Source organism: Podarcis liolepis, assembly GCF_965112155.1.
Source record: "Podarcis liolepis genome assembly, chromosome: Z".
In the NCBI taxonomy this organism is placed as follows: domain Eukaryota; kingdom Metazoa; phylum Chordata; class Lepidosauria; order Squamata; family Lacertidae; genus Podarcis; species Podarcis liolepis.
The window spans coordinates 30,333,453-30,451,614 of NC_139570.1; the positions used below are offsets into that span (position 1 = coordinate 30,333,453).

The 118,162-nt window shown below is 44.8% G+C and overlaps 1 protein-coding gene and 2 long non-coding RNA genes across 4 annotated transcripts; 2 read left to right on the forward strand and 1 right to left on the reverse strand.

Moving 5' to 3' along the window:
* Window positions 1–299: 299 nt before the first annotated feature.
* MSN (moesin) lies at window positions 300–82,217 on the reverse strand. The gene is made up of 13 exons (XM_083485178.1): window positions 81,911–82,217; window positions 41,036–41,119; window positions 22,521–22,616; window positions 21,142–21,416; window positions 18,753–18,836; window positions 16,948–17,094; window positions 14,901–14,997; window positions 11,175–11,338; window positions 9,585–9,715; window positions 9,287–9,447; window positions 7,511–7,603; window positions 6,168–6,401; window positions 300–3,680 (listed from the first exon to the last, which is right to left on the reverse strand). Exons 1-13 carry the CDS (start codon window positions 81,920–81,922, stop codon window positions 3,516–3,518), a joined length of 1,743 nt encoding a protein of 580 aa, XP_083341304.1. The 5' UTR covers window positions 81,923–82,217; the 3' UTR covers window positions 300–3,515.
* Window positions 28,901–34,670, forward strand: LOC310698397. The gene is made up of 3 exons (XR_014521498.1): window positions 28,901–28,997; window positions 29,945–30,069; window positions 33,336–34,670. It is a non-coding gene; the product is annotated as an uncharacterized lncRNA (long non-coding RNA).
* Window positions 82,218–103,394: 21,177 nt separating the features above from the next.
* LOC310698355 lies at window positions 103,395–107,392 on the forward strand. 2 transcript variants are annotated; one of them, XR_014521444.1, is made up of 5 exons: window positions 103,395–103,499; window positions 103,609–103,836; window positions 104,381–104,550; window positions 106,109–106,332; window positions 106,731–107,392. It is a non-coding gene; the product is annotated as an uncharacterized lncRNA (long non-coding RNA). The 2 variants fall into 2 exon arrangements; XR_014521445.1 differs by lacking the exon at window positions 106,109–106,332 and having other exon boundaries at window positions 103,423–103,499.
* The last annotated feature ends 10,770 nt before the right edge of the window (window positions 107,393–118,162 follow it).

Sequence of the window (118,162 nt, forward strand, 5' to 3'; positions counted from 1 at the left end):
ACTTTCTGGCAGTAAGAGCTGTTTGACAGTGGAATGGACTCAGAAGGTGGTGGGCTCTCCTTCACTGGAGCTTCTTAAGCAGAGGTTGGATGGCCATCTGTCAGGGATTCTTTAGCTAGGATTCCTGTGTTGCAGGGGGCTGGATTAGATGACACTTTGGGCCCACTTCCAACTCTGCAGTTCTATGATTCTATACTGAAAGATCAAACTCTCAGAATCATGGGTGTGTACAGGTCACTAACTGGACCTGCAGATTCAACCACCACCAGAATAATGCACACACACAAACACACCAAGGGTTCAATTGACCTAAACTTTATTGGCACTGAATGAAGAGAACAGGCTGTGGACTTTAACAAAACCCCTTTGCAGGCAAGGCATCTGAGTGGCAAGGATCAACATGGCTGGCCTGCCCCACAGAGACACAGATCAACCTTACAACTCCACCTGGGAAAACTGGTGTTTTAACAAAACATGTAAAAAGGAAGACATAATTTACAGCCAAAAAAAAAATTAAAAAAAATCCAAAGCACAAATATAAAGCCAGACACAAAAAAATGCTTAATAGGGTAACCCCCTCTCCCCCAGGATAGGATATATCCAAAGTAATAGCAAGTAAACAAGTTGGGGGGGGGGGAGTGGAGGAGGGGAAACCTCCATGAATCCCAACAAATAATTAAAAAAGTGTCTAAAAATCTCATGGTAATACTGAATGCTTCTTACATTAATTTCCTGCAAAATATCAATCTCTTTACAATACAGTATACATTTGTCCATGGAGAAGGGGGGCATTTCCCCCTCCCCCTCCACATTTCCAAGATTAATATTTTCTAATCGTGCACAGCTAGAAAAAAAGAGAATGAAATCAATACCATTAGATACCACTGGAATAACATAATACTGGTAGGATCAGGGGAGAGCTGAACCAACTACATGAGGAGTTAAGGCTTCTTGGCATAGGTTGGCTTGCTCCTTTTCTAGAAGTGAAAGGGCAGGAGGAAAAGCAACTGTGCCAGTGGAAGGTGTCAACAGAGCTCCGTGACCCAACCAGGGGCAATGCAGAGATGCTTTAACTACTTCATTAGTTCAGCACAGACCTGGGAGGCTCTGTGCTGATTTCTCTTGTGAGGATGTAGTTCTCTGAACCAAAGTGTGCCAGTAATGTGGAGGAAAACTGCCAAATTACAGGTTTGGAGCACAAAACGTTTTAAAAAGTGATTAAAAGTGATAAGGAATCACAAACTCTTCAGTTTAAGGGTAAATGAGTTGTGACAAGTTCAGCTGCAGTGGGTGTGGGTGTGTGTTAAAGTGTTCTAAGTAATGAGGTTGCATATTCTCAGGAGGAGGAGGAGCTGACAGTTCCTACCCTCACTTCCTAAAGGCACTATGTATATATATATTTTAAAAAGAGAGAGAGAGAAAAGGGGTGCATAACAAACTCACATAAGACATTTAGAATGTGCTATTTTGGAAGCTGAGGGAGTCTTGCCTCCATGCAGCTAGGGCTGCCAACACCAAGCTGCCCAAAGCAGGCTGACATGGTTTTGGGACAGCTATGGGAGGTTTTTCGCTGCCCTCACTGGAGCGAATCAGAGCAAGGATGGGGAGCCTGTGCCCCTCAGATGTTGCTGGATGACAACTCACATTGTCCTTGGAGAGCCACAGGATCCCCACCCCTGAACTGCAGCTCCTGTCTTTGTTCCACTCTCTCCACACAACTTTCCTGTTTCTAGTGGCACTGTTGGTATTAACACACTTTGGGAGGAAAGGGGCGGACGGAGAAGATCAGAAGAGATTATGCAGTTCAGGAGTTTAGAGGTGCAGAAGAGCAGGACAGCTTCTCTGCAAACAAAACTCATTTGAAAAATAAGCTTCTTAGACTGTGGGTTGGGGGTGGGGAGACAGGCAGTCCCCAGCTGTACCTGATGCGGTCATGGCACAGGTAAAAGTGAGGTAACAAACTCTCTTGAAAAAAGGGAAGCCCTGCCAAAAAACTGGTGGCCAAAGTAGCACTAGAAGGTTCTGTCTGGACTTAGGAGGCAAATAGGAGCAACCTCCTAAAAGAAAAGTCGCATAAAACTTATTTAAAAATTCTGAAAAGCAAAAGGCACTCCAAGGCAAAGAAGGGAGGAGGAGGAAGAGTTTGGATTTGATATCCCGCTTTATCACTACCCAAAGGAGTCTCAAAGCGGCTAACATTCTCCTTTCCCTTCCTCCCCCACAACAAACACTCTGTGAGGTGAGTGGGGCTGAGAGACTTCAGAGAAGTGTGACTAGCCCAAGGTCATTCAGCAGCTGCATGTGGAGGAGCGGGAACGCGAACCCGGTTCCCCAGATTACGAATCCACCGCTCTTAACTGCTGCACCACACTGGCTCTCCAAAGAGATTTGGAGTCAAGATCTGCTGCATTCCAACAACCAAGGCAGCAGAGACCAAGGCAGGTTTTGTGACTGTGCAAGAGGCTGGTGATGTGAAGAAGACAGGGTGCTTTTTTGCATTTGGTCACAAGTAAACATGAGGACTCTATAAAAACTTTACACCCGTGGAAAAGGGTGTCATAAGGCACCGATAACGTGGGCTGTGTGTTCTACAGACCTCCCTTGAAAGGGCCAGCTGCAATGTTTCCCCACATCTGTCTTGCTCTCTGGGGTTTATGGCTGATGCACATCCTCTTCTGAACACTTAAGTTGGACTGTGCTGGTCAATATGAATGGGACAAAGTATGTTGCTGCTACCAATCCCAAACATCGTCTCCTTATTGGACAGGGATGGGGAACCTGGAGCCCTCCAGATACTGTTGAAATCTGCAATCTCTGGTGGGAATCGGTGGCCAGCAAAATTTGGAGGCCAACAACACACGTAATTGGATATGGCAACATTTCAAGAGGGGAAAACAAAATATACTCAAATCACAATAATTATGGAATCCTGCCTCTTTCACCTGCTTAGGCAGTGGCATGTGCAAAGTGATAAAAAGATCAGGGTGATCCGTTTGGTCTGCTAAACCTCTGGGAATCATAAAAAGCTTTGGTCTTTCGCGTGGGTGGGTGGGTGGCACAAGAACATTAAATTCTGCTTCAGTAACTTTTCCTTCCAAACTTCTTCTTTTTTAATTATCAAAACTAGACAGGCTTAAAAAGTAAAGATACCCCAACACACAAGTCTCTTCAAACATTGGCTAGAGAGACTAGTGGCAGGGATGGGTCCTTTGGGGGGGGGTCACAGGACCAGCACAGATGTTTCATAAAGCTGCATGGAACAGATTTCTCTCTTCAACCCAGGTTGAGAAAAGAAAATGGGGCATCACCATAAAAATATATATATTATTATTTTTAAGGCACAGCTGACTAATCCTGTTTCACCCTATGTTGGATGGCAGCCTCTGCACCCAACTCTCAGACAGACTGTGGTGACTCTTCTGTAGTGGTTCCAGCACAACGCAGTTAAACACAGAAAAAAGGTGGCGGGGGAGGGAGGAAGAGTGCAGGGGAGACAGCAGAAGGCTCACAAATGATTACATGGACTCAAACTCATCAATGCGTTGCTTGGTGTTGCCCTGCCGGATCTGGCGGAGGGTCTTGTATTTGTCACGGCCCAACCTCATGTTCTCGGCATGGATCATATCATTGGCAGTCTTCTTTGTTTCGTCGCGGGCATTGGCCAGCTCGGATGTGAGAGCCTGTAGGTGCAAAACGGGAAGGGGGGAAAGACCAGTTTTAAAATGTTATTTGCTTGTTTTATTTCATAGAATTTATACACTGCTTGATTGTAAAACCCTCAAGCAATACACAATAAAATTATAGTAAAAGCCATAAAAAGCAACATACGAAAGATAAAATCAGCAATAAATGAAAAAAATAGATCAAAACATTCATATGTTTTAGTCAAATGTGTTGCACTGTTTGGTGCAAGTGGAATCCCAGTTGCCTGAGGGCAGAGAGCCCCAGAGGAGAATGCTTCTCCGTGAAGGCCATTCACAAATCCAACAGTGGAGGAATCAAGTGACATTGCCTGAGCCAATCCAAGAACATAACAAGAGTCTGCTGGATGGGGGCAATGGTCGATCTGGTTCAGAATTGTGCTCTCATCGTGGCCAACCAGATGCCTGTGGAAAATTTGCAGGGATGACCCAAGCAGAAGAACACTGAGCTTCTTTTTCCAGGGTTGAATTTTTGGGACAGTAATTGTCTTCCAGCCTAACTCACCTCACGGGGTTGTTGTGAGAATAAAATGGGGGCAGGGACCATGTATGACACCTTGAGCTCCTTGTAGGAAATAGAAATCCAATAAAAAATACATAGCTCTCTTCTCCTCTGGCTCCCAGCAACTGGTATTCAGAAGCATCTATATGGGGTCAGTAAATCCCAACAGGGAAAGATGCTGGACCGGGTGGGCTCTGCCCCGGATGTTCTTAGGCAGGTAAAGAGCCAATAATAGCACTCAGACAGTTCTGATACTCCGAACGTCTGAAACTCTCACCCACTACTCCAATGTTTACATAGAATTTTGTAAAGGCTACTGTTTCAGTCTCACACTGAAACTCTCATCTCAATTCATTTTACTGTATTATTATTATTATTATTATTATTATTATTATTATTATTATTATTTAACTGGAAGCCACCCTCAATGTTTTATTGAAATGCAGGGTGAAAATATTTTGTTAGAAAGAAGCCAAGATAAACTGCAGGTGTTTCTGTACAATGGGGACTGGATCCTTCAGCTCTGTTGTGACAGGGCCTAAAATAGCATTTTGCCAGAAGAGGGTGTAGAGTCCAGCTGGCCAAAGAGACAGATGCATTTCCACCTGGCCCTTTTATTAACTTTATTGTGAAAGCCATCTGAAAATATTTACTGCTGGGAACAAAGTGGGAACTTAAGTGCAAGCACTGGATGTTACAAGAGACACATAGCCTCCTGCCAAAAACAGAAGCCTGGGACATTTCTCTTCCTGTTTCCCACAATGTGCCAACAAATAAGAATCCATGTTATGATGAGATATTATGGTTGTTCAAACTTCCTGCCCCAATCCACCGGGCTGCCAGGATGGGGGAACCAAGTGTGCTAATGAAGCATCTTTTACTACCAAGGTTTATGGGAAAGACATCATGGTATTAGCTGTGCTACTCTTGTACCACCTGTAGGTGGATCAAGCCCTTAACAACCTGGGACCAGGTTACCTGGGAGATGGCATTGCCCTCTTTATGGCCACTCAACCACTTGCTTCATTCTGTGCAACTGGCACTATTACAAGTGCCACATAATACCCATTCTGAATTTGTAAGAAATCAGTATTTTAGCACGGCAGCACCTGCACTTTGGAACCCCTGCCTATTGATGACAGCCAGGCACCTTTGCTGTACTTTTTCTGGCACCTGCTAAAATACTCAGGCATCTAGAAAGTTAGCTTGTTTTTATGCTTATTGTTGTCCTTCATGTTTTGAATGTTTCAAATAATTGTTTTTACAGCCTCCCCCCCGCAAAAAATTATTGTTTTGTCTTTTTCGTAAATGGCTTTGAGCCTCGCCCCCACCCCCCCTACAATCAAGCAATACATAACATTTATAATAAAATAAAATAAAATAAAATAAAATAAAATAAAATAAAATAATAATAATAATAATAATAATAATAATAATAATAATAATTTATTATTTGTACCCTGCCCATCTGGCTGGGTTTCCCCAGCCACTCTGGGTGGCTTCCAACAAAGATGAAAAATACACTAAAATGTCACATATTAAAAACTTCCCTGAACAGGGCTGCCTTCAGATGTCTACTGAATGTCAGGTAGTTGTTTATCGCTTTGACATATGATGGGAGGGCATTCCACAGGGCAGACGCCACTACCGAGAAGGCCCTCTGCCTGGTTCCCTGTAACTTGGCCTCTCGCAGTGAGGGAACCGGCAGAAGGCCCACAGAGCTGGACCTCAGTGTCCGGGCAGAACGATGGGGGAGGAGACGCTCCTTCAGATATACTGGACCGAGGCCGTTTAGGGCTTTAAAGGTCAGCACCGACACTTTGAATTGTGCTCGGAAACTTACTGGTACTGGATGTGAATGATAATAAATAGGTGGTGCTAGACATTTGAGGGAAGCGGGTCTCAGCCCCACACCCTGCCCATCAGCCACACTCCCCCTCAAAGTAGCATTGGCCCCACGTTACCTTCAAGTGCTTCTGGACCCGCTCGTTCTTCTCTGCCTCCGTAGTCCGCTGCTCCTCGCTCCGGTCCTTGGCGGAGGCATGTGCCCTCAGCTCTGCGCTGGCCTCAGCAGCATTTTCATCCTGCTCATCATCATGTTCGTTCTCAGACTGCATTGGTTCTGGAACATGCTGGGTGACCATGGCTGACTTCAACTCCTCTTTAGTCTTCTCTAGGTCTTCCTGGACCATCTGGGCCTGAGGGAGGATATCAGCCCACCAATGGGTTAGTGGAGCTGGCGTTTGTCTACAGACAGCTTTCCAGGTCATGTGACCAGCACAGTTAAGCTGCTTCTGGCACAACGGAGCACCATGATGGAAGCCAGAGCACACGGAAATGCAATTTGCCTTCCAGCCACAGTGGTACCTATTTATCTACTTGCACTGGTGTGCTTTTGAACTGCTAGGTTGGCAGGAGCTGGGACAGAGCAATGGGAACTCACCCCGTTGTGCAGATTCGAACCGCCAACCTTCTGATCGGCAAGCCCAAGACGCTCAGTGGTTTAGACCACAGCGCCACCCACGTCCTTATATATAAAGACTCAATTTCTCAATGAATACATTATATTGTGGTCTGCCCTCTCCAGTTCTCACCATATACGTAAGCTTAGCATTGCACACTATGTCCTAGGTTTAATTTAGCATTGTCTCAAGAAGGTTGTTCTCATTTTTGCCGAATTCTGACAAATCATAATTCTAGCACCACTTAAGAGATTCTGCATTAATTCGGTGTCATCCTGGTGCATCTGAGAAAGCCAGTGTGGTGTAGTGGTTAGAGTGCTGGGCTATGAACTGGGAGACCAGGGTTTGAATCCCCAGTCAGTCAAGAAACCTACTGGGTGACCTTGGGCTAGTCACTGCCCCTCAAGTCTAACCTACCTCACAGGGTTGTTGTGAGGATAAAATCAGGAGGGGAGAACCACGTACACCACCTTTTGTTCTTTGGCAGAAACAATTGTATATAAATGCAGTAAATATTTAAATAAAATCAGGTCAGACCAGTGGGCCAAAGGTTCCTTCATTGTTGTTCTAGAGCAAGAGTCAAAGTCATGCATCACAGATTATCATGCATATACTGGAGAGGGCCATGTCTATTTTACACAAGTTAAATGCACATTTGCTGCAACACTGACATTGTGGAAGGTGGACAACACGCCTTGTAGGCAGGATCCCCTGCCTCTCTGTGCAAATGGGGTGTCTTTACTTTTCCCCATCACTGGGACAAGGGGAAATGGGGTGGTCACTCCTAGGCACAGGAGAGGAAGGAAAAGGCTTGTTCCAAGACAGGACCAAGACACCCCACTCACTTTCTGCTGCCACTGCACAGCCTCGCTCTCCTTCTTCTGTCGAGCCAGTTCCAGCTGCAAGATCCTATTGGTGAGCTCCATCATTTCAGACGACTGCAGGAATTAGCAGAAGATCACAAGTAAAGTAGGTGACCAGGCTCCTAAAATGCTACATTGCCCCACTACTCCCCAATCTGGCCCTTGCTCAGCTATAAGGTATAAAGTGCACTTTCCACACCCCTGCTGTGATCTTGGGATGCAGCTAAGAAAACTAATACAAAAATCAGATTTGTAAGAGTGCACGATTCTTCAAGAGAAGAACCCTGGTATACACACATACCACCCTAAGAGAATTACAATTCCCAGGTCTCCTGGGGAGGGAATAACTATTAAACCAGTTTAAGCCTGCAGTGGAGCCTGGTTTTCTCTAGATAAGGGGTCACCAACCTACGGCCCGGGGGCCGGATAAGGCCTGAGGGACTCGTTTATCTGGCCTGCAGAGACCCCCGCCACCGCTGACCGGTCTTGCCAGCTTGTGCACATGCACACGGGCCTCCTCCGACCCGGATGTGCACCGTCTGCACACGCTCCCCCACCCTCTGCGCAATCATCTCTGGAGACACCGGCCCGAGGCAAGGAAAACTTGGAGACCCCTGCTCTAGATCAGTGGTTCCTAGACCTCTTTGGCCCACCACCCAGTTCCCCTGCTCTCCCTATAAAAAGCATTACTGAGAATAGTGGTTTGCATGACCCACTAAGGAAGATCATAACACAGCAAAATTCAAAGCAGTAATAAAATTACACATAGAATCCAGTTAAAACTATTTAGTTAAACTGATTCAACAAAACTGGTGGACTTATCCAGTGGTGCCAACTTTCCAGAGTTTAATAGTAATTCACACCTCCAGTATCCTTCCCCCTTTGCCTCTAAATGCCCCCCCCCAATCCCACCAGCCTCCAGGGTTAGAGTCAACAGCTTTTGGACTAATGGCAAGTCTAGCTCAGTACAAATAGCAGCCATTTCCTGCCTTTATGAGGACACAGCTACTGGTTAAATTATTTATTAATACTTGACCACCCTGAAAAGGCTTAGCAGATCTAATTTTTATATTCTAGCATAAATAATTCCTGTTGATGTGATGAACAACAGCGACTATTCTACATTGGAATTTAAAATGTGTCAGCATTATCAACATTGTTTATTAATTTGGACTACCACATTATGTATTGAAATGAACTGATAATGGGCAGTTGTATCAATATGCATGTTTCTCTAGTGTGTTGTGAGCCACTTTGGGGTCATTTAAATGGAACAGCAGCATACAACATGCAACTTAGGAACTCCCTGCCTACTGACACAACGGGCATTCACTGCACTCTTTTCAGTGCCTCTAAAACCATTTTTGATTGGCCAAACCTACCCAGAGAGGTAAAACACGGGCATATTTTTATATGTTTTCAGTTTATCACTGATTTTAATTTTTTTAAAATGTTTTAAGTAATTGGTTTCACTGATAACTTTATCATTTTCTTTTTGCAAACCGCTTTGGGTTTGCTTTTTTTTACAGTCAATGTGGTATATAAACTTTATGAAATAAAATAACTTAGCTGCTATTGCTGGATTACCCCTTTGGGTGCCTTTCCAACTCTACAATTCTATATAATTCCATAAACACAATGACTTCCTAAGAACCCCAGAAGGGTCTGGCTGCTAGATCAGACCACTAAGCCCTCCCCATCCAGCATCCTGTTCTCGCAGTGGCCAACGCAGGCGACGCTTTTGGAGAGCCAGCCTACCAGCTGCTCCTGGGTCTTCTTCTGGTCATTGGAGGCCTTCAGCAAGGCTTCTTTTGCCTCTTCAGCTTCCTGACGCTCCTTCGCCAGCTTCTCCGCTTCTTCCTGAGCTCGCTTCCTTTCTTGCTCCAACTCTAGTGCCTTGCGGGTCTGCTCTTCCAGTTCTAAAGAGAGACAGACAGACAGACAGACAGAGAGAGAGAGAGAGAGAGAGGTCTACTGCTTGCCCACCAACTCTGTAAATCAGCACCAAGCTCCCCTTCCCACCACCTGCAAGGTGAGCACCAGAAGCTTCCCCTACCTAGCTGAGCTTTCTTTGTCTGCTCTTCAATCTGCCTGAGCCGTTCCATCAGCTCCTCCTTCTCGCGTTCAATCTTTTCCTTCTCCTTCTCTGCCAGCTCCCTCTTCTTCTTCTCATTCTCCAGCAGGGCTCTAGGCAAGGAGGAAATGTGAAGGATAACACAAAGTTCAACCCCCACCTGGCTGACAGATTTCCAGTTCTCTCTTGTGCAACAAAACTCTTAGTTGAGGCATTCTCGTTTTGCATCAGAAGTTTTTCAGTCATCGGCAATCAATATTTTGTGTTTAGCGTAAATTAAAATAAAAGTAATTTTCTAAACTTTTAATGCTGATGCTGCACTCGTTTGCTCAAGCGGGCGCCTTCTGTGCCAACTTTTAAACACTAGCCGAAAACTTTTCTGTACTGCCAGGCCTATGCCGGAAATTAAGAATACATCCTTCCACAATGGTTAATTGGTGTCTTGGTTTTTAAAAAAAATCTTTTTAATGGTTTTAGTTGTATAATTTTATATTTTTATTGCTGCAAACCACTTTGATATATGTGATATAGCAATATGCACATTTTTAAAAATAAACAAACAAATGAGCCTCCATCAGAACAGGAGTGGGGCAGGATCCAGCCAGTGGGCTGGTTCCTGAGCTTTCCCCCACCCCGCAGGTTATTTTACAAGTGGGCAGGGCCACCCAGCTGTCAATCACCCAATATCACAACAACACCACATTCTTCCTTTGCGGAGGTAGCTTGAGCTGCACCCACAGAGCAGCATCCTTTGCATCCAATGCAAACAGATATTTGGGCCTAGGAGTTAAGCACCACCGTTTGGCTGCACAATGGAATCCCCAACTTGGAACTCCAAAGCACAGCCAATCCCACAGGGCCTGCTGTGACTGCCAATCAGCTGATGAACACAGACAGCAAGGCCTGCTTGCTAAGGAACAATCCACAGCATTTTAAGGCTTCTAAATGTTCCTTTGCAGCTTCCTCTCTACTTGCCCCACACCTATAAGGCAAACGAGTGTGGTGTGAGGAAAACAGACTTCTAAGCTGAATTGTGACGCATGCTGAGCCTATTTGACCTATCAGCTGGAGCTTTCTCCCACTGCTACATCCTTCTCCCTGCAGCTACTGGGAAATGCTGTTCACATATGTTACGGGATAGACCCATTACACAGAAAAACCATACACTTTGCATGCAGTGGGAGTCAGAGTCCAACAGAATCCAGAGAGCCACAGTTTCTCCATACCAATGTGAAACTAAGAAAAGACTGCTGGATCAGACCAAAGGGGACCCATCTAGTCCAGCATCCTGTTCTCACAGAAGCCCCAATATGAAACCCACAAGCAGGATCTGAGCGCTTCCACCCTCCCTTGTGGTTTCCAGGGGGCGTAGGCCTCTTCTACTATATTCCAGCTGCAGGATTTGCCTATGGAAAGAACACATGCCACACCCCAATCACTAAACTCCAATCTTGCCACAACTTTTCCTACAGAAGATGGCCATGACTAAGACACTGTGCACCAGCGTTCGGGAACCAGTTATGTCAGCATTTTGCACTCTGTTCAGAGGCGTTTGCATTCAGTTGAACGCACCTCTCCATCTGTTTTTGATGCTTCTCCTCTCGGGCTTGAGCCTTCATCTGCTGCACCTCAATTGTGTCTGGCTTACGCCGACGCATGTAGAGCTCATGGTTCCCCATGCAAAGAGCCAGAATACGCTTGTTAATCCTTAGCCGTGGGGCATAGAATACAAAGTCCTTTGAAAGAAATATGAAAAATAAAGAATGAATCATGGATGCACCTGCGTCACTTCCCTTTCTTCTCCAGTAGTAGCTAATGCCTCAAGTACATGCAAAATAGCATCCAATTAATTAGGCAATTTCCCCCATGCAAAAAGACAAAAGGAGCAAAAAAAGAGCTAAATGGTTGTTCAGCAACCTTTAGCTTCAATGAGTCAGGAAGCTGGAAATCTGGATAGGAATTTAAATCTGAAAGATGGCCTTTAAATAAACCTCACTCGAATAATAGTGGAGCATGTCTACATTGTGTTTCTGTTGAAATGTTGCACACAACCAGCTTTGAGTGTTGTCTAAAAACCAAACATTAACGCAATAAAATATCCCATTACTGGAAAAAGAAAAGCACAACCAATTAATACGTTATCAGATTGAAGTAGCAGAAGTAAGTGAATAATAATAATAATAATAATAATAATAATAATAATAATAATAATTTATTATTTATACCCCGCCCATCTGGCTGAGTTTCCCCAGCCACGCTGGGTGGCTCCCAATCAGTGTTAAAAACAGTACAGCGTTACATATTAAAAAATAGATGTCTTCTGAATGTCAGGTAATTATTTATCTCTTTGACATCTGATGGGAGGGCGTTTCACAGGGCTGGCACCACTACCGAGAAGGCCCTCTGTCTGGTTCCATGTAGCCTCACTTCTCACAATGAGGGAACCGCCAGAAGGCCCTCGGCGCTGGATCTCAGTGTCCGGGCTGAACGATGGGGGTGGAGACGCTCCTTCAGGTATACAGGACCGAGGCCGTTTAGGGCTTTAAAGGTCAGCACCAACACTTTGAATCGTGCTCGGAAACGTACTGGGAGCCAATGCAGATCTCTCAGAACCGGTGTTATGTGGTCCCAGTGGCCACTCCCAGTCACCAGTCTAGCTGCCGCATTCTGGATTAATTGCAGTTTCTGGGTCACCTTCAAAGGTAGCCCCACGTAGAGTGCATTGCAGTAGTCCAAGCGTGAGATAACTAGAGCATGCACCACTCTGGCGAGACAGTTCGCGGGCAGGTAGGGTCTTAGCCTGCGTACCAGGTGGAGCTGGTAGACAGCTGCCCTGGACACAGAGTTAACCTGCGCCTCCATGGACAGCTGTGAGTCCAAATTGACTCCCAGGCTGCGCACCCGGTCCTTCAGGAGCAGAGTTACCCCATTCAAGACCAGGGGATCCCCCACACCAACCCGCTCCCTGTCCCCCAAAAACAGTACTTCTGTCTTGTCAGGATTCAACCTCAATCTGTTAGCCGCCATCCATCCTCCAACCGCCTCCAGGACCTTCACCGCCTTCACTGGTTCTGATTTAAAGGAGAGGTAGAGCTGGGTGTCATCTGCATACTGATGAACTCCCAGTCCAAACCCCCTGATGATCTCTCCCAGCGGCTTCATATAGATATTAAAAAGCATGGGGGAGAGGACAGAACCCTGAGGCACCCCACAAGTGAGAGCCCAGGGGTCTGAACACTCATCCCCCACACCACTTTCTGAACACGGCCCAGGAGGAAGGAGCGAAATCACTGTATGACAGTGCCCCCAGCTCCCAGCCCCTCTAGACGGTCCAGAAGGATGTTATGGTCGATGGTGTCAAAGGCCGCTGAGAGATCCAGCAGAACTAGGAAACAGCTCTCACCTTTGTCCCTAGCCCGCCGGAGATCATCAACCAGTGCGACCAAGGCAGTTTCAGTCCCATGGTGAATCCCGATTGGAAGGGATCCAAATGGTGAACTTTTCGCTAATCAACAGAAACCACCATCAAGCCCCCCCCCCCCCCATTCTGCACTATTGGTGCCCCAGGCAGAAAATCCCAGGCACAACCCTTGCCTCTGAAAAAGAGGGGATGCAGAGCAGGGCTTCTACCACAGGTAGAAAGAACGGTGACTGTACACACACATAGCCTTAGAATCTGAAAGTCACCAGTAAGCACTTTAAACTGGGTTTGGGAGCAAACAGCCAGCAGCAGAATTAGAATGGGAAAGCTGAGCTGCAACTCACCTTGTCAAAGAGGCAGGCCACAAACCCGCTTCTGAGCTGTCTTCAAAAGACATGCCCCAACCCAACCCAGAGGTGTTGAACAACTCATTTTTCTTTTTTACTAAGACAAAATCCAGAAGAGGAACAGACACCCCATCTGATAGAGGGTACATGTTCAACTCTGCAGCAGAGAGACCCCAGAACTTCAGTCCCAAAGCCTCAATATTTTGGCATTGGCTACTACAAAACACACACACACACACACACACACACACACACACACACACACGTGTGCTCCCAGGGCAGGAGGGAATTCGGAATGCTTTTATGTCATCTGGTAGGACTTTATTTCCTATACTTTGGACTTATATGTACAACACTCACCAGTCACACTAGCTTAGGGAATACGGATGTCTTTGTTTTAATGGTGCCTCTCGCTATTTCTTTCTCTTATTATCTACTGTTTGCTTGCTTTGCATATGGTAGGAGGTAATATCCTGCAACTGCACTTTTGAGTTCTTAGTAATGGTAATAAAGAATTATTTAAAACAAACAAATTCTACCAATCAGCTACTTGTTGAAGAAAGGGGGGCGGTAGCTCTGTATGCAAACCCTGGATATGCTGAAGCTATAACCAAGGGATCCCATTAAATCAAATCAAATCAAATCATACACCCCCATAAAGAAAAAAGGCTTTGGAAGAATTCCGTGCATCCAGACAAGGCATTTAAGTGCCAGGAACCATTCATCTTTGCAGCGATATTGCTGTTACTTACACACAGCAAGGTTCACCTCTTCCAGAGTGAGCTGTCTCACTGCAGGAAAACTGTTCTCATGAAAATGAAGTGAAGACCTTTTTTGGCACAATTGCTGACCCAGAAAAACAAAGCAGGTGTCCAGGAACCAGTTAATCTAAAGAGTCCTGAAGCACTTCTGCTACCAGAAAGGCAAGAGCAATCCAGAGATCTCAATGGTATTGAATTGAACAGAGTTTGAGGGTTCGCTGCTCACTCAGCCCCGCAGATGAAAACAAATGTACAACTTCTCTCTAGCTTTTGTTTCAAACACCCGATGAATTTACCTCATCTTTGGAAGAAGAAGACACTTGACTAATCACAATGGGCTTTTATGTTCTATCACTAAACTACCAAGTGGAAAACTCTTCACACAAATGACTGTTTGAAAAGCTCTTCGTTCCTTAGAGTACCCTTCGTTCCTTAGAGTGCCCATCAAACCAGCTGTATACCCAGTTGTGTGAGGTTTATTGCAGCCCTCTGCAATCTGCTGAGCTCCACACATTTTAGACTGCAACTACTACCAGTCCCAGCCAGTTTGAGCACAGTAAAACAAACAAACAAACAAACAAACTGGGAGTCACTTGTTTATGAAAATCTAAATGTTCATTCTGTCACCAGGGGATTTCCCATCACAACCAACTGGCTTTTTTGGTTATGTAGATAGAGCAAAATAGAACAACCCCAAATTACTGATTTTCAATTAAATATTTGAATAGATTATTAACTAAAATATTTTAAACTACAAATGAAATCTTACTGGGGCTTTCTTGTCAATGGGCTTGATAACAAACTTCTTATCATTGAATGAAATGTTTCTAATCTCACTCCAAGGGAATCCAATTTTTGGTGTTAACCTGAAAAAGATGAAAGAAAGGATTTAATGTTTCAAAAGCTGAGCCCATTGGAATACTTTGGCAGTTAAACAACCTGACTACACTGATGTGGCACGAATGATTTTCCATCACTGAGACAAAAGAGGTCATGTTGCTCAGAATTTACAAAACCAGATACACTGAATTTATGTAAGATTTGCACAGAATGCAATGTAAGTGGCTTGGACAGTGGCTTGTCCAAATTGCCCAAAGCAACATACTAAATCTTAGGCTTCAAAAGGATACAGGATTTGGAGCCTGGAGAAAATATACACAATCTTAAATGCAACTCAGGCTATTAGGTGAGTGCAGACCCATTCCATGTGATTTCCATCTTATATGAAGACACTTACTGAGGAACTGTTGCCTATACAGTGGTACCTCGGGTTACATACGCTTCAGGTTACATACGCTTCAGGTTACAGACTCCGCTAACCCAGAAATATTACCTTGAGTTAAGAACTTTGCTTCAGGATGAGAACAGAAATCACACGCCAGTGGCACAGCGGCAGCAGGAAGCCCTATTAGCTAAAGTGGTGCTTCAGGTTAAGAACAGTTTCAGGTTAAAGAACAGACCTCCAGAACGAATTAAGTTCTCAAACCGAGGTACCACTGTACACACAATTTTATTAATCCAATGACTGAATGCTTTGGTAGATGTGCTACTGGCCTTTTTACACAGTGCATTTTGCGTTACATTGCAGAAAGGGGACACCCAACAGAAGCTTGCACCAGTTTGGTCCACAAGGTTTGGAGGTCCCTGCAGTTACCTGCTTTGTTAATACTTTGTTAATTAAAATCAGTGCCTAGAGGAAATATATAGGGCACATGAGGTCAGGAGTGCATAGATCAGTAATTCCCAAAGAAGCACCAGTCCAGATGTGGATCACACAGGGCACCACAGGAAGACTCAAGCATGTAAACTACTACAGAAAATAAACTCCCACTTCTTTCTGGGATCACTTGCCTTATGTAACCTGATAAAAATACTTCCTTAAATTCAAAGGATCAATTGAATTGGGAGTATGAAAGCAAGACATAATCATGGAGCATCTCTCAGGCTCAAGAAAGTCCAGATGTTGCTGGACTACAACTCTCATCACCAACTCTGTTGTCGCAGATGAGCCCCATCAGGCCTCCTCTCCCCTCAATGGCGCAGCCATTCCCTCAGGCTGCTTCAGTGGGAGATAAGCCCAGTTCCAACAAGCACCTCCACCTACCACTGAACTATGTAGGCTGGTCATTATAGGAACAATTGCTTGAGAACTGGTATGGGAGATTTCCACCCTGCTCCCTTTCCTCCCTTTCCTCCCTATCCCCTTTTCCTTGTGTGCCATTTAAAAGAAAGGGAAAAAAAGATTGTAAGTCTGTGGGAGATGACTGCCTTGTTTTAATCAATGGCATGCAAGCCATTCTCAGAGCCATTATGGCTGAAGAGTAGGGTACAAATGCTCTAAATAAACACAATAAATAAATAAATCATCTCTGGCCCCATGTCACGCTATCTAGAATGGATGGTGCTTGGGATTCAAGCCTTCCCATACCCAATCTCAGGTTCCAATCCCAAATAAAATTTCTGGGAAGTAAACACCCACCCATCAAATTGGGATATAAATATTACACCACATTATCTCTCCCACTAAATACAGACTCTCCCTAGGAGACTAAGGCTTTGCATTTAGTCCCCTATGATGGATCCAGCAAAAGCTTTTAGCTGTCACAGATAAAGAGGATATGCACTGCACAAGGTGGGGACTGACATGAAAGAACTGCTGCTGTGATGGTTTTCTGTGAGCCTCCTGAAAACATCTAGGTAGCCAGCTGGCAAATGCTAGAAGAAGGTTGCTAGACTTAGATGCACTGATGCCTGATGCAACAGATGGCCCTCTCCCCTCCCAGTCCCCATGCAAGTTTGAAGGACAGTCTTGTTACCTGTCATTGTGCTCATAAATGTTGAGTCCAAGGGCATCGACTCCCAACCAAAGTTCTGAGCCCTTCTTGTTCTTAATACTGAAGTAGTTCACACCATACATCTCCAGATCTTGTGCAATTTTCAGATATTCCAAGATGGCATCTTCTCTAAAAGTACACAAGAGAATGGATTTTTAATACAATCTTCGCAAAGCTCGGCAGAGTTTAAAAGTAGTTCAAAACACAACACTTCTGACCTCCTGTAAATACAATGATGGGTTTTTCCAACCAAGCCTCCAAGCATATTTTTAAACTACGAAGAGGTAGCAAGTTGCCTATATCGACAGCATCCCTTCCAGAGGTTGTCACGCCCCACCCAGCCCCACTCAACACAGTCTCAAGGGTTACAAGTGATGGATTTTGTAATCATCATCAGGAGGCGAAGGGAGAGCTATAGGTTAGCAATTCTTTGTCAAATCATTACTGCATTAATACTATTGCAATGCCCAAAGATCTACCAAAGCTATTATAAGGTTTTTCTATGGAAAAGGGGGCCAATATATTCCGGCAGCCTCCCAGGTCTTTGCTGCAAAAATATTAACACAACTGACATATGGCTCTCAGATCTGCAGCTTCTTAAACCTTGCTCCCTTAGAATCATTCCAAACTAAGTTCTATCACTGCCTGTTAGGGATCCCTTCTTGTGTGTCTAAACATAGCTGTCCGCCTGGAGGTCTGGCAAATCCCTGTTAGTGCTCAGATATGGATTCTGAAGATCCATTATTGGTTAAAACTTATCTTTTTCCCTGTTGGGTTGGCACCCTTAACCCTACTGGATTCCTACCAATCCAAATGGAAAGCTACACTGCATGAAAAGCTAAGAGGCTTGGGGTTTTCCTCACACACCCTGATAGTTGTAGGTTATGAGAAAGCTAGAGCAATAATCCGCCAATGAATTTGGGATGTGGAACTGCAGTGCCACGTGAGCAGGATGAATAAACACCCAGCAATAAAAGATAATGGGAGAGGATTTACCCCAGCCAATTATTTGTCAAAATTACAAATACCTAAATACAGACAGCCATTTACCCTTGCTAGATTCAACGTGCTGCCATCTGCCTTATTGCAGGGCAGATTCGAGGGTAAACCATACGCGGAATGAGTCTGCCCCTGCGGCTTGATGGAGGTAGAAACTGTCTCTCATGCCTTGTTACGCTGCAGTTTCTACAGGGATATACACTCGGTATTTATTACCCCTGCTATGCAAAAATCTTCAAATGAATCCGAACTTCAATGTCTAAAATCACTGGTAGATGACAAGGATCCTGAGATCACATTGTTGTTGTTTAGTCATGTCCGACTCTTTGTGACCCCATGGACCAGAGCACGCTGGCACTCCTGTCTTTGAGATCACGTTAAGGGTAGACAAATTCTGTGTGACTGCCATAAAACTTAGGGAACAAGCTGTGCTATCATAATGATCAAGGCCTTAAATGATAATTTTAGGTTATATGTCAGTGACTAAGTTTTAATTTTATTTTTTAAACTGTTGCTATATCTGCATTGTCCCTGTTATATCTGTATTGCCCCTGATAATATCCCTGCATTGTCCCTAATTGCAAATTCAAATGTATCCCTATTGTGTTTTATGACTTCCTTGAAATTGTATGTGGGCTGGAACTGGTCTGTGACCGAAATAATAAAATTCATTCATTACTGCATTGACTTCTGTGACGCACTTTGAATATTTAAAGATGAAGCTATATTATGAACAAAAGATGCTCTTATACAACACAAACCAATTATTTATATAATTTCAGCCTTACCTGAGCATTCCTCGATGTTCTTCATGCCACACTTGGATCCTTTCCTCCCACTGATCCTTGTTAAGTTTGTGCTGCTCCAAAACCCTAGGAAGCAAAGAACAGCAAAGCACATCAGGAGATAAGCAGCTTCCATACATGTAAAACTGTGGCAAAGGAAGCTTGTGGGGAATTTATTTTTCAAACTTCCTCTATCTGTACAGAGGAAAATGTAGTCCCCTAAGTTCAATCAGTGGTCTGAGAGTTGTTCTCTGGTGCTTCTACCTAATACAAAGGTGGGGAACTGGAAGCAGGCAGTCGGCCAGATCCTTATTTCCCTTAGGACAGGGGTCTGCAACCTTTAAGACAAAAAGAGCCACTTGGACCTGTTTCTGAAGGGAAAAAAACTGGGAGCCGCAAAACCATTGCGACATTTAAAGCATGCGCGCCACTGCCCTCCGATCTGACAGCGGGCGGGAAGGTGATGTCGGGACAGTGCATGACGAACGCACGCACCGCCCCCATGCGACATCACAGCCAGTACAGCGCCCGCCACAGTGGGGAGTGTCGGGGCGCACAATGCGCCTCCTCCTCCCCTTGCTAGTATCCACCCCGGAGCTGCGGCAAAGGTGTAAAAGAGCCACATGCGGCTCCGGAGCCACGGGTTGCAGACCCCTGCCTTAGGAGATAAGGGCCAAATTGCACATGTTTTTGGGGTGCCTGGTCATCTGTCAATCATCTGAGAGCCCCACATTTGGAATATTGTGTACATGTACACTTTTGGTCTCCTCATCTCAAAAAGGATAATGCAGAGTAGGAAAGGGCTCAGAATAGGGCAACTAAAATGATCAAGGGGATGGAGTGACTCTCCTTTGAAGAAATATTGCAATGTTTGAGACAGTTCAGAGAAAAGGCAAGCAAGAGGCGACACGACACATGTTTACAAAAGTATGTATGACATGGAGAAAGTGGAGAGAGGAAACTCACAGACATCCAAAGAAGATGAATGTTGGAAGATGCAGTACAGGTAAAAGAAAGAGCTTCTCTTCAAGCAGTACAGAGAAACTATGGAACACACTCCCACAGGAGGCAGTAATGGCCACCAATCTAGATGGCTTTAAAAGAGGACTGGGCAAATTAATGGATAGGAATAAGGTTATTGAGGGCTACTAGCCATGCTCTGCCTTCACAGTTGGAGGCAGTGATGCTTCTGAATCCTGGCTGCTGGAAACCACAGGAGAGGAGAGTGTGGCTGTTGTGCTTGAATGTGGCAACCCGACAGTGCTGTTATTCCATGGGAGTCCGAAGTCAGTGCTGACAGGCAGTTTTGTGAGCAAGCAAGGCAAGTCTTTCTCTTGAGCCTCCCATGCTTGCTCAATGATTGGATGGAGAGGGAGTGCTTGTTCAACCTTGGAGGAAGCTTTGGAGTCTGAATGAGAAGGTGCTAAGCTATCTTTTTCTGCTGCTTCTATATTTCCCAATCTCTCTTGTTTTTCTTGCCAGCAAGGCTTGGGAAGAGAATTCTACCCAAGCAGGAAATACAAAACCCCTGATTTTCCTTAGCTCTGCCACACTGCAGCACAAATTAGAGAAACACAGACTCTAGGGCAGAGAGGTGAGAGTGCGGAACTCTTAGCAATGACTGAGAAAGGCCCAGCTAGTGCACTAGTGTTTGCCTCCATTGTAGGAGGTGGTGTGCCTCTGAATATGTTGTTAAGGAACATGAGCAGAAGAAGTTGCTGTTGTGTCTTGCTTGTGTGCTTCCTAGCAACATCTGGTGACTGTGGTAAACAGTACACTGGCTGAAATGGGCCTTTGGACTGATCCAGCAGGACTCTTCTTATGCCCCCCTGGATTTAAGAACTTAAGAGGAGCCTGCTGGATCTGGCCAAAGACCCACCTATAGTTCAGTGGCCAACCAGATGCCCCCAAGGGAAAGCAGGACCTAAGCACAAGTACCACACCCTCCCCTCCTGTAGTTTCTAGCACCTGGTATTCAGAAGCATTGCTGCCTAGAACTGGAGGAAGAGCATAAAAAATGTGGCTAACAGCCATCTGTAGCCCTCTCCTTCATTTAAATGAGCATTTTCTGTTTCCACACAAATAGAAATGTGACTACAGAAGGCAATTATGTGTAACAACATGAATGAGGCATAGACCGGAGATAGACAGATAGGTCTATCCCCAGCTGGAGCAACTTACGAACATCTTGTGGGGAGCAGACAGGACTGAGTCACTCTTAGGTTAGCAGCTGATTGTCTTTACACTGAGATCACCAGTCACTTATGGAAGTTAACATACTGCACCTTTTTTTACTGCCATTTAGATCCACTGGAAGAATATGAATGGTGAAAGTCACAAGGAAGTAGTACACTTCCCATAAGGCTAGAAGCATGTGTCAAATCTGACCTACCTTAGAGGAAGCAGTTTGTCGCCAGTAAGGTAACCAGGGTTGTGCACCTCCTTGTTGAAGTCGCCATATTTGGACTGGACAGCATAGGAAGCCAGCAGGACGGCAGTTTCTGGGGGACAGTAGATGTCATCGTTCAGGATGCCCTCCTTCACTTGGAGGAAGAACAGGCGCTGGGTTATGTCCTGGATCAGCTCCTCTGCCACATCCTCTGGGTAGAATTTGGCACGGAATTTGAAAAGCAGTGGGCTCTCTTTGCGGACATCCTGAGCTGTTACCTGCAGCAAATTGGTAACAAGGTCTAGATCAGTGGTTCCCAAACCTTTTCAGGCCACATTCATACACACGGGCCATAGACTCAAGCCCAGTGCCCACCCCATAAAAAGTGTTATTCAGAATAGTGGTTTAAATAAGACAGTAGCACGTTTCAAAACAGTAATGATTCACTGCACATTAATCAGAATCCATCAAAACTGTTTAGTTTAATTAATTCAACAAAATTGATCCGGCAACACTAGTTTTCAGAGTCTGGTAGTAATTTAGCAATAGTCTTAGACACCAGATTTAGTAACTACTTAACTGTTCAGCAAATTCTTAATGCATTGGGTGATAACAGTTTCCCAAATGTCTGAATTAAAGGTACTTAGCAGGAGTCTTAGATCATCAACTCCAGTGCCCCCTAGATAATCCCACCTCCCCCTGGGGGCGATACTGTTCCCTATGAGAACATTTGTAGAATGACACTTTCATCCAACTATTGTACATTCAATGAACGACCACTTTTGTGATGGCTCTGTACAGCTGTTGTTATTGTAGATATTACTTTTTCTTTTCTCCTTTTTTATATCTAATTCACTTGTAACTGAAAATCATCAAAAATATGTTTTTTACAAATAGAACATACCCAGACCTTTTCTTCCTAATAAAGTCAGGGTTCAAGAGTATTTATCCTGAGACTGCAACTCCTGTTAAGTTAAGGCAGCAATTTCTTGGTGCAACCTGATTTTTTTAAAAAAGAAATTTTGCTGGGGTTTCTCCTACTGCTCTGGAGAAACACTAAAAAAGAAAAATAAAGAAACTGCTGCTTCTCAAAAAAGTGGGACCCTGTCTTTTTGTGGGTGAGGCAGCAAGCAAACAGGTATGTCTATAATTATATTTATTTATATCTTCCCTTTCCTCTGACTGGGATTCAAGGCAGCTAACACGAATTAAAATGACTCAGATAAAATACAGAAAGCTTAGCTACATAAATGATAGATAGATAGATAATGACAGTTTAAAAAATCATTAAGCTCTAATATAATTAAAACAATATAAAAAAGAAATCTATTAAAATGCAGACAATAAAACAAAGGATGGCATATGCCCACATCAGTAATTACCTTTTTGTTGAGTTTCAGCCATGTAGAGAAGCCCTTGGTATCCTGGTACTGGAGTCCAAAAAACCAAACCTCTCTCAGACCTATTGTTTTCACAACCTGTTTGGGAAAACCAAAGAGAAAGGTACTTTTTAAGCAAAAGTTACAGGTGGTTGTATTTGAGCTCAAATGTGGCCTAGGAAAGGTGTTACATATCTCCAGGAACACCCGGTGGCATAAAACAGGGGAAAGTTCAACAAAGGAAAGAAAGAAAGTGCTTACCAGTGAAACCCCACATTAAGATCCAGTGGTGAAGATTTTAAAAGCAAAAACAAACATTTATTGCACATTTATTTAAAATCCAATTTAAACTGTTTAGTTTAAGTGATTCAGCAAAACTTATGAACTTGATCCAGTGATGCCAGCTCTTCAAAGTCTGACAGACAAATATCAGGGGGGGACGAGGGAAAAAACAAGAAAGCCTTATAAAATGTTGCCGTCTTAAAGCACAAAACTCTAATTGCATTAAGAAAGGCACGCATAATCATTCAAGTTATGGTGTGTTTATAGATGCTAACAGCCTGTTTTCTTCTTAGGGGTAAGGCACATTAGCTCTAACAGCATTGAGGCCAAGAATTCATAGGCCTCCAAGAAAACCAAGAAAAATGTAACTCTCTCATCAGCTTGAATGTCTAGTGCCTGTTTTTCAACTGATGGTGTTAAGAGGCCCTAAAATCCTCTTGTAAGAAGCAAATCTCGGGGGGGGGGAGGACACCTTCTGTTATATTTTACACTATCCAATATGGTCTAGTTTTTTTTTAGCTGCTCTTATACCAAGACTTTTACTTACTAATTACATTTCTAGCCCTACTTATTTCCTCCAAGGAGCTCAAGGTGGTGTACGTGGTTGTCTTTCTCCCCATTTTATCCTCACAAACAACCCTGTGAGGTAGCCCTGCTGCCCCATGTTTGGGGGGTGGGCGGGTATCACACACTGGCTCAGAGCAACAAAACGAGCCTCCCTAACTGCACCCCCTCTCAACAGCCCACACAGATTACACAGCCTTTCCCCCAAGGCAAATGGATGACTCTGGGCCTACCTCACAGCTTAGTTGTGGGGAGTAAGGGGTGGGGGGGAGAACTATCTATTCTGCCTTGAGCTTCTTGAAGGAAGAGGTGGGACAGAATCAAAATAGGGAATTCAGCCCTCTCATATATTTGAGGGATTGGCAGGCCTGATTTATAGGAGTGTGGGAGAGGAGCAGGCAGAACTCGTATGGACCTGTCAAACTAGTTCCTCAAAACCACCTTTCACATGGATAGTGATCACTACAATGGTGTAGTGAATTCTGAAGTGTAACTGTTCTTCATGACAACCCCCACAGAATTTAAAGGGATCCCATGGGTCATCTAGTCCAACCCCCTTGCAGTGCAGGAATCACAACTAAAGAGAAATGCATTTTTTACCAACGTATGCATTATAGCTGCAGAACCAAGGCAGTTTTCTTTTCTCACACCCTTGATTAGCATCCCACCTGATGGAAGAGTTCTGGTGGACTCAAAAGCTTGCTGGTTTATTTTGGCTAAAGAGACACTGGAATCTTTCCCTCAGCTGTGCAGGCTCATATAACTGGACACTTCCTTCTGCTTAAGATAATTTTGTGGGTTCCTCTCTGATAAAAAGCTTGCTTATTTAAGCCACTGTGGTGCAGTCATTAAGACTGCTGGTATGACCTGTGGATGATTAGGGTTCAAATTCCCACTTAGCCATGAAGTGACCCGTGGTCACAAGTCACTGCCTCTCAGCCTAACCTACCTCACAGGGTTGTTGTAGGGATAAAATGAGGACTAGGACCTGGGAGGAACCAGGGTTCAAATCCCCACTTGGTCATGAAGCTTCCTGGTTGTGACCTTGAGCCAGTTGCTGCCTCTCTCAGTCTAGTCTACCTCACAAGGTTGCTGTGAAGATAAAATAGGAAGGAGTAGAAGTATGCAGGCCACCTTTAGCTCTCTGGAGGAAAGGCGGGATATGAATATGTTACAATTAAAGACTGGCAACACTTCACTGCAGGATATGACAGTCATCTTCCCTGCTGTGAAATAAGGGGTAGCGTCAAAAGCGGGCTCCCCCCTCCCCAGCAAGCTCTGAGAGTGAAGGGGTCGGAGCTGCAACGCAACGGATAGAACGTTTCCTTTGATGGTACAAAGCTGCGAGACTGTGAGGTATTAGCGGTCAATTCTTCCAATGCTAAAATCACTTAAGGACTGTACCGTGAGTACTTTTTACATTTGGATTAAAATTTGGAACAATTAGGAGATGGGTAAGGGAATTTAAAAAGAAAGCCAGTCCCTACCCGCTAACAAATTGGTATGAACACAGTTTTCAGCTGCAAACCAGGTTCTTGCAGTTCACCCTGTCCTATGCTAGTAGGGCAGCTCGTCAACATTTATTTGCTTATATAGTGCACGTTCATTTGAGTTACCTTAGTAAAAAAAACACCCAACATATAAATGTAATAATATGTAATTAAGTAATAATAATATTCTTCCTCCCCAGATGTGGGCACCGACACCATCCTTCTCACAATATGAATTTGTCAGCAAAGGGGTCTTCACAGGGGCAAACTATTATAAGGGAAAAGGGACGGCCCAAAGCAACACACAGTAGTAGCAGATCTGGTAGCCGTTGTAACTCTCATAGGCTATGCTTGAGTTTATTTAGTTATTATTACCTATTGCATTTATATCCCACCTTTCCTCCAAGGAGCACAAGGGGGTGCACACACACTTCTCCCCCTCCATTTTATTCTCACAAAAACCCTGTGAGGTGAGTTAATCTGAGAGCAAATGACTGGCCCAAGGTTACCCAGGGAGCTTCATGGCGAAGTGGGGATTCGAACCCTGGTCTCCCATGTCCTAGCCAAGCATTCTTAGCCATTACACTGTACACTGCTCCCCTCTCTCTTCTGAGGTGCATCACCCACGCAGCGCCCTCACCACTCCCCTTGCTGTGGCAGTGCAAGGCAGGCTTTAAAAACATTTATTTGGGTTATGATTACACAGAAGCTTTGTAGTGAACCACTGCTGTGGTGAGGGCACAGCATTATATTTTATATAGTTTTAAAATTGCTTTTTAAGTGTTGCGAGTCGCTGTGGGAAGATTTTATTTTGAACAACAGCTAAGAAATAATTAAAATAAATTATGGCTGGAGAAAAGCTAAGGAGTATCGTCTTGGCATGCCGACCCATTTTTTCCAGGATCACCTGGCAAAGTGAAAATGGAAAATCTAGCATCACTTCTCATTAATATCACTGGTTATTGCCTTGAGTAGCCCAGAATGTTCTACATACCACAATTTCAAAGAGGACCAGGGGTGACCTGCATTTCTTAAACTACCCTTATACTGCCAACTATGACCTTCAGAACCTATTGGTAGGGCAGATTTCAAAAAGAGTATTTCCAGAAGAACGACGGTTTCCACACCAAAAGGCATTTTACACAGACACAGTTTTAGTTATAGATTAATTGGTCTTGGAGCTGGTGAGACAATCACTCAGACACACCCACACAGTTAATAAAGAACATAGGATATGCTCCCTTTCAGCAAAACAAAACAAAACAAAAAAACAACCAACCACAAGTTCTTGGCAGCACATGTTCAAGGCACATGGGGCTACCACTTTGCTAAAGCTAAGCAGGTTTTGGGTCTGGTCAGTGCCTGGATGGGAGACCATCTTCATGTGTGCCACTCTGGATTCCATGACAGATAAAAGAAAGCGGGGTAATAAAAATGAATGAATGAATGAATGAATGAATGAATGTGCATTTGTGTGAGCTATTTGCTACAGCATTGCTTTCACATACCCCCCATTTTAGCACAAGACACATCAATATAAAAAACCCTCCCATCTCACCATATCAGTGTGTTCCCTTAATTTTTGCTAGGCCTGAGTGAAAGGACCATAGGGACCATCTTGAGAAATCAGGAATTCTGCGATACCAATATCGCAGAGTCAAAGCTACCTTCTCACTTGAGAGGGATAGTTAACCCCCCCCCTTGCAAAAAAAAAAAAACCCTCAAGAAAACAAACAGCAATCACTCTAAACAAAACATTGCACCTAGCTGCCCAAGGTGAAAGCAAACCACTCTCCTAAAAAGAAAAGAAAATCCCTCAAAACCTTGCTTGGACTTTCCCCCTCCAGGTCATTTTACATCCCTGACCATTGCCTTCAGTAAAATTCAAATGCCATGTAATTGTTTCATTCATAGTGAAGAATGGAATTCCAAAGCAGAGACTGACTGGAACTTGGCCTATCTCTGAGGTGCTAATTAACTAAGCCAAGTCTCAAAATAGACATTAGTCATACAATATCCAAAAGTTGGGCTCCTGCCTCAGTTGGGGAATTTCCATTATCTTCAGGTTCACACACATGCAATAACAAAAACTGCTCCATTTTTAGCTAACCCTTCCTCTAAAAGGGTAACATAGGGTTGCTTCGGTTTGTCCTCATAGTCCTGTCAAGTAAGGTTGTAGCAGTGGTAACCATCATGATGTTTGAGAGACAGCATTTTCTTTTGCACTGCCCCGGTATCAGACAATTTGATCTAAATTTACTAATCTGTTGGTTGTTAGTAATGAGTGGCATTCAGACGCTCTTATTCAGAATGGTGCTTTGCACCACCCACTAAGGAAAATAACAACACAATAAAATCAAAATCAAGTAACAATAAATTGCACATTCATTCACAATCCAGTTGAAAGTATTGAGTTTATTTAATTCAACAAAACTGATTAGCTTAATCCTACCGCTCCTTTACCACCCACTTTGGGAACCGCTGATCTAGAGCCTACTACTTATAGCTGAACATGCCAAACTATGGCTTTTTAATCTCCTGTGTAGATTGGCCCTTGGAACCAACAGAACAGTTAAAATGATTGCAGCTGCCACAGGGTGAGGAACAGCACAATTTCTGCAATTTGAGCTTTACTGTACCTTATTGAACCAGTCACAGTACTAATGATAAGGCACATTTTCTCAAGAGCACAGGAAGGCAATCAGGAATCAAGTTGGTGTGGTGGCGGAAATGGAATTATTTCCATGACGTACTTTCTAGGAATACAGTGGTACCTCGCAAGACGAATGCCTCGCAAGACGGAAAACTCGCTAGACGAAAGGGTTTTTTGAGTTGCTTCGCAAGACGATTTTCCCTATGGGCTTGCTTCGCAAGACGGAAACGTCTTGCAAGTTTGTTTCCTTTTTCTTAAAACCATTAATACAGTTGTGACTTGACTTTGAGGAGCAACTCATAGAACGCGGTGTGGTAGCCTTTTTTGAGGTTTTTGAAGACTTTGGTGATTTTTGAAGCTTTTCCAAAACTTTTCCGACACCGTGCTTCGCAAGACGAAAAAAATCGCAAGACGACAAAACTCGTGGAACGAATTAATTTCGTCTTGTGAGGCACCACTGTGATGCATAACTGGACTAGGGTATTACTCTTGGACCAAAGTAGAATTCAGAGCAGCAACTATCATAGGGCACCTGGTGCCACCTGCCAGCCCTGCCCTGTTGAACAAAGTTCCACTGGTGGCAACAGCAGCACTGCCGGCAAAGACCAGGTAAGGTGGCAGGTGGGGGGTGGCGCTCTGCAAGTATGCTGCATCAGCTTAGGCTCAATGACAGCTGCAGTCCTTGTTTCAGATTTAACCTGCTTGGCACTATGAGGCTGCTGTCCCAGGTAGAGGCTCGATCCTCTTGCAGGCTTCCTTAGAAGATCATCTGGTGGGGCTGAAGAGGACTTCACCCTAAGCAAGTGTCCCAACTAAATCTGGATATCTTTAGTCTGATATTATTTAGCTGTGATTCCTGCATTGTAAGGGATTGGGCTAGATGATCTGTGGTGTCCCTCCCAACGCTATAATTCTATGACCTTCCTCTCTCAATCCACACTTGCGACCTTTAATGAAACTCCTCACAAGTCTGCAGTGCATCATTCTGTGGTTCGTTCTACATTTCTGACTTGTGGGGGAGGTCATTCGAAACAGACACAGAAGGAAAAAAGGCTTCTTCTGGCATTCGGGATGAAAGAAAATGCCCATCACTGCGTCAGCATTATGGTTGGAGGGTGACTGTTAAGTGAGGTGGGAGGAAAATGGCCTGATCCAAAGGGCTAAAATGGCACGCTGTTCTCAAGGCAGTCTTTCCATCTGGATGGGGGCAGCCACACGCACACCTACAAGCCTCTGTTTCAGTTTCCCTGCTGAAAGGCTAACAGCGGTTCAGGAGGCTGTGTTGCTTCAGGAGAAGCCATAAGAACCCCCACCCCAGCACAATAGGGAAGTTTTATTCCATATAGCCATACAAATTCAGCATTTCTAGAAGCCAGAAGCAGCCTCACATTAGAGGAGGAAAGGTGACTGAGGCCATCTCCAGCGGGAAGATTGTGGGTGCCAATAAGAGAAGCAGAAGGAGAGAGATCAACAGAGCTGGCCCATGGAGAGGTAAGAAGAAGAAAAATTTTATTATTTGTACCCCACCCATCTGACCAAGTTGCCCCAGCCCCTCTGGGCGGCTTCCAGCATATACAGAAATGTAATAAAACATTAAAAACTTCACTATACAAGGCTGCCTTCAGATGTCTTCTAAAGGTTGTATCTCCTTGACATGTGATGGGAGAGCAGTCCACAGGGCAGCTGCGACTACTGAGACGGCCCTCTGCCTGGTTCCCTGTAACCTCGCAGTCGGGGAACCACCAGAAAACTATTGGAGCTAGACCTCAATGTCTGGGCTGAATGACGGGGGTAGAAGCGCTTCTTCAGGTATAGAGGGCTGGGGCCATTTAGGGCTTTAAATGTTGGCATCTTGCATGAGCACCATTGAAATCCCATTAATTATAATTAGGATCTTCATAGCACAAGGAAATGACCCCCAAGCTAGTCGCCAGTGGAAGCAATTTATTTGGAATTACTACCTCATACATCAGGAACTCTGGAAACTGCCTTGTATGAAGATGAACCATGAGAACCTAAGAGCCTGCTGGATCAGGCCAATGGCCTATTTATCTCACCATACAGTTACAAAGCATATATTTTTAGAGCAGAAACATCCACACTTTGGAACTCCCTGCCTGTTGACATCAGGCGTTTCTTCACCATATTCTTTTTGGCACCTGCCGAAAACATTTCTGTTCAGGCATGCCTATCCAGACACGTAGAATGTTGACATGTACTTTTAACCTGGTTTTAGCTTATCATAGATTTTGATTATGTTCTGAAGGTTTGAATTTTATTTTTAGGTTTTTTTTAACTGTTGCTTTATTCTTTCGGTAAACCACACTGAGTTTTGAGGGGGTTTTTGGTCAAGTAGTATATACGTTTCATAAAATAAATAAGAATGAACTCAGTGTACTCACTTACCTAACTACACTGCTTTGTTTTGTTTTTTAAAGTTATGTCACCATGAATTAACCTGAGCTTGGAAGGGATGAGAAGGAGTTGTAACAGGCACAGTCTGGGACAGAACATCTCTTTAAAATTGCCCAGTCTTAGCAAAGATGAAGAAATAACTTGTAACGTGAGTGTGTGTGTGTGCGTGCGTGCTTGCCTATATCAACACACACAGGTACAGGCCTGTCCTTTATATCCACCCTAGGGCTACCATCTTGAATTTGAGGCAATCTGCAGTCATGCAACGTTGCAAAACTCAAGAGGAAACATAAGCTGTTTCAAAGCAAGGAAAACCTTGTGTCATAATTTCAGTTTCCATCTGCTGCTGTTTCTCAGGAACGTATTCCTGCAGATGTTCAGAAAACTGCTCAGCTTGTGCTAGAAAAACTTTTAGGAAATTACAAACACTGGCATTGTTAGTCTGCTCCTCTCATACCTCCAAAGGATAGGTAAAACCTTAAGGTGAAACCTACCACTATCTGAGGGGCAAAGCTGGCTAATTAACATCTAATCTCCACAATTTTGCACTACAAACCAGATACAACCAACATCCGTCCACTTCACAGAAGCTCCTGTAAGAGCCACAGAAGGAAATATTTCAGGATAAAATTATGGAAGGGGCTGGAAGCTGGAAAGGTCCAGGAGACGACGTCATTCAGAAGAAGCATTTAGTCACCAGTTTCCTCTGAGTTCTGGAGGGAGGGAGGGAGGGAGGGAGGGAGGGAGGGAGGGAGGGAGAGGGAGTCTCCTAGCTGCCCATGTATTTGCAGCATGGAGAAGGGATGCTCAGGCCACAAATGGGTTGGGTTCAAAAAATAAAAAATAAAGGAGAAGAAAAGCCTTGAGGTCCAAACCAACTGACAGAGCACTTGGAAGTGCACACACAATTTTGGCTGAAGAGCTGCTCCTTCCTGCCAGGCAGACGGGGAGAGAACAGCCCACTGCAAGCTAAACAGCAGTGCAGTTTCACGGGACACGTCTCAAGCTCAGGACTTCCCCTCAAAGCTGCTGCCTCATTTCCTGCCCAGAGGGTGGGGCTGGGACAGCTATGGCGGGGGCTCCTGCACAGCTCCCTCCTTACCAGGCCTAATTGCATTGCTCTGTGTGAGAGAGCTACGTTTCCAGATGGGACTGACAAGATTCAAATAAAAGGGAGCAGCAATCGAGCATGACTGGGCAGGAGAGGGACTGCCTACCTAGGTTTCCAAAACTGCCATAAGAAGCGGGATAAAGATAAGGCTGCTGAGACAGAAGTGCATAGTTAAACTATGGAACTCACTCCCACAGGAAGCAGGGACGACCACCAACCTAGATAGCTTTAAAAGAGGATTAGACAAATTCATGGAGGAGAGGGATCTCAATGGCTGTGCTCTGCCCACAATCGGAGGCCTACCTTTTCTCTATAAAGATAGCCATTTAAAACACATGATTCTGTCCCTGCACTGGGAAAATATTGCAGCCCTTCAGGAACTCGTCCTGGAGTTATGTTTGAGGAGAGAAGACATATACAGTGGTACCTCAGTTTACGAACTTAATCTATTCCGGAAGTCTGTTCTTAAACCGAATCCATTCTTAAACCGAGGCGTGCTTTCCCTAATGAGGCCTCCTGCCGCTGGTGCCCTTCCACTGTTCTGATTCCGTTCTTAGACCAAGGTAAAGTTCAATAACCAAAACACTACTTCTGGTTTTGCAGAGTTCGTAAACCAAATCGTTCATAAACAGGACTGTTCTTAAACCCGAGGTACCACTGTAACCAGCTGCAATTTGAAAGCCATGTGAAAAACATTGCCTTAAATTCTCTTCATTAGAATAACATGGCCTATTTTTTTTAAATGCAATTCTAGGGTTTCATTCACATACACACACAGTGCACATAGATGTATAAACTGAGTACAGTGGTACCTCGGGTTACAGATGCTTCAGGTTACAAATGCTTCAGGTTACAGACTCCGTGAACCCAGAAATAGTACCTTGGGTTAAGAACTTTGCTTCAGAATGAGAACAGAAATTGTGTGGCGGCGGCATGGCAGCAGCGGGAGGCCCCATTGGCTAAAGTGGTACCTCAGGTTAAGAACAGTTTCAGGTTAAGAACGGACCTCCGGAACGAATTAAGTTAATACATTCTGGAGCTCCGTTCTTAACCCGAAACCATTCTTAATCTGAGACGTGCTTTCGCTCATGGGGCCTCCCACTGCCGCCACACCGCTGGCATACAACTTCCACTTGCCTCCCAGCGCAAAGTTCGCTACCAGGAGCTCCTATGTCCGGGTTAGCGGAGCTCGTTACCCGAAGTGTTCGTAAGGAGGACGGTACGTAACCCAAGGTTCCGCTGTATTTCACTCTGCAAAATAAGTTGTTTGCTTTAAAACACTCTTGTTAACTTATCACTTCCCTAAGGCCTTATCAGTCTGGAACAGAAACAAACCCACCACATGCATCAGCATTTCAAAATCACAAGCCAACTACAACTACAGTACTAATTCGGCATTTTAAAAGCACTTACAGGAGAATCAGGGCCAATGAATTTTAAGCATAGTTACTGATTTGCAGAATGGCCATCAGCTGGCCCCAAAAGCAGCGGCCAGATTACTGGCAGCTAGAGTTGGTCTTTAAAGCATGTGCATTGGCTGCCAGTCCAATTCTGGGTCCAAAGCCTTAACCAAATCAGGTCCCAAATATCTGAAGCACTGCTGCCTTTCCTACAGACCCTCCAAGTGTTAAGGCAGAAGGGAACCCTGTTGGCAGTTCTAACAACCTTTTGGGATGGTAGCAGCCCAGGAAAGGGCCTTCTCTGTGGCAGCCCCTAAGTTGTGGAACTCCCTCCTCACAAAGATGCACCTGACACTTTCGCTGTATAGCTTCTGGCAAATGCTTAAGAAACACCTCTTTACTCTGGGATGTGGTTGTTTTCAAGGCCCACCCTACCTATTCCTGTGATTGCAATCAGTTTTAACTTTTTTTAAAAAAAAATTGTTGTAAACCCTGCTAATGAAGGGTGGGCAATAAATTTAATGATGATCATCATCTTTCACCATCCCCATTATTTAGGGTATGAAGTGGCTGGCATGGTGGTGGCTTAAATAGCCTGATACAAAACTGGGGCGGGGGGGGCGGCAGAGTCCGTTATATTGCCTGGCAGCCACCATGCCTTTGTTTTGGGAGTTTGTGGCTACTAGCCACGTAATCTTACTTCAGTCCTCCATTATGCTAACAGCCCAATGCAACTGCGTCATTTGTAAAGTTGCAGAACTGAAAACAGGGCTCCAACAATGCTCTGTCGGGGAGGGAGAGAGAGAGAGAGAATGAGAGAGAGAGAGAGAGAGAGAGAGAGAGAGAGAGAGAGAGAGAGAAGAGTCTCTTAGCCAAGCTGTTTTTATTTTTCTTCTACCACAGGGCAGGCTGGGCAAGCCAGAACATTCAGTCAGGCAGCAAAAATAAAGTATGGAACAATCGGTTTTATTTCCCATTGTGGCCAGAGCTGAATGGGTTATTTCCTTTGCAAATCAACTTCCTCCCGTTGCAATTGTCCAGAGACAGTTGCCGAGTTCCAGGGCAATGATTTTTTTTAAAAAAAGGCAGATTAGATTTTTTATCAAGGCATTGGCGTAGCATCAACTTCCTGGATTCATGAGTCTTCCTACAGAAAGGCAACTTCAGAAGCCAAAAATAAGACATCGCCAGGCCACCAACTCTAATGCCTCCAAGACTCCTGGGGCCTTTGCCCTGGAGAATCTATTCTGAACTCCCTTTTGCCCAAGACCTGCAGTAAAGGTAAAGGAACCCCTGACCATTAGGTCCAGTCGTGACCGACTCTGGGGTTGCGGTGCTTGCCAAAAGCCAGGTAAAAACCTTTCCTGGGTACTTCTAGTACTCTGAAGGCCTAGACCAGTGGTTCCCAAAATGAGCGGTGGTGGGGTATAATCTGGTACTAAGAGGAAGGTTGGAGACAGGGGGTGCTGGAGGTGTAAATGATTATCAGACATTGGAAAGTTAGTATCACTGGATCACACTCATCAATCTTGTTGAATTAACTGAACTAAATATTTTCACTTGGTTTTTGAACAAATGTACAATTAATTGTTATAATTTTGAATTTTATTGCATTACAAGATAGACAGTTAAATTGGACCACTTTTTATGTATTTGACAGTAGCAGCCAGGATCTTAATCGCAAGAAACTGGAAAAGTGAGAAAACACCTACGATAAATGAGTGGCCGGTCCAAATGATAGAGTATTTGCAGTTGGCTATGATGACGGAGAGTTAGAGGGTATCCAATACAGAAAGTACAGAAAGAATGGAAAAATTTAAAGAGTATTTGAAAAATTATTGTAACACCAACAATCTCCTGGCAGAACTCAAATGATTCTTGTCAAATAAAAGGTATAGATAACAACTCCTTTTTTTGATAAGAACAAAGAAAGTAAATGTAATTTGAAACTGTGTGTAAAACAATAATAGGAACAACAATACAGTGAGTCTAATCGGAAGTCAAATTTATTTATTCCCCCCCCCCATTTTTTCTTTATTTTTTATTCTTTCTCTCTTTTCCTCTTTTCTCTTTTTTCCCTTTTTCCTTTTCTCTTTCTGTTTCTTTCTTCTTTGTTACGTAAAATAGATAAGGTTTAAAAAATATATGGAATGTTGATCTAGTCATTGTGATGTTTTGTAATGCTATATATTATTAAGGATGGTGGAATGTAGGGAATAGTGAATTGTGTTAGTTATTGTTCGAATGTTAAATAAAGGCTTAAAAAAAGTTGCTTAGTGTGGTGCTGATAATGCCAAGGCTGCAAGTTCAACAGCTGCATATTCCTGCATTGTAGGGGGTTGGACTAGATGAGCCTCAGGGTCCCTTCCAACTCTATGATTATTTATGGAGCCAAGGGCGCAGTGGCCCAAGATGGTTTGGGAACCACTGGCCTAGACCAGTGTTTCCCAACCTTTTTTGGGCAACGGCACACCTGTTTAATGAAAAAAATCTCGCGGCACACCACCATTACAGCCCCGTGACGTCAGCGCGCAGCGTCACGCCGGGAGGGACGCACGAAAGTGAAAGTTTTTTCCCTCCCCCTTGCCGGGGAACCTCCAAGCTTTGGGGGTGGGAGGAGGCAGCAGAGCGAGGGACTGAGGGACGGCGGCAACTGAGGCGGCGGCGGCTGTTGTGGTGGTGGCGGCAATAGCAGGCGGAGGAGGGGGCGGCGGCGGGGCTTGAGGAGCCGTCGCCGGGAGTTGCTGCTGCTGCTGTTGCTGCTGCTGCCCGGACATGCCGGCCTCCTCCTCCTCCGCTGTCTCGCGCTCCTCCCTTTTGCACGCGCTGCCCCGCCGCTCGGCACCACCACTGCGGAGCCGCCCCCGGCTCGACGCGGATCCTCGCCGCCGCCGCCTCTCACCGCCCGACTCGCCCGCCTCCCTCCCACGGCACACCAGCCAACGTCTCACGGCACACTAGTGTGCCGCGGAACACCGGTTGGGAAACACTGGCCTAGACAGTAGTGGCTACATGAGTAGGGTTGCCAGGTCAGGCGCATCCCAGACTCTGAGATTTCATGGCCCAAACCTGAGACATGGGGTGAGCCCTGGTGGTGTAAAAGGGCTGGGCCCTATTGATTCTTCCTCTGAGCTTCCTCCTGAGACTGAGCCCTGAAGATGGAGAACTGGGAGAGGGGAGGACAGAGCGGAGGAGGGCATGACCCCCCCCCCGCAGGGTCTATGTAAAAATTTGAAGCCAGCTGCTCCTGAGCTGAAGCTTGCAAGATGCACACATAATATTCTTAATACAATAATATTAGTAATAATTTAAGGCACTCCTTAAATTAGGGAGATGGGGGGTAGCTCAGCTGGTAGAGCATGAGACTCTTAAACTCAGGGTCTTGGGTTCGAGCCCCACAATGGGCAATAGATTCCTGCATTGCAGGGGGTTGGACTAGATGACCCTTGGGGTTATCTTCAAACTCTACAGTTCTATGATTCTATGGATCCTGCTCATGTGGAGATCCAAGCCCTCCCCCTGCCCCGTAGGAGGGGCCAAGGCAAAACAAAAGACTTCAGCCTAGGAACCCTATGCATGATACACTGCTCAAATCACTGGTAATATGGAATTAAGCTTAACTTGGCCAAGCCGAGTTCAGACCCTGCAGCGTCCACAATGTGGGGTTGACTTATACATAATAGAAGTTAGGAGCAGCTGACAGAGTGCATGGAGCACTATGAACAGCCAGGACACATTATACAATCTGTTATTTTCATCAAGAGACATGTGTGCTTCACGTCCTCAAGACTCTGGTAACTGCTTGAAGTTTATCTCTGACATAGCACTGAATGTTGCTGGAAAGCAGTGAGACTGACTTTTGAGCATCCCTGGGCTCTGATATTTCTAGGACAGTAGAGCCCCAGTAGAGCTCTCTCGTCATTTCCTTTTCCAGCTAAATCATGTGGCCTTGTGATACTAGAAATCGTGGACATCCAGTGAAGCTGAAGGTTTGATGATTCAGGACTGATAAAAGAAAAGACTTCCTCACGCAGTACATAGTTCAACTGTGGAACTCACTTCCACAGGAGGCAGTGATGACCACCAACCTAGATGCCATTAACAGAGAATGGGACAAATTCATGGAGAAGAGGGCTATTGATGCTACTAGCCAGAATGGCTATGCTCTGCCTCCGCAGTTGGAGGCAGCAATGCCAGTTACTGAAATACCAGTTGCTGGAAACAACAGGAGGGGGAGGCGCTCTAGATCAGGCTTCCTCAACCTCGGCCCTCCAGATGTTTTTGGCCTACAACTCCCATGATCCCTAACTAGCAAGACCAGTGGTCAGGGTTGATGGGAATTGTACTCTCAAAACATCTGGAGGGCCGAGGTTGAGGAAGCCTGCTCTAGATGGTTGGCTACTGTGACAGCAGGATGCTAGACTAGATGGGCTGCTGGCAATTTTATTTTCAATTCATTTCCTAATGAATGATGCAATGAAATCTGAAGCAAAGATGGGACAAGAGATTACAAACACCCACACCTACATCCGCATATGCACACAGTCACATAATGGGTGGAGCATGCCATGGCCGTTTCTTTGTGCTCATGTCAGCCTTAAGATGTTAACCAACTTATTTCTTACAAAACACTAGTATATCTCATCCCCAGTAGACAAGGCGTATGAATATAAAACCAATGCAATTTAAATCATGATTTAGATCACCAAAGATAAAAAGGGCCATTTAAGCAACTGAGTTAAAATCAATCCATTATTTCCTCAACAAGTGGCCATACTAAATTTGTTGATACAACAACTACTAAAACATGTTTGCAACTTAACTTTCACTGAGTGCTATCTAGCACAGCGGTTCTGAAAGTGGGTGGTAGTGGGATTACTGGGAGGGGGCTGTGCATTAAGAGGCAAGAGGGCAGTAGGGGGTCACTGGTGGCGTAAATGACTATCAGACTTTGAAAAGCTGGTATCAGTGGATCAAGTTTGTCAGTTTTGTTGGATTAATTAAACTAGTTTTAACTGGATTTTTAATTCTTACTGTTTCAATTTTCATGGTGCTACTATCTTCCTTAGTGGGCTGTGCAAACAACAATTCTGAAAGATGCTTTTTATAAGGTAGGGTAGGGCAGGGAACCCTGGCGGTGAGTGCATTGAACCATGGGAGCGGTGACCCGAAAGGGTTTGGCTGCTGCTGGGCTAGAGCATAATACAAATGCATGCATTTTGCATGAAAGGATTTTGTGCCTGCTTTGGGAGGAAAGCGGTAAGGATTTTGGGTTTTTTTGCTGCAGCAAAATATAATGGATACTAACAGAACAGTGAGGTTATATTGTAGAAATCCTCTATGTGAAAGCAACACTCTGTTTTGACAGATGCAAGGAGGAAATATTAGGGAGGAGGCCATACTGCCACAGCTGTCTGTAAACAGGACATAAAAGAATGGAAAAAAAGAAACCAAGGACAAACATTTTTATTCAGGAAGACCCCATACTTACTTTCCCATGAAGATGTTGTTCAGGTGATGGAGCCAGAACAGACACACAAGGTTGTGGAAAGCAATAGTTCTGTGCTATCCTTCCTTTTTGGACCACCTTCCCCAACCTAGAGGTTTTGGGATACAACTCCCATCAGTCCCACCCAGAACAGCCATGCCTCCATCAGCTCTGCAGGCTAGATCAAAACCTCTGGAGGCCCCCAAATCGGGATGACTGGCTTGCCCTCCCCTTCACCTCCCATGACCAGGAAGTTATGGCTACTTTGTCAGCCCCAACCTGCATAGCACAAGAGTCAAAACAATCCTCTTCACCAGGGGCCATTTGACATGTTTTGAGTTCCATCTGAGGTTTTGTTGCTAATTTTGGTGTTGTTTAACACTTCTGCATTGTTTTAAATTTTCGTTAATTGTTTTGTGGACTTCTTTTGAACTTGTGAATTCTGTTCAGTTGGGACACCTTAGAATATTTATATCCCAACTCTTGGCAAGTCAAACCATATACTTGGGAAAGCGGTGGTCATGAATGTTGGTCACTTGATGACCCACACATGTGAGTGGGGGGTGAGGGAAGAGTGTGTTTATGGAAGGAAGTTGAGCATGTGAGGAAGCAGGGGATGGGCCTCCTTCAATACAGGCTCCCTTTTGATAAGAGAGAAGTGGTTCTGAGAGATCTGCATTGGCTCCCAGTACATTTCCGAGCACAATTCAAAGTGTTGGTGCCGACCTTTAAAGCCCTAAACGGCCTTGGTCCAGTATACCTGAAGGAGCGTCTCCACCCCCATTGTTCAGCCCGGACACTGAGGTCCAGTGCCGAGGGCCTTCTGGCGGTTACCTCACTGCGAGAAGCCAAGTTACAGGGAACCAGGCAGAGGGCCTTCTTGGTAGTGGCGCCCACCCTGTGGAACACCCTCCCTTCAGATGTGAAAGAAATAAACAGCTATCCTATCTTTAAAAGACATCTGAAGGCAGCCCTGTTCAGGGAAGTTTTTAATATTTAACGCTGTACTGTTTTTAACACTTGATTGGGAGCCACCCAGAGGGGTTGGGGAAACTCAGCCAGATGGGCGGGGTATAAATAAATAAATTATTATTATTATTATTATTATTATTATTATTAGTGGTGCCCTTTCATGGGCAGTGGGATTACCTAGAGCAGGCTTCCTCAACCTCGGCCCTCCAGATGTTTTTGACTTACAACTCCCATGACCCCTAGCAAGCAGGACCAGTGGTCAGGGATGATGGGAATTGTAGTCTCAAAACATCTGGAGGGCAGAGGTGGGGGAAGCCTGACGTAGAGGGACACTAAGAGGCAAGGGGGCGGCCAGAAGGGGGCAGTGGGGGGTGTAAAATAAATAATTTATTATTTATACGCTGCCCATCTGACTGGGTAGCCCAAGCCAGACTATAAGGTTTTGAAGAGCTGATTATCACTGGATCAAGTTCATCAACTTCGTTGAATTAAATAAACTAAATTTTAATTGGATTCTGAACAAATGTGCAATTAATTGTTACTGTTTTGAATTTTGTTATGTTATTATTGTTCGTAGTGGGTCATGCAAATGGCTATTCTGAATAATGCTTTTTATAGGGTAGGGGGCACTGGGGGTGAGTTTACAGAACCAAGAAGGAGTGGCCCCCAAAAGCCTGAGATCCACTGTTTTTCAGTCGGTGAAAGACAGCCAGAGTAGAAGAAAACACTTTCACCTGGTAGCAGCCAAAGCATCCAAAGGAAAAGGTGGGCCAAAAGAGAGTCATTGGACTTTGCTGCACCTCCTTCGCACTACATGACCCATGGAAGCTAGGGTGCAATGACAGGCGGCAGCACGTAAAATAAATAATATACATACGCCTCACCCCCAGTCACATCTAGGTTGGCACACACTCTAACAACACACTGTTCTGCTTTTTATTTGGTAGCACATTCAGCTTCATGAGTCAGTATATGAAGAAACCAGACCCAGTCATGGTGGAATAATATTACACCATACATAGAGCATTAATGCGCTGTAATGGATAAGCATTTCAGAGTGTGGCATGGGGTACAAGAATTAAAACCACTACAAACCCCAAATAATAAAAGTGTTTTATGAGTAGGTTAACCACAATGAATCTATTTCCTCACAATGCCAGAATGTCTAATGGAGGGAAATATAAGCCCTGAGGAGATTCAATGCTTTATTGTGAGTCACACCCCATTCTAATGCAATCTATAGGAAACCATCAGGCCAGACATCTAAGAACAGATAGGAGAGTTTGTCACCAAGGTAGAAAGCTTCGTTGGCTCTAACTCAACCTTTTGCCAACTGGTGCCCTCCAGATGTTTAGGACAATAATTCCCATCAGCCTCAGACAGGAGAGTCATTTCCTGCGATTATGGGAGTTATAGCGCAGCAACATCTACAGGGAACATGGCATAGTGCTCTCCTCCTCCATGAACCTGTCCAATCCTCATTGAAAGCTATCCAAGTTTGTGGCCGTCACTGCCTCCTGGGGGAGCAAGTTCCCTAGGTAGACTATGTGCTGTGTGAATGAGTCATTTCTTTTATCCTTTACTATCTTTTATTTAGGGACACGGGTGGTGCTGTGGGTTAAACCACAGAGCCTAGGACTTGCCGATCAGAAGGTTGGCGGTTCGAATCCCTGCAATGAGGTGAGCTCCTGTTGCTCGGTCCCTGCTCCTGCCAACCTAGCAGTTCGAAAGCACATCAAAGTGCAAGTAGATAAATAGGTACCGCTCCGGTGGGAAGGTAAATGGCATTTCCGTGTGCTGCTTTGGTTCGCCAGAAGCAGCTTAGTCATGCTGACCCATGACCCGGAAGCTGTACGCCGGCTCCCTTGGCCAATAAAGCGAGATGAGTGCCGCAACCCCAGAGTCGGTCACGACTGGACCTAATGGTCAGGGGTCCCTTTACCTTTTTATCTTTTATTTACCTTGCATCTTACATCTCACCCGTGTATTTGGTTGATGTGGCTAGCTGCACCTACTAGCCTTAACAACAAAGGCGGCTCTGCACATTGTTATTTATTGCTCATTCCTCATCATTCAATATCCAATTCCACACAGACAAAAAATGCTTCAGATGATACAGTCCGTAAATGGATGGTCTACTTACCTGGTCAAACAGCTGCTTCCCTGTGGTGTTGGGCTGGATGGCAAACTCCAGCTCAGCATCCATGGTGGTAACTCGGACAGTAATCTGGAATATAAAATAGGAGGGTAGAATTAGAATCCAGATGCCTCATGAAAATCCATTCACCCATCCAGCAGCATGAGCCAAAATTTCTTTCTTACTATAAAATATTTATATGCTGCTATTTCATAAAACATATCAAGTGGCTTACAATGAAAGTACATGTTCAAAACTCCCATTGTTCTAGGCGCATTTTGCGACAGGGAATTTCATCAGCGCATGCCGTTTCTGAGCTCTGGGCACAGCACTACGCCTAAGATTTCAGATTAAAACTGCAGAGTGGAAGGAAATGAGGATCTTTTTCTGCCTCCCCACTTCCAGCTACAGTGGTGCCTCGCAAGACGAAATTAATTCGTTCCGCGAGTTTTTTCATCTAGCGAATTTTTCGTCTTGCGAAGCACGAAATCCCATAGGAATGCATTGAAATTCAATTAATGCGTTCCTATGGTCAAAAAAAGTCCAAACAAAGCCAAATTTGGTACAACAAGAGTTTATTAAGTGCTCTTTAAAGTCACACATACTGTAAAGAGCATTTCAAAAATTGAAGGAACAATAAATTAAGTTTCTAAACATGACAGAAAAACATTTAAAAATCAACAAAGTGTACAGTACATTTTCTAAGACTCTGGGGGACAACTCGAAGAAGGTTCCTCTTCCACTCTTTGCTTCTTGCTGAAGAACCCCCTCCCCAACTGTTCCCCCAGCCGCCCACCACACATAAATTCAAATCCAGATTTTTTTTAAAAAAAACAGCAGAGTGGCCCAATGGTCACAGAAAATCATAAAAATGCAGGAAAAAACCACACAAGCTTCCAGATTCTTGCAAACCCCTCCTCAACTGTTCCCCCAGCCACCCACCACACAGAAATTCAAATCCAGAACTTTTTTTAAAAAAACAGCAGAGTGGCCCAATGGTCACAGAAAATCATAAAAATGCAGGAAAAAAACCACACAAGCTTCCAGATTCTTGCAAACCCCTCCTCAACTGTTCCCCCAGCCACCCACCACACAGAAATTCAAATCCAGATTTTTTTTAAAAAAAACAGCAGAGTGGCCCAATGGTCACAGAAAATCATAAAAATGCAGGGGGGGGAAACAAGCTTCCAGATTCTTGCAAACCCCTCCCCAACACCAGTTCTTGAATTCCAAACACCCAAACCCAAAATCCAACCCCCCCAAAAAAAAAGTTTTAAAAGTTTAAAAGAAGTTTTGGAAAAGCTTCAAAAATCACCAAAGTCTTCAAAAACCTCAAAAAAGGCTACCACACCGCGTTCTTTGAGTTGATCCTCGAAGTCAAGTCGCAACTGTATTAACGGTGTTAAGAAAAAGGAAACAAACTTGCAAGACGTTTTCATTTTTCGTCTTGCGAAGCAAGCCCATACGGAAATTCGTCTTGTGAAGCAGCTCAAAAAACGGAAAACCCTTTCGTCTAGCGAGTTTTCCGTCTTGCGAGGCATTCGTCTTGCGGGGCACCACTGTACTCTCTGAAGACTGGAAAAGAGACCCTCTTAAGAATATAGGGGGGGCAGGGGAAGGAGAAGACCATGTAAAAAATGAACATATTATTTTAGCTGCAGTTCATTCATTTTCAGCTTTGTATTCTTGTTATTTTAAAAAAGCGTGCCTTGACATTCTGTTGTTGCGCTCATAACCTAGGATTAAGGAGCCATTTAGCTCCTAGCTTTCATATCTCAGTTTCTAACACTGAAGCCATACAGTAAAAAAAAAAAAAAAAAGATTAAAATCAGACATTGATTAACCATTGTGAAAAGACGTAGTCTCAATTACCTGCATAGGCCTTGGCAGAAAAGAAAAGTTTGCAGCAGCAGTTTAAAAATTGAAACAGTCTGTATTGAATGACCGAATCTTATCACCATCATCTCAAAAATGTACTGGATCAGCTTTCCCCAACCTGTTGCCCTCCAGATGTTTTGGGCAACTTTCATCAGCTCCAGCCACCACGGACAATGGCTGATGTGAACTGCAATCCAAAACAGCTGGAGGGCAAAGAGGTTGGAGGGAATTAAATGGACACACTTTGGAGAATGAGAAAGCAAATCTGCATATCAGAGTAAGAAGCAGTTTTGTGCTATGAAAAGCAATACATTCCTATCAAATATTAAGAATATATTTAAATCTCTTTCCAAGCTCAATAATATGCAATCAAGCAAGATTCTGTACAGCCATTGGTGGATCCAGGGGATCCAGGTGGCATGGGCTCGTGGCTCTTGCAAAAGTGGGTCACCCTAAGCAGCTGCCAAAGGAGGTGCAACTGGCCTTTCATTCTGGAACAAAGAGGCAGAGATGAAACTAGAAGGTGGCTTTCCAAAGTTCCAGGGTGGCCATACCCATTTCCCTTCAAATACCCCCTCTTGGAGCATTCTTCTCCACAGGATGTTCTTGGAGGGGGAGATACTGAGGGACGCGGGTGGTGCTGTGCTCTAAACCACTGAGCCTCTTGGGCTTGCTGATCAGAAGGTCGGCGGTTTGAATCCATGTGATGGGGTGAGCTCCCATTGGTCTATCCTAGCTTCTGCCAACCTAGCAGTTCAAAAGCATACCAGTTCAAGTAGATAAATAAGTACCACTCTGGTGGAAAGGTAAACTGTCTCCATGCACTCTGGCACTCGTCACAGCATGCCATTTTGCCAGAAGTGGTTTAGTCATGCTGGCCACATGACCAGGAAAGCTGTCTGTGGACAAACGCCAGCTCCCTCAGCCTGAAAGTGAGATGAGTGCCCCCCCCCCCATAGTCACCTTTAACTATCTAGGGTTGTTGTTGTTTTTTACCTTTTACCTTACTGTCCAGTGAGATACTGGAATGACTTTTCAGTTTCACCTGCCCATGCAAGTTTGTTTTATACTAGCTGGTTTCTTCACTGGCACTCAATTAATAAGTTGGCTTGGCAGCTATGGTTGGATTTGTAAAGAGGTCAGCAGTAGGAGTGTTACATTAATACAGAGGGTTACACCAAAGTTAATACTATTTGCAACCTACATTTGTGGAGCCTCCACGCACAATGTGCTTTGTGCCGAAAGACATAAACATTATTCTTTCTAAAGGGAATGAAATCAAAGTTGTTTTTCAGTAACACCAGCAGTCCCTAACCTTTTCAGAATCAGGGTGCACTTTTACACCAAACATGCATGTGGAGTCCCTTTTTTTAAGCTTTTCCCATAGAGGTGCATGGTGGTAGTTCTCCTGTTGTGACCCATCTTGGACCAGCCCATGACCCACTAGAGGGTCCCAACCCACCAATTGTAGACCAGTGGACTACACTAACATAGTTCTCACCCTGTGGGACGCCTTGCCAATACAAGTTTGACAGGAGACATGCCCACTCATTTTTAGAAGTCTTCTATAAACTATATAACTTAGAAAGGGCTTTGAAACCTGAGTTTCTCTGCAAACCAGCTCTTACTGATAGATTTGATGTTTTTATCATTTTTATCGACCAACTGGCAAGGTCAGTGTTATCCTCCTTCCTGCAGCATTGTCTTAAACTAGGCTACTTGAAGAACCCATGAGAATGTCAAAGCCAAGAGGTTCTCAACACTGACTCTTTTGGGACACCCACAGTAACACATGAAATATATAAATGCCTCCCTTAGCTCAACACCGAGAGAACTCTGTTTGAAGAGTGCCCTGTGTCATTCAAGTTGAGCAAACTCTGTTACATGAGCTCACAACATACTTGGAAGGAGTTGAAGCAAAGAGCTTTCAGCAGAAGGAGATTGATTGGTTATCCACTCTTCACCCACACTGGCAAGCAACACAAAAGATTGTGTTGGCATTCAGTTCTTGGCTGAGTCTCGACATAGCCTGAGAAAAGGAGCTTCAGCAGCCTTTGGCACCTGCCCAGGCTCCTCTGCACAGACATCCATGCACTTTTAACAAAAGCCAGACTCCTTTACCACCTGGGTGCCTTTGACACACCAACATCTTTGCAGAAACAGGCCTTGTCCCTCTGCAGTTGAGCTCACTCTCCACTCATTGCAAGACTTTGGCAGTAAAAGAGACCTTATAGCCCCACCAGAAGCAGCAAGAATCTTGTTAGAGTAATGATGGAGCAGTCATGGGCTGCTATGCCAGCGATCAATCACTACATAGCAAAGGTTAGGAGATGTGCCAAAAAAGCTGAATTGGAGATGCTTCCTTTCTGAATTAGGTAGGAGCCTATTTGCCAGTGATTACATGGACATGTAGATTTGGTATGTTTAGCCTGGAAAAGAGGAGATTGAAAAGAGATAAAACAGGTAAGCTTTTAAGAAACAAGACATGGATTGTATGCTCATCTGCTAGGTGGCTCATGGTTTACTGAACAAAACATGGTTAAAACAAACCATTGTTTCATGTGCTTATACTTGATGTGTGTTTGCAGATATTAAGATAAAAAAACAGTGTCACTGCAGAAGCATTCCAGGGTTTAGAATATTTAAGAATCAGCTCAAAGTATTGCAAGACACAACTGTTTTGGCAAAGGATACTTTGCAAGCCTGCCTCAGGAATTTGCAACATGTCTTAAGGAGCATCACAGACTTTCCTAGAAACTTATCAAGTGGCTTTGAGCAATCTAGACCTTCACAATATGGACCTACCTTAGCAAGTTATCATGACAGCCTTCAAAGTATGTTAATGCCTGCTGCAAATTCCAGAACACACTTTGAAAGCAGCAAGTTCCACCATCCCTGAGCACTGGCTATGCTGGCTGGGACTGATGGGAGCTAGTGGCCGACATTGGGTGGGGGGCACATCTTAGCCACACCCCGTTTAGAGATTGCAAATGAGTGGGACTGTCAAACTTCCCACAAACATTTGTGCTACCTCTCCATAATTCCCCCCACCCCCCATTTAAGGAGTTCTGCTGGGCCATCCACAGTGCAGTCAAGAAGCACCACAATGGACCATGACATCTGCAAGATTGCAGCTTGCTGCTGCATCCTCTGCATCCAGAGCCTCTGTCCCTTTGAAAGTTTCAAGATATGCTCCCTGCATTCAGTCAAGGCTTCATAAACTGGAAGGCCAGAGATTTCTGCATGGAAACCCACAGTATAAGTCAGGCATGTCCAAAGTCCGTGGCATGTCCTGGTGAAAAAAGCTCAACAACTTCAATCCTAAAAAACTTCATCAAATCTGGCCCTCTGTGAAAAAAGTTTGGGCACCCCTGGTATAAGTGTTTGATTGTTCATTAACTATTTCATATGGTCTCACATAGGAAAGGAAGCCTCTGGCTAGAAGTTTTAACATTTGAATTTTTAAAGGCATTTTCTGAAATATCCTCAAAATAGAAGCAATCAAAAAAAGAAGAAGTTACAAGCAAGCCTAAAAGAGCCTGAACCAACAGATATTCACAGGGAAGGAACAAGCATTTTATTTTGGTAGTTTTAACACTTTTGTAGTTTACTTCAACACAGAAAGATGGCTATGGAGGAATATTGTTACCTGATGCCATTTGTTTTCATCCCACCCTTTTTCTCCAAGGAACTCAATGTGGCATACATGGTTCACCCCATCCTCATTCAATCCCCACAGCAACCCTGTGAAGTAGGATAGGCCAAGAGTGACTGGCCCCAAGTCACCCAATGAGCTTCATGACCAAATGGGGATTTGAACCCTGGTCTCTCCCAGGCCCTATTCTGACATTCTAATCACCACACCAACAATGCACAGCTAAGCACTGAAACTGCTGTGCAGAGTCATTCTGCAGAGGATGGAGTATATGTTTTAAGCTGTTCCAGCCACGAAAATTGGAAGGTAGCAGCACTGGTTCTCCAAGGTCGGTGACAAAATATTTTCAAGAGGCATTTCTTTGCTCCCATGGTGTAAACAGCACCTCGTTGGCCCTACTGTTGTTGGAGCCAGCAGGTTTTTCTAACAATGCAAAGTGTGCAGAAATCTGTTGACCAGAAGCGGGTGGGGGGAACGATCCCTCTTTCAAAGTGCTATCAACTCTGGAGGCAGGGAGAGGAACAAACAACTATTTGCCTGCCAAAACAACTCTGAACACACACCCTGAGGAGTGGGAACAAAGAACACTGTCTAGCTGGCTTATGACATCAGTTACAAAAAAGAGCAAGGAGTCTAGATTCTTCTTGTTGCCCACTGGTGAGCAGCTGCCCCACCATTCATGCCTCCTGTAGGGCACGGTGGGGGTGGGAGAGGGTGAGGGCTTTGATTCTAGAAATGCTTCTGCAATGGACTGTTCAGATCTGTGTATGGCCAAGGACAACACCATGGTGAAAACTGGGTCTTGTTTATTGCATTTATGTCCCACCTTTTCCTCCAAGGAGCTCAATGCGGCATGCAGCCTTGTGGAGTTTTCTGCCACACAAGCTGGTTATGGTCTCTGGCTTAAGATTAATAAATAACCATATGAATGTAAGAAAAGCCCTGCTGGATCAGGCCAAGGGCCCATGACTCTAGCCTTCTCTTCTCACAGGGGCCAAACAAATGCCTGTAGGAAGCCAGGAAACAAGATTTGAGCGCAAGAGCCCTCTTCCCTCCTGGGGCTTCAAGCAACAAAGACCGAGGGGTCATCCAGACTTCCTTTTGTGCCACATTTCTAGGCACAGGTCCAAGCTTTAAAAACCTCCATTCCAGAGTGAGCTTTTTCCTTTTTTTGGTCCCAGCACTTTCTCTGGGAAAACCCCCCGCATTTTACTGCTGAATGAGAGTAAATGGCAATTGTATTTTCCATGGATTGTTGTTACTCCACTTCAGTGGTAAAACACTGGTTTTCTCAAGGAAAGCACCAGGCAAAAAAAAACCACAAACCACTCTGACACTCTAAATCATGTACCTATGCCTGGGAAGCCACCAGTACAAAAGGAATTCTGGATGACTCCTCAGTCTGCAAATAACTATTTAGCCATGATAGGACCTCCAAGCTCAGAGAAAGTATGCTTCTAGCTGTAGATACCTGGGAGAAGGAGTCTATGCTGTTGCTTTGCTCACTGGCTTCTCAGAAGAGAACTTTTAACTGGCTTGTCACTGGATCAAAAAACTAGGCCCAATGGTTGTATCAACACCACCCCGCCACTGATTAAGGCCATTGTATGGGAATACCCACTATGTATGTATGTATACATGCATGCATGCATGTATGTAAAGTAGTGCTGTCTACTACAGGAAAACTTAACATCCAACACCCAGAGAGCAATTTCAAATAACTACATGAGTGTGTGATCACCTGCTATAGAGCACAAGCTATAGGAACACCAAAATTCGGCTAGGCAGGAGCCTCCCCTTCATGGGAAAAAGTCTCATTTATCCATCAAGCCAGCAGAACTTTGGAGAGTCCCTCAGTGACCTGGTGCAGCCTCAGGATTATTTTCTTGCACACCTTCCGATATATGCAGCAACAACATGATTTCACCCCCAGCTCCCCAAGACCTGATCTCCCAGAGGCTTCCAAAGATCAGGAGAGGTATGCCCTCCCCATCCAGAATGGGAGCTCCAGGAATACTTACAGGCATTTGCCCACGTTTCCAATCGCCAGCCCTTCTCCGCAACTCTCCTTTGGTATTATATGTGCCAGCAGAGAGAGGGCGGGGGCACCCTGGGTCATATGAAAGTGCTTGCAATTGCTGAAGGGATTACAGTTTAATTAAATCAAAAGGGGGGCTTTTCAGATCCCTAAGCTAATCAGGAAACAGAACACCAGCTGGAAGTTGCTCCCAAGGTTCGGAGCAGAACCCTGTTGCAACCAGCAGAGAACAGGCTTAACCCTCCACTTGGCTGCCTTGGGAAGGATCCCAAGAAGTTGAGCTCATGATATGACACCCATGGTCGTCCCCCCCGCTCTGTTCCTACAGTAGAAGTGGCAGAGAGGGCCACCAGCCACAGCGAAGGCCATGCGCTGCTGCCACTGCCAGAGGCAGTAATGCTTCTGAATGCCAGTTGCTGGAAGCCTCAGGAGGGGAAGCTGGTTCTTGTGCTCAGCTCCTGGTTGCGGGTTTCCCTCTGGGGCATCTGGTTGGCCCTTGTGAGAACAGGATGCTGGACTTAGTGGGCCCCTCCTGGCCTTATCCAGCAGGCTCTCCTCACTCAGAAAAAGGCCAAGATTGGCGAGTTTGTTTGCTTGTTTTTACACTCCAACATCGGGAACATAGAAGCAGTTGCAAAGCATGAAATGGTGGTGGAAGAAGAGAAATGTTAAATGGTGCGCTTCACAGCTGCCTACATGGCTACCTAAAACTTCCTTCCCACTAGCCTCTTTCAGTCATTCCTGCCTATTGCTGCCAATAATTTGGCTTGACTACCCTAAACAGCTGCACACCACATTTCATTTGCAAGCCTATATATATTTACCTGGCAGTGAATCCTACTGAACCAAGTAGGGTTTTACTTCCAAGTAGACATATGTAGGATTGAACATATGAGCATATTTTAAATGCTCCACAAGCAAAGTGTCTGGACTTTCCATTAAGACACTGAATAAGGCAGGTTTGGAATAAAAGAGTTGGACTAGATGACCCTCTTTGGCCTCTTCCAAATCTATGGTTCCATTATTCTAAAGTGTGGAAGCTGACCACTCTATTTGGCGGTCCCAGAATTCCTCCACAGGACTGACTCTTTGCCCTGAAAAAAGGAAATAATTCCAATATTGCAAAAAAAGAGGATTTTATAGTAGAACAGAACATGCCAGGGTAAGGACATAAGAGGCCACTTCAGGATGTAGAGAGCTTTCAAGGGTGTTCATGCCAGAGATGCTTTCAGACTTTTCCTTAGAAGCTGTAAAGAGCTCCTTGAAAACTCTCTTGGTTGTCTGATCCACTAACAGAGACAAAGCACCCTTTCTGTGTGGCTTTCCAACATTGTCCATTTTCTGGAACCAACTGAAAACCTTCCTCTTCCTAAACTTGGGTCTCCAGCTGTTTTTGGACTACAACTCCCTTTATTCCTAGCTAGCAGGACCAGTAGTCCGGGATGATGGGAATTGTAGTCCAAAAACTACTGGAGATCTTATGATTAGATATTGATAATAATTTAGGATGCACTGCAATGCTCATTGCAGAGATCTATGTGTAGCTTTTCAGCTAGGTCTACTCTTTTCTGCGCATGTACATGGAAAATGATTTGTCAGAGTTCTCCAGTTCCTTCTTTCAGGGCTGTGTTTTTCTTGAAGTTCCACTGTATGCAACAGAACACACACCATTCTCTTGAAATGGAAGTGCCTTGCATTTTCAGTGTTCCTCGGTACTTAGCTTCCTCTGTGTCCTTCCACACACCTTCTCCAGAGATATCCTAGAAGCCCATCCTCTGTGTTTGACTCACCTCCTTTCCCATTGATTGGCTCTGGTCAGCACAAAGCGTGAGAAGGCTTCTGAGTGACTAAAAAGCTCTCCATCCCTGCTGATTGGGTGGCTCTAGGACACTGGAGACAGGGGACCCAGCTGCAGAAATAGTTAATGGCTCTTTGCCCTCTTGTGACCCCAGACAACTCCACCACTGGTACCACACAGGTATTAGATTTGCACATGGCACCAGAATTTAGCATCCCACAGTCCTCTGCTTCTACTGTGGCTAGAAGCTTCCCAAGTAACGCTTAAGATATGAGCAAGCAATATGAAGCAGCAGAAGAGGGTCTCCCTCCTGCGGCGCAGGCCTGACTTGCTGCCTATGCTGTGTTTCCTCTGTTTCCTGTTTCAGTCGGCTGGAAGGCTATTATACTCCGTGACTCACAAGAGACAACCATATGTACAGGAAGATGCCCCATAGTGGCCCTCCTGCAAAGTAAGATTGGCCCCCACCAGCCAAAGCTAAATACCCTCTTTACACACGCGGACGCACACATGCGCACGCCTTGCAAAACCTCAAGCCAGGTTCACTAAGCCTCTCAAGATGCACATTTGAGTACTGGGGTCAAGTTTACTTGTGTGGATCATGGAAACATCCATCATAATTGTTTTTGATTTGTATTAGGAAGCAGGCTCTAGTGATCAGGGCTAGGAAGTCACAGCAAAGCTGTTCCAGCGAAGGGCGTGCTCTTGTGACACTCAAGTTCATATATTTATGGCACTGCTTTTTGAAACACTTATTCATGAACTTGTGCAAGGATCCAATTCCTCTATTTTTGCCATTTCCTTTCTCGCAAATAGAATCTTCAAGCACCCTCCCCTCGCTTTCCTGTCGCTGTTTCAAGAGATAACAGATGCTTTGGGCTTGGATTTATTTATTTTATTTTTTTAAGGCAGGCATTTAGAAGAATGGTTTGCAAAAAGCCAATTTGGTCATGGTGACATTTTGGTTAGCTCAGAGAAAAACAAAACAAAACAGCAGCAAAACAAAACAAAACAAGCAACTCCCCCTTGGGATACTCAGTTCTTGGCCCCGAACTGGCACAAATTCCGAATTTAAAGAGTAAAGACAGGACATGGCTGGTCTTGGTTCCAAACCACCTCCTCCACATTCAGTTTATATGTGTGGTTCCCTAGCAGAGCTGAATCTGAACTGTGAAAATTGTATCTATAGAAGATGCAATAGTAAGGAACTCAATACGACCACTATCATCTCCATTTCCTTGGCCACCAGCACAAGTCTTACGAATTTTTAGAATTACTACTCTTTGCCTTTGTATAAAAGAGAAGCTTTCACAGTCCCATTGTTTTTGTTTTAAATAAAGTGCAAGAATAAATAGAAATGGTTGAACATAAAAACATAAGATGAGTCTACAGGACCAGGCCAATGGCCCATGTAGTTCAGCATCCTGTTATCACAGTGGCCAACCAGATGCCTGTGGGAAATGAGCAAGCAAGACCCGAGCACAAGAGCAACACTCTTGCCCACCTGACTGTGTTGCCCCAGCCACTCTGGGAAACCATACTGGTTGGAGCTGATTGCAGTACAATCAATCTGGAAGGTGTCCAATTGGTGAAGGCCGCTTGAGGGATTTCTGGGGGAGAAGATGGACTGAACATCTTCTATCAACAGCTTATTGAGCGAGATAATTACGTGAGGATTAATGATAGCCAAGCAGTAAATCTTGGGTTATTGAATTCACTCTTGATAAATAGAGTGAACAAGGAATTAACCTCTGTTGCTCTGAACAAGCTGTTTTTCATGCTGGGAGACAAGAGGTTTGGTGGAACCCTGACAGGGGTGAGTGACTTGGAGAGGAGGAATTTTCACCTTGCCCTCAAACCACATAACAGCCATCTAGGCTAGCCCTTAGGGCAAAGGTCAGCAGAGCTTCCCTTTCTCCAATTACCTTCAAGATTGCTAAAAATAACAACTGAAGGGGTTATATGTCTGCCGGTTAAAATTTACATCTGGAGTGTGAGCTAACTTCTGGCTGAAGAAGAGGTGGTTATTAAAAGACTAAAAGCAAAACAAAGGGCATGTTCTAATTGTACAGTGGTACCTCGGGTTAAGAACTTAATTCGTTCTGGAGGTCCGTTCTTAACCTGAAACTGTTCTTAACCTGAGGTACCACTTTAGCTAATGGGGCCTCCCGCTGCTGCTGCCGTGCTGCCACTGCACGATTTTTGTTCTCATCCTGAAGCAAAGTTTTTAACCCAAGGTACTATTTCTGGGTTAGCAGAGTCTGTAACCTGAAGCATCTGTAACCTGAAGCGTCTGTAACCCGAGGTACCACTGTATTACGTTTGATTGTGACTTCCAACATAATATAACAGAACACAGCTGTAACTGTAGTTCAAGAACACCTGGTTGGGAAAAGCTGCTACAAGTAATCTACAGAACTGTTAAGTCCCTATCTTACGGGGAACTGAACTTTGCCATAAAGGAAGGGCCATATCTCAGAGGCAGAGCATCTTCCTTGCATGCAGAATGTCCCAGGTTCAATTCCCAACAGCATCTCCAGATTGGGCTGGAAGAGAGTCCTTGTCCAAAACCCAGACAGCCACTGCTGGACAATGCTGAGGTAGGTGGACCAATGGGATCTGATTCACTTTAAGGGACCTTCCTATGTGCTTATGTTCCCAAACTGCCCTGGGATGAAGGTTGAAGCATGTAACTGTAGTTTTCTTTTTTGAAAAATGAATAAACAACTGAACAGGTCACTTTCACTGTAGTGTTGTGGTTAAAATGTTGGACTGGGACCTGACAGACCAGGGTTCAAACCCCTGATCAGCCATGAAGCTTGCTGGGTGAGCTTGCACCAGTCAGTGCCTGAAGGTCTACCTCACAGGGATGTTGCGTATATAAAATGCAGGGGGGAGGGAGAACTATGTACACCGCCTTGAGTTCCTTGAAGAAAGCTGAAATATAAATGTAATAAGCAAATGAACTGGAAATAAAAAAAGAAGCTGACTTTAAGTCATCTGTCCTAACAGAAGGGTTTTTAGATGGGCAGATGCAGTCGTGAAATCGCTCATAGGGTAAGGCTTAAAATACCACATATTTTTTTAAAGGCAGAGACCTGGGTGGGGCATGCCAAAAACTTGGACTTGCTCATTGCTTCTTGTTGAGTAACTGCCCAGCAGGCAAACTGCTCGGAAACAACGAACCGTTACTCACTAGGCCTGCCCAGACTATGAGGTCTATCTATTCCAAATATATCTTTAGCCAGAAATGGTTAGATCAGGGAAATCTGTTTCCAAGAGCATTCTAATGTTTAAGCTCCAAATCCTCATGTTTAAAAAAAAAAAGCAGCAAGAGGGACTCGTGTGTGAGCGTATAGCTCCACATCTCTGCAGACAAGGAACTGCTGCCCTTTTCCTCTGGGAGGGATGCTGTGTTTTCTGGAAAGAGAAAGTGCTCTGCCACACCACTCCTGAAATCACATACAGTGGTACCTCCGGTGGTGGCAGCGCAGCGGCAGCAGGAGGCCCCATTAGCTAAAGTGGTGCTTCAGGTTAAGAACAGTTTCAGGTTAAGAACTTAATTCGTTCTGGAGGTCCGTTCTTCACCTGAAACTGTTCTTAACCTGAAGCACCACTTTAGCTAATGGGGCCTCCCGCTGCTGCTGCGCCACCAGAGCACGATTTCTGTTCTCATCCTGAAGCAAAGTTCTTAACCCAAGGTACTATTTCTGGGTTAGCTGAGTCTGTAACCTGAAGCATCTGTAACCTGAAGTGTATGTAACCCGAGGTAATGCTGTACTTCCTACATTCCCCATGTTGTATTTTGGGACGGTTAATACATGGGAAGTACATCCTGGAAAAGAGTGGTATGCTGTGGCACAGGGTTCAATCCTGCGCTGGAATTACCTGACCTATACCCTTGGCTCCTTTAGACATGCACTACCCAGCACTTCTTGCATTAGCCATGCAGAGGCAGTCAGAGGTGATTGCCGTGTGCAGACCTGTGGCTCACAGCTCTTTGGGGCATTCAGGAGAAGCAGAGCTCTCTGCTGAGTGTACAGTTGGTTTTATAATACAGCTTTCCTGTCCTATAATGGTCTCATGCAGATGTCTGCACATCAGCCTATTCTGGATGTCTAAGAAATCTAGCCTTTCAGGAGTTTAGTGAAGTCATCCTTTGCCTGCTGCGATTCCACTTCCATTACTGAACACGCCCTAAATGTTTCCTATACGCAACGCTGGAAAAGGGACAGAGTAAGCTATGTTACTCTGACTTGGAAAAATAAAAGGCAAGTTTAGGGGTGGGGCCAATTTCAGAGCAAGACATGCTTATTACTTCTTCATTTTAACTCCACTCAAAGCAGGATTTCAAGCTGTGGTTCAAGCTCTCTCTCTCTCTCTTTCCCCCTCTTTTTTTTTTGGCATTAATATCCCATGTTTTCCTCCAAGGAGCTCAAGTTGGCTTGCACAGTTCTCTTCCCCCTCCTCATTTACTCCCCACAACTTCCCAGTGAGGTAGGATAGTCTGAGAGGCAGTGATTGGCCCAAGGGCACCCAGTTAGCTTTATGGCCAGATAGGAATTTGAACCCTGATCTCCCAAGTCCTAATCCTGACACTGAAACCACCGTATGCAACCTTATATAAATATTATTTGTATATCCTACCTTCTTCAAGGAGCTCAAAATGGAATACATGGTTCCCCCCCTTCCTCCTGTAATCCTCATAACAACCCTGTGAGGTGGTTTAGGCTGGCAGCCCAAGATAAGTATGGTGTTTCCTGCTTGGCAGGGGGTTGGACTCGATGGCCCTTGTGGTCTATTCCAACTCTATGATTCTATGATTCTATAAGTGTGAGGTAGTTTTGGCCCAAGGTCTCCCAGTAACCTTCATCATGGCCATGTGGGGATATGAACCCTGGTCTCCCAAGTCATAGTCCGACACTCTAGAACCACTGGCTCTCAAAAGTTGATCCGCCACCATATGCATCCAGGCCCAGAACCAGTGAGGTTACATTGCAAGCTACTGTAGTCCAGGTTCACATGTGCAGCAATCAAGTGATGGTAACACCATGAGAAAAAAGACTGGCCTCATGTCAGTTCACACCCTTCATGTGCAAATCACCTAGTGGTGTACCTGCCGTGAATCCAATTTCAGAGCAAAGAGAGGAAACTGAGCTGGCAGCAAAGCTCCACACATTCACAGTTCAGAGATTCTCAGAAGTCTGAGGGTTTCAGGTCACAGAAAGCTATTTGAAAGCCTCAGGCAGAGGGCCAAGAACTACTTTAAAATGCTTAGGTGTTAAAAGACACACCTATGTTGCTTTTTCTCTGAACAAGACCAGCTATATGTTGTACAATAACTGTTAAACATCAGCTTTCTGGATCAGATAATTCCTAGCAACATACAGCTGGATGTGCTTGAAAACTTAAGTCCATGAATTACCGTATCTTTCACTATATAAGACGTACCAGACCACAAGACGCACCTAGTTTTTGGAGGAGGAAAACAAGAAAAAAAATATTCTGAATCTTAGAAGCCAGAACAGCAAGAGGGATCACTGCGCAGTGAAAGCAGCAATCCCACTTGCTGTTCTGGCTTCTGGGATAGCTGAGTAGCCTGCATTCACTCCATAAGACGCACACACATTTCCCCTTACTTTTTAGGAGGGAAAAAGTGAGTCTTATAAAGCAAAAAATACGGTAAGACCATAACCCTTTCATTTAGCCTTACATATGGCACTTAAGATATATGCTGCCCCTGACTACAAAAGGTTTTGCTGAGCCGCTCTTGGTTAATACCTGGCAGGAGAATTTGACCAGTACTTTTTGAGGTCTACTTAAGCACACAACCAATGCCACTGTGTTGTTGAGAATTCCACAGCTCAGGTGTGTTTTGCACAACCGACTTTTAGCCTGTACACCCTAGTGCAAAGCAACTTTGCACAACCAAAATTTTGATTCCTGCATTACAGGGGGTTGGACTAGATTATTCTGGGGTACCTTGCAACTCTACCATTTTCGGATTCTATGAAAGCCGACTATGAAGGGTTGCCCTTACTGACTTCCAGAACCTTCAGGTGATGCAACTGGATCTTGCTTTATTTGTGTTATTCTTAAACTGGTGCCCACCAGAAGGCCTTCTTGAGGACAGGATAAAAATTAAGCAAAAGAGTGATTACCCCCCCCCCCAAACAAACCCCAACTCTGATGCCATTTTTAACACGAGTGAGGAGAAATTATAAATGGTGCAGTTCATATCTGAGAGAAGAGTAAATTTCTAATCCTCAACATATTGAGTGTAGAGACATAAAGACAAAGTGAAACATATCATAGAATCATAGAAATGTAGAGTTGGAAGGGTGACCAGAGGGTAATCTAAGCCACCCCCCAGGAATGTAGGAATCACTGCTAAATAATCCCTGACAGATGGTCATCCAACATCTGCTTAAAAACCTCCAACGAAAAGAGTCCTTCACCTTCTGAGAGAGTCCTTTCCACTCTAACGACCTAGTGTTCTAGGCCCCATTGCAAAGAGAGCTTTCTTGAGGAAGACTAGAGCCACGTTATATGTTGGAAAACTCCAGCCAAATACTAAGCAGGCTGCCTAAGTAATCACTATGAAAACAAAAAGACAATGAATCCAGCTGGAAGAGTGGGCTGTTCTCCTACTGGCAGTGGCCAAAGGTTCCTTTAAAAAAGGGGTCCTTGTGCCAAATTCTACATGCCTGTTTTCCAGACTTGCATCACAGAAGTCCGACCAAAAAGGGAAAGTTAAAAATAAAGTCAAGTGCTTATCAAGTCAAAGTCAGCTCTGTTGCCTGCTTGCTATTTGAGCATTTCCATACAAATATGGTATCAACATTAGCCTGGAAGGGATTCAGCTGGTGGGAGGGAGAATGTGGTAAAATATGGTGGTTGTGTCAAATGGATTTGTTTTCTACCAACCTAGGTGGGTGGCCAATGGAGGAATTTAAAAAGCAAATGTTTTGGGAGACTGTAGATTTTGGCTCCATGCCCCCCCCATGCACACAATATGGATACAGTGGTACCTCAGGTTAAGAACTTAATTCATTCTGGAGGTCCGTTCTTACCCTGAAACTGTTCTTAACCTGAAGCACCACTTTAGCTAATGGGGCCTCCTGCTGCCGCTGCAGAGCGATTTCTGTTCTCATCCTGAAGCAAAGTTCTTAACCCAAGGTAGTATTTCTGGGTTAGCAGAGTCTGTAACCTGAAGCGTCTGTAACCCGAGGTACCACTGTATATCTGTCTCTGGGTAACTGCTGGTCTTTGTTTCCAGTATGAGGGCCAACTGCTCTCCAGGAATCATTGGTGTACCGTGAGGCTTGCAGCACCTAGCAGAGGCAAATCCAATAAAAATCTCCATTTTCAGGGCAAGTCCAAATGCTGATCTTAATCTTGAAGATCAAGCCAATGATCTCCCTGTGATTTTACCCCCTTTCTGCTGATTTGCTTAAGAGTCAATCTCACAAAGTCTTCTGGGGACTCAGAAGGTGGCTCACTATTTTGTGACATATTGATTGGTCCTACTAAGGCAGGCATGTCCAAAGTCCACTTTGGGGGCCTAATCCAGCCCCTGTGGCAGTTTATTTATTGGGGTCAAATCCTAAAAAGAGCTCAACAACTTTGGTTGCCCCTCACGCATGTTCACTTCATCAAAAAGTGATGATGAAAAAACTTTTTCTTTGAAAAAATTTGGGCACCAGTAGATTGAGCACTTTTCACCCTGGATTTTAATTAGAAGCTGTGAAAGGCAATGGATGTGGGGGAGGCCCTTCTATGTGTCCCAGCTCCAAAAGAAGCACAAAAGGTGGTGGTCAGAGAACTGGTGCCTGTTTGCTTTTTCCCCCTTCTCCCCACCAATCCCATTTCCCTTTTACATCCTATCTTTTAGACTGAAAGCCTGAGGAGGGCACAGATTGCTATGCTTTCTAAGTTATCTTTGAACTGCTCTGACAGCCTTGTTTCAGCTGAAGAATGTTTAAAAATGCTTTCAACAACAACAACAACAAAAACCCAAAACCCTAACAGACTTGAGTCAAGCGGCAATTTACTGTTTCACAACAAAAGACAGCAACTACACTTGGGAACTCCCTGCCTATTGAAGATGGGCGGGCACATTCACTGCACACTTTTCATCACCTGCTAAAAACATTTTTGTTTAGACAAGTCTACCCAAATATTTAGGGATGCGGGTGGCGCTGTGGGTTAAACCACAGAGCCTAGGGCTTGCCGATCAGAAGGTCGGCAGTTCAAATCCCCGCAACGAGGTGAGCTCCCGTTGCTCAGTCCCTGCTCCTGCCAACCTAGCAGTTTGAAAGCACGTCAAAGTGCAAGTAGATAAATAGGCCTTTACGTTACCCAGACATTTAGAAAGCTGATGAAAGTTTTAGTCTGTTTTTAGTTTATTACTACTTTAACTTTTTGGAAGCCTTAAATTATTATTTCTGATTCTGCTTTTTGATAATATTATTGTTTTATCTTTTTTGTAAACTGCTTTGAGGGGGTGTGTGGTTGTTGTTGTTTTTTACAATCAAGTAGTGTATCACATTTTGTGAAATAAACAAGTGTTAAAAAACACCACCCAGTTCCTGTGGACTGCGCAGCAAAGCCCGAGCTGTTTGTGATCACCCATAGTATGGATCCAGAAAAGCAGCCGCTCGTGGGACATGAAGACACCAAACTGGATTGCAGGGGAAAGTGCAAATAAATATTTCCATCAGGTGCAGGGTAAGGGGGTTGGGGTTGCATTAATTCATCAACCTGAAATGGATAATATTATTCAGTGTTCTTTTTAGAAATAGGAAGTTTGGAGGAGAGGCACTTTCCCCTCTCAGCTGCATTTACAGAAACAAAAAGTCACATAACTGCACAGTTGCAGCCTTACCCAATTCTAGAAACTTAATCCTGCAGAGCAGAGGCTTTGAGAGATTTATTAGCTCAGTATTTTTGTAAAGTCCACAGCAAACAAAAGCTTACACATGATTTACAGGGCTCTGCTTCAATCCGTCATCTGGTCACAGGTGAAAAGGAAGACTAGGAAACTTAAACCTGGTTTTCTAAGTGCTCACAAGAGGAGGGAGAGAATGTCACTTGCACCAACAGAAGCTGTAGAGATCAGGACCGCTTGAAGGGGCAGATTACTGTTTAGATTTCCAGCAAAGTTCAGCTTTGTTAGAAACCACTTCCACTGAGACCACACACACACTTGGTAAAAAAAATATGCAGAGGGTGTCGCACACCAGTTTTCATGAGCACTTGCAAGTCTTATGCAGGATGTCACACACTTAATCTGGCTCTTAAATCTGTTCTGCAGTCTCCAATTGTTTTTTTATTTTATTAAGAGAACATCTGGATTCATCTTTTTTGCTGGGTCTCTGCAGTTCTCTGCTACCTTGCAGGCAGAAACTCCAGAAGTTTCATGCCTGATCTTTCACCTTCTTACGAAATAGATCTTTCAGTGTGGCAGCACCCAAACTGTACTCTTCACTGTACTCTTTTCAATACCTGCTAAAATTATTTATGTTTAGGCAAGCCAGTCAAAATATACAGAATGTTGACATCTGGCTTCTAGCTTATCGTTGATCTTAGGGATTGTTGTTGTTGTTGTTTTCTGTTTTATACTGTTGTTTTTAACTGCTTTTACTGATAATTGCATTGCTTTATTCTTTCAGTAAACCACTCTGACATTATTGCGGGGGGTTTTCTTTTCTTTACACAATCAAATGGTATGTCCATTTTAATTAATTAATAAATAACACCTTCACAGCCCCGCCCCCTACACCATAAATGTCTGAGAGTTGTACCTTCTCTGTGCTTCTTTTTTTTATTTTGCATTGAAACAGGGCCAGCTTGGGGGTTCAATAGGTCCACTTGCCAAGCAACTCCACTCCCCCTTCCCTGTGGGATATGGGTGGCCCCAGATTCTCTTTCATCCGATCCACCTGCCCATAAAAGTCAGCTGCCAGCAGATGGCATCCTCTCTGCAAACTGCAGAAAGAGAGGGAAGGAGGGAACGGCAATGCCAGAGGAAGCGGAAGCAGAAGTGGTGCTGCTTCTGTGTGAGAAAAGAATAGCAGCAAAAAGCCTGATCACAGAATCATAGGATCGTAGAATTAGAAGGGACCCCAAGGGTTATCTAGTCCAATCTCTTGCCATGATGTTTCTTGGCCTGCACTGAAATAAGCTTGCTGGGCTGGAGACATACCTGGAGCAGAGGCTCACGTGCCTATAGATTCTGCATCCTCGTTGGGTATAATAGCCAGCTCACAGGGGTTCTCTCCCAGGGTAGATAGAGGAAAGATGCAGGTAGGGAGCAGCTGAGTCTTCATGCCCCACTGTTACACCAAGAAAGGCAAATGGGCTGCAGTTTGAGTAAATGGAGCTGAGACTGGATGGTGATGCATCTCTACAGCATATCTAGACTGTATACAAAATGAGCAAGCTATAAAGTTAAGTGAAAGCACTTTTAAGGCAGAGTTTCTCACTGAGGAAAGCACACAGTTCACTCTCCCACTAAAATGATAGGAACTTTTAAGGTTTGCACATAACTTTAAACCATAGTTAAACAAAACTATGGTTTAGATGTTGATTGTGGGTGCTTTGCTCCTCCCCAACTGAGAAACTCCTCCCAGCCCAGCCCAACGAGGCTGATGGGAATTGTAGGCAAAATAAAGAAATGACTGGAGGGCACCGGATTGGGGAAGTACCTGCAGCACACCACTTAAGGAGCTGGTTTTGGGGGTGGGGAGCATTAAGTACCATGCACCAGACGCTGCTCCCATGCACACATTATTTTATCTGACCATCAGCATTCTGCGTTAACTTGTGCATGAGGCTCAGCGACTTTCCCCTTCAGGGAGAGCATCCCCAAGGGTAATTACAGTCAGTATTAGAACTGGGTCAACTGCTGAATGGGAGCTGAATGGGAGCCAGAAACCAAAGGATGGACACAAAAGATCTACAGCACCATTGGAGAAATACCTCATTTTGAGGATGTGTTCACTCTGGGAGTAGCCAACGTGCTGTCCTCCAGATGTGTATTTGTCCCCAGCTCCTATCATAGAATTGTAGAGGTGGAACCCCCCGAAGGGTCATCTAGTCCAACCCCCTGCAATGCAGGGATCACAGCTAAAGAATCCCTGGCACCCAAGCAAGTGTGAGCAAAGGTCAGGAATGTTTGTAATCCAAAGCATTGGTGGGGGGAGGGAAGGCTGCTGCTTCTGCCCCTGGTCTATGGAGCACGGGAGAAAACAGCAGCACAGGCCTTACTGTACCATCCCCAGGTGGTTCCCAAGGGCTGCAGACATAGTTTTCATGTCAGCCCCTCGTATTTCAGCCATCTCCTACAGCAGTGTTTTTCAACCTTTTTTGGGCAAAGGCACACTTGTTTCATGAAAAAAATCACGAGGCACACCACCACTGTGTGCGGAGAGGGAGATGTCAGAGCCCCGCTGCTCTCTATGGGGAATCAGATGAGAGCGGACCCCCTGCCCGCTCTCATCCGATCCCATCCAATCTGATCCCCACCCAGGACGGATGGAAAATCGGGTGGACACAGTCCGGTGCCCGCCTAGTGGGCAAAAAGTTGACTTTTTTTTAAAAAAAAAAAAATCTTTCGAATTTTTCAATTTTTCCCACGGCACACCAGGCAACATCTCGCGGCACACTAGTGTGCCGCGGAACAGTGGTTGAAAAACACTGTCCTACAGTATCTTAACCACTGGTTTATTTGTAAGAACGTAAGGAGAGCCTTGCTGGATCAAGCCAATGGCCCGTCTAGTCCGGCATTCTCTTGCTCACAGTGACAAATCAGAGGCCACAGTGGGAAACCTGCAAAGTAGGACCTGGGCACAAGAGCACTGTCTCCCCTCCTGTGATTCCCTGCAACTGGTATTCAGAAGCATTGCTGCCCCCAACTGTGGAGGCAGAGCAGAGCCAGCCTGGCTAGCAGACCTCAATAGCCCTCGCCTCCAGGAATTTGTCTCGCCATTAATTTATTCAAGCCAACTTTTGGGGGGTGGTATTTCCCTGCTTGGGTGTTGCCAGTGTTACATTTGTGGTGTTTTTGCTTACATTGTTATATGTATTTCGCTACACCTGATGATACTGTACCCACTTTCAGACTATCAGTTGTGACAAATGCCTTGAGTGAAGAGTATGTCTGCCCAGCAAGTGTTCTATTACTCTAGCTCATGTGTTAAAGAGTTCAATAGTCTGTCTGTCTCTCTGAACAATGCTCTGGGGAACTCTGGAAGTTTATATGGTGCTTCTCCAAAGGAGTCTGTATACCTTCCTATGTAATGCAGGAGGAATCAGCATTCCTTGGAGGCAGAGAACAGAAAATCCACAGTAGTTGCAGTTAACTGCCCAACAAGTTCAGGGTACAGCACCTCCAGAAGAGAAGTCTGTCTTCTGAGTCATGTCGCTCTGGCTTTCCACCTAAGAAGACTGGAGTCTTCACACAAACTACAATTCCCGCCCACCATTAAAAGAGAGTTTGCAGTACCTGCCCCCTACCTCAAAATATCTTCTGCTACTGCAACTACCACATGGACACATCAGTCTCCACTCTTTCCTCCAGTAAAGAACTGAACTGGTTTCCTTTGCAATGATTTGCCCAAGTGATTGATGCTGAATACTTGCAAGTCACATTTCGATTGTGGCAAGCAGGAGCTGGCGCAGAGCATCAGTACATAAGACTACAGCCAGCCAACCCCTCATGCTAGAAAACACCTCTTCTATGCTGTGCTTCCATTTCAGCTTCCTCCCATGGAGCCATGGTATTGCCGAAAGGCTGTGGCTCATTGGTAGATCACCTGCCTTGCATACAGAAACTCCCAGGTTCAATCCCCAATGGCATCTCCAGGTACAGCAGGGAGAGGTGCCTACCCAAAACCCTGGAGAGCCACTGGCTCTGGGAGAATTATGGATCTGGGTGCTCTAACAGCAAAGGCTTTTCCACAGGGTTTTAAGTATCTGCATCTATTGCACATGAAGGCAGTTTGTGGAATTTGAAACACACACACACACACACAAGCTGCAGGTCCTGCAAAGAATATACTATATTCTATACTGAATGAGGTTTAGCATCGCTGCTATTCTTTGCAGAATAGCAGCGATGCTAAACCTCATTCAGTATAGACACTGCAGTCAGCATCCTTGATGACTGCAGTGTCTATACTGAATGAGGTTTAGCATCGCTGCTATTCTGCAAAGAATAGCAGCGATGCTAAACCTCATTCAGTATAGACACTGCAGTCATCAAGGATGCTACTTTACAAGTCAGGTAAAGGTAAAGGGCCCCCTGACCATTAGGTCCAGTCGTGACCAACTCTGGGGTTGCAGCGCTCATCTCGCTTTATTGGCCGAGGTAGCCGGCGTACAGCTTCTGGGTCATGTGGCCAGCATGACTAAGCTGCTTCTGGCAAACCAGAGCAGTGCATGGAAATGCCGTTTACCTTCCCACCGGTGTGGTACCTATTTATCTACTTGCACTTTGATGTGCTTTCAAACTGCTAGGTTGGCAGGAGCAGGGACCGAACAATGGGAGCTCACCCCATCGCGGGGATTCGAACCGCTGACCTTCTGATCAGCAAGTCCTAGACTTATATTAAACCATTTGCAGAGACTGGTGCATTATATTTACGGAATTTAAGAGGTCTTCTACCACCTGACTGAGGCAAGTTTTTCTACCTTTGCTGTAATGCCTGGCTCTTTATTGGGGGAATAACTGCCTTGAGGAAACTAAAAGCAGTTCACAGGTCAGAGAACTTGTTAGCTCCCTGACATTATGCATCTGTTATCTTCAGAAGGGTTATTTTCAAAATATTTTGCTTCATGAAAACAGAAATATTGCTATCTTAAGAGAGTTTAGATTTCAGGTTAGAATATTTTGCTTGAAACTCAAATTAAGAAGGTATGCCTTCCTGATCTAACTGCAAAGGTTTGTGTGCCAATGTGAACTCTTCACATAGTTTATTTCTATAGATTATGGCACGAGTAAAAGTTGGCATAATTTGAGATTCCCTATTGAGAACTTTTTTTGACCATGGTACAAGTCCTTATTTCCAGTGCCCTTGGAAGTCTTCCCAATGTTAATATCTTATGCAAAGATCAGCACAAGTAATCTGGCCACTGGTAAAATTTAATTTACAACTCCTGTAAAAAAAAGGGGTTCCACACACACAAAAGAATCTGCCAAGCTAAGGAAACAAGCAAAGATACCCAGATTAGTCATTTCTCACTAGGATTATATTCTTTCAACTACCAACTATGTAAGGTAAACAGAATAATTTAACAGACAATACTTTAACAGGACAGAAACAAAAGAACAGTAGAATATATAGGTATAAGGATAAATGACTCATCTAATTCATGTCCTTTCCAAGGACAAGCAATGGCTCAGAATAGAATAAAACCACAGACTCATAGAATTGTGGAGTTGAAAGAGACCCTAAGGGTCATCCAGCCAATTCCACTGCAATACAGGAACCTCTCCTCTCTGTTTCCTCTTTTGCAGGTTAAACATACCCAACTGCCTCAACCATTCTTCATAAGGCTTGGTTTCCAGACCCTTGATCATCTTGGCCACTGTCCTCTACACACGTTCCAGCTTGTCAATATCCTTCTTAAATTGAAGTGCTCAGAACTAGGCACAAGACTCCAGGTGTGGTCTGACCAAGGCAGAATACAGCAGAACTATGACTTTCTTTGATCAGGACACTAGACTTCTGTTGATGCAGTCTATAACAGCATTAGCCTTTTTTGCTGCTGCATCACATGGCTGACTCACCTTAGCTTATGAGCTACTAAGACCCCTAGATCCTTTTCACATGTGTTGATGGCAAGCCATGTGTCCCCCATCTTATATTTGTGCAGCTGGTTCTTCCAACCTAAGTGCAGAACTTTACATTTGTCCAAATTGAAATTAATTTTGTTAGTTTGGGCCCAATTCTCAAATCTGTCGAGGTCATATTGAATCGTGATTCTGTCTTCTGCAGCTACCTCTCCTGGTTTGGTGTTGCCTGCAAATTGGATGGGCATCCCCTCAATTTCTTATTCCAAGTCATTTATAAAGACATTGAACAACAGGCCCAGGACATAACCCTGCAGCATTCCACTTGTCCTCCCCCCCCCCCCAGTATGATGAGGAACCATTAGTGAGCATCCTTTGGGTTCGGTCAGTCAACCAGCTACAAATCCACCTAACAGTTACCTCTCATCCAGCCCACATTAACACCAGCTTCTCTGTAAGGATACTATGGGGGACTCTCTGCTTTTCTGCATATACCTGGCTAGCCGCTGATTGAAGCAGGATGCTCAGCTAGATGGGCCTTCAGTCTGATACAGCAGGGCTCTTTTATGCATTTAGAAGTCCTGCTGTTCTTGGCAGTGGGCAGCAAAGTCTTGAGAATCTGAAAGAGTTTCTTCTCCTAAGCAGGCCTTGGTGCCCTGACCTTAAGGGTGATGATTCAATGCCCGATAACAGGAACTTTATTGTGCATATGCAGGGAGGGCTTGTGCAAAGAGCAAATCAGCCAAATAAGGCCTTTTTTGCACAAAGTCAGGGAAAGGTCCAGGAGACGACGTCATTCAGAGGAAGCATTTAGTCACCAGTTTCCTCTGCGTTCTGGAGACTGGCCAGAGGGAGTCTCCTAGCTGCCCATGTATTTGCAGCATGGAGAAGGGATGCTCAGGCCACAAATGGGTTGGGTTCAAAAAATAAAAAATAAAGGAGAAGAAAAGCCTTGAGGTCCAAACCAACTGACAGAGCACTTGGAAGTACACACACAATTTTGGCTGAAGAGCTGCTCCTTCCTGCCAGGCAGACGGGGAGAGAAAGGCCCACTGCAAGCTAAACAGCAGTGCAGTTTCACGGGACACGTCTCAAGCTCAGGACTTCCCCTCAAAGCTGCTGCCTCATTTCCTGCCCAGAGGGTGGGGCTGGGACAGCTATGGCGGGGGCTCCTGCACAGCTCCCTCCTTACCAGGCCTAATTGCATTGCTCTGTGTGAGAGAGCTACGTTTCCAGATGGGACTGACAAGATTCAAATAAAAGGGAGCAGCAATCGAGCATGACTGGGCAGGAGAAGGACTGCCTACCTAGGTTTCCAAAACTGCCATAAGAAGCGGGATAAAGATAAGGCTGCTGAGACAGAAGTGCATAGTTAAACTATGGAACTCACTCCCACGGGAAGCAGGGACGACCACCAACCTAGATAGCTTTAAAAGAGGATTAGACAAATTCATGGAGGAGAGGGCTCTCAATGGCTGTGCTCTGCCATCCAGTCATGGATTCTTAAGCAACAATATACTGTATTGTCACAGCCCAAAGAGTCACACTAGCTCTTGTCTATTACTATCACTTGTGCAGTATCCTGGTCCCACATTAACCAATAGGGAGAGCAACCTGGTTTACAGCTGTGTTTATATTGGGGTGGGCAGGTTCCCTCACTTAATATGTGGGAGTGCTCAACTTGGAGAAGATGATGAGTTTAAAGCTGGTAACATTATGGGAGTCAGTGTGGTGTGGTGGTTAGAGTGTCAGACTAGGATCTGGGAGAGATCAGGTTTCAAATCCCCACCTGACCATGAAGCTCTCTGGGTGACCTTGGGCCCATCACTGCCTCTCAGCCCAACCTACCTCACAGGGGTGTTGTGGAGAGTAAATGGGGAGAGGGAGAACCATGCATGCCACATTGGGCTCCACGGAGTAAAAGTGGGATATAAATGCAACAAATAGATGAGTATAATAAGTATTGCCTTTGAGAGAGGATTGGCCTTGCTAGTATAACAGAAATGGGAAGCAGACCCATTCCACCGGTTCTGCTCCAGTGAGCTCCACTTACTCCTGAAACTGTTTCAATAACTGATGCCTAAGAACTACCATTTAACTTTTAAGATTTTGTGTCTGAGTTACGTTTCCCCCCCCCTCTTCCCACCCAGTTCCCTTTTCCTTTCATGTGGTGGCACGACTTGCAAACCCTCAAGCAGGGACTCTCTTGTTATTAATTTGATTGTATCTAAGCTGTTATAGGAGCCTTTCCAGATGGAGAGTGGGTTAAAGATTAATAAATAAACATTTTGGAAATAGAAGCTACATGTTCACCCACACATGTTCAACTTAGCACATGAAGGTCAGCCCTTTTCTCTTTGTAGGTGACTCTGTGCATGGGAAGAAGATGCATCACTGGCCCCAGACAGTCTCCCATGCTAGCAGTATCGAAAAGCTACTTGCAGATCACTTGCAGAGGGTGTCTTGTTTCCCACACCCAACACTACCCTGGTCAGGTTGGTCAGCATTACCCCCCATATACCAGATAGAAGGCTAAGGGGGCAAAGCTAAAGCAACTTGCCTTTAAGAGGGAGCTCATTTTAGGGCCATAATGTGGTTTTTCCATAAATTTCTGAATCAGAAGCTTCCAGTGCCCTATATTTCAAACCCCCCCCCCGAAGAACACCCCCTGCCCCTGACACAAACACAAAAGGGAGATGAAATGGAACATTTATAAAAGGATGGGAGAAGATGAAAGCATGTACACTTTAATTAGGGTTGCCATATTTCAAAAAAGTGAAAATCAGGACAGAAAAGTTGTTGAGCGAAATCTGAAAAAAAAAAATGAAATTTGCCAAAATCTACACCACCGAACTGGGCTGCCATACATAAGGATTTTCCCTGACATTTCAGCGATTTCCACCTGGATGCTGTTTATGAGGGCTGAATACAACCCTAATTAAATCACCTGTTCTGGCTCTCCCCCCCCCCATTGTCATTACTGAATATGTGGGTGAACAACTTGAAAGGTTGTCTAGCTAAAGAACTTTTGACATGGATGTTGGCTGTAGCCAGTATTTCAATAGCCCAGAAATGGAAAACCTTAAAAATGTGCATTTGGGTGTGTAGTATAAAAACCTACGAATTTTGGCTACTGTAGAAAAAAATGCACATAAACTGTGTTGTTCTGGGGGGGGGGGGAAGGATCCAAAACTTTTTTCTGTCATGTGGTGTGATTTTATTTCCTATGCTTCAGACTTAGATGCTCAACACCCACCACCCATTCCCGTTTGGGAAATAAGGATGTCTTGATCTGTACTGCTGTGTCACCATTTCTTTCTGTTATTTATTGTTTGCTTTGAAAACAAACCAACTTTTACTGACCTATTTAAGTATTTTGAAACATGAGAACTCAACAGCAGGGGTCAGCAAACTTTTTCAGCAGGGGGCCGATCCACTGTCCCTCAGACCTTGTGGGGGGCCAGACTACATTTTTTTGGGGAAATGAATGAATTCCTACGCCCCACAAATAACCCAGAGATGCATTTTAAATAAAAGGACACAGTCTACTCATGTAAAAACATGCCGATTCCCGGACCGTCCGTGGGCTGGATTTAGAAGGCGATTGGGCTGAATCTGGCCCCCGGGCCTTAGTTTGCCTACCCATGCTCAACAGCATTCCCTAATGCTACAAATACACATTTTACTACACACACAAAAAATCACTTTTAGAAACTGAACTATTTTCCAGCCAGCATCACTAATGGCAGAGAAGACAAGAGATAAATTTGAACTGAGAAATCTCTTGCTCACAGCTCAGCCTCCTACCACTAGACTAGACACTTGCAATCCTCATAAAGCAATCACACCAGTAAATGGCATGTAGTTAGATGGTCAGCGTTGAGAGGCAGAAGTGGAGCACTTGGGTGAGCATCTCTTGGCTAAGCCAAGGTGGGAACTAAACAAAAAGGGGTAGATACAGTGTTTCCTTTTTTTAAAAAAGCAAACCCAGTGATTCCCGCCCACATGTCTCACCACACATAGCACCAACATCCTACAGTGGAGATAGCAGGAAGCAAGCTGGGAGGGAGCTGTTTAGCCCACTCAGATGGTCCTCCCTTCAAAGTGTAAGACTTCCTGCCAGTGGCAAAGTGGGCAATGGCAAGGGAACTAGCCTATTGCCCAGCTCTTTTGTTAGCCAGCCAACAAACCAAGAAGTCTTCCATTTATTATACGTCCTCAATTCAGCCAAACCATGGAACTATAGCTTTGCTTTCTTACTTACTTGTTTTTTGGGTTGTTCTCACAACCCACCCTTCCTTCTCAAGCTATTGACCACAGTTTCTCAGTTTGGACAACACAGGAAAACCAGAGTTAATGGGAACATGCTGTCTTGTTGACTGGCTCGTGAAAAAAGAAGGGCAAAGGGTCTGCACCCACAGGGCAAAAGGCTTGTTCATATCTTGGTTCAATGGCCCACTCACTTAACGTTGTTGGAGAGAAGGCAGTGTCTACTGTACCTGAAGTTGATGACTATTTTGGCATTTTGAAGGAGCTGTTTTCTTTTCCGGATCTACATGAAGATGGAGGATTTTAAACACATGGGACAATCTACATTTTTCTGTAAAGAGCTTAATTGTAACTAGATGGTCTGCATACTATGAAGCAGTCCAGGCAATTAAAAATGGATATACAGGCATTTTACAAACTCTCAAACATATTTTTTAAGACTCAGACGAGAAGCCTGAATGTAAACAAGATGCAGAGAATTTATACCATAAGTTGACAAAGCTGGAAAATGCTATTTTAACAGTCATTTGAGAAGAAGTGCTGGAGCATTTCACCAAACAAGTAAGAAATTACAAAACCATTTGAAGGTTATTGTCTGCTATCCTATTTACTTTCATTTGTTAAAGAACTCAGAGAGATTTCAGTCGATAGGATTGCACATTATGAATCAGAAGCAAAAGGTTTGTATGAAGCTAACACTTCAAGTTCTGATGCTTTCCAAACACATTGTTACAAGGAAATTTTCAAATAGAACAAGTTGTGTTGCTTCTTTCAGAGGACCTGACAATTTTAGGATAGAAGTTCTATATCAATTCTATGATAGCTTGATAAGCCAGTTACTCAAAAGGATTAACCTGATGAGCAGATTGGTGAACAATTCTGAAATTGATGAAGACAGTATTAAACTTACGATATCATATTGCAAAGGTTATATTGATCACAAATTAGTAAACAAGAGTTATCAGTTCAAAGAATATCTGCACCACAGGAAATCCTAGAACAGGCCACCAAAAATGCAATGTGCCGAGGTTCTTCAGCCTTTTTGTGAGCCACACCTAATTGAAATGTTCCCCAGTTTTACTACTGTGCCTAAGCTGTACTTGACAGTGCCTACCACAAGCTGTGAAGCAGAAAGGAATTTTGCAACACTGTATTTTATGGAGAACACATTTCAGTCTACCATGATGGAAGAACACTTGAATTCTTTATGTATATCGTCTCTAGAAAATGACATTGCAAGGAAGCTCTCATATGACAAAACTGTACATGAGTATGTTGCTAGAAAAACCAGGGAAAAATGTATTTTGTAAAATGTGCTTCATGTGCTATGTATTCTCACAGGTGTCTAAAATAAACAGCTTTATTGACTGTGGCCTTTTCTTTGTTTTATTTCATCATTCTATAATGCATCATGCACCTATATAACATTTCTCTAATTTTCACCACACCCCATAACTCAAAAACTCTAAGGCATGGGGGAAAAAATATTCACACCAGTGACTGGCATTTTTAATTGAAATCTGAGGTGTAGTAGTTAAAAAAATATGTGGTGATATGTCATGGAACAACCCCACAAGAAGATAATAGGGGTTACCCAGACCTTGTTGCTGGTTGCAAAGGGGCCCACATAACAGTTCAAGCTTCAAGGCCCCCCAAAATGCATGCCTGCCACTGTGCAGAAGCAAAGTCCCTAGATAGCTACAGGGAAGGGACAGCGAGCAAGGGGCGCCTTAGGTATGGTGGCAAGGGACCCTTCCAACAAGCATTTCAGACGGAGGGTTTCACAAACATATCTGAGGAGCTACTGGAGTCACAGTGTTTAACAGAGCAATCGGATAAATATGTCACTTTTTTAAATTAACTTTTTATTGCAAGAACTTACGAAAGAAAGAGCAGGTGGCAAGCATCCCTTTTAAATGATTTTGACTTTGCTTCCCTTGCACATGCAGGAGGCAATGCCACTTCCTACAAGTATGCATGGCTTGAAGACAAAGGCAGGAGGCTGCTCACTTGAGAACTATTGTGTTCACTTATGTGCCCAGTTAAACCAACTGACTAAGATTTAATCTCAGGGTTTAGATTTCACTCGAGACAGAAAAGCATGCATTTCCTGCCACCGGATGTACACACTGCAGGTGCTGAGATGCAGGCATATGAAGTCTGCACTCTCTCACACAGCCTCAAACTCATAACTATGTAAGTTTATCCACACATACATGGTGTGTGTGTGTGTGTGTGTGTGTGTGTAAGCAGCACGAAGTCACAGCACAGAGGCAGTATGCTGCACTGGTTAGTGTGTTGGAGTAGGACGTGGGTGAGTCCAGGGTTCGAATCCCCACTCAGCCATGAAGCTCAGCAAGTGTGACCTTAGACTAGTCACTGCCTCTCAGCCTAACCAACCTCACAGGGTTGTTGTGGGAATTAATTGAGGGAGATGAGAACCATGTACACCACTTGAGCTACTTGGAGAAAAAGGTGGGACATAAATTCAATAAATATATGTATTTGGACCAGAAGAAACTATAGAAGGGTTTCCCTTTCGAATTTAGCCACATCCAAATCAACAGCAGCAGAACCTGCCCCTGGAAGAACAATTTCTCCCCTTTACCTTCCTGAAGACGTGCGGGTGACGCTGGCTGTGCTTGCGTATGAAAGGAACCATTTGCAATGTCCCTGTGAAAACAATGCCATCAGTGATGGGATCTCACTACCGTGGGCAACAAAGTTGTTCCATTTGTTTTGGAGAGAGATGCTTGATGAAATCTTATGCTTTGAGGTGTCATTTTGGCAGGAGATGGAACTATGAAGAACTCACAGTTAGTCCCACTGACCTTAGCAGGTCTTGGTTGCGTCACCTGGTTCATGAAGAAAGCCTCCCTCAGGTGGTTTGAAAGCTTGGGGGCGTGCTAGCTGGAACTGCATTAATTCCATAACGCTACAATGCCACCACCCCAGTAGAAAGGTCCAGCTACCAGTAGATCTCACGTGTCTCTGAATCCTATGTTTGAGAACATCCTCCTTTCTTTTTCCCTTCCTTCCTTTCTTCCTCTTTAAAACAAAAACCAGAACCAGCAGGTATGGTTTTTTTGGTAGAGGGGAGGCAGAGAAGGAAGGATTCAGACCACGGAATGCAGTCAGTGGTGGTAGTGGTGGTGATGTTCCTAAAGAAAAGCCTTACATGCACATTTTTCCTGCTGAAAAACTCACCTCCCCCATCCTGCAGTCTTAATCTTAATCAGCCCCCACCCACCCCACGAGTGCTATTTTTTTTAAAAAAAGAATCTCAACCACAAGTTCATAGATGTTGCTAACATGATATATAACGTATTGGCCTGAATATAAGCCTCACATTTTTTCCAAATTCCAACTGTGAAAAGTTAAAGTGCAGCTTATATTCGCAACCTTACTAAAATTGGCTTTTACGATATCACTGCTGAAACAGACATACAGTAAAACGGAATGGGTGTGAGTGCCTGCGGAATTTTAAGGGAGAAGCTTATATTTAGGTATTGTCTCTCTCCCCCCCCCCCGAATTTTAAAGGTGCAGGTTATATTCAGGTGCGCCTTATATTCTGGCTAATACAGTAGTTTAACTTGTCTTGTGTCTGAGGGAGAGAGAGAGCTCAGGAAGATGAAAATCCCAAGTACAGGAAGCAGCCCCAGCCCCCCACAGCTGCAGACAAGCCTTGATCTCTTGTATCAGACAAATGATCAGCGTCTCCACAGAGGACAGTCACCAAGTCACCTATAATCAGTCACTTATTAATTTAATAAAATTTAAATGCTGCTTGATTATTTTTAAAAAACAGACACTTCTGGGTGTTTTACAGCAGTAGAACAACATTATCCATAATCATATTACTAGAAAGTCGCCATTAAAGGTGCAGTTTCTTTCTGGGAAGTATTGCTCAGCATTGTGAGATTTCGTAAAAATTTATGCACAAATTTAAGTACATGGCAATTTTACAGAGGAACATAATGAGACCCTAAAAGCCCATTGTGCAGCAGGCTTTCTTGAAGCCATGCTGGCTGGGATTGATGGAAGATGTAGTCCCAAAGCTCTGAAGAGGACCAAGTTGAGGAAGGCCACAATCCAGCACAGATGGACACGCCTTAATACTTTTATTTCAGTGGGCTTCAGTACACCTGTGCCACACCATAGCTTTAATCTTTCTTTCAGTCCACATCATGCATACTGCATACAGACAGGGGAAAGCAGGCGTGAGACTTCTCATTCATTGAAGGATATTCCTTCCCCACCTTCAGTGGTGGCTCATGAAGGAAGTGGTGATGAGGTCTGGTGCTGGGGCTGCACATGTACCTTCAGGGCCAATGCCACCAACATGGAGCTCCCCCAGCCTTCATCCCTGAGAGGACACCACTGTTCCTGTCTGCCCACCATGAGCCACTGCCACGTACCCCTGCTTGCCAGCTTCCCAGAAGCTCCTGACTTGCTACCACTGGATGGAAGGAGCAGTAAAGTGACCCTTGGCCCGATTCCTGTACTTGTAGGCTTTTTAAGAGAGAGCACAAAAGACACTTTAATTTATATTTTTTTCACACACACACGCGTGCCACTGACAGTACCCTCGTTTCCCCCCTCCTTTCACATTTATATTTTACCCCACTCCCCCACTAAGCATCTATTCTATTTCATAGTTTATACACTGCTCAAGTGTTTACAAAGAGAATAAAACAATAAAAGTATCAGTTAAAGACAACCATAAAACACCTCTCTAAACAATTTAAAACACAAAATCAACAATAAACAGATTAAAACATATATCCACATTCCTTTTCATTCTTCTTTGCTGCCGGTTCTACTTCCTCCTCCTATAATAGCTTTTAGTCTCTTTATCTCCTATTCCATTATTCTAAAAATCAACCTTTTATCCCCCTTTGGTTCATTAAACACTGCTCTAATCCTTAGAGGGAAAAGAACTCCCTTTCCGCCCACTTGTCTTGTCTTCCAGCCACCTTTACCAAGCAAAAACAAAAAAACCCCACTTTATTGCTTTTTTGTTTCGCTGAAGCCATTACAAAAGAAGATACATAAAAACAAAATAATACATGACATAGTTAATTACTAAAACTAGCCATTCTATCAAATAAGAATGTTTTTCCACTGAATAATTTAATTTACCGGTATAACCCATACAAACCTTTCTCCTTAAAATTGCAGCTCTGAAGGACTTACTCACACACCACATAATTAAACTAGGAACTCACTCACACAGGTTTTTAAAAAAGGGGTAAAAGGTAAAGGACTCCATGACAGTTAAGTCCAGTCAAAGGCAACTATGGAGTTGTAGCGCTCATCTTGCTTTTCAGGCTGAGGGAGCCGTCATTTGTCCACAGACAACTTTCTGTGGCCAGCATGACTAAACCGCTTCTGGCAAAATGGGATGCTGTGACAAGTGCCAGAGCACACGGAGACAGTTTACCTTCCCGCCAGAGCGGTACTTATTTATCTACTTGCACTGGTGTGCTTCTGAACTGCTAGGTTGGCAGAAGCTGGGACAGAGCAATGGGAGCTCACCTTGTCATGCAGATTCAAACCACTGTCTGATTGGCAAGCCCAAGAGGCTCAGTGCTTTAGACCACAGTGCCATGGCCACCAAGCTAGATGGCTTTAAAATAGGTTTTAAGAGGAGGAGAGGGCTATTGACGGCTACCAGCTGTGGTGACTAAACTCTTCCCTCCACAGCTGAGAGCCACTAACATTTCTGAATACCAGTTGCTGGAAAGCATAGGAGGGGATAGTCTTTTTTGCTTGGATCATGCTTGTGGCCTTTCCATTACAGCATCTGGTTGGCCACTATGAGAACAGGACACTGGATCAGGTGGGCATTGGCCTGATCCAGAAGACTCTTATGTTCTTTTGTTCTTAAAGGCAAAACTGGTCAACTTTTCCAGGAATGCCAGGTGACCTGCTATATGATGCACTGCTGGTGCTGGCATCGCTCCAACCAGAAGGCTATAGCATGGCTAGAGAGTAGGGAAGCACTGGAGCGGCTGGGGCGTGGAGGCCTGCTTGAAAGCAAATTTGAGAAATGCTGTTCTAGAAATTAGGAGGGCTGGTGCACATCGCAATTCATTAGAATATGCAACTTTGTGTTTGAGTGGGCCATCCGGGAATCAACATCACAGAAGCTGATTTCATATCTGCACAGTTGTGATCCTTTCATTGAGCAAGCCACACACACTCAGCCGAAACCCTCATCAGCCATTCATGTCAGGCAAACTGAACGCACTGGATTGGGGTGGGCTGCTCACACATTTTGCCCCAAATGAGTCTGAAGCAGGCCCAAGTGGTTCAGAGCAGAATTCAAAGTGTTGGTGCTGACCTTTAAAGTCCAAAACAGCCTTGGCCCAGTATACCTGAAGGAGCGTCTCCACCCCCATTGTTTGGCCCGGACACTGAGGTCCAGCGCCGAGGGTCTTCTGGCAGTTCCCTCGCTGCGAGAGATGAGATTATAGGGAACCAGACAGAGGGCCTTCTCGGTAGTGGATCCTGCCCTGTGGAACGCCCTCCCATCAGATGTCAAAGGAATAAACAACTATCTGACGTTTAGAAGGCATCTGAAGGCAGCCCTGTTCAGAAGAGGTTTTTTAATGACTGATGTTTTAATGTATCTCCTGTTGGAAGCCACCCAGAGTGGCTGGGGAAACCCAGCCAAATAGGCAGGGTATAAGTAATAAATAATAATAATAATAATAATAATAATAATAATAATAATAATTATTATTATTACCAAGTAATGCACACACACACCCAAGGCATCTTGCAAAGCAAACATGTTCAGCTTAAATCAACAATGGAAACAATGGGTGGACAAAATAGTATTTGGTGGGCCACATAAGAACATAAGGAGAGCCTGCTTGATCAAACCAATGGCCCACCTAGTTCAGTATCCTGTTCTCTCAGTGGCTAACCCCAAGGGGAAACTGCCAAACAGGACCCAAGAACTCTCCCCTCCTGGAGTTTGTGGCAATTTGTATTCAGAAGCATCACTGCCTCTGACTGTAGAGGCAGATTACAGCCATCATGACTGATAGCCACTGATAGCCAAAGTGCCTGTTAGTTGCTAGGATATTTGTAAATAATGTTAGAGTAGATGAATTTGCAATGTGTTATTGCATTCTTAAGCAAAATTGCACTCTAAGCACTGCCTTACATATACAGTCGTACCTTGGAAGTCGAAGGGAATCCGTTCCGGAAGACCGTTTGACTTCCAAACATTCAGAAACCAAAGCACAGCTTCTGATTGCCTGCAGGAAGCTCCTGCAGCCTATCGGAAGCCATGGAAGCCCCATTGGACGTTCGGGTTCCAAAGAATGTTCGCAAACCAGAACCCTCACTTCTGGGTTTGCAGTGTTCAGGAGCCAGAACGTGCAAGTGCCAAGGCATTTGGGATCCAAGGTACGACTGTAATAGATCTAGATAATAGTTATTCTAGTGAAACAGCAGGCTGCAAACACTCCAGCCAAGGTCCATGCAATAACCACTTAGTCATTACCGGTACATGTAACGGCAAGCCTAGAAAAGCATCTCTGTGTTCCAGGTTCTAGCATCAATTCCTAAGTCTAGGCTTCCAGGACTTTTTCCAGAACATATCCAGCAGCCCACTTTAACAATTATAGCATACAGATGTTTACCAGATACAAAGTAGGTAACCTCACATATTTGTTATCTAAACATGATCTCAAGTATAGTCTTAAGACATCCCAACCAAAGGAGGAATCTGGCTAGCAGGTCTTTAACCCATTCCAGAAGGCTAAATATTTAATCAAATCTGCATGTCCACATTCATGAGCATTTAGCTTCTGAATCCACCTCAGACTTCCATATGCAGCTACTTAACACTCATTATCTGCAAATGCAGTGGTACCTCTGGTTATGAACTTAATTTGTTCTGAAGATCTGTTCTTAACCTAAAACTGTACTTAACCTGGGGTACCACTTTAGCTTATGGGGCCTCCCGCTGCTGTGCGATTTCTGTTCTCATCCTGAGATAAAGTTCTTAACCCGAGGTACTACTTCCGGGTTAGCGGAGTCTGTAACCCGAAGTGTTTGTAACCTGAGGTACCACTGTACACAAAACTGATCTGCAAAGCTGCCCCTAAGCTGGAGCACTAAGGCTAAGGAAGAAGAAGAGTTGCAACAGGGTGTGGAGGGGCAGGAAGTGACACCTCCTTACAACATTCATCTGAACCACTGGATGTCTTAGCAATGATTCCTACAGTGTGTGTTCCTAGTTACTGACTGATGCAAGTTCTAAAAATTACTCATTGCTCAGAAAGCATGTAGAAAAAGGGTTGGAAGGATGAAGCCGCTTTCTTTCTCTCTCTTTTTGGGGTGGGTTTTCGCATGCCAAAATGTTTTAACTTAAGGAAGGGGAAGGAATATCTGTATAACCAATCTCATTTCAAAGGTTATATGCCATCAAAGAAATGGAAAGTATCAAATATCAGCCCCTTTAAAGAACCTATTGTATAATCAAGGGAACAGCAGATCAAAGAATCGAACAGGTCTTTCCCAACAGTCAGGTGCGCCAGAATCACAATTCATTCATTACTTTAAAGAGATATGCATGGAACATTTTCCTTCTAATAAAAAATAAAAAATCTTACTCGCCTATGCTGCATGCTTCTCTCTCTCTCTCTCTCTCTCTCTCTTAAAAAAAAAACTGTTTTAGGATTTCTAACTTTTTGTTAGCTCCAGAAGTTTTCTAATTGGAAACTAAATAGCAACAAGCAAAAGTGCTTCTTGCAAAAGTCTCTCTCCTTTTTTACATAAAGAGGGCCTTCCCCACAGACAACCTCCTTTTTTCAAAAGGAAGTCAAGTATGGGCTTGAGAAGCTCAGCATTTAAGGCAACAGACCCTCCCTTAGCCAAGAAATACTTTTGAGTCAAGCTGAGACAAGGCTCTGTAGCAACTCAAAGAGAGAAACGAATTATGAATTGCAAGAAAGCTGGGAGACCCATAGAGAACATAGATCAGTGGTGCAGAATCTGCATGCAGAAGGTCTCAGGTTCAATCCCTCTTGGCATCTGCTTCCTGAAACCCTTGGGAGCCCTTGCTGCCAGTCAGTGTAGACAGTACTGAGCAAGATGGACCAATGGCCCGACTCAGTATGAGGCAGTTTCTTGTGGTTCCTAACTTTAGCCACAGTGTGTTAAACTGGTTATACTGTTATGCATCTATGACAGCTGATGTAGTTTTTATACCGTATTTTTCGCCCTATAGGACGCACTTTTTCCCCTCCAAAAATGAAGGGGAAATCTGGGTGCGTCCTATGGGGCGAATGCAGGCTTTTGCTGAAGCTTGGAGAGCGAGAGGGGTCGGTGCGCACCGACCACTCTCGCTCTCCAGGCTTCAGGAACACATCCGCAGCCTAGGCAGCCCTGCGGGAGGTCCCGCAGGGATGTCTAGGCTGCGGATAGCAGCCTGCCGCCCAGCGCAAGGGGCGCCCTGAAGCAGAGCGCCCCCCGCACCCGGCAGACATCCGCAGCGTGGGGAACCTTGCAGGAGTTCCCCGCAGGGCTCCCCATGCTGCGGATAGCAGCCTGCCGCCCGGCGGGTGGGGTGCCCTGATGCAGAGCACCCCTCGCGCCGGGCAGACATGGGCCAGCCCCAGAAGCTCGGGGGACAGCAGGGAGGTGCAGCGCCATCCCGCTGTTCCTCGACCTGGTTCGGTTTCCCGACCTGCTTTTGGGGGGGAAATAAAGGGGGGAAATTCCTTTATTTCCCCCCAAAAAAACTAGGTGTGTCCTATGGGACGGAGCGTCCTATGGGACAAAACGGTACTCACAGAATTTCTGATACTTCATTAACAAACACATTCAGGAGTATATGCTTATCAATGCTCAAAATCCCCTGTAAGTGTAAAACGGTTGTCCTACCCATAGATGGGTTTCACCATAGCAGGGAAAACCCAAGCAGAAAGAGTTTGCTTTATGCTTCCTGCAGTGAGATGTGATCAACCCTCTGCCTGGAGAGCTCGTGCCATTGAAGGGCCAGGATATAGGGAGAAGACGTCCTGGGCTTGGCATCTTCCTGTGGGGTTTTTTGCGTTTCGTGGAAGAGAATAAAACTCTCATGCAAGTTTTTCTAAGATGCAAAGCAACCAGAGGGCATGACTGCTTGCTGGCGGTTGCCAATGGAAAGTTGCACAACTGCATTAATTTATCCAGCAGCCTCCACTGAGTGCAAGCAGCAGGAGCTTCATTATTTCTGAACACACACACACACACTTTTGTAAGTGCAAAACGGAACACAGGAAGCTGCCTCAAACTGAGTCAAGCCATTGGTCCATTTAGCTCAGTACTGTTTGCAGTGGTTCTTCAGGGTCTGAGGCAGAGGAGGGTCTTTCCAGGCCAGTTACCCACAGCTGGCAGCAATGCTGTGCATACCAACACCCCTCCATAGCCCCTAAAAGAGCAACTCCTTGCAAATTAGCCTCATGCAAAATTATCAGTGGGTAGTGCAAGCTCTTGAAAGTGAGGCATGCTTAAGTTACCCTGAAATGAGTGAGACCTATTGCAACATCAGCTCCATTGATTTAGTTGAGACTTAAGCATGGGTAATTTTCACAGAAAAATGCAGATTGGTGTCTTATGTACATATACCCACAAGTAAGACCCTCTGAGTTCAGTGGGGCACATTTCCCTGCAAGCATACATAAGATTGCAGCCTTAGGTGAGGAGATAAATAAAAGCAGGAATTATGCATTGGATACCTGAATCAAAATAGAACAGGAGGCTCTAGTAACCTTGATGGTTGTAAAGATGAGGGCACACTGGGAAGGAGCATCTTGTAATGAATGCCTGTCCCCCTTTACACAAAGGGAAGGAGTGCCCATCTTCTTTTGCATCCAGCCCTCAGAAAAACATGTATTCATAAGGATGCATGCCCCCGGTAATATTATGTACCTTTGCTCAAAAAAACAACAACACAAAACTTTCTGTGGCTTAAAAGTTTGCAGTCCTAACTCAAGTTCCTGGTCAAGTTAGTCCTCTCAGAGACTGGTCACTTGGACTTTTGCCATTTGTTTTTTTTTTGGGGGGGGAGGGCGTTTAATCACAACACAAAGCGTCAAGCTATCGTTACCTCCACCAGCTATCCCTACAGAGCAAATAGTAGCACTGCACTTTTGCAGGGTGACCAAACCTGCCCTTCCGCCCACAGGTGCTGCCCTGTCCAACCCGCCAAATGAAACAGGCAACGTTACATATATAACTACAGAAAATATTTACACCCCCACCCTCCCATTGCAGAAGCAACGCTCAGAGTGGGTGACAAAATGTTCGAAACAACCCCAAAGGCATCATCAGTGTGTTGCAATGTACAGCCAGTGTCCTTGGGTTTCACAGAACATATAACTGGCGCATCTAGCATTCTGAATCCATCAGACTGCCATAAATAGGTGGTAGCAAATAAATTTAGATTGGTTTCAGTAATAAACAGGAGTGGAAAGTTGTGAAGTGGTTCAGTTCATGACCTGCTCAAAAGCTGAATTCACATCCAGCTTCTCTACTCAAAGAGGTTTTCCCGGGATTTTTGCCTCAGTTTCTGCTAAGAGGAGTTCTCTGAGGAAAAACGGCCACACATCTCCGGCCACATGGGGGAGGGAGATGGCAGCGACAAATAGGACCCCCACCCAACCGCCGAACTTTCAGTGGCTCTTGAGAAGCGCAGAGGAACAAATGCCAACTCAAGGCCCGAAGCGGGGCGTGGGCCGGGGCGCATCAAGGAGGGGGGTGCGAGAAGAGTGGGCTGGGCTGCCCTGGCAGGGAGGGGGGAGGACAAGACTTCCTCGTGCGGCTAGAGGCGCGCCCCGACTGACGCTCCTTGGAGAAGGCCCACTGGCTTTGGAGAGCCGCCCGCGCGCCCCCTCAGTCAGCCAAGCACCCGGCAGCGGGCGCTCGCCCTCCCGCTTCACAAACACCCTCCCTCCCTCCTGCCATGAATGTATCCCATTCACGAGGAAGAGGCGAGAGAGCGAGGGAAGGAGAGAGGGAAGGACCCAAATGCCTCAGGCGGGTCAGCGGGCCCCGGAGAAAGGAGGAGACGGGAGAGACCCGCCGCCAACCGGGAGACTAGAGAAGTGGCAGGGCCGGGAGCCGCCGTCATCCCCGTCGCCGTCAGCCGGGCTCGAACTGTTGCCCGCCTCCCCACACCCCCCTCCACCCCGCGGCCCGGAGCCCGCCCGGAGAACGTGAAACAGAGAAGCCTCCGTGGCGCGTAGGGTCAAGCAAAGCGTTTCTGAGTGAGGCGCAGAGGGGGCTTTACGCGCGCAAGGGAAAGCCCTCCTCCTCCCCAGGCGGGAAGCAAACGGGGTCGATTCCCAGTTCGAGAGTGGGATAGAGGGAGAAGTGCAATGCGCGGGGCCTCCCATTTACTCCGTGGAGGGCGCAAGCCTCTCCGGCAAGCTCTCCGTACCGTTTTGGGCATGGTGCCTTCGGGCTGGCTCGGCGGGCTTCAGTCTCTGGGCAGGGCGGCTGTCGCTGCTGCTGCTGCTGCGGGGCGCCTCCTTCTGCTAACGGGCTCGACTGACTGGGCAGTTCTCCCCGCCCGCCAACCTCTGTGGGCCCGCGGAGCGTGCGCCGCCTTTCTTTGGGGCAGTCGCTCCCGAGCCCCCGCCCCTCCCGAGCCTGGCGTCCTGACTCCGGCCGCAAGCTGGCAGGCGAGGATTGGGTCCCCTCAGGGGCTTCCTCGCCCACCCCTTCCGTAGAACAACCCCCACCCCACCCCCGGGAGCAGGAAGGGCGATGGGGAGCGGGAGGGCGGAGAGGGGATTTTTCTGTCCCACTTTGCTATCGCTCGAGCGCTTAAGCGCTTTCGGGAAAGAACTCGTTCCCTTCTGGAACTCCCTGCCACAAGATGAGCTAATAAGCCACCGACCTAGATGGCGTCGAAAGGGTATCAGACAGTTCCCTGTTGCTATATCATACATCAACACACACAAAGTATTTCACTATTCCTGCATTACAGGGGGTTGGACTAGATGACCCTTGGGGTTACCTCAAACTCTACAATTTATGATTCTGTGTTTCTCACTTTTACAGCATTCTGTGAAATCCACCTTATATTTCTTCCATCTTTTTTTTCAAGCGGAAGAAAATGCCTTGCTCTTTCTTTTGCAAAGAACGGAACAGCGTGTATTAAGTTTATATCCCCCCTTTCCTCCCAGAAGCTCAAAGTGACATAAAGATTCCCCCCTTCCCATTTGTCTTCCCAACACCACTGAGGGGTAAGTTAGGGTGGCGCAGTGTGCTTCGCGGCCGAGTGGGGATTTGAAATGGGGGCTCCCCTTGTCTTACTGCAGTCTCCCCCTGACACTTTAGAGCTATTGTTCCCAAAATGAATGGTACCACCCCCTGGGGGGCAGTGGGATTACTCAGGGGGAGGATACTGGAGGTGAAAATGACCATCAGATTTAGAAGAGCAAGTATCACTGGATTAAGCTAACCAGTTTTGCTGAATTAATTAAATACTTTTGATTGGTTTGTGAATAAATGTTTAATGAATTGTTACTGTTTTTAATTTTTATTGCGTTATTATCTTCCTTAGAGGTTAATCCTAACTACTATTCTGAATAATGCTTTTTATCGGGTATTGTAGGGGCACAGGGTGGGGAGGGCTGCGTTTATGAAATCAAGGGGCCTGAAAAAAGTTTGGGGACCACTGTAATCTACTGGCACAATCAACCACAAACAAATGGATTGTTTATAGCACTATTTCATTCTTCTTCTTTTCCTGAGGCGTGGGTTTCTCATGCGCAGTGATGTACTGGGGATGATATATCTATACAATTAGCATACTTTTCACTATTATATTTCTTGTGGGTTTTCTTTTTAGTTTTTCAGTTATATATAACATGCACACAATGACTCATAAATAGAAAAGTGTTTTATTATATAATTATATATATAATTGCCAGGCTGTTGGATCAGATCAAGGGCCCATTTCCCCCCAGTTATTCTTTACCCACAGCAGGCAGCCAGATGCCATTGGGAAGCACAGAGCACATGCACATTATCCAGGGCAGGGAGGGAGGGAGGGAGGGAGACTCCCATGGTATTGGTGGGACAGTCAGTGTGTTCCCCATGTGCACCCTGGATGCAGGCTGTGGGATGGAGAGAGAAACAAACAACTAGAAAATATGAAAACTAAACACTAACAAATATATTATTTCCACCCCAAACAACCAAATGTTATGCCTCCCGTTTATCATATATCACTGTTGCTTTATGGAGTTGCTGGGAAGGGTTTTTTGTTCGTGCGCGCATGTGTGTGTGTTGCTTCCTCTCTTCTTCCTAGATATTTATCTCTTTGGAGAACATGGTTTCCTATGGAAAAGCAGTGTGCAAACTGACTAGGCTGATGGAGAAGACCTATTAAAAAGGGACGGCGGGGGGAGCTCACTTGTGGCTGGAAAGTTCCTGCAAAGTATCCTTTTGTTTGGATATGACTGTACACCAGGACTTATTATTGACTGCTCCATTGCTATTTCATGGAATCATTATCTTATTATTCTTAGTATTATTTGTATCTCTGTCTACTCGGCATCATTCTTTTCTTCTTGCTTGCTTGCTGAAATCTCTCAGACATTTGTATTGTTATATGTAACAAAATAATTATATTGGGGAGAGGGTTTACTACCCCCAATACCAATAACAGTACGTACCGTAATTCTTTTTTGGGGTTGTGAACATAACAAGCCCCCCCCCAATGTATTTATGTTCAATATTTATTCATTTGTATTGTATTGTATTTCTTCTTGTATATTATTGAAATGTGTGTCCTTTCTCAAATAATAATAGCAATAGTAAAAGCAGTAATAAAAAGCTCAGTTCCACTGCCACCCCCATTTTCCCAAGTAGCAAAAACCAAGGTATATTTGGTACCTTATGGTGCTGCGAATGAATATTTGAAGTTATTGTTTGCCTGAAACCAAGGCTGCGGTCTTATAGGTATTTCTCATTGAACTTGATGGGAATTAACTGCTGAGCAGACGTGTTATTTATTTATTGCATTTGTTTTCCACTCCCCCCCCAAAGTGTCACCTTTTTCACTCAAAGTAGCATACACAGTTCTGCCACTCTCATTGAGTGTAAAAGTTCCCACAACAACCCCGTGAGGTATGTCAGGCTGGGGGGTAGCAACTGGCCCAAGGTCACTCAGTGAGCTTCATGGCTAAGTTGGGGTTCAAATCCTAGTCTCTCCCAGGTTCTAGTTTGACACTCTAACCACTGTACCACACTGCCTATTATAGGACTGTGCTGCCAATGATTCCTAATTTCAAACTTAATAAATATTGTGAACAGTACAGTGTCAAATGCTTATGCACTTCATGTTCTTAAAGTAGTGAAGTTTAAAATTGATAAGAAAATCAAGTTATTGCATGTATTTCTTTCCCCCCCACAATATTTCCATTTGTTTATTTTTTTGGAAAAAATGACAACCTCCCAGTGTTTTCCCCATGGCTTGAACACCTTCAGAAATTCTACATTTTCAAGCAAGTCACCTTGGCTTTCTGGAAAGCAAACTCACACACAGGACAGGAAAGAAAACGAATGCTCCCAAACCCATTTTGGCCCTTGGGGGCCACTTCACTTAAGCTCACTTTAGACAAGAACCACTTTTATAGAATCATTGAAATGCAATGCAGGAATCTTTTGCTCTTTGTGGGGCACAACCCTGATATTAAGAGTCTCATACTCTACCAAGTGCGCTATCCCTTGGCGACAATCAAGTATCTCTGGAGCAGCTTTATTCGTTCCTGTATGCAATATGCAAGGTTCATTCAAAGCAGACTTGTAGCCTTCCTGGACAAAGCTGTGGGATCTACCAGTAACTCCCAGTTTTCCTGCCCAAACTCCTAACTGTATCCTCTTTGCTAAAACCAGGGGACTATGTTCTACATTGTATCCAATGCAACAATACCCTGTGTCACAGAGGTTTAGGGCAACTTGTGGTTCCTGAATTTCAGGGAACTGGACTAGATGATGTGGGGGGCGTTGTCCCTTCCAACTCTGCAGTTCTATGATTCTATTATTCTAACTGTTCCCTTCCCTGTCTTCCTATCAGATGTGGGCAGGAGGTGAGGCAACCCACCATTCCCTTTCAGTTTCCTTATCCTCCTTTAAGCAGAGGAAACAGTCTTATACCTTCCTCTGCTTCCTGTTTTCCACGACTCTCTTTTGAGGCTTCTAAGTCGCTGCAAGGAACCTGGAAGCATGCAGCTTCTCATCAGCCCTATCCAGGCTGATTACTGGCTGAACTACTTGTGTGCAATAGCCAATCTAACAGCCTGTCGTCCCCCGTCCCCCCGCCACCATGATTGCATTGCAGATAATGGCATTACATATTACGCAATGTGCAATACATGGTTGGAGGCAGTCATGTTTCTGAATACCTGTTGCTGAAAGCCAAAGGAGGGGGAAGTGCGCTTGTTATTGGGGTCCTGCTTGCAGGTTTCCCAAAAGGGACATGTGCTTAGCCATTGTGAGAACAGCCCAAAAGCAGGATCTTTCAATATCACTCCCCCACTCTGTGGTTTCTAGCAGCTGGCATTCAGAAGCATTGCTGCCTCCAACTGTGGGGGCAGAGCACAGTCATCCTGGCTAACAGCCATCAATTATCCTCTCCTCCTCCATGAATTTGTCCAGAGCAACTTATTTGGTTATAGGAATGAAAGTACTTAAGAGGCAAGCTGAGGCCATTATCTTACAATTGCCTAGTTCAGCAATAGAACCTTCCGTCAGATTTTAACCCTTGCTGGGTATAGGACCCCAAGAATTGGAAGTAACTCAAAACACATCCTGCAAACTGACCTGCCCCAAAACTGCAACATTATGTTTAGGGTTGCCTCATTAACTCAGCAACTCCCTGACTAGGCCAGCTCTCTATTGAGAGTGCTAGAATTCCTGAGGCAGAGTTTGCCCAGCATCAATCACCAAGGTAGCTGCATTCTTGGCATGACTTTATATACTTGAGTTTTTATTTCATAATCCCAATGCACCAGAGTCTGCTTTGGTTTCGAAGTGACATTCTGTTAACAAGTTTATTTTGTGTATGTGTGTTACAAAAACATACTGTGTAGGAAGTCTGGCCACACAGAGAATTGAGTCCTATTCAGATAATGTGCTAGCCCCACTTCTAATGTCCTTGCATGCACTTGCTCCACTCCTTACACTCCTATTTTGAAAACATAAAAGGATCCTTTTGGCTCAGGCCAAAGGGGCCCATCTATTCCAGCATCCTGTTCTCACAGTGGCCAGCCAGATGCCCATTTGGGGAGACCTGCAAGCAGCACCTGAGCAAAAGAGCCCTCTCTCTCTTCCTGTGGTTTCCAGCAACTGGCATCCAGAAGCATTGATGCCTCCAACTATTGAGGCTAGAGCATAGCCATCATGGCTAGTAGCCATGGATCGCATCATCATTAGAATTTATCTAATCCTCTTTTAAAACTATATGGATTGCTGGCCATCGCTGCCTCCTGTGGGAGTGAGTTCCATAGCTTAACTATGTGCTGTGTAAAGAAGTCCTTTCATTTATCTGTCCTGAATCTCCCAACATTCAGCTTCAAGGAATGTTCACAAGTTTTAGTGTTATGAGAGGCGTAGAAAAACTTTTCTCCATGAGATGCATCATTCTATAAACTCCTATCATGTCACCTCTTCCTCTCCTTTAGTCCAAAATGCTGCAAACCTTCTTCCTAGGAGAGTTGTTCCACCCCCTTGATCACTTTGGCTGCCCTTTTCTCAACCTTTACCAACTCTACAAAATCCTTTTTTGAGGTGACCAGAACTGTACACAGTGTTTCAAATGTGGTTGCACCATGAGCAGAGATCTGAAGGGAGATATTTTTACAAATTCCATTGAATGCCCTTAGATACCTTATTGGGATCCAGAACCCCAAGGAGATGTTTAAGCACATTCTTAGAAAGAACAGGAAAAAGGAGGAGAAATGTGTGTTTGCTGCTTAAATCTTCTGCTTAACAATGTCATTGTTTAAAGTTGCATGTGGAATAAGTCTGTCTTGGATGTGTGAACTGGTTACTATAGTCATTATTATTATTTTCTTATTGAACTATAGTGTTTGGAATGCATTGATCAATACAAAGAGAAGAAAATGTTGCAACTCACACACAGGAGGCCAATGTGTCAGGATCTCATTTCATATCCATGACTTCTGTTCAGCAGATATACTGTAATATACACTTGATATTCACCACCCAGGTCATCACCCAACAGAGGTGTATGGGGTGTTAGGGGAAGGGTAGTACCTCTGGTGGGTGAAATGTTGTGCTCCTTCAGGAGTAGTTTGTCCACTTTTAGTCCCCACTCTTCACTCAGCTCACCTGTGGCTCCTTGAAGCTTTCAGCATGCGACAGCGGCCACACCCCAGGAAATGGTGTTGACTGGCTGGCTAAACCAGGTGAGGGTAAGCCAATGGGTCTCAAACCCTTGATGCATTAAGGACTTCCCTAGTATGCGAAGACAGGCTCTGACGGATTAAGCGGACAAGACCAAGAGTGGGTCCAATGATCAAGATGGTGGTTGCTGCACATGCTGTAGAGGGAACTGAATGGCAGATTGGGCTCGTCAACCTGGCGAGGTAGCCCATCTAGGAGAAGGAAATCTCTGATCCTAAACCTCCACTACCTTGTGGCTACACTCATTCATGATAATGACTTCAGGATTAAACCTTTAGGAAATATCCATACCTACTGCCTTGCGGGATATATTCAGGAGGAAAAAAAGCTAAGGAGTAAGCCCTAAACAAATCCAGAGTGGAGTCTCTAAGACTGTTGGATGGAGTCTTGTACATCTCTTTCTGACAACTCCTGCAGCCAAGCTGGTGCCAAGTGTGTTACTTTCATTTCCTTTGGGCCACATCAGTGAGGCCGAGAGGGAGGGTCTCGTCATCTGGACAGCCCAGGACCACAGGCGTAGCCAGGATTTTTGGGGGAGTCAGGACTTTTGTTAGGGGGGCAGAACCAACGTGATTGGTCAGTTAAGTATTTCTATTGTTTTACTTGATTGGGTATGATGACAGCTGCCCCCTCTGCCCTGCCCCCTGCACCTACAAACACACTGTCCAGGGTTACTTTGGTGCTGCTAACTCAGCAATAACAATGTGGGCGGCTGCAGTTATAAGTTATCTGCAGCCACAGCAGGTGCTGTGATTCTCCAGTGGTTTGACTTCACCCCTGGAGACACCCCTCCATTGTCTCTTGAGGTAACAAGTTACCACCACCCTATTGACTTTCTATCTCCGTTGGTTTGTTTGCCTTGTTCAGCTTGGAAATTTGGGTTATGATAAAATGGGGAGAGGAGTTTGACAGCCCAGATGTGCTCACTCTGTTGCCAAGCCTACAAAACTCATGTGTTTGTCTAACTGCTTACCTCAGGCACCCAGTTTTCTCCCCAACATTCCCATTAACCCCTCAAGTCGTTTACCACAGGCATTAGTTCCTTTCTTTTTCTAGCTCACCGGTCCTCATTCTTCCCCCACCTCTGCCTTTAGAACCTTGGGAAATAGCCAAGGAAAACAGTGTGATGACAGACTAGTGCAAATATAGTATAGAGATAAGCAGCAGCTCGTGCCAATAGATTGCATGAACCGGGAATGCAGGAGACCCAATTCACTTACAGTGTATTGGTCCCAGGAAATCTTCTTGACATTCCTGAATGTATTTATATTTATTCCCATTTATGTATGTTCAACCTCATATACAGCTTAAACAGAATTGCCATGGCCTCTATTTGTTGTACAGTGGTACCTCAGATTAAGTACTTCATTTGTTCTGGAGGTCCGTACTTAACCTGAAACTGTTCTTAACCTGAAGCACCACTTTAGCTAATGGGGCCTCCCGCCGCGTCGCCCAATTTCGGTTCTCATCCTGAAGCAAAGTTCTTAACCTGAAGCACTATTTCTGGGTTAGCGGAGTGTGTAACCTGAAGCTTATGTAACCTGAAGCGTATGTAAGCTGAGGTACCACTGTACTCTACTTCTCTTTTTTTTTGCCTTTGGTTTTTTAAAAATAATATTTATTATTTTTAAACCTTACAAAAAAGAAAGAAGAAAAAAGAAGAAAAAAACATACAATACAATATATAAACAATACACAACACAACATTAACACATTAAACAAAGCAAAAGCAAAAACAGTTCAAAAACACACATCATACCATCTCAATATCCTCTCTTTCATTCCCTTGTTTCATCGACCTCCTCTCACCTCCCTTTTTGTATTCCATTTCTATTAATTGTTTCAGCAAATCCTTTCCATCTTTCTCTATTTTCTGTCATATGATTATCTTAACATATTTTAACCTTATTTTCCATTAAAACTATAATATTTATTTATGCTTAATTCCTTAAAACATTTCAACTAAAGCCATATAATTTCCTTCCAACATTTTTCTAACATTCATTAATTTTACATTATTTCCATATATAGATTTTAAATTTTTCCCAATATTCTTCCACCGTCTCTTCTCCCTGGTCTCGGATTCTGCCAGTCATTTCCGTCAATTCCATATAGTCCATCAACCTGGTGATCTTCTGTCCGAGGCTCTTAACTCTTTTCCAAGTCCCTTCTGCGAATCTTCTTCATGTTTATACATGCACTTTACTTTGTCTTCTCCTGATCTTGTTCTTCTTTCCCTTCCTTTGATGCTGAAAAGTAAATCTCGAGGAAATTCCCGCCTAGCAATGTTTTTATTCCTTCTAGACAAATCAGCCAGATCTCCATAGTTAAAACTAAAATTCACAAGGTATTTCCAGTCGTATTTCAAAGTTCCTCCAAGTCTAGCAGTCCCCACAACTCCAGTCTCCTCCTGACCCAAGTTCAAATCCCAAAAGTCAATAAATCCCTGCATGAAGGGATCTATCCAACTTTCCTTCTCCAGTCCAAGCGGGGCTCCAATTCTCAAAGTCTGGCTTTCTCTAGATTCAGTCATAAAAGGCATCCACTTATAGTCATCAAATTGCAACTGTGAGGCTGGGGCTCTAACAACTTTCTCCCCCGCCTTCTCCTCAATTTGCCATGTCAAGGTAGATCCCTGTATCGATTCCTGAATAGTTTCCGTATTAATATTCACTTTTTGCCCCAAGTTAGTCACTTTTTGGTCCAAGTTATCAATTTTTATAATCATCACATCCGTCTTCCTATGGAGCTGTTCCAGTGAGTCATTAATCTTACATAATGCAACCACTAAGGCTTCTTCTGTCAACATTCTTAACAGTCCAAGGTCAGTCCCAGATTCTCACGGTCTTGTCTTACAGCTGGAAATTCCCCACTCAGCTCATGTAACAATTTCAAAGGCTTCCTCTAGGGGGAAACAATTTCTATTTGTATCAATCCTTTTAAGCACAATTCAAACAATAAAGTTAGTTTCAATTTTCAATTACATTTACTCCTTTTTAAACGCAGAAGGAGACAATGGAAACAATGTATTTCTCTTCTTTAACTTACTGTCAACAAACGATCTATTCACAGTCAATGAACATATCCAAAACTTCATTCCTACTAGCAGCCCATTTCCAGGTTCAGAGCAGTGGTAATTTGACTTTCTTCACTCTCTCCTGCAAACTTGTGCGGTCTAAAAATTCCCCCCTCTCCTCCTGCTTCCAAGGGGGGTTTGATGATTGTAGCTGATGGAAGTTTAGTCCTTTATAAAAAGCTTTCCAAGACTTTAGCTTGCAGCCTTTTTGCTCCAGTCTATTTACAAAAGGGGAAGGCAGACTTCCTGTTTGAAGCCTCCCCGTTTCGGTACCAAATTAAGACGTTTAAAAATCCAATTTTCCGTTCTATTCACGGGTGGTTGTTTTAAAGTCGAATTGTCCACAGGAAAAAGTCAGCGCTCTCCAGCAACAGCAATGCGGCTTCACTCCGTGAAAGAAGCAGTCAATTCGCAGCACCGCGCCACTCACCCCACGTCGCTCTGGATCCCTGAAACCGGGTTTCCTCGTGAGTAGGGGAGGCGCAAAAGGTACCAGCCGAATCCCATGTTCACAGGCTTCACCCGCCTGTGATTTTTTGTGGGTCCCCGCCTTCGCCATGGCGGTCAGACCCTAATTTCCACGAAGTGAATTCCTCCCAGTCAGAGGAATTCAGCCATTACCGGAGGCGCTAACCCGGAAGTCTCCACTGTACTCCACTTCTCTCTGCTCTCTGCATTCCCCCCTGCTTCTGCACCCATTCACCAACTGGGGATAATACTTCATGCTCTAGATTAAAATTTATATCATAATAACTTTGTGTTTGAACCAGTCTCTTACATCCTATTCTCTGCTTGTGCTTGTGCCCTTTGGGTCACAGCTGAAAACATAGGCATTTCTAGCAGCAAAACTTCCCAGTTCTGCTCCACCCTCTCCAGCTCTTGATGAACAAAGAAGGAACTCCCATGAGGCCAGCTTTGCTGGGTGGGGAGCTCCTCTTTCTGCTCAGCCCCCTGTGATATCAAGTATTTATTTGGGCGGGTTCCAAAGGAGCCTGTCGGCTAGGTCCTACCAAGTTACCTGCAAACTGCAAAATAAAAAACTGGGCTTCTTTTTACCGGGAATGCTTCTTGGCCTGCTGAGGCCCCCTTTGAGTGACATCTCTGAAGCAAGCAATATAGATTAAATAATGCTGCCTGGGAACCCAAACAATTGGCCTTTAAAGGCATAGGTCTTTGAAAATAGATTAATTGATATTCCATTGGGGCCCCTCCAAAGATGACTGGACAACACCAATTCACCTTTAACCATAAAAAGTTCGGTAGCTTAATTGCAGAACTTGTAAGCATTGGAAATGCTTTCTCATGTTGCAGCTGAAGCTTAACAAACAAGCAACAAACACTTGAATACAGGAGTGGGGAGAATGGAACCTCCCTTGGCTCCTGCTCCTTGAACAGGCAGGAATTAATTTTCTCCTGTTGGGGAAAGAAGCACCACCTGATGTCCTTCTGGCTGGCATTCAACTACTAAAAGGCACAGTAGCTGGGTTGGAAAAGAAAGGGACAGGGGTGAAACTGAGCTTTATTTCACCTGGGTCAAAGACCCAGTTTGGCACCCCCCCCACCCCCCATGCATTTGCATACACATACACACACACACACACAGGCTGGGAGCCTCAATGGCACCTCTGGAAGTTTTACCTGGGGCAAAAAACCAGCTAGTCCCCTCCCCCAGTAGCTATGGCACTGGAACGCGAGAACAACCCTAAGGCAATGTTACAACCAATGTTCACATGGACCCTTCATTCCATTCCTACCCCACCTTCACTCCAAGGAATTCAGGAAGGCATGCAATGGTTCTCTGCCCTGCCAAATTATCCTCACACCAACCACTGTGATGTAAGTTGGGCAAAATAAGATAATATCTGTCCCAAGATCACCCAGTGAGCTTTATGTCTTGGCAGGTATTTAGATCTTCTCTGTCCATTTCAAACACTCTATTGACACTACCTAAGTCCTTTATGTTATTTTTAAGTATGTTTATTTTCTGTTTCCAGGTTTAGGTCAATCATTAGGGAAACTTTTCTAACAATAAGAACAGGCTAGCTGTAGCACAAATGTGGTAGAAGATTGCACTGAGATTCAGCACAGCTATTGAACCACTCTGGATTTTAAGGTCCAAAGACAATAAAATTAAAATAAAAGTAGACTTTGTCCCAAAGTGATTAGATTTGCAGTGACTTGATATTGCTGTCCCTAACTGTTACCTACAGACACACATCATCATTTCCTGCTTCTTACAATCCGAAAATTTGTTCATTTCAACGGAGACTTCAGCTTCTATTTTTAGAACAGTTAAAAATAACTTGGGAGTGGCCAGCTACTTTCAGCCATAGGCAGAAAGACTTTTGGAGAACTTTTTTTTTTTTAAATGAAGTCCAAACCTCAAGCATCTGCAAATCTCAACAGTTATTTCCATGCTCATTCAGCCAAGCTAAAGTTACTGATTAAGATGCCATCCTGCCAGTGGCTCAGCACCAATCAGTTCCAATTGCATAATGGAACTAACTGGCAGATTTCAATCATTTCCATTATGAAATTTTTGATAAATGGATTACTTCTAGCACTAATTTGCTTTAGTCAAGAAAGAGGATTGGAAATAATCCAGGGTGAACTAAAGGGGGGATAGCAAGTTTCGCCTTTTATTACGATCTTTCATTTCTAAGAAACCTTTAATGGTGCAGAGTGATTTGTCATCTTTATTTCATTCCTCTTCAAAATAGAGCAGTCCTATAGGTGTAAGCCTGGAGTATGTTTCAAGCCAGTCAAGCGCCCCGTCCCCAATAAGTATTTGTTCCCATTTTACAGGCGAGGGCAGCAACTTACCCAAGTCTGCCCGCGTTAGATGGGAGGCATCTAAAGAAACTAGTGTGGCTGCATAAGTCATAAGAAGCTTACAGATGAGCTGAGATTTAAGAAGGGCATGTATAAGAAATGGGAAATCAAGAAGGAAGAATATATGTGAGTTGCCAACAGTTGCAGGGCCAAAGCTCAGAAGGAGCTCAGGCTTACAGGGGCAGTTAAAAACAACAATAACGGTTTCTTTGGCTACATTCAAAGCAAAAGGAAGAACAAGCAAGTAGTATATCTGTTACGTTGTGGGTGAACATATCAGACGACACAGTGATTCTTCAAACAGCTCTTGTTTATTCACAGGCCAGAACAGAACTGAACTGAAGGGTTCAGCCAGCCTGCTTATATAGAGCTCCACTACAATGCAACAGTAATCACTTTCTGTAACTATCCAATCACTGAATGTCACTTTCAATCCCTTATTTGCATTTGTGGACCTGCGTGAAAACTATCTACAGTACCCCCCTGCTGGCCCAGGGTGAGAACTTCAGTACATAACAATATCTGCTGTGTGGAGAAGACGGAGAAATGCTATTGGGTGGCAACAGGGCTTTTTTTCAGCTGGAACTTGCTGGAATTCAGTTCCGGCAACTGAGGTGTTCATGGTGAGTTCCGGCACCTCTTTTTCTAGAAAAATAGCACTGCATGACAGAAAGAAGGCAGAACTACTCCCCACCTACTTTACCCCAACAACAACACTTTATTACTGTTGTAGACGAGCATAATACTTCACCCCTGTCTTCACCCAAAAGGAAAGCACTGTGCAACCTGGTCATAACAATGCCAGGAGGGAGCTGCAGCCCAAGATAGGAAAAGAGATGGTAAGGGAACACCTAGCTACTTTAAATGAATTCAACTCTCCAGGGCCTGAAAAAGGGTATGAAAGGAGCTTGCTATTGTAAATCTCAGAGCTTCTGTCTATAAATCTTTAAGCACTTAGAAAAGGAACAGCCATAGTTAGCAAACCTGATGAAGCTGGCAAAATACTTTGTATGAAGGTATGAAATGAATAAGTGTCACAGTGCTATATGCAGCTCAAACAGGCTCCTTTGGGATTCTTGGCAGATGTCTGGGTTTCTTATTGCTTTTCTGAGTGCTGCAGGGCAGGGCATTGTCCTTTTACCACATTATCATTCATTCTTGATTATGCCATAATCTAGAACAAACAGAAGGGTGCTGGAACTGAATGAGAGTCAACAAACAGAGGATAATCGGCTGTGATTACTGTACTCTACTCTGTTGATGTTCCCTGACCGCAGCCAAACAGAGGACGGGGAAGAGGGGGTGGAATACAAAGCACCCAAAGGTACACTTTTCCCTCTAAGTGCTCGCTTACAGTGAGAAGGAAAAAGTGTTGGTGCAATGAAAAATAGCTATAAACGGAGAATTCCTGGATGCCAAGATCCAAGTTTGGGGCAAATACAGTGGTACCTCTGGTTGCGGACAGAGTCTGCTCTGGAGTTCCAGTCGGATCCCGAGGTTTCCGCAACCTGAGGACTGCTTCTGCGCATGTGCAGACCACTTCTGCGCATGCAAGCGCAGCGAAACCTGGCAAAATACTTCGAAGTTTGCCACACGCGCATCCCAAAGTTTACGTAACCAGAGGGTTACGTAACCAGTTTATGTAGCCAGAAAAGTTACACAGAACATAAACTTGGCTTAGCCACAAGGTGGTGAAAGTTCCTAAATTATTGGTATAGGAACACAATTAGGCTTGTGTGAGCCATGTGGCTACTCTTCACATGCTGAGTTCATCTGGTAGACTGGGGAGTGGACAAAGGCTTGATTACCTAGCTGAGCTCCTTACCCTCAAGGTGAACAAAGCCTGGCAGGACAGCTTACTCTATGGTTTTAACCCCGTCATGCATTAATTAGCCATAAGCACATTCCTTATATAAGTTTAGTTATCCCACAAAAAACAGGTTCAGACTCTTGAAACAACATCTTCCACACAGGACTCAGTGATGCCAAATCTGCCTTTCTCCCATCCAGAGTTCAGAAGTTACCTCTTTGCTGGTTGTCGTGTATCTACATTTGCTTGTGGGTGTGAGCATGGAAAGTTTGGGCACTGCAGTGTAAAAGCAGGGAAGCAATGAAGGTGGTTCTTTCGCCAGAAAATGCAGTGCCCAAACTCACCTTGTGGAGGCGTGACCAATCTGCACATGAAAAGGGGGTGTTTGGTGGCATTTAAACGAGTGCGTTAATGTGCAAGCCCAGTTAAGTAGTGTCAGCTTCTGTGGCATAATTATGTGCAAAGCAGACAGGAAATGCAAAACCAGCACAAGGACTGTTCCACGTGATCTAGTGAAAGGGAAGCTCTTTCCGGTATTTCTCCTGCATGCACCACTGCTTCTTTCTCTTAACATGGGCTGAGGATTCCCTGGTGCATGTGATTTACACCTTGTTTTCAGAATGTGCAAATTCCCCACACAGAAAATGATATCAACAGCCCTGGATGATAACATGGGAGGGAGGGTCTTCCTTTTGTTTTGATGTATGGAGTGATTTGATTTATTAGAAAAGCTGAAAAACAAACTACGCGTTTCCAGGGGACAATGTAAAAAGTATAGATTTGCAGAGATCTGGTTTGATCCTACAATGTATGTCAATATGGAAGAATGCAATCTGTTTCCTCCCTCTGCTTATCAATGTATTTGATTCAGTAATTTAGTATATTACTCCATTTTAAGATTCATCACATCCATGACAGTAAAGGCTTTTATTTTATTCTATATTTAAAATCATACCCAGCCTTCTACTTTAATTGTGTGTCTTTTGTTAACTCTTTAAGTTGTTTTACTTGCTTTTACACAGACACACACATTAAATACAGTAGTACCTCAGGTTACATACGCTTCGGGTTACAGACTCCGCTAACCCAGAAATAGTGCTTCAGGTTAAGAACTTTGCTTCAGGATGAGAACAGAAATTGTGCTCCGGTGGCGCGGCAGCAGCAGGAGGCCCCATTAGCTAAAGTGGTGCTTCCGGTTAAGAACAGTTTCAGGTTAAGAACGGACCTGAGGAACAAATTAAGTACTTAACGTGAGGTACCACTGTATGCATATTAAAAACTAGTATGTTGGAAAATGGGAATTGCTTTCCCAGACACGCCAGTTTTTTGTGCAGAGGAAATTTCTGTTTGTAGGTACGTTGTGTTCTGTTTGTAGGTCATGTGAGTCACCACCTTCAGTCTGTGAAGTGGGACATTCCAGAGATGGGCTTGACTCCTTATATGGTGTTGGCTGACTACAAAGGCATGTCCTTTGATGACTGCTGTCTGCAGGGCTGACCACCCTTGAGGTGGATTGAGGGCAGTCACCTCAGTAGGCAGAATCCCGTGGGCACCCTGTGACCACCCCTCCCACCTCCGCCATAGATGCGAGGAAAAGCGGCAATGGGTTCTAGGTTACAGTGAGATCTTGCAGGGCTCTCGCGACATCTCACCATAAGCCACGGCCACTTCTCCTCACTTCCCCAGTGCCACTGTGGGTGTCCCACCACCTTACCACCAAGGAAGTAAGGAGAAGTGGCTGCAATATTTTGTGGGGAATATTTTGTGGGGCTCTTGTGAGATCTCGCTGGAAGCTGCCACTTTCCCTCACATTTGTGAAGGAGTCTTGGATGGAAGGCCAGGCACTGGGGTTGCCCACACAATACTTCCATGGCAGGGGGGGTTACGCAACCATCCCATTGCCGCTGTTGGAGAAATGAGAAGTGGCGGCGATGGCAGCTTCCACCTTCTAGTGAGAGCTCATGTTAAGATCTCACCAGACCCCAGAAACTACCACTGCAGCCGAATGATCCTGGTACACAAGGCTTCAGTAAGGCAGGACACCTTCCCAGTTCATGTTAGGGGTCAGAACAGGCACTGCCACCCATGGCTGTCAATCATAGTGGGTGCGCTATAGTGACTGTGAGCATCAGCTCAGTGCCTGGGAGTTCCTGCTTCAGGCTGTCCCCTGCTCTGTACTTGCTAGGCAGCTTCACATACTCTCACTCTGTCTCTCACTGCCTCAGCTCTCACATGTGTGATAGGAAGGAAACAACACTGGCCTAAGTTAGAAGGCTGTTGTAAGGATTGCAAAGATGATACACATGATATAGGGTTGCCACACATCCCTTAAAATACATGACAGTCCCATTGGGGGGCACAGAGTTTCCTGTCCCATTTGGTCCCCAATTTGTCCTGTTTTTGAAGTCATAAAAATGCTGGTTTTGTGGGGGGAGGAAGCCCCCCACAACCAATTCTAACAATTGTAGGTGCCATCATAAAATAGGCATTTAGTTCTGTGTGAGAGAACGGGGGCGGGGGAGCATATTTCAAAAACAATTAATCATCAGATTTCTACTACTACTACTACTACTGTTAAACGTTCGGAAAAAGTCAGAAGCCCAAGGCAGTACAAGTTCCTCAGCTAAGTTTCTTCAACATTTGTCAGTGACAACAGCTCACTCATAGGAACACAAGAACCAAACTGACTGGACAACACAATAATGAACCCAAGCAATGAATTGACCGTTGGCTGTTGACAGTTGAAAGTGCATGCGCTTACTTGCCATTAGAACGTTCGTCTACCAACGCTTATACGATTGGTTAGAACGCGCCTTGTAACATAAAATGTGTTAAACCCAATACATAACACTCCTCCCCCCAACTTCCTAACAAAAGGAACAAAATAGTCATCAAGGTGTGCTGGCCTTTTCCACTCCCGCTGGGACTGTGCCTGTTCCTGTGTCTGAGTGAGTGACCCAGGAGGTTTCTCCGGTACCCACGGTCTGAGTGGGGCGGTCAGCGAGGCCGGCTCCGAAGGGGTCACTGCTGGTGGAGCCACTGAGGATTCTGGCCTGAAGTCGCCCTACTGGGGTAACTCAGTCACCAGCAACCCGTCTGGTTCCCTGCCTGGCCTGGGCACAGAATCTCCCAAAGTACCCATTTCTCTGTCCTCTGGTACTGCTTGAAGTTCCGTGTTCAGAGGTGCTCTGGCTCTGATATGGTTGATGTGTCTCTTCCAAACCAGTCCCCCCTCCAACCCTACCTTGTAGGAAACTGGACCTGTACAGCGGGCAATGATACCAGGGACCCAACCCTATTCGGACCCATAGTTTCAGACAGTGTCCTCCGGGGAGAACCCTCTTGGAGACCCCCGCACCACAGTGGATGGCCGTTGCTCAAGAGCCCAGTTGGGGTGCATACGATCAAGGAGGGTAGTGAGTCTCTATCTTGAGTTGTACCCTAAGCTTATTGGACCCCGGGGTAGGAAGTTGGAGAGGTGGACTGTAAGTCCTCCTCTATGTAGGCCTCATGGACACATTGCTTGGGCTGTGCTCCGGAGATCTTGGAGTGGCAGACTCGACCAATGTGCCCAGTCTTCCCACAGCAGCGACATGTGCTGTCCCGAAACCTGCATGTCAGATGCTTGTGGTTTTCTCCGCAGTTGGCGCAGGTCCCTTGAGGCGCATCAGATGACCGCTGGTTCAACTATATGCTCGTAGCTTGGGAGCAGTGGTGTCGGTCGGGTCGGTCCAAAGCTCAGTGGACATCCTCATTGTGGGAATCTACAGAACTGTCTTGCTGGATGCGGTGAGTTCTCCTTTTGGTACGTGGGCTGTGGGCCGCCTCTCAAAGGCCATGGCCATATTCATTGCTTCCATCATCATGAAGTCGTCTTTTGCCAGCAGCTTGCGGTGGAGACAGCTGTCTCGAATGCCACTGATGAACCTTTTGAGAAGTTGTTCCTCAATGTCAGCAAATTGGCAATACATCGCAATCACCCAGAGCGCTGTGATGTAGTCACTTGCTGACTCTTGCACTTGTTGCTCTCTGTGTGAAAAGTCGTAGTGGCGGTGATTCTTAGTTGGCTGAGGCGCGAGGTTTCTTGTCATAGCCTGTGTCAGCTCATCGAAAGTGCATGCCTCTATGTGCCTGGGTGCCATCAGACCTTCCAGTAGAGTGATGGCGGAACTTCCCAGCATGATCAGTAGCACATCCGCCTTGTCTGCCTCCCTAGTGAAGCCTTGTAGTCGGACGTAGCTCCTTATTCGGCGGACCCACTGCAGCCATTCTGCAGGATGGCTCATATTGAAGTTCGGTGGTGACCAACTATGACTGGTAGCCGTCCTCAGACCTGGGGCAGTCGCTTGTGCAATTGTGGGTGGTTGCAAAGACACGGCAGGCGCAGTCTTGTTTCCAGGACTATTTGCTGAGTCCAGTGTGGCGGTAAAAAACAGCTTCAAAAGAAGCCTCTTCAGTTTACACCCCCCCTTCAGCCAGCTGCTTTTCCCATTAGCTCTTCCCAACATTTATTGCCCTTTAACTCTCTCAGTTTAAGAAAGAAACAGCTTTAGAAAAGACTTCCCAAAAATGCTCTCTTTCTGCCAGCTAGATGCTTCTCCATTGCTCTTGGCCTTTTTAACCTTAGGAAGAAGATCTGGCTCATTTTACTGGGAGGCACATTGGTATTATTTTACTATTTACTCATTCCTAATTATGTTTATCTCTGCCTTTTTTATCTTCTGTAACATGTAGGGTCAGTGTCCTCGCTCTCAGCCTGTAATTCCCCCTTTTACGACTTTGAGAATTGTTTTCTGCTATAAATCAAGGGGCCCCTTGTCTAGGAGGAAAACATTGCCAAGGTTCTCTAAGCAGCTGGTCTTCTGCCTGGCATGAAACATTTGAAAATCTTTAAGCTCTCTTTAATATACAAGCCCCGATCAAACATTAATAAAATGCAGGCTTATGATTAGATGCCTCACCAGTACATAACAATTATTATTATGGAAGCTTTTAAATAATTTTTCTCAAAAGATTTTCTTGGTTTACAAAAATACGCGCATTGTCTCTTCAGGTTGTAAACTCTTTTCTACAGATCGGTTACATTTGATGTGAGACATTAGTGTTGACTACAGTGTAAGGTCAGAGAAGAAAAGAGGGGGGAGAGGAAGAGTGGTGTGGTGTGGTGAAACTTATATTATTTTATATAGTGTACACTTGTCCATGTCAACTGGGTAGGTTCTCTTTCTATTCGCTTATTACATTTCCTTGGTAGTGAGAGGTATGGGGGGGCAGGGCCTAGTTGGTTGTCTTTAGTTGGCTACAGTGGGATTTGTTTGCATTTGTGGGGGGGGGGGATTGTTGGATCAGGTCAGCCATATTGAATCGTATGCTGTTGGGGGATTCTTGTCTTATTGGGTAAGCGACGAAGGAGAGCCATACTGGGGTGAAGGCGTCCTCTTCTATTTGTCCCCGTGTCAGTTTCAGTTTAACAGTTAGCTTTTATAGTCAGGAGTTAGCAGGATTAACAAAGGACACCTAATCAGGGATCAGTTGTATTCACACACACCAGAGTTGCTGCTTCTGGGACAAAACACTAATGATAAAAAGGTGGTGGATCAAATAATAATAATACCCCCCCCTTCCCCAAAATGCCTGGCCACAGTGCTAAATGGACTCCTTGCTGAACTTCTTCCCTTTCTCAAGGCTGCTGCTCCACTATTGGCTGGCCTGGAGCGTCAATCACCCAGCATTAAAGGACAGGACGGGCTCAACTTCTGGTGGAGCTGAGGGGGCTCTTTTTTATCCTGGAGGATTCACCACAGAAGGTTGTATTTACTACTAGGGAGGCTCTTGACTCCCCAGTTCAGTCTTCTTCAGACATCTGGGGTCTGTGGGGCAATGCAGAAGCCTTGCTGCCTGTTGCTCCAGGGAAAGTGGGTGGTGTCAGGGTTCAGGAGGGAGTCACCTTGCGAGGGCAACAGGCCCTGTGAGGCAGGATATAAAGTCTCAATAAACACACAATCCCGGAACCTGTAATATAATTGTGTGGGAACCAAGCCCCTCAGGTGAGCCTGTCTGTTTGCTGTTCCTGCTTCCTGTGGGCCCCAGGTAGGCCCCTCTGGGGAATCTGAGGGGGGCTTGAGCCCCACAGCCCCCTTGAAGTTGGGGGTGAAGAGCTACTGGTTCAGTTGCTGCAGTTCTATCCAAAATACAGCTATGGGTGAGGGAAGGTCAGCTTGGCCCTAGAAGGTTCTGACTTGCCTGCAGATATCTCAAGCCTTTCTTTGGGCCTTGTGACTTGTGTTCTTCCTCTGCGCCTTGTTCCTCCACATCCCTTCTATTTGGGTGTCTTGTATTTTTTAGTTTCCAAACCTGAGGACAGGATTTGTCTCGCCTTTTTTAAAAATCAGTGTCAACTGCTTTAGGAGACAACATCTGTCTGAAAAGCCGGAAAATAAGTTTGTCTGTTTTTTAAAAACTTATTATTGCTACTATTATTACTGTTGTTCATTTAAAAGAATGCTGTATATACCACCTTTAGAGTGCAGCAACTAAATTTGTTCTAACCACTATGCCACGCTGACCCTCCTAGAATCTTGGCATGGTGCATTCCACATCACCAAGGGCTGTTGCCCAGTAACAGAGCCTGTGACCGTTTGAACTGAGGTTCGTGCATCCTCAATGTGTAGACCTTTGCAGAGGTTTGCTTTAGTGACCCTCGCTTCCTTGTGTTATATGAAAAAACCTGCTCCTTTTCCCTTATGGGGTATCCAAGGGTCCTCTACTGGTAGGAGAAAATAATAGAGACCAACCAAAGAATATTGAGATGCAAAGCAGGTAGTAAGCCTGATATTAAACTGTTGCAACAGGGTCCTCCCTCACCACATACAGGAGAGAGGAGGAACCCCAAATAATGGTGTGCAAGCCCTTATATAGACTTTTGAAGTTGCCCACCCTGTTGCTCAAGACCACCCTCCAAAACATCATACATACATCACAGAAGGAGGCGGGTCTACAGCAGAAATACATCACAGGAGGTGGATTACAGCAGAAATCCTGTTTGCCAAGATATCTGTTAACAGTCACTGATTGCTTTACCTGGGCAGCCTGGCCACTCTTTTGTGATAGTAAATTCTTTTAGTTCCTGAATCCAGGTCACAGGCTAACCCTGTTCATACAGAAATATGTCCTTAAGACAGGTAAGCAAAAGACAATGAAGAGGTTTTCCCATTTCCTTCCTCCTTGCAGAGAAATATTTGAGATCAGTTTGGGAGAGTCAAAATTGTTTGGGAGAGTTAAAATGTCTTCAGGATTGCTCTCCTGTACTATTTCAGACACGTGGTTTATATACTTGTATATGTTTTTGCCTTGTACATTTATGAACATTTATTTTATATTTGGGACCATCGAATTCTTATAACACTTGGATTAGAATATGGCATCTGAAAGCTCTGTAAAAAAGAAGGTAAAGAACCCCTGACAGTTAAGTCCAGTTGCGAACGACTCTGGGGTTGCGGCGCTCATCTCGCTTTACTGGCTGAGGGAGCCAACATTTGTCCACGGACAGTTTTTCTGGGTCATGTGGCTGCATGAGTAAACCGCTTCTGGCGAAACCAGAGCAGCGCACAGAACGCTTTTTACCTTCCCACTGGAGCAGTACCTATTTATCTACTTGCACTTTGACGTGCTTTCGAACTGCTAGGTTGGCAGGAAGTGTGTATCTGAAGAAGTGTGCATGCACATGAAAGCTCATACCAAGAACTAACTTAGTTGGTCTTTAAGGTGCTACTGGAAGGATTTTTTTATTTTGAATAAGAACTCAGTGTGTCTTAAATGCAGCTGGAGCACTGGTTCCTACATTGTTCATCAACAATTGCTCTTCATAGAGTAAGTTGGTGTCAACCCACATGTTCTGAATTCTGCAGAAAAGGCACCTGGGCATTCTGCTCCCCAGCCCTGCCCTGTGGGCACCTTCTACCTTCCTCTTTTGTTTCAGGTGGCTTCCTTCCTGTGGAGCAGCTCTTTAAGGCCATGTACTTTATAGCCAGTGACCTTGCTGTTCAGAGCACCTTTAACCCCTTGGACATCTCCCACTTGCTGCAAGAGTTCATCAAGCAGTTCAGCAGCACAGCAGTGGACGTAAAGTGCTGTAAGTGTAGGAGATAAGAATCTCCGCCTTGGAGTATGGGAGTCCACATCAAGCCATTGGATGGCCGTGACACAGGTGAGCCTGTCTGTCTGCTCGCCAGTTCCTGCTCCGTGTAGGTCCCAGATAAGCCCCTTTGGGGAATCTGAGGGTGGCTTGAGCCCCACAGCCCCCTTGAAGTTTGGGGTGAAGAGCTACTGGTTCAGTTGCTGCAGTTCTGTCCAAACATAGCTTTGGGTGAGGGAAGGTCAGCAAGGCCTTGTGACTTGTGTTCTTCCTCTGCCTTGTTCCTCCACCTCCCTTCCATTTGGGTGTCTTGTATTTTTTAGTTTCCAAACCTGAGGACAGGACTTAACTCACCTTTTTAAAACCAGTGTCAGCTGCTTTAGGAGACAACATCTGTCTGAAAAGCCAGAAAATAAGTTGTTGTTTTTTTAAAAAAAGCTTATTATTGCTACTAGAATCATAGAATCATAGAGTTGGAATAGACCACAAGGGCCACCGAGTCCAACCCACTGCCAAGCAATACTACTATTACTACCATACATTTAAAAGAATATATACCACCTTTGAAGTGCATGGAATTAAATTTGTTCTAACCACTATGCCTTCTCTCTCCTAGAATCTTGGCATGGTGCATTCCACGTCACCAAGGGCTGTTGCCCAGCAACAGAGCCTGCGACCGTTTGAACTGAGGTTCTTGCATCCTCAGCGTATAGACCTTTGCAGAGGTTTGCTTTAGTGACCCTTGCTTCCTTGGATTAGAATATGGCATCTGAAAGACTCCTGGAGGTAAGGGAACGTTGGCATTTCAAGTAGACTCAACTAGAACATTGAATAGTGATATCACCAAGTTTGGCAAAGAGCTATCAGAGGTCAAAGAAAGTGTTGAGCTTTGGGCAAGTTTATGGAAGGGAAGAACGAATGCTGTAAAGGAAATCTTGGTCTTTACATTGTAGTTGGTTGAATATTATTTTAAACAGGGCATTCTTTATGCTGCATATATATGTCAATCCAGGAGAGGGTTAACTTAAATTTCTAAATAATGAATATTAACTTAAGTTTACTATAGTTAGAACGGGAAAGAGAAAAACAGAGGAAGAAAAGATCGCATGAGCAGCTGGCCCAGTGGAGGGGTAGGCGATGCTGGGTGGAGCTGGTCTTTCTGCAGTGGTGATGCATGGAGCCCTTCTGCCCACTTCTCTTTTGGAGTCAGTCTGATGGGAAGGCTTCTCCCAAGTGCAGACAAGGGGGAGACAGAAAGCCTGGCAAAACTCTACCATACACTAAGACTCCATCAGCTCCATCAGGCCTCCTCTCCCTCAACTGTCATCTGGGGGCAGCCATTTCATCAGGCTACAACTGCACTTCTAGACATTGGGGCCTGGTTTCTGAGTTTGCTTTTCCTTCACTCTCCTTGCCTATTTTCATTGTGTGCTGTATTTCTGTTTGTTGGTTTGTTTTATTAGAATGTAAGTCTGCAATTAGGGAGTGTCTTGTTTTTGATTTCACTAAGCCTCTTTGGGAGCCCTTTTGGGGTACAAATGCTATGAATGAATGAACTGGGTCTCTGAGGAGACCTTCAGTTTGCTTCCATTTTAATGCAGACCTACCTCATCTGTGCTTCCCAGATCAACACTGTAATGATAAATTTTAAGGTCTTATATATATAATAAATGTTCATAAATGTACCAAGCAAACCACATGTCTGGAGCAGCACAGGAATACAGTCCTGAAACCATTTTGACTCCCAAGCTGACCAAATGTTTCTCTGCAAGGAGGGAGGAGGTGGAAAAAAACCTTCCTTGCTACAGGAATTTAATAATCACCATTTCAAAGGGTGACAGACTACCAGGAAAGGCAATCAGATAAGGCATTATCAGATAACCTGGCAGACAGGAAAAACAACAACATTCAAATTTCTGTTGTAGACCACCTTTTCTGTGTTGTAGGTATGATGTTTGTGGGGGGTGGTCACACAAACAGAAATGTGCTTTGAGATGCTCCCATGCCCCCATTTTGCAAACAGGTTCTCCACTCCACCCTGCCCCATGTCCATATTAGCATATTAGATATCACAAGATACCTGCTTTCAAAAACGTGAAGCTTAGGCTTAATAGCACACAAAACGGATATCTTAGGAGAAATGCACTCTGAAATGTGGATGAATTTTCATTAGCACGTAAAAGAAAAAAGAAATTCCCAAACTAAAGTGGAAATGTGGAGAACTGGAAAAATGTGGAACTGATAGAAAGTGAAAGTGAGAGATTCATCCATCCCTGCCTGGGGGCCTGATCCATTCCCCACTCTCTGACCTTCCTGTTTCTTTGCTCTCTTTTCTCACGGACAGGGAATTGGCTTTGATGAAGACAACACCTCTGTCATTAGCCTTGAAGAAGGGGAGGATCTTCCTCTAAGCTAATGCTGTGTGGATTTCCCACCATTATCAAGTGCTTTCAAAAGCCTGCTGGTTCATTTCTCTGGTTGTGCTGCTTGGGCTCTTTGAAGGAGGGGAGGCAACCAACTGAAGCTCCTGATACTTCAGGACTTCCTGATACCTGAGGGCTCACAATGGTGGGTGTGAGGTCAGCCATTTCCCTTCTGACCCGTATTTGTCACAAGCAGCCCTGTTTCAGTTCTACTGTATTTCAGCTTCTGTCAAAAATCAGCTGGGAATTTACTTTCCCCCCTCTTGTAGTTTTGCTTGCTTGTCTTAGGATTATTAATTTGTGACTACCAAGATTCTGCCATTTTTCTTTATATTCCTTTGTGTTTCTGTTTTTGGTTGTTTTCTCTGTTCTATGCAATGAGGAGAAGGTAATAAATACTGCTAATAGTACAGTATGTTATAATACCCTTAAAATAATAAAAACAGCAAAGGCCATGTGACATTTCAAACCTTTCTTACAGAGAAGAGAAGCTGTTGCTTACCCAAAACCTAAAAGCCCCCCGCTATTCCTTTCTCCACTCAGCATCTCAACATGTTCTACAGTGTCACATACCGCTGGCAATGCACCCAAAGGACCAACTGAAGCATCAACTGACTGCTGTTGTCGTCGTGGGAAAGAAGGGTAGGAAGAAGCAAGTCTAAATTAAAGTGCCATGAGATCTTTCCGACCTCCTGAAGACCAAGGAATATGTAAGTTACTCGAGAGAATCTTTGCAACCACATAGGGATGTCAAACCCTTCAGGCTGCCCCTTCCAGGCCCACCCTGCAAAGTGCCCAGTGGACAATCAGGCATCTGAGCACGTAAGTGATCTAGAGAACAGAGTTGGGCAATAGTACAGCAGATCCTAGCAGGCTTTGAGGTTGGCATGGATCAGCTGATTGGTGCCAATTGCAAGCCTTGTTTTCGGCAGGAATTGGCTGCCCTCAGGAGTTTGCAATTGGGAAGAGGGCTGTTGCACCTGGGTCCTGCTTGCAGGCTACTCATAGGCATCTGGTTGGCCACTGTGAGAATAGAATGATGGGCCACATTGGCCTATGGAAGGAGCCAACAGGATTCTTTTAGACTGCAGTCTACATGGCTCAGATGCAAGCTGTCTGAAAGCCGTATTCTCTCCTATGAACCTGTCTAGGTTTTGAGCTCTTTGGGGAGGACCTTCTCTCAGTTCCGCCTCCCTCACAGACATGCTTGGTGGGGCTGCGTTAGAGGAGCTTCTTAGTGGCTGCTCCCAGACTTTGGAACTCCCTTGCTAGAGAAGCCAGGCTGGCTCCCTCCTTGCTGTCCTTCCACTGGCAGGAGAAGACTTTCTTGTGCAAACCGGCTTTGGTGAATTGACTGCTTTAGAATAAAGGGCTGGTCTCCTGCTGTTTTATTGTAATTATATGTAAGTTTTAAAGTGAGTTTATATAAGTATAGTTTTAGTTCTATCTATGTTTAATTGTTTCTTAATGGTTGTTTTTCCTATGTTTTTAGTGCTTCTTGTTTTTTATCTGTGAGTTGCCTAGAGTCCAGTCAGGGGGAAAATTGGATTATACATAAATATGTAATGATGATGATGATGATGTTATTATTATTAATAATAATATTCTAGCAATGCTTGGTGTCCAAAGCACTGCTATCAATAACAGGCTGAAATATAAGCAATGGATTACTGAAATAATTCATGATAGTGAAGTTAATGTAATAAGAACACATGTACTGTAAAACAGCTAATAAAAAGAAGTAAAAAACAAACATCAGGAAAGTAGGGCTGGGAAGTCAAAAAGAAATTTATGTTGCTTTTTTGTATATGGCATTAAATGTCTTAGAATACTTTTAATAAAAATAAAATAAAATAATAATAAATATAATAAAAATGATATATGAAAAAAGATAATGGGTTGCTTCTCTTAGCAGTAACTTCTCTAGGTCTCTTCTCAGCCATCTGTAGTGCTTCCCACATCCACCCCTGGTTGACAGGCAGCTTTTTCTTGTCTGTGCGTGTTGGATCCAGACATGGAGTGCAGGCAGTGAGTGGGGATTCGAAATATGGTCTCTCCCAGTTCCTAGCTCAACACTCAGATCAGTAGGCCCTGCTGGCTCTTTCTTATTGGCTTTGAAAACAGCTGTGGTTCTTACCTACCTAACCTTAGCTATGTTTGCACAAACTGAATCATTTACACACTGGTATGTGTGCGCTGCACTAACACCCATGCCTGATGACCCTGACATAATTTCCTGCAGAAAGCATCACCTGGCAGCACTGGTGGCATTGCTAGAAGAATTCTGCACACCCTCCCGGGCTCGTTGGGCTGCTCAGCTTCACTTGCATGGCTGGAACAAGGGCTGCACAGACTGTCTCTTTATCCCTAGACCAAGGGTCAGCAAACTTTTTCAGCAGGGGGCCGGTCCACTGTCCCCCAGACCTTGTGGGGGCCCGGACTATATTTTGAAAAAGAAAAAGAAAAAAGAATGAATTCCTATGCCCCACAAATAACCCAGAGATGCATTTTAAATAAAAGCACACATTCTACTCATGTAAAAACACGCTGATTCCCGGACCGTCTGCGGGCTGGATTGAGAAGGCGATTGGGCCGGATCCAACCCCTGGGCCTTAGTTTGCCTACCCATGCCCTAGACCTTTGATTTACTCCCTTGGGGTCAATTAGCCTCTGGGGATCCCAAGAGGCCAAGCTGGGCTCTCTGGATCTTTTTTAACAAAGTAGTGAAAGAGAGCCCTGAAGGGTCGCTATGAGTGTGAAGGAGTCTTGGACATAAGGCTGGACCCTGTGTAGCAATGGGGGGGGCTGAGCCTTCCCCCTGAAGGGAAAGCAAGCAGCAAGGATAGTCATGAATTAGCGCCCGTGGCAGCAGAGGAGGAAAAGGAGGAGCAATAAATATGCACTGGCTCAATCCTCCCTCCCTGAAAAGGGCTGCCTCTTTTCACCTCAGCATTTTTGATTCAAGGGTGGATTAAGGTGCGAAACCCAACATCAGGACCCTCTCTCAAAATACTAGAGCTTTCAAAGGGGCCACCCAGTGAAAGATGAATGTTGGAAGATGCTGTTCCTGGCAACCTTGAAGTCACTATGTGACAGAATGATTTTTGATATGTATTTGGGGGGGGAGGAGTGCTTTTTCACATGTTTTTAGAATGCTTGTAAGCATGTTTTTAGAGTTCAGATTCTAGTCCTCTGTGCAGTTGCTGTCCTTGTTTGATATTCTTCTGCACCCTCCTGGTAAGATTTCAGGCTGCATTCAATATTTCATTTCATTTCATTTGCCCCACTGCCACCTCAGAACTGCTGCTACTGTTTCCAGCTGGTGCTACCGATGAGGTGCAGTGAGGCAGTTGCCTCAGGTGGTAGATCCAGCCTCTGAGGGCAGCAGAGGAAGAGGCAAGGTGGGATTTTCTGCTTTTCATCAAGTAGCCCTCCTAGAATCATCACAGAACTGCAGAGTTGGGAAGGATCCCAAGGGTCACCTTGTTTCATCTCAAAGCCTATTTGGGCTCGCCTGCGGAGTTTGATGGATCCTGATAGATTCCGTCAGGCCTTGCGGGACCATGCTCTCCCTGGCGACTCATTAGATGACCTTGTCGAGGACTGGAATAATCGGTTCTTGGCGGCCATCGATGAGATTGCGCCTAAGCACCCTCTGCTACGCCAAGGAGCTCCGGAAAATGAATCGGGATCTCAGATGGCTACAGCGAGTATGGCGATGGACTCGTGACAGAGCTTCAAGAACATCTTATAGGACGATTATGAAAGCCTATGAGATGGCCATGAAAGCTGATAAGAAATCTTACTTCTCAGCTTACATTGCATCCGCTAGCTCTTGCCCGGCACAACCTTTTAGAATAATTAGGTTGACAACATCCTTAGGAGGACAACCAAATTTAAGCACAAATTCAACTCAAAGCAGTGAGGCATTTGCGAGCTTTTTTGCGGAGAAAGTCCTGTTGCTCCGCCGTGACCTCCCTGCCAATTTAGATACAATAACAGAACTGGAGGCCCCTAAACTGTCTTCAGGTCCAGTGTTGGACCATTTCAATCGGATACTCCCTGCTGATGTGAAAAGATTTCTCTGAGCTGGTAGGCCCACCACTTGCCTCCTCGATCCATGCCTGTCTTGGCTGATTATGGCATGCCCAGATGTCACGTGGATCCCCCTGGTTGAAATTATCGATTTGTCCCTTGGCACAGGGACATTCCCAGGGGAGCTGAAGGAAGCAGTGGTGTGTCCACTCTTAAAGAAAACTTCACTAGATCCTTTAGCTCTATCCAATTACCGCCCAGTTTCAAATCTTCCGTATCTGGGTAAGGTAATTGAGAGAGCGGTTGCTGAACAGCTTGGTAGGTTTCTGGAGGAAACATCGGCTTTAGACGGCTCTGGTCACCCTAACAGATGATCTCCGTAGACAACTGGATCGAGGTGGGTCGGAACTGCTGATTCTCTTAGATTTGTCAGCAGCCTTTGACATGGTCGATCATGATCTTCTGGACCACCGCCTCACCGACGTGGGGATACAGGGCATAGCCCGAAAATGGCTGTGCTCCTTTGTCTCTGGTCGGGAACAGAGGGTGGCGCTTGGGAGGGAGATGTTGTCGCGCCATTGTGGAGTGCCGCAAGGCACAATCCTCTCCCCATTGCTTTTTAACATCTTAATATGCCCCCTTGACCAGATTGTCCAGAGCTTTGGGCTGGGCTGTCTCCAATATGCTGATGACACTATCTGCTGATGGATGGCCACACTGACTCGATCCCGGACACACTGACCAGATGCTTAGAAGCTGTGGATGGATGGTTTCATGGGAGCTGATTGAAACTTCGAAGACAGAGGTCCTATGGCTGGGTCGGGATGGCATGGGGATGAGGGACCAACTCCTTTTTCTTTCGGGGCCCCAATTAGTGCCAGTGCCTTCCGCTAAGAATTTGAGTGTAATCCTTGATGCCTCCCTTTCCATGGAGGCGCAGGTTACAGCAACAGCCAAGGCAACATTTTTCCACCTTCGCCGCATCAAGTAGTTGGTCCCTTACCTTTCCCGCCCTGACCTGGCCACAGTGATCCATGCGACAGTCACCTCCAGGCTTGACTACTGTAATTCGCTCTACTTGGGGCTGCCCTTGAAACTGTCCCAGAAACTCCAGCGGGTGCAGAATGCCGCGGCAAGGCTCCTTACCCCCTTATGTCCCTGCCATGGGAGCATATTCACCCAGTGCTTTACCAGTTGCATTGCCTCCCGGTGAAGTATCTGGTCAGGTTTAAGGTGCTGGTTTTGACCTTTAAAGCCCTTTGTGGCTTAGGGCCCTAGTATTTACGGGACTGCCTCTCCTGGTATGCCCAGCAGAGGACCTTAAGGTCCATGAATAATCATAGTTTAGAGGTCCTGGGCCCTAAGGAAGTCAGATTATCCTCCACCAGGGCCAAGGCCTTCTCAGTGATGGCTCCGACCTGGTGGAATGCTTTTTCCCATGACACCAGGGCCCTGCAGGATTTAACTTCCTTCTGCAGGGCCTGTAAGACAGAGCTATTCCGCCCGGCTTTCAATTTGAACTTAGCCTGATCTTTTATTTACCTTCATTCCCTCCCCCTCCCCTTTTTATGAAGATTACCCGCTCTGGAATCCCACAGTTACCATTTTTCGCTCTATAGGACGCACTTTTCCCCCTCCAAAAATTAAGGGGAAATGTTTGTGCGTCCTATGGAGCGAATGCAGGCTCCTTGGCTTCAGCGATAGCAGCGCAAAGCCTCCGAAGCACAGAGGGAGTGCTCCCAGTCCCACCAAGAGATGCTGGGGACTGAACATGGTGACTTCTACATACTAAGCAGTTGTTCTACCACTGAGCTATGGCCCTAGCTCACAATATTGCTGTCGGGATAAAATGGAGAAGGTGGAGGCTGAAGTGTGTATGCTCTGTGGAGGAAAGGTGGGATAGAAGTATAAGAAGGAATAAAGTATGTAAACCAGCCTATAAGTGAATAAACTACAGTATATTTTTAACTTACTCCCCTAATAATTTGTATATAAATTATAAAAGTGGTATATAAATTTTGTTAAATAAAAAAACAGGAAATGTTCAGACTTTCAAACAGTATGTTATGCCTGAGCCTTCATTGCTGAAACTCCCAACAGCATTTTCATGCTCACAAACACCTGATGAAGGAACCATTGTGACATAACCCATTCAAGCAGAGTGAAGGGGCAACAGGCTGTCCACAGTGGCAGTAGATGAGGGCTCCCATCTATTAAAAAGCCACAAAAAGTATTTTCATACTGCCTGAGGAATGAATCCTTTATTTAACGTTCATAATTGCTGGATCGATTTAACAGGACTGGAGCTAACATTTGCTTGGATTTGGCACCATTGATAGGGAACTGCCTGCTGCGTCCTTCGCTTTGAAGTCACCCTGGTCTTTGGGCCTCCAGCACCTTCTTCAGCATGTCCAACCCATCTAAGAGGTATATGATACTGGAGTTCCACTGGGTTAGGAAGAAGCCACTGATAGAGAAGCCATGCTCTACTATCTCGGCCAGACCTTCTGCCTCTGCACCGGCTTGCAACACTCCTCACATTTCACCCTACTTCATGAGGAGCAAGACACAACCCGCTCCGCTCAGGAGGTCCAGCAGGCGCAAGGTGCTGCGATTGCCGAATCTCACCGACCCCAAGTTTTTAAGATCTGTCATTGGCAGCATTGGCCGGAAGAGAGCCCGCAGGCGTGGCAAGCAAAAGAAGACTCCAGCAGGAACAGGAAAAGGAGTGAGGGCTAGGCTAGAGGTAAGAAATCTCCAAAGCTATTTGTGGGGTGGGATTGCTTTGGAAGATGCCTTCTCACAATCTCTACCCTTGAACCACGTAAGGACATAAGAAGTGCCTGCTGGATGAGGCCACATTGGCCTGTCTAGTCCAGCATCCTGTTCTCACAGAGGACTGTGGAAACGAGCATTCTGTATTCCCTTCCTGCATCTTCCAGCAACTACTATTCACAAACATTACTGCCACTGACTGTGGAGGTAGAGCATAGCCATCGTGCCTAGTGGCCATTGATAGCCTTTCCTACATAAAACCATCCAAGTTGGTGGCCGTCACAGCTTTCTGTGGGACTGAGCTTCCAGAGGGGTAGCTGAGCATGCCTGCTGCAGGAAAAGCAGGCATTAAAAGCACATTTCTCCCAAAGAATCCTGGGAATTGCAGTTTGTAAAGGGTGCTACGAATTGTAGCTATGCGGTAGAAGCGTAATCTACAGTTCGCAGGATTCTTACAGGGGAGAAGTGATAATGCTTTTAATGTATGGTGTATACACAACCTCAAATTAGCTCCACCAGCTCTGTAATACTAGAGCAAAGATTATAATGCATATTGTTGTTGTTGTTGTACTTTTATATATATTATAAAACCCATTCCTGCAAGCCATGTAGTCTGGAATAAACTCAGTCCCCCCTCCCATCATTAATTGTTTCTACTAGGTGGGGAGGGGTATTGGATCTGCTTCCCTGCCTTGAAGAAAGGCGCAGGTCAGATGTGTGCCCAGACCTGGCCATGCTTCGCAAGAGAGGTGTGTTGGTTCAAGGTGGCCACGCTGCCTGCAACTTGCACTCCTTCCTGACGTGTCTTCCCCAAACCCCTTCTTCCAGAGGCTGTGTTGAAGTTTTCCATCACATGGAGCACAAACTCGTGGAACTACCTCGAGGCTCAGGCAGTGGTGGAAATCCTCCTCAAGCATGAGACACCAGAGAGCCTCTTGCAATGCAAAGGGATCAAAGCAGCGGTGGAGTCTCTCCTACCATACACGGCACTTCCAGAAGCTGGGCCGGTTACTGCAGGCCTCCATGTTCCTTGATTTCATGTGACAAAACATGAAGTTGCCTGATGCCACCAAGTGGGACGAGGAGATAGACAAGTGATGAGCTTTGTTTATTTATTTATTTATTATTAATTTTATTGAGTACAAATTAGAAAAAAATACAAATATACAAAAAAAAGGAAAATACATGTAACCAATAGAAAATTAGAAAACATTTTACCTCATCTCATATTTACAATTATTTGCACCTCTACAAAACAATATTCACAATAAAGAAAAGGAATGAAAGGTAAAATATAAAAGAAAAGAACAAGAAGAAGATAAAGAAAAGGAAGAAATAAGATTAAGAATGAGAATTTTAAAAGTAGATAAGTATTCATGATACACAGCCATTCCCAATCTATATTTATGTTCAATTATGTATTTTCATCATATCCTTATCTATCTTAATTAAAATATTTTTAAAAGACTTCCACCGTTTGCCTCACGCATTTTTGGTAGTCCATTTGTCAAAACCTCTGTTCTTAATATTTTTCCTTTAGATCTCCTTTAGATGTCTTGCTTCGTATTTTTTATATTACAAGATTATTCTAAACACAACCAGATTTTAGTAGCCGAGCCCTGGTTTTGTAAGTACGTAATCATTTAAACACTCCCATTGCTTCATGACCATAGCTTGAGGTTTTCTCCTTATTAAATCTATCAATTTTGCTAGCTCCAGGTACCAGCAAAGTTTCCCGAGCCATTCTCTTTTTGTTGGAATGCTAACCTTTTTCCAATAGCTTGCAATCAAAACTCTTGCCGCTGTTGTCATGTGTAAGAATATGTTAGTTTTATCCTTTGGGATATCTTTATCAAGAATTCCTAGTAGATATTCCTCTGCCTTTTTATTGTGTGATGCCCTTATCAATTTTTTTATCTCGTCGTGGATCATGTCCCAAAAGGTTTTAATCTTTGAGCAAGTCCACCACATGTGGTATAATGTGCCTTTTGTCCTATTACATTTCCAGCATTTATTGTTGTTCATTTTATTCATTTTTGACAATCTGTCAGGAGTTAAGTACCATCTATGATGAATTTTTCTGTAGTTCTCCCTTAATAGGTCACACGCTGTAAAATTTATGTTTTTCTTTTTTTTATAAATATTTATCAAAGTTTTCACAGTATTACATAATGAAAAAGAAAAAATACAAAATAAAAAAACAGTTAAAAATAATTCCATCTTTTCGTCACTTATCTTTCATTTACTTGTTTCCCGGACCTCCTCATACCTCCCTTTTTTGTATTCCTGTTCAATTTATTAGTTCAGCAATTCCTTTCCCTCCTTATTATCCTAATCTTTAATCTTAATATATTGTAGCATTAAATTTTTACCTATTAAAAATCCAATTTTTCCATATTCTTTTATACCATTACAGCTAGAAACCACTTAACTTCAATCAAACATCATTCTAACATTCATTAATTTTGCAATATTTCTGTAAATAGTCTTTAAATTTCTTCCAATCTTCTTCCACCGACTCTTCTCCCTGGTCTCGGATTCTGCCAGTCATTTCTGCCAATTCCATGTAGTCCATCATTTTCATCTGCCATTCTTCCAGAGTGGGTAAGTCTTGTGTCTTCCAATACTTTGCAATAAGTATTCTTGCTGCTGTTGTAGCATACATAAAGAAAGTTCTGTCCTTCTTTAACACCAATTGGCCGACTATGTCCAGGAGAAAGGCCTCTGGTTTCTTCAAGAAGGTATATTTAAATACCTTTTTCAATTCATTATATATCATCTCCCAGAAAGCCTTAATCCTTGGGCACGTCCACCAAAGGTGAAAAAATGTACCTTCAGTTTCTTTACATTTCCAACATTTGTTATCAGGCAAATGGTAGATTTTTGCAAGCTTGACTGGGGTTATGTACCACCTGTATATCATTTTCATAATATTCTCTCTTAAGGCATTGCATGCCATAAACTTCATACCTGTGGTCCATAACTGTTCCCAGTCAGCCATCATTATGTTATGTCCAACGTCTTGTGCCCATTTAATCATCGCAGATTTCACCGTTTCATCCTAAGTATTCCATTTCAACAGCAAGTTATACATCTTTGACAAAGTCTTAGTTTTGGGTTCTAACAATTCTGTTTCTAATTTTGATTTTTCCACCTGGAAGCCGATTTTCTTATCCAAATTGCATGCCTCCATTATCTGATAATAATGAAGCCAATCACACACTTTGTTTTTTAGTTTTTCAAAACTCTGTAATTTCAATCTATCTCCATCTTGTTCCAAAATTTCCCAATATTTCGGCCATTTGACCTCCATATTGAGCTTTCTCAGAGTTTTCGCTTCGGTCGGTGACAGCCACCTTGGGGTTTTATTTTCCAATAAGTCCTTGTATTTTATCCAAACATTAAACAATGCTTTCCTGACAACATGGTTTTAAAATTTATGTTTTTCTCACCCTTACATGGGTTTTGGATATACTGTAGTTTTCGCTCTATAGAATGCACTTTCCCCCCTCCAAAATTAAGGGGAAATGTGTGTGCGTCCTATGGAGCGAATGCAGGCTCCTTGGCTTCAGCGATAGCAATGTGAAGCCTCCGAAGCGCAGAAGGAGCACTCCCTCCGTGCTCCGGAGGCTTTCCCTGAAGCCTGGAGAGCGAGAGGGGTCGCTGAACATCGACCCCTCTCACTCTCCAGGCTTCAGGGATAGCCACCTGAAGCCTTCAGAGCACAGCGTGAGTTCCCGCTGTGCTCTGGAGGCTTCAAGTTCCTTTCACTGAAGCAAGGAGAGTCTTGCTCTCCCGGCTACAGCAAAAGGAACCCGAAGCCTGCGGAGTGCATCGGGAACTCGCGCTGCTCTCTGAAGGCTTCAGGGATCTTTGAGGCTGGCAGTAGGGCAAAGCAGCGCTTCCCCCCACTGCCAGCCCCACAAGCTCGGGGGGCAGCGGGAAGGCGGCGCGCAGCCTTTGCGCTGCTCCCCGACATGGTCTTTGAGGCTGGCGGTCTTTGAGCAGCGCTTCCCCCCCTGCCAGCCCCAAAGAGCAGGTCGAAAGGAACCTGAAGCCTCTGGAGCCCAGCGGGAACTCCCGCCGCGCTCCTGAGGCTTCGGGTTGCCTTCACTGAAGCCTGGAGAGCGAGAGGGGTCAGTGTGCAGTGACCCCTCTCACTCTCCAGGCTTCCAAGGTAGCCGCCTGAAGCCTCCAGAGTGCAGCAGGAACTCTCGCTGCGCTCTGGAGGCTTCGGGTGAACGCACCTTGAACGCACAGAATGCACCTTGTTTTAGAAGAGGAGAACAAGAAAAAAAATTTCTCCCCCTCTCTGCTCAGCGCCCCTTCAGTGAAGCGGCAGGAGAAATGGAAGGGGCTCCGTTTCTCCTGCCACTTCGCTGAAGGGGCACTGAGCAGAGAGGGGGAGATTTTTTTCCCTTGTTCTCCCCCTCTAAAACAAGGTGCGTCCTATGGTCGGGTGCGTCCTATAGAGCGAAAAATACGGTAGTTCTCCCCTGGTCTCCTCTCTGGCCCAAATAGGGCTAACTTAGCCAGCTAGCCCTGGTGATCATCTAATGTTTATTTTGATTTCTGAATTTATTGTTATGTACGTTTTATACTGTATTTTATGTTGTTTTTTGTTGCATCAATTAAGTGCTTTAAATTTGTTGTTAGCTGCCCTGAGCCTGGTTTTCTGAACCAGGAAGGGTGGGGTATAAATAAAAATTTATTATTCTTATTCTTATAAAGCTCTTTTGCATTGTAATGCTAATATTGCCACCAATTCTGTGGGTTACTAGACTTCCTTGCCAGCTTCGTTTCCTCAGGAGGACCAGGCAGGATGCAAATCTACGATGTGTGGAGGTGGGTGCTAGGGACTCTAATCAATGGCACATCTGCCTCCCATCCCCCTTTCCTTCTTTTCATGGGCCCCCTTGTAGTATAGTTTAATCAGAGGAAGCAGATATACCAAGGAAGTGGGGAGCGAGTGAGGGCAGGGCCACAGGGCAGCAATTCCCCCTCCCACATTTGTCAGTGTAAACAGTTTCCTGTTGTTGTAGCCCAAAGCCTAGTGTGACATCATTTTGGGGCCTCCTAAGGCAAGGGCCACCCCTTCCAGCCCGCCCCTCCTGTTGGATTGTGGGGATTTCGACCCTATATGGCAGTGGAGTTCAGCAAATCAC

Excerpts from the sequence above, each read along its gene's own strand:
- MSN (XM_083485178.1), bottom strand. Across the intron at positions 18,837-21,141 it reads GACAAACTGCTTCCTCTAAG|GGTTTTGGAGCAGCACAAAC; the intron begins GTAGGTCAGATT and ends TTTGCTTCCTAG. Across the intron at positions 17,095-18,752 it reads GAACATCGAGGAATGCTCAG|AGAAGATGCCATCTTGGAAT; the intron begins GTAAGGCTGAAA and ends GTGTACTTTTAG.